Below are 144,179 nucleotides of genomic sequence, written 5' to 3'. Positions count from 1 at the left end.
CTCACAGCGCGGCACCGAGTGCCCCGCTGCAAGCTTGTAGATCTGCTATTTTTGAAAAGTCGTGAAAATGTGTGCAAATCTTTGAACATAATGTACTTTTTAAGTGAACATTTGTGACTCAAATTTTGCTTCTGGGTGGTCCCTGAAACTAAATATTTTGAGATGGGGGTCCGTTGCCAAATACATATAATTTTGGGGGCCCTTTGCATGAAAATATTTGAGCACCACTGACATAGAAACAAAGATTTTTAAAACATATTCAGACTGCAAAATGTAAAAATAGCAGATCTACAAGCTCGCAGCGCGGCACTCGGTGCCGCGCTGTGAGCTTGTATATCTGCTATTTTTCAATAGTTAAAGCACAAAATGTGAGTGAATCCTTGTACCCAGGGCCCAGAATTTGGTGTGACACCCCTGATGCCAGCCGCTTTGCCGTTGCAGAGGCGCCACACTCGTGCCCAAAGGGTCAGACAATGCCAGGCATTGTTCACTGGGAAACGCCCACGTTCCTCTGGGTATCTCTTTACACGAGCAGCATGACCGTTTTATTGTGCGACGCGGAGCCTTGTCGGCGAGGCTAAAGAATACGTCGTTGCCGTCGGCCCATAACCTTGTACCTTCATGGGGTGAACTGATAGCTAACTGTTTAGCCGCTCATATATCCTTTTTTCTTTTCTTTTTTTCTTTCATAAATTAAAGAACAACTTCTCCTATTTTCAGCTTATCTTCATATTATTGCTCTTCGCTAATGCTCACATTTGGTCTACTCGGTCTGTGTCTCATTGGAGGGCTGTGGACAGTTCATAAACCCGCCTACCATGCAGTGACATCATCGACAGGGAATCAAAGCTAATAAAAGTTAGCACGCTATAATGGAAGCCAAAAAAAAGACATTTTAAATCATGTTTGAAAAAAATGATTGTCGTCCTTGATTGATTGATTGATTGATTGATTGATTGATATTTTTATTGATATACTCATTAACAGGAACCTCAAGCCTCCCAACCTACTGCTTGTGGCAGGTGGGACTGTGCTGAAGATATCGGTATGTGACTTTGGAACAGCGTGCGACATTCAGACCCACATGACCAATATGCACATATTTGTAGCCTACATATCTAAGATCAAACCTAACGTCACTGTTGGGCAAATTTGTACTTTCTTTTTCGTAAAGCAAAGCCCTGCTTCATCACACAAGACTGTTGCACAAAACTAGGGAAAATAACAAAGCATGACATCGTTATTGGTCTGATGCAATGTCACGCAAAAATGCAGAGACAATAGCCAATCTACAATGTCACAGCACATTACAGCATGACACATTGTCACCTAAAATGACATGTCCAAAACACAGAGGCCAGCTTGAAACTGGTTTGGCCAGTCTGTGGATTTTATAAATATTTAACCAGTGAAAAATATTGACGGGTGATTGCATTGCATCCATTGGAACACACATTCTTATTTTACATTTCCTGGAAAAGTAACAGTTTGGGGCTTCTTCGTGCAAGTAACTGGCTGTCACGTGAATGTAAACAGCTGTAATGTGATGTGAACTACATTGACTTTATCATCAGCATCACCAGGGTCATGCTGGGCCCCTGATTCAGCCCGGGAAAAAGAGTTGGAGAGGCCCTCATTGCACGCTATGGAGAGAGATCTCTCTCTATAGCACTGCTGCTACTCAAAGATTTGCCATTTCAGATTATGATGAAGTGACAAGCCAGTGGGCCAATTGCATAAGTTATATTTTTTTGTTGTCGGGTGGAAACCTGTATTTATCATTTTAAAAATGATTTAAACTAGTGAAAACAGCCGATCTACAAGCACACAACGCCTCGCACCGCGAGGCGTTGTGTGCTTGTAGATCTGCGGTTTTCACTACTTTTGTGAGACGGCCTTGTATGATGAAGCATGGCTTTACTTTGCGAAAAAAATTGCAAATTTGAAACTTGGAGATATGAGGTTTCTGCCCAACAGTGACGATTTACTTTGTTGGCCGCCCAGCCCCCAAAATGGAACGAAGGACGACATTTTATTTTTTGCATTTTTTTCCTAATGGCCAGCCTGGACCGGCCGGGAATGAACTGCTTTTCCCAATGGCCAGCACGTCCCTGCTCCACTGCATTGTTGATGTGTCAGACATGCCCCGGCACAGACGGCTCTCGCCACGCTCAGAAGCGAAAAAGGCACTGGTGTTTGTTCGCTGCACAGCTGAGTTTGAGGTATGCCGCTCTACGGCTCGATAGAATCGCAATCGCAGCACGTTTGTTTGACTTTCAATTGTGCAGCCGCGGTGGACGGGAACGCGGATTCTCACCTGTCGCCACAAGGCAGGTTTACGGAAAGAAAAAAGAAAGGTGGTGGGGGTGTTTTGGGGGGCTTTGTGTACCTTTCAAACACGCAGACACAATTGAATTCACTGGGTTCATGGAGCTGATACAGAGATGTGAGAGGAAAAATGCGAGGCCAAATCTGAAAGGCCTGATCAGGGACATTATCTTTCTTAACCACATCCTTACCTTACACTGCATAGTGCAGTGGTTCTCGAACTAGTGGAAATAGCAGATCCACAAGCTTGTAGATCTTGAAGATCTGCTTGTAGATCTGCTATTTTCACTACCTCTTAATTTATTTATGGAAATGATTGGATGTTTTTCATTTTATTTATGACATTTTGGAATATGTGGGACTTGTTTGAATGAATAGATATTTTTTGTAAATGTAGGAAAAAGATGGATAAAGACACACTGTTTTGGAATCAGTGCTATTATTAGTTGACCGGGTCTCCCAGGGCTCCGCACTATAGTACACTATACTATATATTTCCCTCAACACCAAATCTCTGATCTAAGATTATGATCTATAAGCTCACAATCCACAAGCTCTGTCTACAAGCTCTATCTACAAGCTCTATCTACATGCTCGATCTACGAGGCATGTCTACAAGCTCGATCTATAAGCTATATCTACAAGTTCGATCTACAGGCTCGATCTACAAGCACTCAACATTGTGAGCTTGTAGACCGGCTATATTTTTAGCCTTTGCATAAGCCTGCAAAGGTCGTCGAGGCTATGGGGCAAGTTACCTGGGCTCTATATAAGGTGGAGTCTGAGGAGGTGAGTTTTCAGGTTACGGCAGAATGTTTGCCCCAGAATGGTGGAGGCTAAAGGGTTCAAGTGGTTAAGCATCCATGGAGATGAACATGCAGATAGCGCTGATGGACGTGACAACTCAGAGGGGAGTGAGTGCTGATGAGGGCAGGAGGTTCAAACAGTGGGACCTTCATCCAGAAGGCCTGTTTTCAGTGGTCTGGAATTCAAAATGGACTTGAGTAAAAGTTCTAAAGTATTGGCCTAAAAAAGTACTCATTATGCAGGATGTCCCATTCCAAGTTTTCAAATGTATAAAAATCTTTTGAAAATAGCAGATCTGCAAGCTCACAATGTGTCGCATCGCGACGCATTGTGAGCTTGTAGATCGGCTATTTTCAAATGGCCGAAACGTCCCATCGTGCATTGCGCAGAAGGTGCGCGGCAGTTCCGTCGTTGCAGCCGAGTGTGATCTACAAGCAACAGTTGCATCTGCGATGCGACGTGAGCTTGTATGTCTGCTGTTCTCCGGATGTGTCCCACACATAATTCAACATTAAATTCTCGCGGAAACAGGTGTTGTGCCAGGTTTTCCACTACAAGGACCTGGGTAGAGTGGTGTGAAAGTGGTACTATACGTGGTACTAAAAAGTATCCAATCTAGAGTAGGTCTGAGCTAGGCCAAACAGGGCCAAACACTTCATAATGACTGATCACTAACTGACTTTTCATTTAGACCTTCTATTGTGTTATAACCATTATTATAGTCTATTATAGTGTATTATAGTTATCATAGTAATACATTAATACTTTATAGTGTATTATAATCACAGTTATAATCCATTATAGTGTATTATAATTTAGGATAGTTGTAATACAAATTTATATTGTATTATAATCACAGTTAAAAGGGTCAATTTGTTTCTTAACGATAGGGGAACTTTGTGTAATGGAAAATGTAGATATTTTTATGTGAATGTGTCGGTGGTGTGGTGTGGTGTGGTGTGGTGTGGTGTGGTGCTAAAGCTGCAGTCGAAAAGGGGCTTAAGTTACTTAGTTAATCTACTAGCCTGGCAAGCCAACCTATACTGTGCATTCACTCACTCATTCCAAAGGAATGATTGAGTGAATGCAGTATCGGGGACGGCCCACCAGGCTATTACTCTACGCCACTGACGTTCTCCAGACGGCCTGTTTGAACCCTCAGGTAGCAGCAGGCAGGTTGACTGATGACACCGGGTGTTAACTGACGGCCCCGACCACACCTCCCCCGCGCCACGGACATTCCTACCCCGAGATACTCTTCACTCGCTTTAATGTCTCGCTGGCGCAGAATGCAGACTCAAACACAACACAACAGAGGCCTCCAGGTGAGCTGTGAGCCAAAGCAGATGCGACAGATAGTTTAGGAGATAGGAGTGTGTTTAAGTGGGGGGCAGAGATGAGATATGTGTAGGTTATGGGGGGAGGTCGCAAGGTTGCTTTCTGGATTTTGACATGTGAGAAGATGAGGTGACGGAGGTCAGAGAGGGAGCGAGATTCAGATATAAATCACACACGCACACACTAACGCACACGCACGCGCACACACACACACACACACACACACACACACACACACACACACACACACACACACACACACACACACCACTTATAGGGCGAATGGCAAAAATAGCCAAGCTTGTATCGTCCGTTGTTCCATGATGTAAAATAGATATTGTGAACATTTATGCATGTTCTTTTATGTATATTTTTTAATACAATATAAAGGCTGCCCAAAAAATAGGGATGCCATCTGAAAATGGACGAGAACCAGTTGTGATTTTTGTGCAACATGTTTACAATTTTGGACTTTCGAAACAGACAAGGCCTCTGTGATCCTAGGCCGGACCCCAGGTTATACTGTATATAGAGCAGTGGTTCTCAACCTGTGGCTTGGGACCTCCAGGGGGGTCCCCAAATTATTTTGGGGGCAGTTGATTAACCTAATGTGCACCATTGTTTTCTCACTCAACAGTAAACAAACCAGCATAATGTTTAAGAGTATAGAGGGTATCTGCACATTTCTAAAGTGACAATTTAAGGACTTTTTAATACATCTAAAATGACAAATTAAACATGGGCCAAATTGTCAAATATTAGAGGCAGAAATAGTGAAAAAAGACGATCTACATGCGCACAACGCCTCGCAATGCGATGTAGATCTGCTATTTTAGAACAAAAGGTGTTTATTTGCCATTCTGTCTCCATACACATTCACAAAGTCTTTGTTATCAGCAAATAATCCACAAATAATAATAATAACACAAAAATAGAACTGTGTTATATCAAATGTAATTCCTCAACTCTTAGTGCCTGTCAGGGTGGGGGGGGGGGGGTCCCCAGTTAAAATATGATTGTTTTGGGGGTCACAGCCTGAAAAGATTGAGGACCACTGATATAGAGAATGAAGCAACAGGACAAGTAGAACGAGAGAGAGAGAGAGAGAGAGAGAGAGAGAGAGAGAGAGAGAGAGAGAGAGAGAGAGACCTCTGTAATTGGAGTCCAGAAGTCAACAGAGGTCCGACTCAGGAGAGCCAAGCAGGGGCGTCAATTGGGTATGGCAGGGGTATGTAGCTGCCATACCCTGGGTCCAGGGGGGAAGATAAAAGTTAGTTCTAAATATGAATCCATGAATGTCTCTTTGTCTATCTGTGCGGGTTATTATGTTGGTAAATTACAGTAAAATTACAGTAAAAATATTATAGGTATATATTAGGGATGCGAAGATATACCGGTACGGATCGTAATCGCGATACAAACGTCCGCGATACGGTTGAATCGGTTCATTCAGTGTGTACCGGTACAATAGACGGCCGAAATCGTGATGGATCGTCCCGTGAGTGTCTGGATCGGTAAATTCCGCGATTGTATCGGTTCTTCCATATAGTATTTCATTCTATCCTGTGTTTCCGAGGCGCCATGAATGCACCATCATCAGCCGTTCAACCCCCTCCCCAAAAGCCAGTCTTTAACGCGAGCTGCGACTCGGACAGACGGACAGCATCTGCACTCTGCATGCAGGCAACCAGGGAGACAGACAGTGCAGCGAAATGCGAGTGAATCAACACGGACGAACTAGCAGCCCCACGGGTTAAAAAGATGCAAGATTAGTAGTACAGTACTTAGCTTTATAACATCCAAGTCAGCTGCGCTGATTGTTGTCACAGAGTAGCACAGGCTGATCGAGTGATATGTAATCAACAGCCGTTTCTTAGCGAATCTCCGACGGACAATTGATTGAGATCATCTTCTGCGCTATATTAACTGCACACACACAACAATGTTGCTGGGTGTTGTAGGACTACTGCTTGCGTTTAAAACAAAGTATTTGTCACTGTTATACAACTTTCCTGTTGATGCAAGCAACTCTCTCACTTTCTCTGCTGTTGGTTCTGCTCTGGGAAAGAAGCCTAATTTATACATCGCAGTACAAGGGTGTCGCACCTAAAATAGCAGACCTACAAGCTCACAATGCGTCGTGGATGCGACGCGCTGTGAGCTTGTAGGTCTGTTTTAAAACATTTTGTCTATAAAAATTGCATAATCCTGGATTAAATATAATATAATATAATATAATATAATATAATAATACAAACCAGGGAGGGACTTTATTGTTTTTCAGGTCAAGGACCCCTTAGCTCAGACAGAGATCAAGCAGGGACCCTCGCTGTAGGCTAGGCATTATAGCCTACTGTATCACACAAATATTTGGCAGGCCCCCTGTAATAACCCTGGATTGGGGTCCCTGACCCCCAGTTGAAGACATATAGGCCTACTAATAATGACATAGGCCTTCTATATGATTAGTTATCAAACAATTCTACAATAGCCAGCAGCTTTGTGTTCTCCCAGAATACTATAGGCCTATGTTGGGTTGTTAGACAGAGCCTAGTACTACAGTGAAACAATAAATTGCCTTGAATTTAAATTTCATACATTTTTAGTCGCTAGGTTTTGTACATTTTGGGATTTGGGCTTGAATCGTGGTGAATCGTGAATCGTATCGCATCGTATCGGGAACAGGGGTGGATCGCGATGTATCGTATCGGCAGGATTTCAATGTATCGCAATTATATCGTATCGCTGGCAGTGTATCGAGGTCCGTATCGTATCGCCTCAGTGGTCGAGATTCACATCCCTAGTATATATAATTATATATTATGCATACTTCTTCTTAAAATAAATATATCATGCCTGTTGCTAGGGTATGGCAACATGACTGGTGTCTTCGCGTGCGTGCAAGACACCAGTCGTGTTGCCATACCTTAGCCTTTTCTGAACTGACGCCACTGGAGCCACGTGAGCCCCGCATCTCACCTTTGACCCCGTCCCAAGAAAGGCCCTCTTGTGTCAAAAGAAAAACACAGGTGAGCTAACAGGGGGGCGGCGAACACGTTATGTCATCACCGCCGAACAGCTGCGACCGAAAGCGAAGCCTGGAACAGTAGCGCTTCATTAAACCACTGTTTCTCAAAGGTCTGGATCCCGGAAACGGACAATTAGTCCCCTGTTGATACCGGATATTGTCCCTCCTAATGTGATTAATAATCAATCTCTATTTTGGGGGATGTCATAGGCGATTATTATAATTGTTTAATAATGAAAAATAGCTAATAATAAGAAGAAAATAGCGCCTTTATCCAAGGCGCTTTACAATAATTGTGCATTGCATTCACACAGTCACACACCGATGGCAGACAAAACCATTCAAGGCACCAAAAACTGGCATGGATTCAGAGTCGAGGTGCAAGGGTACAAGCTCACAATGCGATGTGACACGTTGTGAGCTTGTACTGTACATCTGCTGTTTTCACAATTTCCCCCCATTTAACCATATCAAAACCTCCACTGGCTGTCTGTCAGTCTCTCTGTCCGTCATGTCACACGTCACATGTCACACTATTGCCCTACTCATATCTCCACCACCGTTGCCCCTATCCATGCCAAACTTTGCACACACACTCCTTGGCTGCCAAACCACAACCTCCACCACTCATTAATCACATGGCCCTCTTCTAGCACCACCATGAGGCCAATTCTTGCAAAACACATTTTTGGACACTGCTCCTACAGGTTTTGCCCTAAAATCACGCGAAGCGGTACACAGTATCTCTAAAGTTATGTCATCAACATGGATCTGTTCCATTTCCCATATTGCCTCCTGATTGGCTACCATTGCCTTCTGACGTTTGTGTATGTGACCTGACGGTCGCTTATCTCCCGATTAGGGAGTCTTACTGTTATATGAAACAAGTGTGGATTCTCGTTGATTCAGTTAACCGCAAAAAAAGGTATCGGCGGAATAATCACAGAGGGAAACAAACGATAGACGCTAGCCCTAACAGCGGAGCGCTAATATATTAAACTCGAGGTGAGCAGTTAATGCGCACATTAGCGCGTGGGTCAGGTAAATCACTTCCACCCCCATGGCAATGCAATCTCTATTAGTGTAAGCTCCTGTTTTGTTTTTCCAGTGTGGTTTTCTTAACGGCGCGGGCCACGTGCAGCCAGCTGCCCTGGTCCCCCGCGCGAGCCCCGGGTTAGCGCGGCCCGGCCGCTTAATGTGTTATCCATTTGGCTCTGGTGACTGTATCAACAAGACCTGTTTTTGCTCCGCGCACTTTGAGTTAGTGGGACCAGGGGTGTCGTACCAAATTCTGGGCCCTGGGTGCAAGGATTCATTCACTGCGGGCCCCCCATAACTACTGAAAAATAGCAGATATACAAGCTGCGAGCTTGTAGATCTGCTATCATGTAGCAGATCACAATCTGTAGCAGATTGTGTGGCCTGGTGGTCAAGGCGCATACCACATACTAGGCTATGATGCCTGCTGGCGTCGCCGGTTCGATTCCCGATCCGGACGACCTTTGCCGTATGTCATTCCCCATCTCTCTCCCCATTTCCTGTCAGTCTACTAAGTGCTAACCTATCGAATAAAGGCATAAAAAGCCCAAAAAAAAAAAAAGAAAAAAAAAAAAAGTCATGTAAATTTGTAGAAATTTTGAATATTTCAAAGCCATCAAAGGTTTTTTAAAAAAAAAAACTATGTTTCTTTGTCAGTGGTGCTCAAACCTTTTCATGTGAAGGACCCTCAAAATTATATGCATTTGGCCACGGACCCCCATCTCAAAGTATTTAGTTCCAGGGACCGCCCAGAAGCAAAATTTGAGTTACAAATGTTCGCTTAAAAAATACATAATATTCAAAGATTTGCACACGTTTTCGCGACTTTTAAAAAATTGCTGATCTACAAGCTCGCAGCGTGGCTCTGTGTGCTTGTCTATCTTCTATTTTTCAATAGCTAAAGAATAAAATAATTAAGGCCCCTCCACCATGGGCCCTGGTAACTCAGTCCAACTTTTCCCCCCCTTGTGACGCCCCTGAGTGGGACCCCCGCTTCACCGATGCAGCCCCAGACCCCCACCACCCGACCCTTTCAGTGAAGCAGGGCCCACTGCTGGAGTCGGTATGTTTCATGTACAGGATGCACCTTGGCACACACCTGAGGAAGGTCCTCTCGGCATGATAAAACATGCCCGTCATTTTTTATGTCCGCCCCGCAGAGGACCAGCGATGGCAAGTAACTAAGTGCCGTTGTTTCTTGTTGAGATTGGCACATTTCCTGGGGCAAGCTGCCCAGATCACACATGTCAAACGTGTCTTCTTGTTTTTTTCACTCTCAAAAAGCATCTGCAATGTAGTGCATTTGAAACTACATTGCAGTGCACATCATCATGGGGTGATCACTGCTTGCCTCCTGTGAATTGTTTTATTTTTTATTTTTGTTTATTTTCTGCTTATTTCGTTGCTGAGTGAGGTCAGTAGACAAAGTGACGTGAGTGAGATGAAAAAACCTGGGCGAAATCTGCCAATCTCAACAGGAAACACCTGTCAAACTCAAGTACCGCATGTACTGTACATTGTACATTTTTTCAATATTTAGTCATTCTACTCCGCTACATGATACATCTCAGGCAAATGTACTTTTTACTCACTATCTTTGTCGCTTAGACCAAAAGTGTAATAAACTTCATGTAAGTGAAGACAGTGTGCGAGACTTAAAGGACAACTTTGTTTTTTTTACATCAAGGGTTCATATTTTAGATTGTAATTAGAGAAAAATGTTTTCATTTGCTTCGTTCTATTGTTTCATCGCGTTTACCGTGCTAAAATGTGGGGCATGCGTACAAGTGGCTAAATAATATGTATTTTTAAATGAAATCACTCATCTTTTATATTATTTAATTACAATCTAAAATATGAAACCTTGTTGTAGAAAAATAAAGTTGTCCTTTAAATCTTTTTCACGTTGCACTGGTCGTTTTCAGGCCAAGGACCCCTTATCAGTGAGAGAGAGAGAGATGAAGCAGGGACCCCCTCTACATATTGTATAAATGTGTGATGAAGATTCTCATCGATTCCATAGATAGATTCATAGACTTTGACCACTTAACCACTTAAAATCTTAAATTGTCGATAATTACTTAAAGTTATACCATGTAACTTTTTTTATAAAACAAATCTTAAAATGGTCCTGGCTGTTAAATCGCTAAAGTTTTAGAACCCCCACTCCGTTATTTTCAGCTTCTAAAGCCTTCTCTTTATATGTTTTCTATGATCCCTGCCCGGGACCGGTTTTCGCGGAAAAATTGCGTCATCACACTACCGGCCAATCACAGTGAGGGTTATACACTGCCGGCCAATCACAGCGCAGAACATACACTGCCGGGCTCTCTGGTGGGTTTAGGAAACACGCCTTCAGAAAACACTGCAGTGTTTACACTGGAGGAGTCTAGCATGTAACTCCCCAACCGCTGCTCGTAGAAGGACACGGGAGACCTCATTGAAAGCGTCTCGGCGAGGCGAGGCGGACGCGGTGGTCTGACGGCCCGGTCCGCGAGCGAAAAACGGACGAAAAAAGCAAACGCGACCGCGGTTTGCTATACTGCTACAGACCACCAGTTGAGCAACTTACACAGTATAGCTTTAACTTGACCTTTAACTCTGTATTCTTTTTTCAAACCTATTTGCCAAAAATAGCTGATCTACAAGCTCTCAACTTCTCGCAGCGTAAGGCGTTGAGAGCTTGCAAGATCTGCTATTTTTGGCTAAAGTTCTCCTCAGCGTAAAGAGATGCGAGCCGAGGGTTCAAGTTGTTCATTTAAAATAATTATCCTATCACACAAGGATTTGGCGCCCCCCCTGTAGTAACTCTGAGGATCCCCTAGGGGTCCCGGACCCCCTGGTTGAAGACCCTGCTTTAAATAAAAGGCATAGTTCTTCCACCGGTGCCGTAGACAGCGGTGGAAGTGAGATGGATGGCCAGGCCAGGCTAGTTCAGGGTGAGCAGCCATAAAGTCTGCAGTGATGGTAGTGTTGGCTGCAGCCATAAAGTCTGCAGTGATGGTAGTGTTGGCTGCAGGCCCAGGCAGTGTTTCTGTTTGGACCTTCTGCTGTCCTCTTCAGGACATCTGACAGCTGCAGGTCCATTGCTTTCTCCTCCCACCGCCTCTCTCTCTCTTTCCCCTCGCTTTCTTTTCGTCTCTCGTGGCATCAAAGAACAACATGCGGCGGATCCCTTTTGAGGGGGAAGAGAGAGAGAGAGAGAGAGAGAGAGAGAGAGAGAGAGAGAGAGAGAGAGTGAGGAGGAGAGAAACGACTTCACAGAGAGACAGAGAGAGATGAGTAGTGTTGCCATGCCTGCTTATTATAAGCGACCTTGGGCTTGTTTTTTTTTCTTCTGTAAAGTTTGCTTTTAAATTGTTGGTAGTTTGCGGTTTGCATTGTTTGGGGCTTGTTTCTGAAGTGTAGTTGCTTATTTGGGCTTGCTTCCTAATGTTGTTTAAAGCAGCATTACCGTATGTACTTTTTACTTGCGCTAGCGTAGTGTGCAAGTACTACTTTCGGTACTGTCTGTTTACGGTTGACAGTACAAAGTCAGGGCCATTAGCCAATGAGAGAGCAGCGTTCTTGGTGACGTCACCACCAACAAGTGCAAACTGATATAAATAACAAGACGCAAGTTGGCACCTCAACATAGAGCCAACTTGCCCACCCACATACTTACAGACAACACCGAACAGCACCGAAAGTAGTACTTGCACACTCTGCTGGCGCACAATAGGTCATACTGTATAAGGCCATGAGTGCAGAAGATGCAAATTGGCACCTCGACAGAGTACAGTCTAGTTCTTAATGGTATGTTAATATAATATAGCTTCATACAGTTGGTGCATTTTCTGCTCATCTATTGAGACACTTAGATTGCGTCAATACAATTTGACCTGACGGTCAAGATTCACTTCATCCCCTCCCAGGCTCAATGGTAAAACTTTGCACAGGAAACCGGATGCCAGAGTAGGTAAGTGTGAAAGAAATGTTGTGAAATAAAATGTTGCCAACCAATCATCAAGGACGATGAAAGAAGAAGAAGCTTGTGTGCATGGCATATATTAGTCGCTTCTTTTGGGCTTGTTTTCATTAACCTCGGTGTTCGTTCACAACAGGACGGTTGGTTTCCGCCCAGTGCGGAAACCACTAGAAGAAGCGGCGTCGCTTTGATTTGGTTCCCTCCGTTTGTTTCCCCAATCCCTATTAAAATGCTTGAGTAGCCTAGTGTAGTCTTGCCAGTCGCTACGAGTTGGACTAAAAAATGCATATACCAAACTATTTTTTCAAAAGCAAAACTACTCCGCATCAAGGAGTTTATTAGGTAGGCCCTAAAAGTATGTATTTGGTGCAGGGGAATATATTGGGTTAAAACTGAATCCGGTTTGATAGTTCCGGCCAAAGTGTAGTCCGTCTAGGACTACAAAATGACGTAAAGTGGTTTCTGCTCCCGACCGGATCAAACCCCGAAAAGTGAAGTGATCCCAGACTTAGACCTGGTCGCTTGTATCTCTTGCTAAATCTGGCAACACTGGGAGCTGAGCGTGGAGTGCAGCTCTAGCTCTCTGGCTGCAGTGCGTCCCAACGTCTGGTGCAACTCCAGGTGGGTCCTGAGCTCCCAATTCCACTCTGGCATGCAAGAGCATTCAGGCTGCAGTACAGTACGACACACTGGAATGGAAGACATGGAAACAATGCAGCAGCAGAGAGAGAGAGAGAGAGAGAGAGAGAGAGAGAGAGAGAGAGAGAGAGAGAGAGAGAGAGAGAGTGGCTTGAGTTCAGCAAAAGCTAAGGTATGGCAACATGACTGGTATCTTGCATGCGCGCAAAGCCATAAGTTAGTTATTTTAAGAAGTAGATTTACCCTGTAGCCAAGGTATATATGGCAGCTGCCATACCTTGCCATACCCAATTGACGCCTCTGGAAAGGAATAAGGAAAAAACCCTCAGGCCAAAGCTATGCAACACGCGCGCCGCAAATGAGGTTACATAGGCAGGAGGACGGACATGTTTATGGGGACAACAGGACGAGCTGTCAACGGCTCATACATGGAGGTAGACAGCAGCTGGGAGGAGAAATAGAAGGACGTAGAAGACGAGGGGAAACGTGAGGGGGATGTGACTCATGCCCATAGTGGAGGAAAGAAACTCCACCGCAAACAATGCAGTTTGTCACCCTTGCACCAAAACTCCACTGCAGCCATCGGGCGTCACTTCAGCGTCCGACCACGTCAAAAAATGAACCAAATTTTGAGTTTGGACGATGTCACCGAACTCAGCGCAATGTGTGCAAATGGGGCACCCCTCATTGATTAAAAAGGAAACATTCCCTGCATTGAGGATGACGCGACGTCCGATGAATGCAGTGGAGCTTTGGCCTTGTACCTCCAACCACCAGGGGATCGCTACTGTCCAGGATCCCCCTGGCAGAAAAGCAGGGCCACGTTCATTTCCCAAACCATGTGGATATGGTGATCACAATAGCTCACTGCTTAGTTTCTGTCCTACCTAGCTCTGGTCCAGAGCGTTAGCGAGGTCTCTCGAAACGCTCTGCCAGGAAGCAGGCTCAGATACAGGACCAGGAATTCCACTGCCCTACGAGGGCTCGACTTCAGTAAAAATGAACAAAACTACTTCTCTGCTCACCTAAACAAAGGTAGTTTTGCGTTGTTGAAAGTCTATTCTCCGTGGTGGGAAACCTCTCAGCACCCCAGCCACTCTGTGAATACACTATTTTTGTCATGAAATAAAATGCATCCACCTCGACCTCTGCAGTTGAGTATTCTTATTTCCGGGATGTGTCTGTGGCGGTTGAGTTGGATGCATTTTATATCATTATAAAGCCAATGGGGACTGGGTTACCACACAGCATAACTGTTTGAGGTCCGGAGGGTCTTCAAGTTCAGGACAAGTGTCTTCTGTAAGGCCCTACCAAGCAGGAGGAGTAAGGGGCCCTCCGGACTCCAACCGCTTGCTAAATTAAAGGCCCTGCGGAGTGTGGTATGTGTACGCAGTGTTACCACATCGTAAATATTGACCGTAGCAGCGGTGCTCCGGCGTGTGTGCCACTGTGTGTGTGTGTGTGTGTGTGTGTGTGTGTGTGTGTGTGTGTGTGTGTGTGTGTGTGTGTGTGTGTGTGTGTGTGTGTGTGTGTGTGTGTGTGTCTGAAACTTGATTGCTTGATGAAATACTTTATTAGCCGGAAATGTAAACTACTTTACTCAGATGACGAAAATGAATACACTGACTCTCACTGTCTATTGTCAAAGGATCTTCTGCTGTCGGAATTGTCATGTAGACTTCTTTGCTACAACCTGATTCATAACATCCCTATACTAGCTAGCATCCGGTTGTAGGCAAGGCAAAACATTTTACATAATAATTTATTATATGTAAACACATACACAATTAAGACAGCATAATAAACACATGTCATGAATACTTTAATATACAACAAATTTAACAAGCAAATACAAATAAATAAAGTAATACAGCAAAGAATAAAGAATAATAAAAGGCAGCTGCAAGCAGAAAGGACAACTTCGCCACTTTTCAACCCATCTTCATATAATTGGTCTTCTTCACTAATGTTCATGATAAAATAGCTAAAATATCTACTGGGTCTGTGTTTCTTAGGGGGGCTGTGGGCAGTTCAGGAACCTGTCTACTTTTAAAAAAAAAGAAGAAAGAAAGAAACTTAGCCTAGTGCTCCAGCTGTTTGCACAGCTCAGAATGGACACGGACAGACATACAGACCCAGTCTTACAGACTAGATTCATCTTAGTTCTTACATCTTACAGACTATATTCATTTTAGTTCACACTAGTCAACACAAAACCTCGGATCGAAGTGTAGCGGTGAATTTTTATTCTATGTGTTCTAGAGCTATGAAATCTGTGTTCTAGATATATACATTCTGTGTTCTAGATCTATACTTTCTATGTGTTTTAGTTCTATATTTTTATGAATTCTTAACACATTAACAGCCCACGTGGTGCCCACGCGCCAATCTCTTTGATGTTTACGTGTGCCCATGACGCGTTCGACGTGTTGTACAGTAAACTATACTGTACTGTAGCTACTGCACTTGGCTACCGCGGTGATGAAACAAACTCCATTTCCCAACATGCAGCGCGAAATTACGTCACCCGGACGTGCTGTCTGTCTCGTTGACTTCCTGTTTAGCGGCTGCACAAAAATGCTGTTTTCTCCGGATTCTCTTCCTTTTTTCTTTTTTTTCTCAAAACGGCAGCCTCTTCTACCGGCTGTAACACAAACACTGTGGCTTAGAATTGATAAAAAACGGTCCTGACTGAAAGAAAAGATTTTCGCGAAATAAACAGGACATACTTGGATTACATTTACTCAGATTACTTTTCTCGCCAGTACTTCGAAGGTAGGTAAAATGGCGGGTTGCCATGGGCACCAGCAAATTAAACATTGAATAATTCTGGGTACCCGATGTGTTAATGAATGAATTAATGATTTTGTCTGGAGGGCCAAATTGTCATGTGAAGCTTGACCAATCCTCAATACTGCATGCACGGGACATGACACGGACACAGGACTCCTTGGAAGCCTATGGGACAGACTGTACGGGACAGACAAAGCCACTCCTTGGAAGCGGCTTTCACCGCTTCAAAAAACTAGTTTTGAACTAGTTCTGCCATCTGACGGTAAGCTTGCAGACCCTTTAAGGCTAATCGGGTAAGTGGTGAGCACCCTTCATCATCATAACTGCCACTGACGATTGAATGTCCCTAGGAAACCCGGTCTATCTATCTGTAGGCTTTAGGCATCAATGCCCTCTGTCGTTGACGGATCCTCGATTGCAGTAGTTCTGCTTAAAACTGGTGGAAACACTGGTCGGCTCACTTAGAAAAGACAATGGTTCCCAAAATAATAAACTAACAAGTGCTCGAATCAAGTGTGAAGACGATCACGTTTCCTCAGACCGGGAAGTGTTTGTTTCCGGTGTTGAGAGACACGCGTGTCTCTTCATAACATCCAATCGACGGAAACCCTTGCCACACCGTTGACAATGGAAAGGTCTTTCCCCAGTGTGCACGCGGAGATGTGCGTTCAGATTACCCAAATCGGCAAAGTTCTTTCCACACTGTTTGCAGTGGAAAGGTCTTTCCCCCGTGTGGACGCGCAGATGGTTCGTCAGCGTGCCCAAATGACTGAAACCCTTGCCACACTGTTTGCAATGGAAAGGTTTTTCTCCGGTGTGGCTGCGAATGTGTATCGCCAGATTCCCCAACTGATTGAAGCTCTTTCCGCATTGTTTGCAGTGGAAGTTCTTTTCCCCACTATGGACAAACCGGTGCCTCTTGAGAGTGCTCGGATCCCTGAAGCCCTTGTCGCACTGCGTACAGCGAAAGGGCTTCTCCCCACTGTGGGTGAGCTGGTGGTTCCTCAGCGAGACCAGCCGCTTGAAGCTCTTGTCGCATCGTGTGCAGTCGAAGGGTGTTTTTCCAGAGTGGTCGAGCCGGTGGTAGTTGAGCTGATCTCGCCGGCCGAAGCTCAAGTCGCACTCGGTACAGTGGAAGGTTTTCTCCCCCGAGTGGATACGCAGGTGTGTCTTTAGAGTGTGTAACTGACCGAAATCCTTGCCACATTGTTCACAGTGGAAATTCTTTTCTCCACTGTGAACCGCACGCACGTGTTTCCCCAGACTGCCCACATGACTGAAACCCTTTCCGCATTGTTTACAGTGAAAGGGCTTTCCTCCGCTGTGGACTCTCAGGTGATTCGTCAGATTACCCAGCAGACCGAGAGGTTTTACTCCGGTGTGGCCAGCAGCACCAGCCTCTCCGCTGCATAAGTCGTGGGATGTATTCTTACTTGTCCTTGTGGAGTTAAAGTCTCGGTGAGATCCTGGTTCATCTGTGTCGTCTCTGCGTTTTTGGTTAGAATCTATCATTTGTCTCACCGTTCCTTCGAGGTCAAAGCTGCTGCTATCCATTGAATTTGGGCTGGAGAGGTTCCTTGTGGCTGGAATATTTCCATATATTCTCTGGAGTATCTCACGTTTCCCAATAAATCCCGTCTAAAAAACACCTTTGGACATACTCAAAAACTAAAAGGAGCTTTACATCCTATATACAGGCTGAGCAGGAATCTGGTGTGATGTCACACACAACACTAACTGTTGCCACGCATTCCTAACAATGGAGACTTGCACAGGCATCGTTAAGCCAGTGAGTGGCCATTAGACACTGATCAGGTAATACTCCAATTTATTTGACAGATGATTTGGCAGAGCAACCGTTTTGTGCGTCGACCACGTCTAACCAGGGAACGATAAAATTGAGAAAAAAGCTGCTGCACCTAGAGTCCTTGCTTTAATCCACCACTGCTTGTCGCAACGCATGTGGTGGTTTCTCCCGGCGTGGGTACACTACTGGTGTTTGAACAGAGTGCTTTTTAACTATTGAAAAATAGCAGATACACAAGCTCGCAGCGCGGCACTCCATTTGAATTTTTAAAGTGAACATTTGTTAACTAAAATTTTGCTTCTGAGGTGTCCCTGGAACTAAATGTTTTGTGATGGGCGTCCCTGGCCAAATACATCACTTTGGGGGTCCTTGACATGAAAAGGTTTGAGAAGGTTTATGTAGAAACATATAGGTTTTTCAAAAAACCTTAGAAGGATTTAGATAGACACTTTTCGACAATTTTTCAAAAAATAGCGTATTTTTCTTTTCTTTTTTCTTTCCTTTCTCTTTTGGATCTCTCTGTCTTTGTCTGTGTCAGTGGTAGGCCTAGTAATTTCTTTATTTTTTACTATGGTGCTGGTTGTCTCCGCCAGGCCAGATTATGTTTTTGCCCCTGCTTGTCTGTCCGTCCGTCCTTCCATCCGTCCATGCTTAGGTCTGTCCGTCCGTGTGTCTGTGAGCAGCACCGTGTGTCAGTCTGTCCAGCTCGTTGGACCGATCAGCGTGAATCTTTGCAAATCCTGTACAAAAACGTAAGAAATTGAAGGGGGGACAACCACACTGTTTAACGCCAAGCGTTCTCTGTTTGGCAAGCACGTTCCAGTACAGCCTTTATTTTTCAGTTCGAAAGAACCTCTCCTCTCAGACCACCCTGCAGAAAAGGTTCCTTCTCTCACTCATCGAGTGGTGTTGAAGGCCAGTACTAATGTATTATAACAGAGCCTGCAACATAGCTCACATTCCCTCCATATCTGCTGATCGACGGTCAGTGCTGTTGAGTATGGTTGATGGTTTGCGAAACCCACAGTCAATGATGGAAGAAGTACTCTTTGACTTAAGTACTTCTTTTTAAAGCGGAACTATGTAAATTTAATGAATACATTTTAATGATTTTTTATATAATATAACTTTTGGGGTGGTTGTATTTTGTCGTTTTAGATTGTATCAAAGCAAAGGTCATGTCTTGGCTATAGACAGGATCTGACATGAATTTTGACTTGATGGTTAAGATTCAATTTATACCCTGAGCGAGCTTGGCAGGCAAGCTCTATTAGCTCAATGGTAAAAAATAAAATAAAATAAAAATAAAATTATCTGAGATGTAATGGGGTAGAAGTAGGAGGATAAAGAATGCATATCACCTCTGTTGGGCACAAACCTTGTATCTCCAAGTTTCAAATGTGTATGTTTTTTTTTTTTTTTTTTTCCTAAAGGAAATATGGGGGCGGCTGTGTTAAGAACGTTTCAGTGTTAAGCTCAACGTTAGGAATTTTGGCCCACACATGGAGAATTGGAGAACACTGTCTATATGGAGATAGTCCATCGTGTGATTTAGAACTGTTGTCATAGATAGCATGCGTTGTTAGACTGATGTCATCACTATGACATCAGCCACCTTATATAAACAGGCCTTCAGGTCATATCAGGTCAGAATCCGATTTGGCGATCCAGCGGCTTACTAGGGGACTTGGTGAAGGCATCTGATGAAAGAACTAGTCTTTTAGAGGTTCTGCCGGTTAGTACGAGCCTACGTCAGAGCCTGCTTCATCATACAAAACTGTCGCATAAGACTAGTGAAAACAGCCGATCTACAAGCACACAACGCCTCGCACCGCGATTTCTCCAAAAACGGTTTTGGAGATACAAGGTTTCCACCTGACAACGACGATACGTTCAAGAAGGGCGTTGATTTACGAAACAAACTCATAAATGTTAAAATACGGAGATACAAGGTTTCTGTAAAAGCACCTCATGTTGTGCATGTTGCAGAAAGCCACAGTGGAATGTCAGACACAATGCCAGCAGCAGCACAGAGAGCTTCCCCATCATGTGGGTTCCTTTCACTGTTCTCACCTGCAATTTGCACGTCAACACTTGAGACGCGCTGAGAGGACTTGTCGGAAGAGGACACGGAGGGGTCATTCCACTGTTTACCTACCACTGGAGTCATGAGGGTTCATCTGGCATTGCTGGAATACCAGGGCCACGCGTGCCCTGAAGCACAGTGGAGGAAGAGGTAGCCTACTCAGATTTGTACAGTGGTGTAAAAAGTACTCTGTTTTTCTTTTACTTTAGTAAAAGTTGTAAATGAATACGGATTTGAAGAATTGACAAAGATTTATTCAAAAAGGCAAAAAGTTGAACAGAGTATCAGCATTACAGAGGAGCTGGCCTCCTGACCTCTCACTGTCAGCCCGTCCAGGCACAAACCTCCCCCTGCCTCATTTTCATGCAGTTCTTATACTCTCATTCGAACAGAGACGCTATTCTAAACATGGTCTTATAAGGACATGTACTAAACATTAAGCAACATAGAAACAGTTACAGAAATAAAGATTTGCTGACAGACTAAGGAGTAAGCATGGGGGAGAGAACTCAGCTGTTAAGATTGACAGCCGTAGTTGAGTTGAATTAGCACATGCACTGTGAAAGCTAGGTCACAAATAACTCCAAATTAGTTTGAATGGAGGGCCAAGCATATATTTGGCGATCTATACATTTCTGCCACCACATGTACTTGAGTAAAAGTGTGAAAGTGTTGGCATCAAAATGTATCAAAAGTAAAAGTACACAATGTTTGAAAATAGCAGATCTACAAGCTCGCAGCTTGTAGATCGGCTATTTTCAAATAGCCTAGGTATAAAATAGAGATAAAGTGGAGATTAATGTATGTTTTATAATATACTCATTTATATCTGCAAAGTAGTAACTAAAGTTCTCAAATAACTATAGGTGGAGTAAGAGTACAATATTTGCCTCTGAGATGTAGTGGAGTAGAAGTGGAAATTGGAGCAGTTCTTAAGTAAATCTACTTTGTTACTTTACACCACTGGATTTGTATACTTAATGTAAAAGTAGTGGTGTAAAGTAACCAAGTGCATTTACTCAAGTACTGTACTTAAAGGAGTAGTTTACCCCCAAAATGACTCTTTTTCTAGTGATTACTCACAACATGGGGACTTGAGTTCAGTAATATGTTTTAGTTTTTGTTGCATTCCTAAGACACAAAAAAATAAATAATGAATGTTGATTCCGGATGGGGACCCAAATGCATTTCTCCTCATCTGGGTTGAACTCAAGTCTCCATGGTGTGAGTAATCAATAGAAAGAAAATCCTTTTGGGGGCGAACTACTCCTTTAAGTATCCACTTTTGAGGTAGTGTTTACAGTACTTTAAAGTTATACCATGTAACTTATAAAACAAATCTTAAAATTGTCCTAACTGTTAAATCGCTAAAGTTTTAGAACCCCCACTCTGTTATTTTCAGCTTCTGAAGCCTTCTCTTTATATGTTTTCTATGAGTTGTGAGGGGGGGAGAATTTCCCGGCAAAATGATGTCATCTCCCACATGATACACTACCGGCCAATCACAGCGCCGATCATACACCACCGGCCAATCACAGCGAGTCTTGCTGTCTCTAAAGGAAGTAGCTTCCCTCAGCAACTGTGTTTACATTGGTGAAGGAATCTTGCTTGCTACTCCCTCAATCCTGGTCTAAAAATGATGGGAGACGGCTCTACGGAATCGTATCGGCGAGGCGGAGGTGCTCGCGACGGCCGCGGAAAGCAATACCGCTACTGACCACTAGTTTAGCAGCTTCCACAGTACAGCTTTAATGGAGTATTTCCATTTTCTGTCCTTTTAGCCTACTTCTACTCTAAATATTGGCAATATATAGTCAAATATTGTACTTTTACTCCACTACAATTATTTGAAAACGTTAGTTGATTGTTATTGCAAAATGACCACTTCAGCACTATACATTTCGTCCCAAGGACCCTACTTTGATATGATAACCACTGGCTTAGCTGATTCTGCTTTTTTTCTTTCTTTGTTGAAACTAGAGTTTACTTGGATGAATAGCCTATGTTCTTTGTATTCATTCCGGGCGCTCACAACTGTTTAAAATAAACATGGCGTGATTTCAAAACCAACTGCATGTGAAAGATAACTACATGGGGTTTGATTCATGCAGAAGTACAAAATCATTTTGGAATTTATCGAACACAGACACTTCACGCCTGATACATGCAAACATACGAGGTATATTAACTGAAACAAGCAAATAATCCTTTAAACAAGCAAACAATGCTTTAAACAGTGTTAAATTGCACAGGTGACTCTCCACATCCGCGCCAGGTAAAATCCTGAGATTTGCTTTTCAAAACAACAGCCATAGTCACAGTCATGTTCACACAGTGGTGTGCAGCCGTGTGACTTGAAGCAACTTGGTGCCTGGATCATCAAAGGTTCCTCTCCTCCTCAAGCAAACAATCCATTCATAACTTTAACCACATGAACCCCAGCGTCCCAATTCTGTGGGGCAAACATCTACAAGCTCACAGCACACCATACGATTGTAAGCAGTGGTGTAAAGTAACTGTACTAATTACTCAAGTACTGAACTTGTACTAAGTGTATTTCAAATTTTCAATACTTCTACTCCACTACATCTGGGATCCAAATATTGTACTTTTACTCCACTACATGTATTTGAAAACATTAGTTACTAGTTACTTAGATTGTTATTACAAAACATACATCAACCACTTAAGCCCTATATGCATTTCGGTCATTTGAAAATAGCCAATCTACAAGCTCACAATACGACATTTCAAAAGGCTTCTATTCATTTGAAAACTTGAAATGGGCTACTTTTACTCAAGTAATTGAGTAATTAACCACTGATTAACCACTGATGGTAAGTCTTTTTCCAGCAAAGAGATTTTGGTGTAGAGGGGAAAAAAGACAGACATAGCATGGAACCCTGTGGGACTCCCATTAAACTCTGTATAGCAGGGGTCTTCAACAGGGGGTTTGGGACCCCTAGGGAGTCCTCAGAGTTACTACAGGGGGTCCTTCAAATCTTTGTGTGATGGAAAGTTTTTTTTTTCCTGAGAACTTCGAGGCGTTGTGAGCTTGTAGATCTGCTATTTTAGGCAAAGGGGTTTGGTGCAGAGGGGAAAGACTAAGTACAGAGTGAAAGGTCAAGTTTATTAAAGGTGATACACCATGAAATTTCACTTTTCCTTTTTTAAAACCTTTTTTTGGGGTCTCACTAGCACCTTCTATCCTCACAAAGTCCCATTTCTGACCGTTGTGTCTTTCTCTGGTTTTGAGAAGGCAAAGGTTAAAAGTATCCCACGGGTTCTTAAAACAGGCTGTCCAGATTTGCTGCCGATTGTGACGTCATCATCGGCCGTTTTTGAAGATTTTTTTTATTTATTTTTTCAATTTTTTTTTTTTTTTATTTTTTTTTTTTAATTTTCAAAAGATTTTTTTTTTCAAAAAAACATTTTTTTTTTCAAAAAGATTTTGGGGGGGTGGCGCAGTTCAGGCCAAAGGTGGTACTGCAGCTGAAATGCTCTGAGAGCCATTCAAAAATGAGAGAGGCTCTCTATTCAGGAGTGGTAATTTAGCCTCAAACCTTTTGAAAAACGTTTTTGGGACATAAACAATATGACATAAATACTTTTTAAATGCATGGTGTATCACCTTTAAGTAATGACGGTTCAAGTGGTTACATGTCTGAAAACGCAAAATGAAATGAATCCAAAATACACTGATGATCGTGCTGTCAACCGATGAAACTATATGGAATCTATGCAGGTTGTGGGGGTCCCTGCTTCATCTCTCTCTCAGCTAAGGGGTCCTTGGCCTGAAAACGTTGAAGACCCCTGCTGTATAGTGTTGAAGTGGTTAACTGTCCCTGGGCAGTGTGTGCAGATATATTCTCTCTCTCTGCAATGCTGTAAAACGAGCTACCTTTTTCACTAATGAAGCAATTACACACTGGCACACCGCTTTTTGAGCTGTGTGCTTGCCGAGATCTCGGGTTCTTCTTGGCGCATGCGAGCGCGTTGGCACCCGGCACCGCATGCCAGTGTGTGTGTGTGTGTGTGTGTGTGTGTGTGTGTGTGTGTGTGTGTGTGTGTGTGTGTGTGTGTGTGTCTGCATGCCCGCCTGTTTGGGCATTTTCCCCTCACTTCAATGCAATCATCCCAAAAAAAACTAAAACAGGGGGGAACATTTTTATAAAACAAAGGATTTCTTGGAAATGGAGGTCTGGCAGCCGTGTTGGTGCAAAGCACGTACGTACGCACGCACGCACACACACACGCACGCACGCACGCACGCACGCACGCACGCACCCACACCCACACACGCACGCACCCACACCCACACACACACACACACACACACACACACACACACACACGCACACGTACGCAGGGCCGGGGGGATTTTTGTGGCTGGTGGCACACACTCTCTTTCTTTAATAGTCTTTACAGATCAGCCTGTGGCTCCTCACTTCCTACGCCATGGCGTCACTGTGGCGTGCAGAGAGAGAGAGCGGAGATGAGTTGTGACTCCAGGGTGAGGTCATCTGCCAGCGCTAAGGACGTCAGAGCATGACCGCCATTCTACTGATGGCACTGTTTTTCCAAAGCGGCGGGCGATCGTGACCCATCTTTGGGCCGCGGTCCCATTTTTGTGGCTTGTGAGTTGTGACTAAATGTCTCCTTTTTTTCCTGTTTCCTACATTAACAAGAAACCAGTAAGACTCCCTAATCGGGAGATAAGCGACTGTCAGGTTGCATACACAAACTTCAAAAGGAAATGGTATAGGCAATTAGGAGGGAATATGGGAAATGACAGATCCATGTTGATGACATGACTGTAGAGATACTGTGTACCGCTTTGCATGATTTTAGGGAGAAATCTGTAGGAGCAGTGTCCAAAAATGTGTTTTGGAAAAATCGGCCTGATGGTGGCGCTAGATGGGACAGATGCATGTTGGTGACATGACTGTAGAGATACTGTGTACCGACCGCTTTGCATGATTTTAGGGCAAAAACTGAAAAAAAAACTTTAAAAAAAAAAAAAAGAAAAAAGTATTTCATAAAAGAAATAAAGAAAAAGTTGTGATGAAAGTGGTGAAAATAGCAGATCTACAAGCTCTGGTGAGCTTGTAGATCCTCCATTTTCACTGATTTGGGTCCCGGACAAACATCTAATTTCTCTTCTGGGTCTTGAGTAGGGATGGGTATCGTTCACCTCTGAATCGATACAATACTTTTTTCGATACTTGGGAATCGATACGATACCTTTTTCGATACCATTTTCGATACTTTTTATTTATTATAATTATTATTATAATTAATATTTGCCTTTTTCTATGGGCTATTTTACACACCACAATAGATTATTAAGGCAGTTATTCAGCCATTTTAATATAGAGAGAATCATCATAATAATAAACATTATCTAGGCTATTTTCACAGTAGGATACTGAGTGTAGCCTACTAAAGCAGTCATTAAACTTTCAGTAGCCCAACTGTTACAGATGCGACCGGCCAGGGGTGTATTCAAGTGTATCGAAACAATGTATCGTTTGTTTTTACCTGAACCGATACTCGATAGTATCGACGCCATGCGATCGATACCATTAAAAGTATCGCTGACGATACCCAACCCTAGTCTTGAGCTATAAAGCGCTTGGGAACCAGTGCATTATGGGTGACCATTAATGACATCCGCTTCTTGTTATAAACGTTGTGAAATCTTTTTGATGATTCAAGGATTGGACTCGGCAGGCAGGCAGGCAGGCAGGCAGGCAGGCGTACCAGGCTTTAGTCGTAGCAGTAAAAACAAGGGCAGAATAAACTACGTCTCGGTCAAAGCCAACCGAGCGGTGAGTGTGATTTACGCACTGCATGCTCATTGCGGTCTAGCACCGCGGTTAGACTTGTTGGAGACCTTCCTGTGCGCGCTGTGTGTGTGTGCGTGCGCACGTGTGTATGTGTGTGTGTGTGTGTGTGGGTGCGAGTGAGTGTTCGTTCAGTTATCTGTCAACTGTGTTTACCAAGCTGTGAATTAATTTAGCGGATTTAAAACGCTGCCCAGTGTAGCAGCAGTAGCTAGCTATAGGCGTATGTGAGTGGCCCATCTGTCAATTGTCGTGTGAATTAAGGGCCGTTGAGCATGTGTTCCGCATGCATGTCAAAGCAGTGGTGGTCGAAGAGGTAAAAAAGTAATACCACAATGTCAAATTCTCTGTTTCAAGTAAACAGCATATATACATACATATGTTATTTAAGTACAAGTACAAATATTGGGATCAACATGCTTGCGGTACCAATGTAAAAGCTAGTAGTCATTAGGCATGGACCATTTCACTTTTCTTTCCAAAACAGCCGATCTCCAAGCACATAGGCCTACAGTGTTACAACTCGACACATTGTGAGCTTGTAAATCAGCTATTTTTAATAGCTGGGCACCTTGGCTCTAAAGTCGCCTCACAGCAAGTTGCGTGTTCGAGTCCCGTTCCCAACGATCTTTTACTGCACATATCTCCCCCCTTCTCTCTTTCCTTGTTTCCTGTCCATCTCCACTTTCCACCAGGCAAGTGCACACATAGACATCAAAGGGGGCTTGAGCCCCTGCCCTTTTATCCTCTGTTAGAAAGTGCCCTCTCCGGGGGCACAGTGGCTCAGTGGTTAGCGCTTCGCCTCACAGCTAGAAGGTTCTGGGTTCGATTCCCGCCGGGGGACGCTGTGGGTGCTGGGGGCGTGTTCCTCCCTCCGCGTTATCAGCGCCCACACCCTAGGTGGGGTTGGCGATAGGGCCTTTCTGTGTGGAGTTTGCATGTTCTCCCTGTGTCTCTTAAGGTTGATACCCTCACAAAAACATGCAGTAATCCTGGTCTCAATGATGCCTCCCCCTGGCCAGCCGGGGCGCCTGATGGAGGGGAAAGGAACTGGTTGGAATCACGTGTTCCTTCCACGCGTTACGTCCATCCCAGGGAAATCCCCCGTCAGGTGAAAAGAAACAACTTGGACTACCCATGCATTGAAGGAAGCATGAGGTTTGTCCGTTGTCTCCCCAGGCGCAGCAGAGGGAGAGCAGAGCCCAGGATTAATAGGCAATTGGCACTGGGTGAAAATGGGTTACAAAATCGTGGGCTAAAAAAATAAAAAAAAAATAAAAAAAAAATAAAGAAAGTGCCCTCTTCAGACCATGAATGCAAGTAGTGAAAATAGCCGAGGTATGCTATTTTCAATCTTTTCACCAAAAGGCCCTTTTAGATATGTCAGCCCCTGCCCCTCTAACATTCTCTGCACGTCCCTGCTTTCCTCTATAAATAAAGGCTGAAAAAGTAGGCCTATACACTCTTAGTAAACGTACTCTGTTGCTACATGTTGCTTTCCTCCAGTGTACGTGTCAGAGTGAAAGACCCTGAAAGCTGGCCTGTGAGGGAGTCTTTCACAGACGCTCAGTGTGCAGCGCATGCAGGCCCCTCCTGACACCTCTTGCTCAATTCACTGGCCTGGCCTACTCACACCATGGCTCTTTATGCCGCAGCCCGCTGTGCCAGATTTTGCGAGCGAAACAAGCAACCTGGTTCGTGAAAACGAGCCCGATAGAAGCAACCTAGACCAAGATCAAGTTTAAACCTAGGCTACGGCTATATTTGAACATAGCCGATTTACAAGCTACCAACGTGCCGCAATGTGATAGCCTTCGATAGCCTCGATAGCCTCACTCATTCCTTCCCCAGTACAACGTCTGGCCTTCGGCCTATTGGCAGCTTGAAAAGTGGGCGGGAGTACTTGCCTTGACAGACAGACTCCTCTAACCAATCAGCGTAGCAAAACATCTCTCAGCCAGTCGGAAGAACGGCAAACAAACACGTCTTTTTGGCAGATGAACTCCGCTAGCGCATCCCCCGTGTTCCTTTTTAATTGTTGTAATTGATTCCAACTGCACCTATTGCTTGTTTTATCGTTAGAGTGTTAACTGTTACACTTGTTGCATCGCAAGGGCAGCCATTGTTGTTTTGAAAGCTGCAGCATGGATCTACGTCACCATCTACAAATGGACCAATCAGGGAAAGCTTTTCACTTGTTGTCAGGAAGACTACGTTTGTTGTGCGGACAACAGTCACTGATTGGCCCCGATCAGAAAATAATCTGTATACTCGCTGCCTATACCCGGAAGGCCAGACGTTATACTGGGGAAGGAATGAGTGAGTGAACGCAGTATGCCGTCAGGCTCCGCCAGGCTAGCAATGCGACACATTGGGAGCTTGTAGATTGGCTATTTTCAAAAAATCTTGTTGATTGAAGTGAAACGTGTAATGTTTTTGAAACATTTAAAAATATATAAATTATATAAAATATTTTCATATGGGGGAGCCCATGGACATGAAAATGTTTGAGAACAAATGATTTAAACAATAATTTATTACAAAAAGTTGGAAGCATGCCTGTGGACTATTTTACAAGCAACTTCACAGAAAAAGAATACCAAAGTCGCTTATAATAAGCAGACCTGGCAACATTGACCACAGCCCGCCATCATAGTCATGTGGTCGCTTTTTAGAGGCACAGCCAGCTGCGTGTGACCACTGTAAGCAAACAAACACGTTGCATGAGATAAAGCCGGGTGTATGAAAGCTTTCCCAGACACCTCGGTTCTTGTGATAGAGTGAACATTGTGGAGCGAGAGTAACACCTGGCTATAGGTGATGTCTCAAAGCCCTCACATACACTAGTTAGCTTTTTAACAAATTAACCACCAGCACCCCTGTTCTGTGGTGAGCATTCAGCAGACATACAGTAGTATAGCACTGAGGAATTTTAGTCAATAGGTGTTAACTAACTATTATCTAACTAACTATCTATCTAACTATTAATTTACGGAATGATTTTCTGATATACTGTACTGTGATATGATTATAGGACTGACATGTGTCTACTGTCTACTTGACAGAGATATACAGTCAAGTAGTATAATAAACATTGTATTAAATCACTTCACATCTGGGTAAGCACATACTGATCCACTTGACGCCATGGCCATCAAATACTTCAGGTCATCAGATGTCAGATATCAGATAGGGTACAGTGCAAAAACACGAGATAGACATTCTGTATCAAAGCTTGTGGCTTCATCTATCATAACAGGACACACAGGTCATGATCACAGACTGCACATATGGATAACCGACACGCTGTTGCGCTTTAGAATCCTTCATGTGGTCCTGATGGCTCTAGCTCCTCTGGGGTTCATTCCATTGAATTAAAGACCTCGATTGAATTACCGCTCTGCCAAACAAACACAAGGCAACCCCCGGAGAACACGATTAGGCCTACACCAAGGCAGTGTCACACGGCATGAAGTTGAATATGCAAACAAAGAGGATTGTGTGCATGTGCACAAGTCAGGATTTGCGAAACACAGATACAGATACAGTAGAGACGATAGAATATCGTCACTGTCGGGCAGAAACCTCGTATCTTACAAGGAGGAGGAAGAGGGAGGAAGAGGGGAAGACGAGAAGAGGAGGGGAGAGGAGGAGGAGAGGATGAGGAGAGGAGAGGAGGAAAGGAGGAGGGGCAGATGAGGGTAAGGAAACAGGGTAAGGAAGGACCTAGTTATTGTGGGCTCGCTGAAAGCGTATGTTATCTTCATTATTTATCTATCAGTCAAGTTCTCCTCAAAATTACATAATCTATCAGTCAAGTTCTCCTAAAAATGATAAGCCACTGCCTTTGTACTGACAGTACAAAGGCAGGGCCCTTAGCCAAAGAGGTGCAGCCAAAGGGTAGATCTTTGTGTCCATATATGGTGTTACATGCGAGCCAACACTGTTTCGTAGGAACATATTTCTAATTATAGATGTTAGTTATTAAAAAATCAAACCTTGGTTCGAAGTGAAGCGGTGAACTGTTATTCTATGTGTTCTAGAGTTATGAACTCTGTGATCTGTACATTCTTTATATTCTGAATGAATGAATGAATGATTTTATCTGGATGGCCGAATTGTCATGTGAAGCTTGACCAATCCTCAAAGTATCCAATCATCAAACTGGGACGGACACTACACACATATTCTGGACGTACAGGACAGATAAAACCTGTTCATTCTGGACTGAAATGACCATAATATGGACATGGGACACACATTTTGTTTTTGAAAAAAACTATTCATTCTGGACTGACATTCTGGACGTACGGGACAGATAAAACCTGTTCATTCTGGACTGAAATTACCATATATGGACATGGGACACACAAAGCCACTCATTGGAAGCTTTCACCGCCTCAAAAAGGTCTTAAAAGGCCTCAAATTCATACTTTAGAAATAGAAATGTGCAGATACCCTGTATACACTTCTACTATAATTATGTTGGTTTGTTTACTGTTGATTCCGTGTCCCTTTTATACCCATATATGGAGATCTCTGTATATGCCTGTCCCATTTACACAATGCCCATATATGGAGATCTCTGTATTTGTCTGTCCCTTTTACATGTTGCCCATAATATATGGAGTTCGGTGTCAGCAAATGCAGAGAATCCAGGCTGGTCTATGACATCATAATTGCGACCGTCAGGGAGCAGCTTACTACCAGTAAGACTCCCTAATCGGGAGATAAGCGACCGTTGGTCGCTTATCTCCACAAATAGGCCAAAAGTTTGTTTTACCAATTATTACACTCTATGTGAACATTTACATCAACAAATCCCAAGTACTATGCAGAACGACCCATTTCAAGTTTTTAATGTACAACAATATTTAGAAAATAGGTCTACAAGCTCACAATGCTACGCATTGTCCTCGTCCCTTATATTCCCATAGGTTATATGGAGATCTCAGTGTTTATCAGTCCTTGTTCATTTATGCCCATATATGGACATCTCTATATCTACTGTAACAGTCCTTGTCCCTTTATGCCCGGAGATCTCTTAACTGTAAGTCCTTGTCCCTTTTATGCCCATATATGGATATTCCTGATGTCATCAGTATATGAACATATATGGGCTTTCTGATATGCCCATATATGGAGATCTCTTAACTGTAAGCCCTTGTCCCTTTTATGCCCATAAATGGATATCCCTGATGTCATCCGTATATGCCCATATATGGGCTTTCTAATATGCCCATATATGGAGATCTCTGTATCTCCATATATGGGTATAAAAGGATACTTCAGGTCTGACATCAGGTTTGTTTATATTGGGTTGCTAGGTTTGACATCACAAACTCCATGGGCCATCTGACCTAGAAATCTATATTTGGGCATAGATGACTCATCGTGACCTCATCATGATTTCAATCGCTATAAAAGGACTCTCAGTGACATACACTCTCCACAGATAAAGCAGTCAACCAGCCTACCAGTCAACCCATTCTTTGATTACTTTGTACAACTAGATTAACTTTTCAATGGCATCCCCACTGGAATTGACCGAAATGTACGACAGACAATGCCGGTCTTATACCAGGAAAGAAGCATTTCTTCGACTCAGACCTTATCGCCAGGGTTGGCTTATAGCAGCTGTCGGTAGATAATGCCGGTCTTATATAAGGGTCATTTGTGTACGGTGTGATTTGCCATGGTTACTCATTGAAGTTGAATCTCCATATATGGAGATAACCTACGCATCACACTAAGTCTGACCTCACCAGCCCATATTTGGGCATGAGCAACTTATGTCTCCATATATGGAGATATGATGACATCACACAGTCCTCAGCCGATGATGTGGCGTGATGTCATACAATACACAAACGAGCCCAGATATGAGCAGGGCAAAGGTGTGACGTGTGACGTGTGACCGACCGACCGACCGACCGACCGACCGACCGACCGACCGACCGACGGCCGGTGGAGGTTTTGATACCAGTAAGACTCCCTAATCGGGAGATAAGCGACCGTTGGTCGCTTATCTCCACAAATATCACAACCTCCACCTCTCACGTCATACGGGCAGCCATAGTTACACCTGGAATGTTGAATCTCCATATATGGAGATAACCTACGCATCACACAAAGTCTGACCTCACCAGCCCATACTTGGGCATGGACGACTTATATCTCCATATACGGAGATGGCCATATATGGAGATACGATGACATCACAGAGTCCACAGCTGATGATGTGGCGTGATGTCATACAATACACAAACAAGCCCTATATAAAGGGGCAATTCTCACCAGGGAAGAGAGCATTGCCTGGAATGTTGAATCTCCATATATGGAGATAACCTACGCATCACACAAAGTCTGACCTCACCAGCCCATACTTGGGCATGGACGACTTATATCTCCATATACGGAGATGGCCATATATGGAGATACGATGACATCACAGAGTCCACAGCTGATGATGTGGCGTGATGTCATACAATAAACAAACAAGCCCTATATACTGATGCGATACGATGACATCACAGAGTCCACAGCTGATGATGTGGCGTGATGTCATACAATATCAGTCGCTTATCTCCCGATTAGGGAGTCTTACTGGTGATCATCAGGGTACCATTATGTGGAGATAGGTGGGATTCTAATTGCGGCCGTAGGTCGCAGTTTAGTTGCGAACGTCAGGGAGCAGTTTACTATGAAAACCTCCACCGGCCGTCCGTCGGTCGGTCGGTCGGTCGGTCGGTCACACGTCACACGTCACACCTTTGCCCTGCTCATATCTCCGCATCAGTATGACATCACACCACATGTGTACACAAACCTTTGTGTACGTTGCTGTGGCAACAGTCTGTTGTTGCTGGTTTGTTAGTGTACGTTAGCAACCACCTTAGCAACCATGGTTTTACCCTAGCAACCAACTGTTTACCCTAGCAACCAACTGTTTACCATAGCAACCATGTTTTTTTACCCTAGCAACCAACTGTTTACCATAGCAACCAGATACGCAGAGCAGGGATCTCCATATATGGGCATAAACAGGTGACATCACACTGATGTCAGATACTCAGAGCAGGGATTTCTCCATAATATATGGGCATAAAAGGGATTCTGTTAGGGATCTCCATATATGGGCATAAAAGGGATTCTGTTAGGGATCTCCATATATGGGCATACAAGGGATTCTGTTAGGGATCTCCATATATGGGCATAAAAGGGATTCTGTTAGGGATCTCCATATATGGGCATAAAAGGGATTCTGTTAGGGATCTCCATATATGGGCATAAAAGGGATTCTGTTAGGGATCTCCATATATGGGCATAAAAGGGATTCTGTTAGCTGTTAGTGATCTCCATATATGGGCATAAAAGGGATGCTGTTAGGGATCTCCATATATGGGCATAAAAGGGATTCTGTTAGGGATCTCCATATATGGGCATGAAAGGGATTCTGTTAGGGATCTCCATATATGGGTATAAAAGGGATTGTATCCCAGATGATGCCCTGTTAGGAGATCCACACTAACAGAATCCATATATGGTCCTACCGACAGCTGCTATAAGCCAACCCTGGCGATAAGGTCTGAGTCGAAGAAATGCTTCTTTCCTGGCAAGAATTGCCCCTTTATACTGTAGGGCTCGTTTGTGTATTGTATGACATCACGCCACATCATCGGCTGAGGACTGTGTGATGTCATCATATCTCCATATATGGAGACATAAGTTGCTCATGCCCAAATATGGGCTGGTGAGGTCAGACTTAGTGTGATGCGGAGGTTATCTCCATATATGGAGATTCAACTTCAATGAGTAACCATGGCAAACTGTCAACTGCCCGTATGTCTTGATAATTGGTAAAACAAACTTTTGGCCTATTTGTGGAGATAAGCGACCAACGGTCGCTTATCTCCCGATTAGGGAGTCTTACTGGTTTATAGACCGATGAGTATAAAAACTACGTTGAAGATTTTTAAGAGCAACGTCCTTGGGGTTCTACTGTACGGGGCAGAGTCATGGAAAGTGACACAGGCCATCTGTCACAAGCTGGACGTGTTTCAGACAAGATGTCTTAGGAGAATACTTAAGATATTTTGGCCAATGACAGTCTCCAATGAAGATCTTTACAGGAAAACAGGCCTGACCCCACTGTCAAGTGTCATAAAGTACAGAAGATGGATGTGGATTGACAACGAATGCAGAATGGACCTAAGTGCCATCCCAAGGGTCGCAATGAGATGGACACCACCAGGGAAGAGGAAAAAGAGGAAGACCCAAAGAGACCTGGAGAAGATCTGTTGAGAAGGAAATGAAAGAAGTTGGATGGACTTGGGGCCAGGTGCAGCATCGGGCAGCAGACAGACAGCATTGGCGTTCATTGGTGAAGATCTTATGTGCTACCCAGCACGAAGAGGATTAAGTAAGTAAGTAACATTACAAGTACCCTGCCTAAAAGGAACACCCCAAATAAGACCTTTTACGGTCTTTTTTACGTTGGAAGTCCTTGGTGTGTATTCATAGACATAACAAAGCAAAGAAAACATTCAATAATATCGCAGTTATAAAATCACTATAATATGTACAGGATAGGGGAAACTAGGGGGGGGGGGGGGGGGGGGGCTAAGGTAAGGGGGGGTTGCTCACTTCACGCCTGTCTACGGGAGAAGTGATAACTACCTCCTTCTCTGGCCTCCTGATAGGTGAGTTTTCAGGGCAGTTTTGAAGGATGCCAGCGAGCATCCTTCAAGGTAGTCAAGGTATTCCACACCTGGGTGGCAGTGTTGTAGAAGGAGAATTTACCCATATTGTCTTATGTGTTATCAGATCATTGTGTGCGCTCCCTCAGGTGTTATGGCTGTGGGTGTCGCTAACTTTTTGGAGATGTTTGGTAAGACGTTGGTTGAAGACGATGACTGTCTTTAGTTCAGCGCTTCTTCAACAAGCTCCTTTGATCACTTCGTCAATGATGGCGTCCACATAATCCATATTCCGTGGGGGAGCATTGTGAGAAACGGCAGCTTTCCTGGCCTCGGCTTCAATGAAGGCGTCCACATCGCCCCCTCTCCTCCGGCATTGGCTAAAGAACGTCCCGAGTTGTGCTTCGAGGAAGCATTTCAAGAGTGCTTCAAGGTCCTCCTCCTCTTCCTGACAGAGTCGTCGCCACCGCCACCGCCTTTCTCCTCTCAGGGGGCCGGTGGTGGTGCTGCTGCTGCCTGACTCCATCAGGGTGGGGGTTGTTGTCCTCCTCTGGCTGCTGATGGCGGTGCCTGTCTCCATCGTGGTGGTGGTTGGGTTCTTCTGGGCCTTATCTTCAGCACTGGAGAAGGTGGAGAAGTCACATGGAATCGTCTTTACGTAGGGCTGATCCCGCCTGGAAAATGGCTTGCATCGTCTTTTGGCCATAATAAGTTATAATACGCACAGATGTGAAGAAATGACTTCCATTCATAAAGTGAGCGTACGCCAATTATCCCACAGTTTAAATACAGTCTATTACATCACGTCATCAATGATGTCAGTATGATGTCAGCACTGTCAATTATCTCCATATTTGGGCATATACAAATAGAGCTCCACAGGGCTCTATACTTGGACTACCTCTTTGCCTCCACTAAATTGCCACCATTGAATTGCCACCATTGAATTGCCAGCCATGTCTGAAATTGCATCATTTCATACCCCCAGAGGTCTTGAAGAACTGCGATCTTGATGACCTCATCCTAGAGTTTTGCAACCTTGCTCTACTGCACAACAAGAAGCCTGAAATATGGTCTCTATCTAACATCATCCCGGTGCCAAAATCTGGAGACCTCTCAATGTCAGACAACTACTGAGGCATCAGCCTGACACGTATCACTGCTAAGGTCTTCAACCGAATGATCCTGAACAGGATACGGCATGCCATCGACCCTCACCTGAGGGAGAACCAAAATGGTTTTCGAGAGGAGAGAACTACCGTAGCCCAGATCTTGGCATTAAGGAGATTAATTGAGGAGGTGAAAAAGGATAACCTGACAGCTGTACTGTGCTTTATCGACTTCAAAAGGGCATTTGATTCGATCCACAGAGGCAAGATGGTGAAGATCCTTGAGGCCTACGATGTCCCTCCCGACATACTCCGAGACTATGTACGCAGGAACAAGGGCCAAGGTGGTGACCCCAGACGGCAACAGTGAGGAGTTTGACATCCGAGCTGGTGTAATGCAGGGAGACACCCTAGCCCCCTTCCTCTTCATCATTGTCCTAGATTACGCGCTCAGGAAAGCCATCGGTGGGCGAGAGCAGGATCTTGGCTTCACACTAACACCAAGGAGGTCGAGACGACATCCCACGGTAGTCCTGACGGACCTGGACTATGCGGACGACATCAGCCTGCTCCCCGACAACATGACACAAGCACAGGAACTCCTGAACAGAGTGGAGTTAGAGTGTGCCAAGGTTGGCCTTAGGCTAAATGCCAAGAAAAGTGAGGTTATCACCTATAACTTACCGGAACACCCACCTATGACAACAACAGGAGGCGCTGTGTTGAAGGAAGTTAAGGACTTCAAGTACCTGGGTGCATGGGTCAACTCAACCGAGAAAGATCTTAAAGTGAGGAAGGCACTTGCATGGAAGGCCCTGAACGGCATGAACAGTGTATGGAACTCCAACCTCCCCCGCCAAATCAAACTCAGCTTCTTCTTTGCAACGGTAGAGTCTGTTCTCCTATATGGCAGTGAATGCTGGACCCTGAAGCCAACCCTGCAGAAGTCTCTAGATGGGTGCTACACCAGAATGTTGCGTGCAGTACTTAACATCAGCAAGAGTGCACATGTTACCAACAAGAGCCTGTATGAGGGAATACCAATGTGAGCGAGAACATTGCTGCCAGAAGAATGAGACTAGCAGGACACTGCCAAAGACACCAGGAGCTTCCTGCCAGCAAACTGGTGCTGTGGGAACCAACACATGGGCACGGGTCACGAGGACATCCCACAATAACATACGTGGATGTACTCAAGAAAGACGTAGGAGCACAAAGCACCAACGAGCTGGCCAGATGTATGGAAAACCGGGATGACAGGAAGCGACGATGGAAGGCTTGCCTGAGGACGACCTAGAGAAAGATTTCACGCTTGGCAAATGCCCCCCTTTCTCCAGAGCTTGGTCTTCCCACTGACCTCTCACCTACGTGCCAAAGGCAGGCCCGTTAAAATTGTCAGCTGTCTCATCTGTACATTGACTCAAGTACTTTGTCGCCAGTGCAAATCGGCATTGCTAGGCATGCTTGGCAACAGTTTGTGTTGTGTGTGACATCAGAACAGAGCTCTAGTCAACAGAATATAAGAACTGAAGAAGCCTTACTCGTCCACTTTGTCCCCGTTCAACCCGGAAGAAAGACGTCGACAAAAACATAGGTAAAATATAAATAAAGAAGAGACGGAGAGAAAGAATAAATACTTACTTGAGATCCTCACAGCATCATAGAGGGTAAACGAATAAATCCCTTGGCCTTAGCATCTTTGGGGTTTACTCCTTCAAGGCATGTCCTTCAGCACAGCAAGGAGACTTCTTCCAGTCTCACCGCCACTCCTGGAAGCGGTGGAGACGACTCTGATCTTCTCCTGTCCTGCATGTACGTATGCCTTTACGTCTGAAGACGTCCTCGTCAAACACATTCAGAAATGCCACAAGGACTTCCATTGCCAAATACAGGGGGATGGACGGATCAATTCAACACCCTGTCAGCAAGTCGCAAGCTATGTGTCTGGCCAGAAACTAGGATCCACGGACCTTCCAGGATCTTACAGTCATCGACAGACTAAGACTTTAACTCTACCAGAAGACCTAAAGAAACAGACCAAGACTCTAACTCAACCAGGAGAGTTAAAGGAACCTCAGCCAAAGAAAAATACGCAACCAGATGTAAAGCAATGTCAGCTGGAACATAATAAGACTTTAACACAACCAGATGTAAAGCAATCTCAGCTAAAGAAACAGACTAAGACTCTAACTCAACCAGAAGTAAAGGAGCCTCGGCAGAAGAAACGGACCGAGCCTTTAACTCAACCAGGAGTAGAAGGGAAGAAACCTCGGCTAGAGGAACGGACTAAGACCTCACCTCAACCAGGAGAAAAAGAAAAGAAACCTCGGCAAGAGAGATGGCATAGCTGTGAGCAGTGTGATGAGAGGTTCAATTTGCCAAGTGAGCTGAAGAAACATCGGCATGTCCACCAGCATGTCCATCGGCATGTCCAGCATATCCCCACCTCTATATCCCCAAGACCTTTCAATTGTGAGGAGTGTGACAAGAGGTTCGAAGGCCTGAAGAGACAGCACCAGCGTCACACCGGAGAAAAGGCTTACACTAACAATAATGTAGCCGGTGGCGAGCACCTAGACTCCCGGACTAACGGTTTCGAAGATTTAAAGGGGCAACACCAGTATCTCCACACTAGAGAAATGGCTTCCACTGACAATAATGTGACAGGTGAAGAACCTCCAGACTACCAGACCAAGTTTTTCTGTTATTTCTGTTCCATGGGCTTCTCGTCTCTGAAGCAACATGATAACCATGTAAGGAAGCATCACAAGAATGAAGCGATCCCCTCAGCAGCGTGTCAGCCAATCACCAAAACCGTGACCAGCAACACACATGGAAGCACAGACCGACTAAGAATCCACGACCCTGCGACAAAACAGAAATTAACTCAACCAGGAGACGAAAAGAGACAGAGGCTGTCTTACACAGGAAAGGAACCCGACGCCCATGGCCCATGCGACAAGAACACACCACAGCATATCCCTGCCGGAGGACAAGCTTTCTCGGAAAACAGTGTGTCAGGTCATGTGCCTCTACCCCAGGAGGGAATTGGGTCCCTGTCTTCCAAGAGCCCGGGACCTGTCCCCTGTCCCTATTGTACATACGCCTTCTCAACTATGGAATATTACTATAGACACTTGAAGAAGTCCCACAACAACATCTACTGCGAAATGCTGGGGAACAAACAGATCAAAATCGACCAGAAACATGGAGTCACAGACCAACAGAACATAGTAAAGACAAATCAGCCGTCTTACACTGCACCCAGCACATCACCAGTCCCTAGTTTCGGACATAGCAGCTCTTTCACCAGCCAGAAACATGGAGAAACGGAGCAACAGAGCAATACAGTTCCGGACTTCCGCTGGCCGATCCGGACAAATGCTGATCAAACTGACTTCCCACTTGGCATGTCACTTCCTCGGCGCCTCGGAAATGCCTGGAACACACAAAGCAGCTTTTTAAGGCAGAAACAGGGAGACAAAGACCAGCAGAGCAAGACTGCAACTCATCCAAAACAACATGCTCATCAGCTGTCTTGCGCCGTAAAGAAACCCAGCTGCAGTAAACAGGGTGGCAAGTGTCCCAGTGAGTTACACAATCCGAAAACAAAAAAAGCCGGACAAGTCCAGCATGTGTCCCGTACAGTGGCAAAAGCTTCCACCAAGGAAAAAGCTTCCACTACAAACAAAGCGACGGGCAACAAACCTCGGCCCCAGTCTTCCCCTGAGCGTCCACACTCCTCCTCTCCGTCCTGGATAGATATACTGTTATCAGATCCAGCTATGACGACTTGAGGGAGACTCCATGCTCTGGTAACTAGACTTCACTCTGTCGAGGCGCCCAACTTGCGCCCGGTGCACTCACAGCCAAATATGACCTACTTGCAGAGCGTGCAAGTAGGGTGATGATAGCTGTCATGGGTATGTGCGTATTTGACGAGACTTGATAGCTGGTGGTGACATCACCGAGACCGCCGCTCCCTAATTGGCTGCAGGCATGCATGCCTGCAGATCCAGCCAGGCACGGAGGGCCATGTGTGTAGAAGGCTCCGGGACCTTCTTTCGCATTCCTCCGCGGCCTATTCCCCGACCTATAGCAAGACAGAGACGCCCAGTCTGACCCTCCAACTGCCCCAAGTAAAAAATACGTAGATAAAGTTATAGATAAAATGAGAACTGGACTGCCCTCGCAGATTGTGCAAGTATGTATGTGGGTGGGAAAGTTGGCAATCTGCCGAGGTGCCAACTTGCGCCTAGTTCTATTCTAATAAAAAAAAAAAGAAGTTAGAATATGTAGAAAAGAGGTTTCTGCAAGATATCAATGTTCCCACCTGTTTTTTCGATGTCCCTTTTAACCTCAGTAAAACTATGCCTAAACCTAACCCTAATCGTAGTAAAACTAGACCAGGTCAACCTGGTTGTGCCAGACCCCGGTTCTGCCAACCCTCTGGGCCTATAAATTTAATGGTACATTTATAGGCTGTCTGTCCCTTTATAGGCTGTCTGTCCCTCCCTCATGTCATCATCATTTGTGACATCATTGTGACCAAATATGGAGAAAAGGGGACAGACCGACAGACAAAGCAAAAGGCTTTGTCTGTCGGTCTGTCCCTCCCTCATGTCATTGTGATGACATGAAGGCTTTGTCTGTCGGTCTATCCCTCCCTCATGTCATCATCATGTCATCATCATGACCATCTATGGAGAAAAACCGGACAGACCGACATTTGCTTATGTAGGCCTACCCATTTCATGGGTCTGGCAACTATGCCTAACCCTAAGCCTTAGTCGGACAAATGGATGTGACATAGAAAATAGAGATCCCCCCTTTCTCCTATCCTTTCTTTACAGTAAGGGGTCTTCTGAGTACTCAGAGAGGCTCAGTCAAGCTTGTTGACCTCAAGCCAAATATACTGAAGCAATAAGCCACAAGAGGCATGTGGTTACCTGGTGTTTTATAACGGCTGAGAGGCGTGGTGTCCAACCCTCTCAGCCGTTATAAAATATACGTAACCACATGACTCTTGTGACTTATTGCTTTTCTAAAACGGTTACAATATGGCAACATGAAAAATCATAGACATGTACCAATTAAAACTGTTCTATATCAATAATAATTCACTACAAGGTCTGCAAGAAAGTAGTTCTCAGCTACAAGAAAGTAGTTCCCAGCTTTTTGCCCACAACACAGGTGCAGATACACTGGGTTTGATATAAATTGATTCAAGGTGTGGGTTGTAGTCTCATATACCACAGGAATTAAAAGGAAACCAGCCAATCAGGCCCTGCCTTTGAACTGTCGGTACAAAGGCAGTGTCTTGCGTCGGTTTGAGGATAACTTGACTGATAGATTGCGTAATTTTGAGGAGAACTTGACTGATAGATTACACTATTTTGAGGAGAACTTGACTGATAGATTACGCCATTTTGAGGAGAACTTGACTGATATTATAGATATAATGAAGATAACATACGTGTGCTCGCTTTCAGTGAGCCCACAATTACTTTATAGCACCTTATGTCATATACGGTACATAAATCTTTCCCCCTAAGATACATTAGGCCTATGTCATGAGGAAAACTTGAGAGAATATCAGTTACCATTAGTACAGATTGAAAATAAACAAAATAATTGTTATACTTGGCGTTTAACAGCATGCCTATTCTGGGGGAACATTCACCAAAAATAGCCGATCTATAAGCTCAGAACGTGTCACGTTGTGACGCGTTGGGAGCTTATAGATCTGCTATATTTGGTGAGGATACTTGGTGTACTGGGGACTGAAGAAGAACTCACCAAGTAAAGTGCATGTGAAATTGATAAATTCCAAAAATTATCAAAGTATTCTGGGGCACCCCTGGAGTTGCATCAAGGTGCCTCGGCACCCACTTTGAGAAACCCGGCTCTATTAAGAGTTTAATAGTGGTTAAGGTACGATAGTTGAAGGTAGCCTATATCAGTCGGTGGTGAACCTCATGGCATTATGCTTTCACGTCTTGAAGTTCTGTGATAGATTTCACGTCTTGAAGTTCATGGCATTATGCTTTCACGTCTTGAAGTTCTGTGATAGATTTCACGTCTTGAAGTTCATGGCATTATGCTTTCACGTCTTGAAGTTCTGTGATAGATTTCACGTCTTGAAGTTCTATGACAGATTCAATCGTACTCCACGTATGTTATTGCTGCAAACTCTATTATATTATGCCTAAGTGGCTCGTTTGAGTGACATGGTTGACTCTCCAGACGTCGCAAGTGTTTTCCCACTTATATGGATTCTCTCCTGGGCTGCATTAAGCCATACATCAAATGCCAGCAGCTTACTGGAGTGTAAAAACAGAGAGGAACATGTTTTTTCTACCCCCGAGGAGCCACAGAAGAGAAACTAATCAATTAGAACCTGCATGTCAAGATGACTGCAATGAATTTCAATCTATCCTCCTGTAAACTGGGGACTAAAAACCTTCTGGGGACTGTGGTGGAAAGTAACTAAGTACATTCACTCAAGTACTGCACTTTTTATTTTTATTTATATTCGCATTCCTAAGCCAATAATTTGATGACCAGCAGTGGTTCCCTATGGAGACACAAAGAGTCTCCTCAAATTATTGGCTTGAATGCGACAAAAACAAAAAAGGTTTTGCATGGGTTTAGTAATCGATAGAAACAAATCACACCTAGTGTGAAGTGAAGAGTTAATTTCATCAAGCGTCCCGCTAGCCAATCACAGCGTGTCCTGCGACGCGCTGGCCAATGGGACCCTGGCGTACAACAAACTTCGTTCGGACCCATTTTTGAACATGTTTTTTCCCCCCGTTTTTTTGCCGGACAACAAACTTGGAGCTGTTTGTGCCAGGATGTAGACCGGACATTGTAGAAGCGCTTCAGTTTACTCAAGGGCTCTGCAGTCTGCACACAGTCAGATGCGTCTTTTTTTTAGCACGGAAAAAACGGACGATTACATTTTTAAAAAGAAAACAATGATTCTCTATGACCTCATGCACACCGGCTCCGAATTTGCCATGCGGCAGGTGGCTGCGGCAGTGCGTTTTTTTCCCGATCGAACCCAGTTTGATTTGTGCGTCTTGTCGCATGCGGTAAAAACTCGTCACTCCTTTTATGACTCCTTTTTGGATCCGCAGCGCGGATTCCACACAGCATTGCACACCAAATCCGATGCGTTTTAATCATGCAGAAAAAATAAAATAAAATAACTTGTGCCTGTGTGCAAACTGCAAAGCCCTTTAAGCCTAGCCTGGTTAATAAACCAGACTGCACAACACCACCCCCTGTTGGTAGTGGTGGTGTTGTGTAGTCTGGCCCTTCACATTAAATAAGCGTTTTCCACCAGCCCTCAGAGAGGGCGAGCCAATCAGGGCTGTAGGCTTGGGGCACGTGGTGGGTGGTGGCCTGGTTCAAAACCATTCAGCCAATCAGGCGAGTCTGTGTGTATTCAAACACATTCCCCCCTCCACTCTTGTTACAGACATCAAACAGATTGTAGTCTTTGATGCTTTCAGTGACTAACGAGCTATTGACACTTGTATGGCTCAATCAATTACAGCAGCTCACAAGCCCTTTGAGGTTCAGAGGGAGCAATTAAGAGCAAGTCAACTTAACATTTTTTTAAACCACCCCCTGCCCGCCCCCCCAGAAGTGGAATGTCTGCCCGAAATCTCAGACTCTCTTCCCAAAACGAAGTGTGTGATAGAGTCTGACGCTTGCAGTCAGGCTACTTTAAGCCCACACATTTTTAGCATGTTTTCCCGACTGGACAAAGCCAGATGTTGGAGCTATAGCTCCTGTTCCAGGAGCACCGCTCCAAAAGTCATTTTGGGGGTGAACTATCCTGTGAAGTGCACCTTTGATGAATTTGTACTTTACTGGGGTAGGCTTATTTCCAATTATCATGTTATTATACAAAACCTACGCCCTAAAGGGCGAGGTTGCGCCATGTCTTGGCCATCTGGCCAGTGATGTATATGGGACCAGTTAATCATATACCCCCGGTAGTGGTACCCATAGATATTCACAGATATGGGCTTGATATTGATGACATCAGGGATCTCCGCATGGGCATAAAAGGGATTTGGTTACCCCGGCATCACTGGGATCTCCATATATGGGCATAAAAGGGTTTGTTCCCCTGGCATCACAGGGATCTACATATCTCCATATATGGGCATAAAAGGGATTTGGTTCCCCTGGCATCACAGGGATCTCCATATCTCCATATATGGGCATAAAAGGGATTTGGTTCCCCTGGCATCACAGGGATCTCCATATATGGGCATAAAAGGGATTTGGTCCCCTGACATCACATTGATGTCACAAACAAGTACTTCCATCACTGAGAAAAACAAATCTTTTCAACTTGAAACTTAGTAGTAAGAAGGCATAGGCATACATATTATTATGTAATTAATTAGCCTAATTAATATATTATTAATAATTAATTAGAAATATCAGTCACAGAACCATCTAACATGGTTAAAGTTTAGTTTAATTTGAAGGGTCTGATATGGGAGGGGGCGTGTCTGATAAAAAATAAATAGCCCAACATATCAACCCCAGAGTGTAAACGTAACATCCCTTTCATTCGGGCTCATATTATTATGTCGGGCTGAATGTGCTTCCCATCATCACTGCCACAGAAGGGGCGGAAAACATAAAACTCAGGATATTGGTGGTATACTATATCTTTCTAATGTGAAGCAGAGTGGCTCAGCCTCCGAGCGCATAGACCTGCCTCCTCTGTCAGTGAAACCGTGCACCTCTTGTATGGTGCATGTTGTCAGTCAGTGGACCGGGGACTCGCTGCTTGGAGGCGCTGGGTTACTATAACACTATAACAGCACGGTCCACTTTGAATCAAGCTCAATGAAGACGAAGTCCTTGCCTAGTTGGACATGTGGATTATAACGTTTGCACGCTTTTGTGTCTGTTTTGGGAGACCGATTCTCACACTGGAAGAGGCTGAACCAAGAAGTGACAGCGTTGACATCGTCTAGTTTGCCCTTGTAAAAGCGTAACAACAACATTGGACCATGACAATGACAACAAGCCTGAGAGTGACTGTCGATGTCATCTGAAGAACACAACGTTTTATGAAGCTGCACAGTGCACGGGACTCGTTCACACGTGGAAAACGCCTAGATTGTTGTGCTTGTGCATGCATGGCGTTGCCAGTGTCAAAAGTTTCAGTTTTTCTCCTCCTCCCCACCGCTCCGTCGCAGCTTGGATGTGTTCTGTTAGTTCACGGGACTGATCGCTGCAGGATAGGAGGACTATAGTACAGGCAGCGTGAACTGAAGGAGAATGATGCAGAGAACCCTGTTTCCAAACGTCGCCGTTCCCCCCCGGACACGTGCGACGACATGACGCCGCCTCGCGGACCCCGCGTCCCCGCTGCGAGGCGCAGCAGCAGCAGCAGCGCCACATCATCCAACGGCTTTTACGCGCAAAAAGCGTAAAGAAAGAAAGAAAGAAACAAACAAAAAAAAAACATGTTTTTCGCCTGGATCTTGGCCAGCGTCCTCTCCGTGGCGGCGGTGGAGGGGTCGCGGGGGCAGCATCCGTATCAGCATCAGTGGGAGAACTGGTACAACCACAACAACAACGGCGATCCGCGACGGAACAACCAAGCAGCGAACGAACTCCATATCAACAATAAGCCGGCGGCCGGTGGCGGTCAAGCGCGGCCGCCGCACATCATCTTCATCCTGGTGGATGACCAGGGCTTTCGGGACGTCGGCTACCACGGCTCCGAGATCAAGACCCCCACGCTGGACCGGCTGGCGGCACAGGGCGTCAAGCTGGAGAACTACTACGTGCAGCCCCTCTGCAGCCCCTCCAGGAGTCAGCTGCTGACTGGCAGGTAATTGGAATTTTAATTAATTTTTTAAGGACCCCCCCCAGTTGGTTGGTATGCATGCATTTGGGGCGGCATAGCTCAGGGGTAGAGAAACCGTTATTAGAGCACTAAGGGTTCCCAGTTCGAATCCGGGCTCCCCCTGAGTTAATGTCGAAGGGTCCTTGAGCAAGACTCTGAACCCCTATTGCTCCTGGTGAGTAGGTTGGTGCCTTGCATGGTTTCCTCCGCCACCGGTGTATGAATGTGTGCGTGAATGGGTGAATGTAATGCACAATCTATGTAAAGCGCTTTGGATAAAAGCGCTATATAAATGCACCATTTACCAGTTAACTGTACGGCTGTTAAGCAGGCATGTGCACGCATAGACATCAAAGGGGGCTTGAGCCCCTGCCCTTTATCCGTCTGTAAAAACTAAAGAGTGCCCTCTCCAGACCATGAATGCAGTTTTTACTATGGTGAAAGAAATGGAATTGCCCTCTTTCCATACCATACCTGAAGGCAGCATTCAAGAGAATTGCCTCGTCTAAACTCTCCTGAACTTGAATGCAGCATCTTATGTTCAAAGAATTGCCCTAACTGTGTAGAAGTTCATGCAATACTCTCCGGTATTGCCTTTTTTATGCTTAGTTCAGGATGGTATCAAGTACCGAAAATAGCCGACCTCCAAGCTGCGACGCGTTGTGAGCTTGGAGGTCGGCTATTTCCGATATTTTAGCCAAAAGGCCCTTTTAGAAATTTCAGCCCCTGCCTCTCTAACATTCTCTGCACGTCCCTGCTGTTAATTGTTAACTGGTTCCATTTGTACATTCTCAGAACAGTGTTTCTCAAACTCTTAAGTCTCTGCACCATTTGTATACTGTTAGAGTTACAGACTTTTATATGGGTCAATTTAGACCCCCATAAAGGAACCCACAAAGTCCCTGGAATCCACTTTGAGAACCACTGTAATAGAAGGGTCCATCTGGTCCATATAGCCATCAATCATTTAGCTGGGGACCCCTTCAAGGGCCCCGGGGGGGGGGGGGGGGGGGGTCCCTGGACTTCACTTTGACAACCACTGATTTAGTGCAGTGGTTCTCAAACGTTTTCATGTCATGTCAAGCCAAGGACCCCCAAATTGATCATAATGGATGTGACCACATATCCTCGTGTGAAAGGATTGTGTACTAGGGACCCCCTGGATTTGTCAACATTTTGTCAACATTTTTCCAACATAGATGTGATGTGATTTGAGCTTGTCGATCAAATGTTTTCGAAATAGTCGAAACATAAGGGTGTTTCAAAAAAGCGTTTAAACTGTTCCTCAATTTCCTGGGGTCCCCCTTTGGAACCCTGCCAAGGACACCTGGGGGGCCCCCAACCCCCACTTTGACAAGCAGTGAGCTAAAACAGCCAGCATCCACGCCAAAACGTATTCCTCTTCACATGATTCAGACGGGATGCGATTGAATCTGTCGCTAATGGATGAAAAAGGTCTTGCATATGGACAGGTTTTTATGACATCATTTGATAGCTGCCTGGCAGCCTCTGTAGTCTGTACCCAGGCGTTTTTACATTGCTTGTGACAGCAGCACCGGAGAGAAAGAACATCTAACTAGAAGCAGTGCTCTTCAGAGCACAGGTCTCCGCCAGGTCAGGTAGGTTTTATTGTGGCCTCCTGGTGGCGCTATGTGTAAAGGGTGGTAAATCGGACAGAGCCATGTTGATCACATGACGATTTGCGTGATCTTTGGACAAAATCTGTAGGAGTACTGTAAGGCAAAATTGGTGGCGCTAGAACAGGCCCATGTGAAAAATGTGGTGCAGAGGTTCTGAATTGGCATCCAGTGATCGTGTGTGCACAGTTTGGCAGCGACCGGACCAACCTTAGCTGTAACAGACGGACGGACACACACACACATGGATGGACGGACGGACGGACGGACGGACGGACGGACGGACGGACATACGGACTGACAGACAGACAGGGTGCAAAACCTAGTCTTGTTCTAGTTAGATGTTCTTTCTCTCTGGTGCTGCTGTCACCAGTAATGCAAAAAGAAAACGCCTGGGTACAGAGGCTACCAGGCAGCTATTGATGTCATAAAAAAACTGTCCATATGCAAGACATTTTTCATCCATTAGCGACAGATTCAATCGCATCCCGTCTCAATCACGTGAAGAGGAATATGTTTTGGAGTGGATGTTGGATACTCACTGAATCATGCACGCACACGCACAATGACTGCATCAACTGTAGCCTGTCTTTTATCACCGAGATCAACAATCTCAACAATTTATGTAAAACAACATGAGTTGTACAGACATCTCTCTGTCTATGCACTAATAATGTAAGACAACATGCGTGGTACAATATACTTCCACATCTATCTATCTATCTATCTATCTATCTATCTATCTATCTATCTATCTACACATATCTGTCACGATTATGAGATTTTACATGACGATTAATTGTCATTCAAATAATAGCGATTAACGATTTAATTGTGTTTTTGTCATTGACAATTACATTTCTGTTTGGCTTGTAGGCTTTGAAGTTGCACAGCAGATATGACACATGACCTAAATATATAAAGAAATTACTGACATATTTGACAACTTTATACTTAACACCTTCTAAGCCTGGCCGTACTCCCTCGGACTTCCTACTGGGTCCCATCAGCCACGCCGTCTATTCCCGGACTTTTGATATAAATTATAATTAAAAAAAAAAAAAACATCGGAAATTCTTCTCTGTGTCTTTTTGGAGCGATCTGAAAGGGTTAATATGCTCTGACAGTCATTTTCTGGTGCTGGGTGTGATACTCCTAATATCCAGCAGGCCACGCCGTTGACTCACATTCTGGATGGATGGCTGGCCAGGAGGAGCCTCATCCTCTCCCCAGTGTTGAAACTCAGCAAGAAGCTCAAACAAGATGGCTGGTCTTTGTCTCTGTTCGTGGATCGCGGTTTCAATCACGTTCGGGCGCCGCTTCTCTATCGCTCCTTTCCCTGCTTCGCCGCACGTAAACGAATGGAATTGATCTCCCCTCCGCCTCGCCAAAGTAAGATCGCCGACCTCTGCAGGATGAATATGTACGCTGTGTCGAGCACTCCAGTACGTGTTGTTATCATGTGGGCTTTGTTTTTTTAAAACATGTTTGTAAATAAATGGCTTATTTCTTCGGCGCTACCTCTGTTCAGAGGGTTCTGCCGCGGCTTGCAACGTGTTAAAAAAGAAACATTGATAGTGGAAATAGCCGATCTACAACGTTATGAGCTTGTAGATCTGCTATTTCCACTAATTCTTTTTTAAATGTTTGGACGATTAGACGATTATGTAATAATTGTGACAGGACTGTGTGTGCGCGTGCAGGCGTGCATTCACGCATACTGCAAGTGTCAGCATTTGGACGCAACAGAACTCGTCTACTACATTTTCATGCTGCTTTGTGCGTCTTTCCTGCAACTACAAAGGGCAAAGCACGCAACATGGTAGTGTTTTACTTCCCATGGTGATTTGTTAAGTGTTTGCAAGCGGTGCAACAAACAGCACACACCCCCTCTGGTGTTTTGGCTGCGCTGAAGGAAACCATTAGGGGAGATATTAGAGTGGTTGGGATGATTACATCAATGGGGGGGATGATGGTGATGATGGTGGTGGTTTGGCTTTGTTGTTTTTGGTTGTGTTTCACGTCAGCAGTTTTCCTCAGTGGTGGGAAAAAAAAGTCGTTTTAATTGTTTTACTTGAGTAAAACTAGACCAGGTCAACCTGGTTGTGCCAGACCCCCTGTCTGTCATCATCATTTATGACATCATGCCTTTTGTAGGCATGTCATCATCATGTCATCATCATATATACCCTTTATATAGAAAACCCGGACAGACATTTGCTTATGTAGGCCTACCCATTTCATGGGTCTGGCAACTAGACCAGGTCAACCTGGTTGTGCCAGACCCCCTGTCTGTCATCATCATTTATGACATCATGCCTTTTGTAGGCATGTCATCATCATGTCATCATCATATATACCCTTTATATAGAAAACCCGGACAGACCGACATTTGCTTATGTAGGCCTACCCATTTCATGGGTCTGGCAATTATCAATATCCCGTTACAAGAAAAGTCCAGAATTCAAAATGCACTTGGGTAAAAGTACGAAAGTATTGGCATCAAAATGTACTTAAAGTACCAAAAGTAAAATGTATAAACGTCTTTTGATGACGCGAATCACGCGATGTGACGCATTATGAGCTTGTAGATCTGCTGTTTTCAAATGGCTAAAATGTATGTAGGGTTGAAGCGGTTAATGTATGTTTTGTAATAATAACTAGTAAGACGCCTCAGGGCGACATGCAACCTCGCCCTTTAGGGTCGCACCAATTCTTGGCCATCTGGCCAGTGATGTATATCGGACCAGTTACCCATATATGGAGACCCCTGCATGATATTCAACAATGTGATGTCAGAACATGCCTGTATATGGGCATTACCAAATATGGGCATTCCCAGATATGCTGACATCGGGACTGGGATCTCCATATATGGGCATAAAACAGTCAAGGACATAATTCATTTGCCAGTGTGACTTGTGATGACATCAGCGATCTCCACATATGGGCAATAAAGGGACTTCAAGCCAGAGCGTGATGTCAGAGGGGCAAACCCATTCTGTTAAGAGTGGTTCCCCTGACATCACAGTGACATCAGAGCATGATGTCAGAGCGACAAACCCTTAAAACCATAGACCAACCCTTAGAACCACAGACCAACCCATAGAACCACAGACAAACCTCATAGAACCACAGACAAACCCATAGAACCACAGACAAACACATACTGTAGAACAACAGACAAATTAACCCATAGAACCACAGTGTCAGTCGTGACTTACAGACAGACAGAGATATGCGGACAAGAAACTTGTGACCTACGGTTGCAATTAATATACAAATCAACTAAAGTTCTCAAATAAACATAGTGGAGTAAAAGTACCACATTTAGATTTAGACAAGATGTAGTGGAGTAAAAGAAAAAAGTATTGGAGGTTGGAAATACTCCAGTAACAGATAGCTCGATTTTGACTTAGTTACTTTCCACCAGTGGGTAGGGCTGATTACATCGATGGGGGGGGGGGGGGGGGGGTGATGGTGGTTTGGCTTTGTAGTTTTTGGTTGTGTTTCACATCAGCAGTTTTCCTCTCCTCTGTTCGTATAAAACGGGGTTCCGTGTTTTTTTTTTGTAGCACCATCTGTTCCACTCCTTAAAGGAGACGGCGGAAGGGTTGCCGGGCACCTCTTTTTGGCAAAACGTCCCGAGGTAGTAACGAGAAAAGTGCGCCACGCCCCCTCTTTCCTTCCTCAGGCACTCTCAAGATTTTGTAGCTGTCGTGCAGAAACCTCTTATCTCCGTATTTTAACATTTTTTTGTGTTTTCTTTTTTCATAAATTAATTCCCTGCTTCAGGGGTCTTCAACGGAGGGTCTGGGACCCCTAGTGGGTCCTCTGAGATACTGCAGGGGAGCCCCCAAATCTTTGTGTGATAGGGAACTAAATTATATTAACCACTTATACATCAGTAAGACTCCCTAATCGGGGGATAAGCAACCATCAGGTCGCATACACAAACTTTAGAACGCAATCGTAGCCAATTAGGAGGGAATATGGGAAATGGGACAGATCCATGTTGATAACATGACTTTAGAGATACTGTGTATCGCTTTGCGTGATCTTAGGGCAGAATGTGTAGGAGCAGTGTCCAAAAATTGGTGGCGCCTGATGGTGGTGCTAGAAGAGGGCCATGTGAGAAATGAGGGGTGGAGGTTGTGAAAGTGTGCAAAGTTTGGCATGGATAGGGGCAATGGTGGCGGAGATATTGGGTAGGGCAAAAGTGTGTCAGAGCGCATTGCAGACCTGCTATTTTCGGGGAAGACTAGGTTTCGTGTACAGGGGGAAAAGAGCAGACCAAATATTGAGTCAAAGGTCACGTTTACAAGGTAATGAGGGTTTAAGTTGTTGAAATGTCTGAAAACACACATTTAACATGAATCCAATACGTATAGTGTATACAGCATATCTGGTACCACTTAAACCCTCTATAATTGATAAAAGTATACATACTTAAGTTGATACAGTCTTTTTTTCTCTCTCTATCAAAAGTCTTTTTGTTCCACCCCAGGATAATGGATTTTGATTATCGCGATAATATCGTAAATGGCGATTTCTTTAGTCACAATAATCGTGATATGACATTTTCATACCGTCCCATCCCTATACCGCATCACACAAAAGCACCAAAAGTAGCTGATCTGCAAGCTCGGTTCGAGCTCGTAGATCCGCTACTTGTGGGGTTTTTTTAATCCTGAAAAAAAATAAAAAAATAAAAGTTTTGGACATATGAGGTTTCCACCCGACAGACAGGCAATAGATTTATAATCCATGGCTAGGAAAGCACTCATCCATCTCTCCACTGCAGAAGTGGAGGGGAGGAGGGAAGAAGCCGCTAACATCCATGTGGAAATGTTAGGTGTATATTCAATTATGTTTCCAGCCTATATTCCTGAAGGGATTATTGCAATGGGAAGAGAAAGGGCTCTGGGGAGGGGTGTGTGTGTGTGTGTGTGTGTGCGTGCGTGCGTGCGTGCGTGCGTGCGTGTGTGTGTGTGTGTGAGATGTGAACCAGACGGAGATGCTTATGGTCATAGCAACACATATACACACGTGCATATCGTTGTTGTCGGGTGGAAACATTGTATCTCCAAACCGTTCGTTTTGCATTCATCATTTTAAAAATGATTTAAACTAGTGAAAACAGCCGATCTACAAGCACACAACGCCTCGCGCCGCGAGGCGTTGTGTGCTTGTAGATCGGCTGTTTTCACTAATTCTGTGCAACACTCTTGTATGATGAAGTAGGGCTTTAATTTACAAAAGAACATACTATTTTTGAAACTTGGAGATACAAGGTTTCTGCCCGACAGTGACGATATTATGTGAAAATCCCTATCTAACGGTACACGCGAGGACAGCTCGCTACAGCTACGATTCCGCTACACCCCCCCCCCCACCCCCCCCCACCCCCACCCCACCCTCCGAAACACCAAGAGGGACGGTTTTGATCTGTTCCAGATGACCCCCCCCCCCCCCCACACACACACACACACACACACACACACAGCCCCCCAGCCCCCTTGTACCTTGTGTGCAAGCGGAGTGCAACACATGTCGACCCATTGTCTGCGCCAATGATCCGTTCTATGGTTAACATTAAAACGTCAAGGACTTAATGCTTCTGCTCTCCCCCCCCCCCCTCCCCCCTTTTATCTTCGTGAGCTGGCCCCTGACTAAAGTGCTTGGGAATTAAGTTGTCCCGAGTACTTTTTTCTTTTGTCAAGTTTTTTGCCTCGCTCCTTGGAAGGCAAGAAGGCCAGTGGTTTTCAAACATTTTCACGTAGGATGTACCAGTTGTCGCAGGCGGTTTTGCATTGGTCCGGTCATGCATAGGGATGGAGCACTAAACAAGGGTAGCTCGATAACCTGATAAGAGATTTATTTAGTACCCGGTATCAATAAGCTTTGGGCTTATCAAGCTTGTTATTGAGCATAGCGGCCCATGATGTCATGTTTAAACAATCAGGACAAGAGGCAATCAAGACATGTTTACAGTACTATCCTTACTATAAAGCCATTTAACACTTATTGCACACTAATGAATGATTGTTTTAATGATATTTAATAATATTTGTTACTTTTGTCAGTTGTCATCGTCATAGATGGTGGTCAGCCACAAACTCACAGTCACAACAACTGGCCAATAAAAAAAAGATACCAGTTCTGTTCTGAATTTGTCGCCTGACGCCATAAAATTGCGTCCCCCCCCCCCCTCCCCAAACATTGAATCTCCTGTACAACACTGGTTGCAGGCTAGGGCTTCATGATCATTTGTCCCCACACATATAGAACTTCTGAACAAACAGGCTCCATCTCAGTTAAAATGTTTAATGTTTAATGTGATGCATCTTGAACTTTGACAGGTAGCCTATTCTATTTTCCTCTCTGTAAGAAAGAGCTGTGTATTATTAGTGTATTATTAGTGTATTATCAGACTATAGTACTTGTCCGATTTTATTTCCATCTTTCCAGTTGTGGACCACCAATTTGAGTTGGGTTTGTGCTGGGGATTGACCCCCACAAGAGAAGACCGTTGTTGTTAGATTTAGTTCAGTATTCCAGACGGGAGAGATTACAGTGGAGAGAGTGAATATGATCTGACTAGTCTTTCGTATACATTGGGCTAACGCAGTGGTCCTTAAAGTGGGCTCCAGGGACCCCCCTGGTTTGAGAACCACAACTGGGCTAACTTTTAAGCCAGTAAAAATAATCGTGAAAATAAACTGTTCCTCATCTTGTGGGGTGCTGGTTTGCTTAGTCGAGGCAAAAAGTATAGGACCAATAAAAACGTGGGATCAAAAACTCTGAAAGCGTCTGTTTGGGTGCTTAGAATATGGTCTTTGTCGGGTGGAAACCTCATAATCTATGTCCAAAACTGTTACTTTTTAAGGTGTTCAAAAGCATCGAAAGTAGCATCTACGAGCTCGAAAGATGTCGCTTTGGGGTGCGTTTTGAGCTCGCACTTCTGATGCTTTCGTGTGATTCTGTAGCATGATCAAGTAGAGTGTTAATTTTCGGACAAAGAATGTGGAGTGGGGATGGGACGATAATCGCATCTTGGAGATTTAAATGTATCTTGAAATTGTTTTCCGTCAAGCACTGGGATCAATTCGCCTTCCATTTGCTGAAGTGTGTATCTGGTAACATTTAAACCCTCTATAATTGGTAAAACAGACCTGGAAATAATGTACTTGATACAGTCTTTTTTTTCCACTCTCTAACAAATCTCTTTGCCAAAAAAAATTCGATCTACAAGCTCACAACTTGTCTGTAGATCTGCTATTATTTGGCAAAAGTTCCGCCACAGGGTATAGATGTTGGGGATATTTCGATTATCACGATAATATCATAATTTCTTCGGTCACAATAATTGTGACATGACATTTTCCTATCATCCCTTCCCTATAATGTGAAGATAGGCAGTTTCTGCCCGACAACAGCGATGATGTTTTACATTAGCCTGGCAAGCCAGCCTCATACTGTACATTCACTCACTCAATATGAGTCTGGACTTTGGGCTATAGGCAGCTTGAAAAGTGGGCAGGAGTACTTGCCTTGACTGACAGACTCCTCTAACCAATCAGCATAGCAAAACATCTGTCATCACTGTGCAGCCAGTCAGAAGAACGGCAAACAAACACGTATTTTCGGCCGATGAACTCCGCTAGCGCATACTCCTGTTCCTTTTTAATAGTTGTAATTGATTCCAACTCAGAAATAACTTCACCTATTGCTTGTTTTATCGTTTCAGCGTTAACTGTTACACTTGTTGCATCAAGGGCAGCCATTGTTGTTTTGAAAATGCCGCAGGATGCATCTACGTCACCATCCACACATGGACCAATCAGGGGAAGCTTTTCACTTGTTGTGCGGACAGCAGTTGAAACACAGTCACTGATTGGCCCCGATAATTTTCTGATTTCTCATACTCTGTGCCTATAGGCCCAAGTCCAGACCTGATACTGGGGAAGTAATGAGTGACTGAGCACGTATCGGGGCTGGCTTGCCATGCTAGTTTTACATTGTCCTCCTGACGAGGTGAACGGCTGCATCTAGGCCCGGGTTGTGAATTTTCCCATTTTTTTCCGGACCCCGTCGTAAATCGACCCCCATGGGCCCCCGTTTTCGACCCTACGCTACTGTTTTCCTCAACTGTCACCCAGATGGACGGGGGTGTCTTGGTTCATAAATGTGCCAGTTGCACCCCATGGGGGGGGGAGTGACAGGTCCAAATAAACATGCTGGCAGCCTGGGGCCTCATTAATGTCACACAGCCGTAGCCAAGGGTACGTCCACCAGCGGTGTCATGTTACTAAGTACATTTTACTTAATTTTGAGGTACTTGTACTTCAGTGGTTCTCAACCTGTGGGTCGGGACCCCCAGGGGGGTCCCTCAATTATTTTGGGGGGTTCCCCAGATGATTAGCTTAATGTGCAACATTGTTTTCTCCCTCAACACAGTAAACAAACCAACATAAAGTTTAAGTGTATCCACCTGTTTCCGCGAGAATTGACTGTAGAATTATTTGTGGTACACTTCCGGAGAACAGCAGACATACAAGCTCACGTCGCGTCGCAGATGCAACCGTTGTGAGCTTGTAGATCACTCTCGGCTGTGGCACCGGAACTGCCACACTCCTTCTGTGCAATGCACCATGGGACGTTGGAAAGTTGTGGACAGAGGGTATCTAAAATGACAAATTAAACATCGGCCATAATTGTCAAATATTAGAGGCAGAAATTGTGAGAATAGCTGATCTACATGCTGATCTACATGCTCACAACGCCTCGCAACGCGAGGCGTTGTGAGCATGTAGATCTGCTATTTTCACAATAGAACCGTGTTATACAAAATGTATTGCCTCAACTCTTAGTGCTCGTCAGGGTGGGGAGTTCCTCAGTTAAAATATGATTATTTTGGGGGTCGCGGCCTGAAAAGGTTGAGAACCACTGTTTTACTTGAGCATTTCCATTTTGGGGGGATACTTTAACCCATTCTGGGAGGGGCTTACAGTACATGTACAGTATGTATCAACATATTTGTTTTTGTAGGCTAATTTCTGATTTGTGCCTAACTATAGGTTAGGCCTAAATGGGTTAAACTTCAAGTTCACTACATCTCAGAGGAAGATTCTGTACTTTTTTACTCCAATACGTCTTATTTGACAGAGAGAGACATGCAGCAAAGATCATCGGGAACAGGACTCGAACCCGAGATGCACTCCCAGGCTACATTTAGCCTATGTCCGGGCACTCTGAGAGCTTTTCAGATTTAGATTATTACAAAGCATTAACCACTTAGCCTTATTTTAATCTTTAGCTATTTGAAGATATTACAAGCTCATAACATCTGCAAATTGCAACTCCCTCAACTAGCATGTGAGGGGTCTAACTAGGGTTTTTTCATGATTCCGAATCCATTGCAAGCATTTGTTTTGCATTCAGAATCATGAAAAAACCCTAGTTAGACCCCTTACATGGTACTTAAAGAAGATTTTTTGGGGGGTCTTTTTTTTCCTGTATAGTAAGTGAATGGGTAGGTGCAAGAAAACATTACAAATGAACCCCTTGGGACGATATTTCAGCCTGTACCCTGGCAGAATTTTAAAATATACCCTTTAAGGATTAAGAAAAAAACTGGTGGCTGATAAAAATCCACCCTATGCGCGTGGACCCCCCTTTCCTACTAGACTATTCCACTACACTGTTGAGGACGGAGTGACTGACAGACAAGAGGCAATCAAGACTGACAGATAAACATCCTGATAGCCCTGGGGTCTTATTAAGGTCTCATAGCGGCAGTGAATAGATGTCCACACATGTAATTATAACCCCCCCACATCATACACCCATGTTTTGAAGTGGGTTTGAGGGTTTTCTGGAGGCTTTGAGTATATGGTGTAGATTAGTGCTCCTGGATCCATTTTTTGGTTGAGGACTGTTTTTTTTTATTTTTATTTTTTTTTTATTATGGGACCAGAGGAAACATACCCTTTTTTCCCCCCCCCTTCAAAAATCTCTTTCCCCAAATCTTCCGTGTTTGGTTTTCACAATTATTTTTCATTAACTTTTTACAGTGGACTTTTAACGTCAGATCTACAAGGTCACAACTCATTGCGACGTGCTGTGGGCTTGTAGGTTGGCTATTTCCGCTATTATTTAAATGGCTGAATGAGTTTTGAATAATTTAGACCAGGGGTCTTCAACGTTTTCAGGCCGGGGACCCCCAAACTGATGGGGAGATGGAGCAGGGACCCCCTACAACCTCTTAGGGTGGGCGTGGGGGGGTCGGGGCTACGACATATTTTTTATTTTAAACAAGTACAAGTTACAGCGAGCAGGGTGGGCCGTACCACTACCATTTCTAAACATACTACTTATTAACTGAGAACAAATGTCAATAATATCAACAATCTGTCAATTGCATAGTAATCATGTATTCAAGCTATTCAAAATGGATAGAATCATGATTTATTTTTTTAACATAAATGTGTAAAAAGGCAAAAAAAAGAAGGAAAACCCCCTGCAGTACCTCCGTGGACCCCCTAGGGGTCGCGGACCCCCTGTTGAAGACCCCTGATTTAGACATTTCTAACAAATCTTCTTTTCTAAGCATCCCTCGTCACAAAAAAGAAATCGGATGGGGGGTGTCTGCGGCCAAATATATACAGATCATTCTCGATAAATTTGAATATTGTGTAAAAGTACATTGTCTTGAAACCTTTTTTTGTTACAACGTAGAATTTTTATGGCATACAGCTCATGAATATCAAAAGTCCATATTTCAAAATATTAGAATATTACACGATACCACTCAAAACGAGGATTTATAATGGAGAAATGTCAACCTTCTGAAGTCAGAGTTGCTTGAAGTCCAGTGTGAAGTTTCCGAAGTCAGTTATGATTTGAGGTGCTATGGCATCTGCAATGCTTTTTTACACAATATTCTAATTTTTCGAGAAGGATCTGTAGGCCTATATATATACATTTTTGGGATCCTTGCCACGAAAAAAGTTTAAGAACCACATATTTTGAAGGCATTTTGTAGAAGGTCTCAACGGGTTAAGTTCATTTCAAGGAAGACGTGACTTTGCAGTTAACTTATTTAGGTGAAATGACATGTCATTACGTGGCTTCCTGAAGGGTGACAGAGCTAAATCAACCCTGAGGTATTTGGCTGTGCAGAGGCGGGAGCGGCCAAACCACCCATGGTCACCCTGGTCACCCAGCCTGCAGAATGCCATCATTATCCCCCGGCCACAAAACACCACGCTTTTAACAGAGTCCACTCCCTCTCCACTGAGGTCCTTGACAGGCAGATCGCTGCACTGTTGAAAGCCTGAGTTGGAGGGGTACGAACAGAACCAAATGGACCCTTAAGGTTCATTGGGTCCGCTAAACCCATTTAGACCGGCTACTCATATCTGTGTCACCACTTTAACCATTATTTCATGCTTTAACTATTAAAAAAAAATATCAGATATACAAGCTCACAGCGCTTGTAGATATATTTGAAAAATCTTGAAAATGTGTGCAAATCTTTGAATGCATATATTTTTTTTTAAAGCAGACATTTGTAACACAAATATTTTCAGATGGGGGGGGGTCTGTGGTCAAATACATATAATTCTAGGGGGTCCATGACATGAAAAAACTGTTAGTTAGGATATTTTTAAGGTCTAAATGATTAAAGGGGTGATTTTGTAGTTTGTTTTCCAGTTCATTGTCCGGGTAGCTTGGTCGGTTGAGCATTTGTTTTGGACCACAAGGTCATGGCTTTTAACCCGGGCACCGCCAACTCTGCGTATGCGTAGCACGGCTTGGGTGCGGCAAGTCGTGCGGTAAGTACTGGGAGCTGATGTGGCGGCGTGGCGTGGAGGTGTGGCGCTCCACCTCAGCATTCCATCTCCATCTCTAGCGCATTGTAACAGGGATAGACTCCCTCATTCTCGGGCCGATACCGACAATTAGCCTCTTCGACCCGCTACTTTCCAGTTAAACACTATACATACAGCAAGTTATAAACAAGACATTAGATCCAAGACAAACTAGAAGCAGTGCTCTTCAGAGCACAGGTCTCCGCCAGGTCAGGTAGGTTATTGTGGCCTCCTGGTGGTGCTGTAATAGGCCGATGTGAAAAGGGTGCCATGTCTTCTGCGGCCTTGCATGGCAATTGGACGCTGCATTCATGATTTGAGGCATTTTGTTCTAAAATTGTGTTTAGCAAAAGTCGACCTGCTGGTGGCGCTATAACACGCAAATGTGAAAAGGGTGGCATTTGTTCCTTGACCTATGTGGGAATGTGCATGCACAATTTCGCCAAAATTGCACGCTGTGTTCATGATTTGAGGCTTTTTGTTCGAAACTGACCAATCCTGCAAACTTAAGAAAGCCATTCTTAGGCAATCAGGATGGAATATGGGAAATCAGACAGATCCATGTTGAGCTCATGACTGTAGCAGATAGCTGCTTGTATGGGCTATTTGAATATATATATATATATATATATATATATTCTTTTGCAAGGTGGAAGCCCCACCTATCTAAACATGGCCCTTTAAACACTGGAGGATTGCACTATATCCTGTGGAAGGAAGCCCCTTTGGGAGCCCCCTCTCCTCTCCTCCCTTCCACACTCCAGCTGTAATGCAACACCTGTACACCAGAGCCAGGGTCTGACTGACACACACACACACACACACACACACACACACACACACACACACACACACACACACACACACACACACACACACACACACACACAAACAGAAAGCCACTTGTCTCTGAGGTCCTCTGGGCTATCCGTTTCTCACCGCTCACTGACCCCATCATGGCAACATGCAACAGTGACCCCAGCTACTGGAGCGCAGAGAGGGGTCGGGAGCAGGGGCGTCACAAGGGGGCTGGGGGGAGTGGGACTGAGTTACTAGGGCCCAAGGTGGAGGGACCTTAATTATTTTATACTTTAGGTATTGAAAAATAGCTGATATACAAGCTCACAGCGCGGCACCGAGTGCCACGCTGCGAGCTTGTAGATCTGCTATTTTTGAAAAGTCGTGAAAATGTGTGCAAATCTTTGAATATATGTATTTTTTAAGCAAACATTTGTTACTCAAATTTTGCTTCTGGGTGGGTCCCTGGAACTAAATATTTTGAGATGGGGGTCCGTGGCCAAATACATATCATTTTGGGGGTCCTTCACATGAAAAGGTTTGAGCACCACTGACATAGAAACGTAGTTTCTTTTAAAAAAAAACCTTAGAAGAATTTGAAACATTCAAAATATTTCAAAAATAGCAGATCTACAAGCTCGCGGCGCGGCACTCGGTGCCGCGCTGTGAGCTTGTAGATCTGCTATTTTTCAATAGTTAAAGCACAAAATGTGAGTGAATCCTTGTACCCAGGGCCCAGAATGTGGTGCGACACCCCAGCTACTGGAGCGCAGAGAGGGGTCGGAACGGGAGGCCCCCGTTAGGCTATGTGTCTCCACCTGTGAGAACCGATTAGGTTACTGAGGTTAGGGAGAGAAGACATGACAATGTTGCTCTCAAACCTCGCGGACCCCCAAAATGATATGTATTTGGTCGCGGACCCCCTAATCTGAAAAGGTTTTGTGCCAGGGACCCCCTGACACAAAAAGATTTGTTTAAAAAAATATATATATATTTTATAAATGTTTTAAAATAGCTGATGTACATGCGTCAGATCTGCAATTTTTGAATAGACAATGTATAAACATACCAGTAAGACTCCCTAATCGGGAGATAAGCGACCGTTGGTCGCTTATCTCCACAAATAGGCCAAAAGTTTGTTTTACCAATTATCAAGACATACGGGCAGTTGACAGTTTGCCATGGTTACTCATTGAAGTTGAATCTCCATATATGGAGATAACCTACGCATCACACTAAGTCTGACCTCACCAGCCCATATTTGGACATGAGCAACTTATGTCTCCATATATGGAGATATGATGACATCACACAGTCCTCAGCCGATGATGTGGCGTGATGTCATACAATACACAAACAAGCCCTACAGTAAGGGGCAATTCTTGCCAGGAAAGAAGCATTTCTTCGACTCAGACCTTATCGCCAGGGTTGGCTTATAGCAGCTGTCGGTAGGACCATATATGGATTCTGTTAGTGTGGATCTCCTAACAGGGCATCATCTGGGATACAATCCCTTTTATGCCCATATATGGAGATCCCTAACAGAATCCCTTTCATGCCCATATATGGAGATCCCTAACAGAATCCCTTTTATGCCCATATATGGAGATCCCTAACAGCATCCCTTTTATGCCCATATATGGAGATCACTAACAGCTAACAGAATCCCTTTTATGCCCATATATGGAGATCCCTAACAGAATCCCTTTTATGCCCATATATGGAGATCCCTAACAGAATCCCTTTTATGCCCATATATGGAGATCCCTAACAGAATCCCTTTTATGCCCATATATGGAGATCCCTAACAGAATCCCTTTTATGCCCATATATGGATAGGGCTGGGTTCGGTAACCGCCGTACCGCCGTATCGCGGTATACCGCGGCCTACCGCGGTGTCAGGGTCCTTACCGCGGTCAAAAAAGACAAAAAATAGGCTATTTTTATTGAGAACGAGCGAGTTATAAAACGGGGGAGAAGCGAGGACCGCATGCGCTCCATGCCGCTCTGCTCTGGGCCGCGTACCACAGGTTTGGAACAATTGGAAGCTTGGCCCGTCACATTGAGAGTCGGAGACACAGTGGACACTGGAGCAGTGCAGTAGCCTCATAGCCTCAGCAGCGTTAAACTTTCTCCATAATCCACACGACACAACTCACACAAGTATGTTTATACATACCTTGTGGCCGTTTCTGTTTTATTCATACGGGCGGAGCGTGAGGACTAAAACCGAAAATGAAACCAGCGCTAGACGTGAGTACTTTTACAGTAGCGCGTGTGCCCGTCGTTGTCCGACTACAACCTTTTCTGTCAAGTCTGTTAACTAAAACCTGCTTACTATGTTTATATCACCACTCAATCAATGCGATTTGAGACGTCAGTTTACATAATCACAGACCGTACACAATCACTATACCCGTCTCATCTGGTTTGTTCACCAGCGTGCAGTACATGTCTGAAGCCCCAGTAGCGTCAGTTCAGCAAAAGCTAAGGTATGGCAACATGACTGGTGTCTTGCACGTGCGCCCTCGCGCGTGTGCAAGACACCAGTCATGTTGCCATACCTTAGCAACAGGCACGATGAAAAGTACATTTTATTATTTCCCCCTGTAGCCTAGGTATGGCAGGTGCCATAGCTTGCCATACCCAATTGACGCCTCTGTAGCCTACGTTACTATAGTAACCCGACACTGCAAAGATCTACAAGCTCAGAACGTGTTGCAAACGCGACGCGTTGTGAGCTTGTAGATCTGCTACTTTCAAAAGCCAGACCCACTGTGCTGTACGGGGAACTCGAGCAGTCGGGCTTATAGGACTGTGGAGCGACGAATTTTGGGCAGATGATTTTCTCTTATCGCCGAGCCTTAATTAATAGATACGGGGGTGCGGTAATTACCGCAATACCGGCGGTAAATGGGAGGACGGTAACCGCGATAACAAAATGTTGATACCGAGCCACCCCTATATATGGAGATCCCTAACAGAATCCCTTGTATGCCCATATATGGAGATCCCTAACAGAATCCCTTTTATGCCCATATATGGAGATCCCTAACAGAATCCCTTTTATGCCCATATATTATGGAGAAATCCCTGCTCTGAGTATCTGACATCAGTGTGATGTCACCTGTTTATACCCATATATGGAGATCCCTGCTCTGCGTATCTGGTTGCTATGGTAAACAGTTGGTTGCTAGGGTAAAAAAACATGGTTGCTATGGTAAACAGTTGGTTTGCTAGGGTAAACAGTTGGTTGCTAGGGTAAAACCATGGTTGCTAAGGTGGTTGCTAACGTACACTAACAAACCAGCAACAACAGACTGTTGCCACAGCAACGTACACAAAGGTTTGTGTACACATGTGGTGTGATGTCATACTGATGCGGAGATATGAGCAGGGCAAAGGTGTGACGTGTGACGTGTGACGGACGGACGGACGGACTGACGGCCGGTGGAGGTTTTCATAGTAAACTGCTCCCTGACGGTCGCAATAAAGTGGCCAACCTTTGCTGGGTTGCAAGAACGCGCTGTGAGCACGACTGTAGATCATTTAAGTATAGTATAGATTATAAGGGGTTTAAGGCCCAATTGCGGAACATATTGAACATATTTTGATCAAATGTACTATTTATTGTGACTGTAGGTCGCAGTTAACTATGCAAACCGGCACATGTTTCTGTCTGTCTGTCTATAACGCCTGACACTGTGGTTCCCGACACAGGTGATATCACAGCGGACATCACCTATGTAAAAGTCCATATATGGGTATTCCTCAGAATCCCTTTTTTGCCCATATATGAAGATCCCTGATGTTATCGATAATGGGGATCTTCATTAGGGATGTTCCTAGCGACTAATTTCACTGACGTGTACACGACAATTTTGTAAACGAATACTCGACTAGTCGAAAATTAATTGTTATTTTTTTTTTTATTGTAATTTCACACAGAAAATAGTCAAAACTGAGCACTTCGATCTATTAGGGCAAACCTCGTTTGAAAAAAGTATCAAGAGTATATAAAAGCCTTTTAAAATGTTATATAATATTGAAATCTTGCTCAAATTTATCAATTACGTCATTGCGTGAATCTGGGTCAGTAATAATTAGCGCATCAGTCTCAGCTGGGTCGCTACAACAGCTGATGTCTGTCTGACTGGAGCTATAGTAACTGAGCAATACTCAGCCAATGTATGATTATTGATTAAGCATTCTCCTTGGCTTGTTCTCACCTCAAAATATGGATTAATTCATGGACCGGATCACAGATGCAGCGTGCAGGCGAGTGATTCACATCCAGTATGTTTAAGATACACGTCGCTTAATTGCCATTAATTTACTTGCGCAGCGGACAGCCTGCCTGGTGTGTGGCTGCCACGCACACTCACTGCATGTCAGCGCGACCACTGCAGCGCGCAACAGTCAGTCAGACTGACACAGACAGTCATGCTCCGCAAATCAACCAAGGGATTGCTTAATTTGCTTGTTAAAAAGTAACATTTTATTAAGACAAGACAGTAATATGGGCGCAGAGTTTAAATGTTTAATAAAGTTAATATCTCAATAATTAAAAATATATTTAATAGAATAATCGAATTGTATTTTCAAAACGAATAGTGGTTTACAAACCGTGTACACGGATAACCGTGTACACGCGCACATCCCTAATCTTCATATGTGATGTATATTATACATCACTGGCCAGATGGCCAAGACATGGCCCATATCTGTGTGGCTGGATCAGATAGGGATCTCCATGTATGTGGATAAAAGGGATTGTATGTTGTGATGTCATGGGAACACTCCATTTTATGCCCATATATAGAGAATCCCCGATGTCATCATATTAAGCCCATATCTAACAGGAGGACTTCATATGGGAATGCCCATATGTGGCGGAAGACAGCCCATATCTGTGTGGCTGGTTCAGGGATGCCCCTTGTTTAGGGGACTGGAAGTGGGTCGTGACTCGTGAGCGAACATGAACAGAGCTTCTTTTGCCCCATGGTCACTGAGCTGAGATATTGGACCTCATTCTTCACATTCTGGACCTTTTTGAAGAGGCGATGGGGAGACAGACATGCTATATTCTTTGTGTCCAGCTGTTGGAGGCTCCAGTGAAAACAACAACACATCCTTCTACCTCCTGTTTACAGAAGCTTTTAGGCAGAGGCGTCAATTGGGTATGGCAAGGGGGGAGAAGGTAAAATAAAATACTATTAGGCCAGTCAATCTGTGGTTTGAACCAAAATAAATTGCAATGGTAATCATTCAGGTTTTTTTTTATCCTTTGGGTCATCCAAATAACATATTAAAAGTTGTGAATTATATATTTAGTGGATCAAGGTAAATTCAGGAGGTTCGAGTTTGGGTCCATTCACTTACTATACAGGGAAAAAAAGATATCCCAATGAATGTTTTTCATACAAAACAAATGGATTCAGAATCATGACAAACACCTAGTTAGACCTGTGACATGCTACTTGTGATTTTTTGGGGCGTCTTTTTTTCCTGTATAGTAAGTGAATGGACCCAAACTCGAACCCCCTGAATTTACCTTGATCCACCAAATATATAATTCACAACTTTTAATATGTTATTTGGATGACCCAAAGGATCTAAAAAATCCCTGAATGATTACTATTGCAATTTCTTTTGGGTTGGGCCTTTTTTTTTGGCTTAGATTGACTGGCCTATATCCACTGATAGTAATTATCATAATCATGCCTGTTGCTAAGGTATGGCAACATGACTGGTGTCATGCACGCGCGCCTTCATGCGCGTGCATGACACCAGTCATGTTGCCATACCTTAGCTTTTGCTGAACTGACGCCACTGCTTTTAGGAGAGGATTGCATGGCCGCCTCACCAGCTGCGCCGGCGCGCTGCATCACAAGATTCCAAGCCCTCCTGCTTCTCCTTTAAAGGCCGCGCTGATGAGATTAGAGGCTTAAAGCAAAGAGCTCTGAACTTTTCAAGTTCATGGCTTTTTTGAATTATTACGCTTTATCAAGCGCCGGTGCGCTCTTCCCTCCTGCGTCGGCTGATCCGCTGAAATGCCAGAGGAGTGCAGAGGTTGTTTTCATTCTGACAGCCTGCCCTTCTGACGAGTGCTCAGATTGTAAGAGGATTTGTTCCCGAGATTCCGACAAGTTCAGCATTTTTGCTCAGTTACAAAATAGCCTTTTAACCTCTTAACCCGTCACTGTCGGGCAGAAACCTTGTATCTCCAAGTTTCAAATTTGTACGTTTTTTTTTCGCAAAGTAAAGCCCTGCTTCATCACACAAGGCCGTTGCACAAAAGTAGTGAATACAGCAGATCTACAAGCACACAACGCCTCGCAACGCGAGGCGTTGTGTGCTTGTAGATCGGCTGTTTTGACTAGTTTGAATCATTTTTAAAATGATAAATACAAAACAAATGGTTTTGGACACACAAGGTTTCCACCCGACAACGATTCTACACGCTTCATGCTGCAATGTGTTGTGATCGTTTAGATCACTTTACTTCACTTTAAAACACGTCTATTCAGGCTTTTGTGTGCCAGTCAGTTTTTGAGTTGCTTCATTCCATATTTTGATATTTGATATTAATTTGATTAGACACGCCTCCCTCCTATTTACTGTAAGCCCATTCATCTTCAAACTCCATATTAGATTAATCGAAAACACAAGTCCCTACTTCTGGTGACTAATATTGTCCTTCTAATGAATGGGGAGACCATTTTTCATGTCGTTTTTTCAAAACTGTCTGGGGTGCACACAAATGGCAAGTAGATGATGACTCTCAAAGTTGAATCTTTATTACGAGCTTGTGGATCTACTTTTGAAGCTTTTGTGTGACGCTGTAGCGTGATCACAGAGGCATTAATTTACTGCAGGGGTCTTCAACAGGGGGTCCGGGACCCCTAGGGGTCCTCAGAGTTACTACAGGGGGTCCTCCAAATCTTTGTGTGATAGAAACTTTTTTCTCCTTTTTTATATTAACCACTTGAACCCTAGCGTCCATTCTGAGAACTTTAGCCAAAAATAGCAGATCTACAAGCGCTGCGAGGCGTTGTGAGCATGTAGATCGGCTATTTTTGGCAAAGAGCTTTGGTGTGGAGGGGAAAAAGAGCAGACTATAAATACAGAGTCAAAGGTCAAGTTTATTAAGTATTGATAGTTCAAGTGGTTAAATATCTAAAAACACAAATTGACATGAATCCAAAATACACTGACGATCGTGCTGTCAAACGATGAAACCATATGGAATCTATGAAAAGGTTGTGGGGGTCCCTGCTTCATCTCTCTCTCTCAACTAAGGGGTCCTTGGCCTGAAAACATTGAAGACCCCTGATTTACGGAGAAAAACACCCCCAGAAAAAGTTAGAATACACTGTGAATCCAAGCTTCAGTCTCTTCCTAGATAAAGGCTCGATGGTAACACTTCCAAATGTCTGCTATATTGTTATCAGGGTCATTCTGTGCATTTTTCTTTTCCACCCCATGGACTACATTCCTTTTTGTGTGTGTCATCATAAGTCTGCTTGAACATATTAATGCTTTCTGACAGAATGTGGATTCTTGCTATTTTCCTGCTAGACTCCAACAAGGGGGGAAAATGCAAGTCTTCGCTTTTGGGGCAAAAACCTCGTATATGAAAAGTGTTACTTTTCGGGAAATGGAAAAAGAAAATAACCTGTGTTCCAATAGATCGAGCATAATTATTATTTAGTCACAACCTCTTCTTAATACTCTCTTAATACTCTTTTAATATATTACAAAACCCACAGATTCAACTACTTTCACTTGAACCCCCCCCCCCCCCCCCCCCTCCCAAAATAGCAAAACATAGCAGATCTACAAGCTCACAACGTGTTGCAAGGCGAAACGTTGTGAGCTTGTGGATCGGCCATTTTCACTACTTTTGTGTGTCACTCTTGATGAAGTAGGAGTGTGGATCTCATCCAGTGGTCCGGGGACCACCAGTGGTCCTTGAGGGGGTTCCAGGTGGTCTCCGGCTAAATAATGGAGAGTTGGTAACCAAATGGACCCTTATAGATCTTTACCTCTTGAGAGTGTAAAATGAATCCAAATGGACCCTTACAGGTCCATTTGGTTTCATATTACGCTCTCAAGAGTTGCATTATTGTTAAACATCTGCATTACTTAATTTACCAGAAGTCTACACAATTAGAGAAGGTAGAAGAATTGTTATTATGATCGACGTCGGCCTGTTATCTCTCTCTATGGTACCACACCAATAGATACAGCATGGAATTGTTCACACAATCTTACCCAACGGTAAAGAAAAATTCAAAGTCTTGGGTCTGAGAGGCTAAATATCATCAAATGGTGGTCATTGGCTCAAATGGCGATTAGGCAATGGACCTTGATATGAAAAAGGTTGAAAACCCACTGAAGTCGGGCGTACTTATGGAGATACAAGGTTTCTTGCCTGACGGCGACAAAGCCCTATGTCAGTGGAATCCCAGTGTGACACGGCGAGACTGTATCACGTCTAGCTCCCAGGAGCACGTCTTCCTTTTCCACTTCAGACGCGGTGCCGTGTGGATGATGGAATGTTGCTGTAATTTGGGTAAACACACTCCGCGGGAGTGTCAGGGAATTGAGGCCCCCGCAGCCAGCTCAAGAGAGCCGTGACAACGGACTTGTCCGGACGAGTCCCGTGTGTGGCCGCGCTATACGCGCATAACTAGGCTCGGGTTTAGGCCATTGACAGCCCAGTAGCTGCTCCTCTGAAACCTTTTTTTCCCCCCATGGCTTAACCTGAATTCTTGTACACTAGGGCATTAACGAAAAGGTCGACAAGTCGACTCAGTCGACTTCATTACACAAGTCGACTCCCACCAGAGAAAGTCGAAAGTCGAAGTTGAAGAAAAAAAAATCCTTATTTTTGCCCCATGTGTGCGTCTGTACAGCATTCAAACAGTAGGATTGCTTATTGTCAAGGACGGAATGATCCAATATTACAGTGCTACATTACATTTGGTATAACATGGTTCTATTGTGAAAATAGCCGAATAGCGATGCGAGGCGTTGTGAGCATGTAGATCAGCTATTTTCACAATTTCTGCCTCTATATATTTGACAATTTGGACAATGTTTAATTTGTCATTTTAGAGGTATTAAAAAAGTCCTTAAATTGGCACTTTAGAAATGTGAAGATACCCTCTATATACTTAAACGTATGTTGGTTTGTTTACATTTGAGTGAGAAAACAATGTTGCACATTAAGTTAATCATCTGGGGACCCCCCAACATAATTGGGGGGTTGTGTGTGATGTGATGACATCATCAAACCATAAAGTCGACTTCAACTCAACATTTTGAAGGATGCAAGTCAGGGGCGCGTATCGCTATTTTGAGGTTGTAGTAGTCCGAGGCTAACCTGCAGACGCTGGTGAATGCTAACCTGCCAACGCTGGTGAATGCTAACCTGCCAACGCTGGTGAATGCTAACCTGGTGAATGCTAAACTCAAGCCTAAACCCTAACACTAATCCTAACAAGACTACTGCTGAGACCTCGGAATATCGAGATTTTTGCCCCAAGTCAGGGGGGGGGAACACGCCAGTCCGATTTCTCATGACTCCGACTACGTGGCTATGCGGGCGGTTAGGGATAGCGTTAGTAATGGGGAGAGTCGAACCAACGCAACGTCGGAGTAATTTGTGTCGGGAACAATAAAACGCACCCACAAGTCAGGAATATACGTACGCTCCACCTGTTTGTTCAATAAAATGTATTAGCTGTCCCCGTGTTTCTTGAAAGATAGCAGTCAGTTTCTCTAGCAAAAGACAATTTGATAATTCTCTCTACCATTGCCTGATGTCTGGTTTATCTGTGTTTTTTTTCCAAAATAGTGCAATAGTACTGTATGTTTAGCCTGGAGAAGAGAGTATATACATTTGAGATTATCAGGAAATATGCCCAGAATGCACAGCTGTGGGCAGATAGGAATATCCTCTGAGACTATCTGGGATAATATACCAAGTAACTCCTTCCAAATTGTCATGATCTCAGGGCATTGCCATTAACAATGGAATAATGTACCCTTGCACTTTACCCATTGTATTGGTCTTCTTCAATTACGTTTGATACTGCTGCGGCCCATGAACACAGGTCTAGCGCCAATTGTGATTTAAAGCTCAACCAATCCACAAAAGGGGTTGGGTTGGTCAAACTGGGATATCGATGCCTATAAAAACACCTGCAGACCTGGACCTGCAGAAACTCACACAGATTTTGTGAATGTATCAAGATTCTTTTCTTTGAGGGACCCTTGTGAAATGCGACGCTGGAAGCTCCCTGTGAGCTTGTAGATCTGTTATTTTCACTGAATGTTTGCCTGTCATGCTCAGAATAGGGGCGCTAGGGTTCATAGGGTTAATAATAGCCTTTAAAGACTGTTCTCTCTGTTCTTGTAATATAACTGCTTCCTACTCGTCGGTTTCTGAGGAGCGCTTGCAAATGTAAATCCTGCCAAGCCAATGAGGAATCGACATTAAAAATCCCTAAATTACATTGTGTTGTCAGAGTCTTACATCGCCAACATACTGCCGTCCATCAACAAACATCAATAAACAGTCGAGTGCGCATCTCCGCCAGGCCAGGAGGAACTCCATAATTGGACAAGACTGATGTCATCAATATGACATCAGTAATTGAAGGCCACTGTACCAATATACGTGGCAGAACACATAATATAACAGTATTCAACAACACTTGAAGAGGCTGGTTTTATTCCCTGGTGGCTGTTTGTGAAATGTTGAGGTGGACCGTATGTCTGAAGGAAGGACCAACATCATGGCATAATGCTGCTGTTCCTGTGGAACTCAAGATTTACGTCTTTGGAAGCTACAGTAATGTGAATTACAATGATCAGATTGATGTTCACATCTTCAACACAGTGTCCTTACGCTGGAGGAAGTTGTCCCTGCTGACAAATGGAGGAGCAGAGGGTCCCTGCAGGTGCCGGGGCCACACAGCTGTGCTGTTACAAGATAGTGTTTACATCTGGGGTGGCTATAGAAGATTCGTTAAACCACACTGCAACATTCTTTATGCATTTGACGTTGACACCCACAGGTGGTTGAAGCCCAAGGTGTCAGGGACTGTTCCACAGGGGAGGTGGGGTCACTCAGCCTGTCTCTCTGGGAAGCTCATGTATGTCCATGGAGGATACATCTGCCAGAGATGGATGTCTAATGACATCTATAAGCTGGACACCACCATAATGGTCTGGTCTTTAATCAACACCAGAGGCACACCACCACCTGTTTCAGCACGTCACTCTGCCACCACCATCGGGACAAAGATGTTTGTATTTGGGGGCTGGGAGGTTGTATTTGGGGGCTGGACGGGAAAAAAGGAATACTACAACAACATCAGAGTGTTTGACACAGAGACCAACTGCTGCCTTAGCGTGCCTTCTGCACAGCCCCTTCCAGAAGGACGCATGTCTCATTCAGCCTTTACCTACAATGGAGAGCTGTACATATGTGGTGGCGAGGACCAGACGACCTTCAATGATCTGTGGAAAGTCAGTCCAGAAACTCTCACCTGGAAGAAGATTGAGCCCAAGGGAAAAGGCCCGGATAGGATGTCAGGGATGTGCTGTTGCATGGTGGGAGATCGTATCATCCTCTTTGGAGGATACCACAAACCCCATGACCTGTACATCTTAGACTTGAATCCTAGTCTGAAGTCATTATGCAAACTGGCAGTTATTCAGTACAGTGTGGAGCAGTCGGGACTCCCACACAACATCAGGTGGGAACTGGCTGCCATGACTAAGAACTAAGAACAGTAGTGGACTGTTTTTTTTTTTGCTGTTATCTTTGAGATTATCATGAAATACAGAATGCCCAGAATGCACAGCTGTGTGCAGATAGGAATATCCTCTGAGACTATCTGGGATAAGATACCAAGTAGCTCCTTCCAAAACTTCATGATCTCTGGGCATTGCCATAAACATAAACAATGGAATAATGTACCCTTCAAGGAGTAGTTCACCCCCAAAATGACTTTTTTTCCTCTATTGATTACTCATGCCATGGAGACTTGAGTTCAATAATATCTTTTTGTATTTCTCCCATTCCTAAGACAAAAAGAAAAAAAAAAAGAATATAATACATTTGTCCCCATTGATTCCGGATGGGGACCCAAATGCATTTGGGTCCCCATCCGGAATCAATGGGCGCTTGTAGATCTGCTATTTTCACTGAATGTTCGCCTGTCAAGCTCAGAATATGGGCGCTAGGGTTCATAGGGTTAATAACGGCCTTTAAAGACAGTTCACAAATGTTATTCTCTCTGCTCTGGTCATACTAACTGCTTCCTACGCGTCGGTTTCTGAGGAGCGCTCGCAAACGTAAATCCTGCCAAGCCAATGAGGAATCGACATTAAAAATCCCTAAATTACATTTTGTTATCAGAGTCTTACATCGCCAACATACTGTACCGCCGTCCGTCAACAAACAGCTGATTAGGAATGTTCCCCCGAGGGGAGGGAGGGAGGGAGGGGGTCCCAGCTGTCTGGCAGGCGGTCAGCGAGGAGATGGTCAGTGAGGATAGCGGCCAGCCGGTACTTAGAGAGAGGTGCTCTTATCACCCCCCCCCCCCCCTGACTCTGCGCTCCGTATTACAAACCTCTGCACTCTGAAACTCAACCAAACCGCAGGGAGTGTGGGGGCGTTTATTTGTTCAAGGAAGCACGCACGCACGCGCACGCACGCACACACACACACACAGGCACACGCACACGCACACACACACACACACACACACACACACACACACACACACACACACACACACACGTGCGTGCGTTTTAATATACTTGTGAGGACAGAGAGAGGATTTTATGAATGGCATTCACTTCTACCCTGGTTTTTGACCCTTTTTTTACCCCGAACCCTAAAGACTGAGTTTTACTTAATTGCGCGGCACGGCCGGCACTACTGCATTCACCGAATATTCGAATATCAAAGTCACTATTCGACGTTGTTCACCAAAGTCGAATATATATATTTCTTTTCTCTTTTTTGAAAATAAATATTATTTCTTCATGGTTTATACAGCTTGGCTAGATAGAAAGTCATAAGAATGAGTTGTCAATGCCCCTGTTGGATGAATTTGTTAATTGCTCTATACTGATGTCATGCGTCACGTTTCGTCTCCTGCCAGCCGGCAAACGCGATGTCATGATGGAGGAAGAGCCAGCTAATGCAACTGTCACTACTAGAGCGAAAATTGATAGTTTTTACAGGATGAAAAAAAACAAATATTATATATTTCCTAATACTAGGTATTCGAATTCGAATACTAAAAATCACTACACATCAAAGTATAAATCACGCATGAACTCCAACCCCCATCCCCTAAACCTGACCTCTGCTGTTTTATGCTTCATTCTAAGGGCCGATGCATTACTCCACTTTTAGAGGCGAATTTATTTTGGGTCCGTTTGGGGTGTCAACATCTCGGTGGCACCGAACAACGGTACCCGCCCCGCCGAACCTCTGAATGACGTCATTTTATTGTAGTTTAGACAGAGCCGAACCGAAATAAATTCGTCTCTAAAAGTGGAGTATGAATCGGCCCTATAAAAACCTAACCCCAACCTGAATCTCTTCCTAAATTGTAAGCTTTTATACTCCCCAAATCAGTTTGAACCACAAAAAGAAAATCTTTTGTTATGTGGACCAGGACATTTTTCCTCAGCATTGCTATTTCTCAACGTCTACTATACATGCACAATACACGCACACGCACTCTCCCTCCCCTCCCCTCCCCACCCCTCCACAAGTATGTGTCCACCACCACTCATTCAGCCCCAGGCCATCATCTGTCCACACCCACCGGAGCCTCATCCTATCGCCTCTCCTTCACCCATCATCTCCTGTTGTTTTTACACATCTGTCACGGCTTTCTCCCTTTTTTCCCCCTCCGTCCGTCGTAAGAAGTACCTGCATGTTTTACTTAAGCAAAAGTATCTATGCTGCAAAAACACTGTATAACAAGTAGAAGTCTGGTATTACAAATGTACTTAAAAGTACAAAAGTATCGGCATCAAAATATACTTAAGGTATATAAAAGTACCAATTGTGAGGAATGTACAATTTTTTAAATTTAAGTTTAAAATTATGAAAAAATACGACCGAAAAGTGCCGATCTAGATCTGCTGTTTTCAACTGAAGTTGACATACAATTGTTGTGGAGTAAAAGTGTTTGCTTCTGAGACGTAGTGTAGTAGAGGTAAAAGTACTGAAAACTGGAAAAACTCCAATAAAGTAAAAAAGAAAAAAAAAATGTACTTAAGCTCAGTACTTAATGAGTAAAATGTACTTGGTCTATAATCCTGACAGTGTACACATTGAACCCGTTAGGGTTCATTTGGTTCCATTTGTACACTTGTCAGAGTTAAGGGAGGACCGTGACATTTGAAAGTTTGAGAAACACTGCTTTTTTACACCACTGCACACTAAGCTTGGCTCGCACATCAGCTGAGCCCGAAACAAGTGGGATGTGGCCGAGAGAAAGCTCTGAATCAAATCAAGGAATGAGGGTGGTTCAAGGCAGCGGGGCGGCATTTCACACGAACACGAGAGACAGAGACAGAATGCTTGTTCGATGCCTGTGAGAGAAGGGGGGGGGGGGGTTTCGAGGACGAGAGCCAAGTAAGGCGCAGAGCAAATGCGATCGAATGGCGTTTGGTGGGAGTGCAGAAGAGCCGGCTGCGAACGAGCTTAGTGAAAGGACACATAGCGGGGAGAGGAGGGGGGAGGTACCGGAGCGGGGCGCTCCGCTCCGCTCCACTCCACAGTGTTGCCATGTGTGCTTATTATAAGGGACTTTGGGTCTTGTTTTTTTCCTGTAAAGTTGCTTATAAATTGTTGGTAGTTGCGGGTTGTGGTATCTTTGGGGCTCATTCTGGGGCTTGCCTCCTAAATGTTGTTTAAAAACCGGTGGTTCTCAAATATTTCCATGTCATGGACCGCCCCAAATTAATTATGTATTTGTACAAATATTTCCATGTCATGGACCGCCCCAAATTAATTATGTATTTGAACCCTAACCTCCATCTGAAAATATTTTGTGCCGGGGAGCACCCCGTACCAGATTTGTGTTGTTAGAATGTTTCAACAAGCTCCCAATAATACTACACATTTTATTTATTTTATCTATCTACAAGCTGGTATACAAGATCCACAAGCTCACAAGATCCACAAGCTCACAAGATCTACAAGCTCACAAGATCTGCAAGTTCACAACGCGTCTTATTGCGTGTATACGGTATATAGTTTACAGTAAGGCTGGGCAATATATCAAAAATGTACCTTCATCGAGGTATCAACATACAATATACATACCGACGAAGACAGCTTGAAATGAGGTATTGGTTTATGTATCATATTAATTAACAGACACACTATTGCATGTACGTAGCGCATGCAAAAAAGCAGTCCATCTGTAACCAGGTGTGGTTATTTCAATAAAACCATCATTGGAAAACGGTAGCATGTAATTTCTTTATTCTATGTATACTGTGCAATGTGCATGCATGATCGCTGAAAACCATTAAAAACTTTGCTGATATTGTAATATCGATATCGAGCTATTCAACTATGTTATCGAATATGGAAGGTTTTCCTAATATCGCCCAGCCTTAGTTTACAGTGCTCATGTGGCCTACTTGGTCGCTTCTTGCAGGCTTGCTTTAATTGCCTGTTTATCTCCCTGAACCTGGCAACGCTGCCACTCCGCTCCGAGGCTGATTTTGATTAGCTGCAGAGGAGCCGCAGAGAGGCTGCTTTATTTGAACCATATGTGCGGAGGAGGACGTGGAACGGCGTTTACACACGGAGTGGAGGCCGGTCCCGTAACCGTCCCAGCCCCTGAGAGGCATGGGGAAGGGAACCTCCGCGACCTCTTCCTCCTACCGTGACTGGAGAGCACTAGCTGGCCAAGCGCACTTGTCTTGCGGGACGTTTTTTTAGCCATCGCAAACCCCCGTTCACTGACTTTGGCGCTTAATAGCGTGTGTGATTTGCTGGCCCTGGTTTGCCGAGTTGTGTAAATAAACCCCGGGCCGAGATAGCGTGATTACAGTGGCACGCTCAGCAAGCAATGCAGCGTTTAAATGGCTGATTAATGCTCGATTGTGCGCCGCTGCGCGCTCTGAAAATAGCCTCCAATCTGCAGCTTGCAGGGCTACCTTTTAGTATGAATCACAGTTTGGAGGTGGAGGCGAGTCACTGACCGCTGGAACTCCTTTCAGCCCCCGTAAACGTGATGAATGCAACAATTGTCGCAGAGATGCAGGCAGAAAAAGGATGGTGCTTTTAATCCCTCCTGCTTTTAATGAAATGAAGACATCATTTGGTGTAACAGCTAACGGGTCAAAAAGGAGTGGATCAAGTATGGAGTGGACCAACTGAGAGACACCAGTCAATGAAGGCTTTTAAGTGGTTAAAAGTTATTTAAAGCGTTGGTTCAAAGTGGGGTCTGGAGACCCCCAGGGGTCCCTTGGGTTCCAGGGGGTCCCCAGCAGAATGTGTTTAAACCACTTCCTCCGTTTATACATCGACTTTTTGCGCTTTTTATCACCTGACAGGGGGGAGTTTCCCCGATGGGACGTAGTGCGTGGAAGGAACACGTTATTCCAACCAGTTCCTTTCCAAGTTACTTAACAGTGCAACCATCTACAAGGTAACAAAAACTAAAAGAAAAAGATCCTTTTGGGAGGTCTAAATTGACCCTTACAAGTATGTAACTCTGACAGTATAGCATTTGGTTTGATTTGTATACTGTCAGAGTTAAGGGGAGACCATGACATTGTAAAGTTTGAGAACTACTGATTTAGAACAAAATGCAGATTTAAATGCATTTTGCAATGAATCTCTGTATTAAACAATTCCAACAGGATTTTGTATAAGGCTCCCTCATTGTATCACGATATATTCAATATCTCTGAAAAGGCATATCGTGGAGACATTGTATCGTCTCAGCGATATTTATCACAATATCGCCCAACCCTACTCTAAAACATGTTGTTTCACACACCCATGCTTCTTCCATCACTTGAACCAAATGTTGGTTCTTCTGTGGCATCACTCTGAATGAATTACCATGCAGTTTCAGTTACAGTTGGCACCTTCTATTTGTCTGTGCATAGTGTATACCTTAGCGCCCTAACTGCGGCCTCTGCAGCTGTAGCATCCCTGTCCCCCCCGTCCACCCCGTCCCGACTCACCCCCTCTCAATGCCTCGCATGGTTTAAAATTAACAGCATCCTGAGGCCGGGCCGGGACGGGAGGGCCTAGGTACGTAGGTATGGGCAGTTACTGGACTTTTTTATAAGGGCTCATAAATGACTAAAGAACTACAACCTGTCCTTCAAACGCCCTCCCTCTGACCTGCAGAGCTGAGGCCAGTGAGGAGGAGAAGGAGGAGGGCCCTTTTGGCGCGTACCCCTCCCTCCCTGGGATACCTCACCGAAACATCAGGTTTTTCAGAGCCAGCATGACTTGTTACTACACAGTACACACCCACCTCTTACGTCTGACAAAAGCGGAGATCCCCCCCAAAACATACACACGCGCACGCACGCACGCACGCAGGCACACACTTGTACACAATTGTTAAAATGTTAACCAACACCCAAAGAGATAGTTCACCCCCAAAAATAACTATTTCTTCTATGGATTACTGATCCCATGGAGACATGGAGCTAATCAATAGGAGAACAAAAAAAGTCATCCCTAAGCCCAATATATAGAAAGTAGAAACAGAATGTGAGTCCCACCTCCCAAATCTATTGAACTCAATAGGCGGTCGCTCGTTCTAAATACCTCCTGTACGACAAGTGACGGAAATAGCCCATCTACAAGCTGACAATATGTCCTACCATGACACTTTGTGAGCTTGTAGATCTTAATTGGTATTTTTAAAACTTATATTTTGAACCAAATAAATTCAAGTTATGATTGTACGCGGCATGTTTAAAACTCTGGACTACCTACCAAACAGACAAGGCCCCACAAGGCCCTGTGACCTTTGGCGCCCCCCAAGTGGGTCCAGACCCCAGGTTGGGGGGAAAACACTGCCCTATACGTCAACCCGAGAACATGAACAGGGAGATCCGTGGGAATTCCTCCCGTGTTCCACCTTGTACCACGGTGTACCAGGGCTCTGTTGGAGGCCTCCGGTAGGGCTGGACTGATCCGTGGAGACAGATCACACACAAGGCCGGCGCTTTGCGGGACGTTTCCCATTTTACACGGTGCTATAAGCTCCTAGGTATGTCGAAATGCCACGACCTGCGAGAGACCCTCTCGCCTTCTCAGGGGAGAGAGAGAGAGAGAGAGGGAGAGAGAGAGAGAGAGAGAGAGAGAGAGACCCTCTTTCTGAGGGAGAGAGAGAAATGCATCTGTGTGTGAGCACGCACACACGTCTCACGCACGCGTGCACAGATGCACGTGTGGTAACAAAACATCCCATGTGTCGTCAATGTCGAGCAGAAACCTCGTATCTCCAAGTTTCAAATTAGTTTTTTCGTAAAACTAAAGCCCTGCTTCATCATACAGGGCCGTCGCACAAAAGTAGTGAAGGTGCGAGGCGTTGTGTGCTTGTAGATCGGCTGTTTTCACTAGTGTAGTTCATTTTCTAAATGATAAATACAAATTGAACGGTTTTGGACATACAAGGTTTCCACCCGACAACGACCATGTGCGTTATGGGTATTGTGTTGTTTTTTTTTTGTCTTTCTTTATTTCTCTGTGGGTCCTTTATAATATTGGGGAAGAAAAGGAAAAAAGAAATGCCTAGGGGGACACAGCGACTCTCTCTCTCTCTCTCTCTCTCTCTCTCTCTCTCTCTCTCTCTCTCTCTCTCTCTCTCTCTCTCTCTCTCTCTCTCTCTCTCCAGCTTTGACAGGAGACAAATAAAAAACAAATGGAGCGAGGGCCAGAAGGAGTGCATGGAAAATGGCCCCTTATCGCAAATGAATAAATACAAAAGAAACATTAAAAAAAATTACATGCAGACCAACGAAACACATTTTCTTAAAATAATTAAATAATAATGTTTATGAGGAGGGCGGAACGTAAATAAATAGAACAACTAATTGCTCGTGAACATGGCAGGAGAGATGATGATGATGGAAAACAAAAACCTTTTGCAAATGTTGGAAAGAACGGTAAATGTGCACCGTGATAAACGAGGTGGTGAAGTAAACAATGCTGGCTCTGCGTCAAACAGGCTCACCGATCCACTTACACCTGATGTACAGCAGTGGTTCTCAAACTTTAAAATTTCAAGGCCTCCCCTTAACTCTGACAGTGTACAAATGGAACCAAATGGACCCTGACGGGTCCATTTGGTTCCATTTGTACACAACAGCCCATTTGTACACAACAGCCCCAAAAAACGATGGTTTAGTGATGAGTCATCACTTTTCACAGTTGTATGGGTTTCATTTTTAGCCCAAGGAATGTTTGTTTGTGCAAAACAAATGCTTTCAATGGATTCAGAATGGTTAAAAACACCTAGTTAGACCCCTCACATCCCACTTAAAGCAGATTTTTTGGGAGTCATTTTTTCCCTTATCCAGAATTACCCTAAGCTGTCAAAGATTCTCCGAGGGATGTTGAATTTCAATCTTTGTTAGACATACTAGACACCTTTACGAACACATTGGTGAAGAAATCGTTTGGTAACAAATGTATTCCCAGCTTTGACAGGACGGTATTCTGATAATATTCCCTGACTATGAACCCTGCTAGAAAAACCAGCACAGACCAGCACAATTGTCATGCTGGTCTGTGCTGGTCTATGCTGGTTTAAGCTGGTTCATGCTGGTCTGTGCTGGTGCTGGTCTATGCTGGTCTGTGCTGGTTCATGCTGGTCTGTGCTGGTGCTGGTCTATGCTGGTCTGTGCTGGTTCATGCTGGTGGACCAGCATGAACCAGCACAGACCAGCAGTAAAACACAACATGCGCTGGTTTGTGCTGGTGCTGGTGCTGGTCTTACTGCTGGTCTTGTGCTGGTTTTTCTAGCAGGGAAGTGCCCTTGAGCCAGGCTCTGAAACCCCAACCTCTCCAGCAGAGCTGCTTGGTGGCCTAACAGTGTAAAGACTGTGGTTGCACTGGTCAGTTCCCTGGTTTTAGTGTGTGTGCGACTGTGAGTCTGAATGTGAAGCAGGGCTTTACTGGAAAAGAGCATGTGTTGCTCAACGAACCTCCCCCGGACAAATAAAGGGTAGAATAAACAAATAAATACAAAACCAGACCCTATTTGAGCTGTAAACACGGTGGAGGACATTTCCAAGCCACCGGTGTTTTTGCTTACCCAGAGAACGGATGTTGTGTTCGTTTTTTTTTACTTTTTATTACCGTCAACATATTGGTTGGATTCATATTGCAGCACACAATGGCACCAGAGTCAGAGGAACAATACCGCCTCTATCTCCTCTGTGTGTGTGTGTGTGTGTGTGTGTGTGTGTGCGTGTGCGTGTGCGCGTGCGTGCGTGCGTGTTTTGTTGTGGGCTTCTCAATAGAAGCCCCTCCTGTCTTCCGAGAAGCCCACCGAGTGATGTCAAATCTTCACCGTGGCCCACATGAAACCAAGACGCTCTGCGGCGGCCGCCATCAGCGCTGCCGCGCCGCAGCGGGCCTCTCCGCTTAACCGCTGCACTCATTGACCTGACCACGAGCCGCCCTGCGTCGAGCAGAGATGTATCCAATTCTGCACACAGGGGCGTCACAAGGGGGGGGGGGGGGAGTGGGACTGAGTTACTAGGGCCCAAAGTGGAGGGGCCTTCATTGTTTTATACTTTAGCTATTGAAAAAGCTTGCAGCGCGGCACTCAGAGCTTGTAGATCCGCTATGAAAACTTGTGAAAATGTGTGCAAATCTTTGAAAATATGAATTTTCAAGCGAACATTTGTAACTCAAATGTTGCTTCTGGGGGGTCCCTGGAACTAAATATTTTGAGATGGGGTCTGTGGCCAAATACATATCATTTTGGGGGTCCTTCACATGAAAAAGTTTGAGCACCACATAGGTTTAAAAAAAAAAAAAAAACGTAGAAAGATTTGAAATATTCAAAGACTTGCAAAAATGTTCATGATTTTTCAAAAATAGCAGATCTACAAGCTCGCAGTGCTGCACTCGGTGCCGCGCTGTGAGCTTGTATATCTGCTATTTTTCAATAGTTAAAGGAGCTATAGTCAACTTTTTCATTGTAGGGCCGACACTTTGTTTACATCCTAGTCTATAGACTAGAATGTAAACAAAGTATCGGTCTGACAATGGCTAAAATTATTATTTTATCATTATTTTACACGTTTTGTGGTCATTTTTGAATAGAAACACATATATGAAGCTTATTTTTTTATAAAATATTTTCGAAACATTATTTTTATTTTAGCATCCGTTTTTCAAGAAAAAGTTGACTATAGCTCCTTTAAAGCACAAAATAGTTGAAGCTCATGGGGGGCCCGCAGTAAATCCTTGTACCCAGGGCCCAGAATTTGGTGCGACACGCATGTCTGCAGTCTCGCTACTTTCTCTCTCTCTCTCTCTCTCTCTCTCTCTCTCTTTATCCCCCAATGGACCGAAAAACCCTGGGAAGAGGTTCAGAATCTTCTTCAAGCGGAGCGGTGTCTTCTGTCTGTCTCCTCCGCAACTTCTTTTCCAAAACAGGCACGTGCACACATAGACATCAAAGGGGGCTTGAGCCCCTGCCCTTTTAAACATCTGTCAAAAGCTGCCCTCTCCAGACCATTTACTATGGTGAAAGAAATGCAAATGACCTCTTTCCATGCCATACCTGAAGGCAGCATTTAAGAGAACGAATTGCCTTGTTCAAACTCTCCTCAACTTGAATGCAGCGTCTTATGTCGAAAGAATTGCACTCTTTGAGTAGAAATCCATGCCGCTACGCCACATCTCCAGTAAAATATCAAAAATAGCAGACCTCCAAGCTCACAACGCGTCGCAGCTTGGAGGTCTGGTATTTTCGATATTTCCAGCAAAAGGCCCTTTTCGAAATGTCAGCCCCTGCCTCTCTAACATCCTGTGCACGTCCCTGTTCCAAAAGGCTCCTATATGGGAAGCGGCGGTGGAAAGTCGCTAAAGCACATTTACTCAAGTACACCTAAAGTACAATTTTGAGTAGAGAATGTGTCATTCCAAAGTTTCAAAGAGCCCGTCATGGGCGCTTCAGTGGAACATCAGTGGATATACCGTAGTCCAAGCCTTGTCACAGAGAAAGGGCGACATTTGCCAGGTGAGAAATGGTGCCCGGGTGTGGATTGGCCTCATCTCACAACTGGCAAGTCAGGGAAAGATCAGAGAAGTGTTGTCTATGTACGTTTTTCACTACTTCACACAGCGCTGTCCGCAACTCGCCCACACGTTGCCACAAAACGTAAATAAGGAAGTTTACAGTTTACAGTTTACAGTTTAGGCATTTAGCAGACACTTTTAATCCAAAGCGATTTACAATAAGCACATTAAGCAGATAAAACATCACAATAATGAACAAGATAATATGTCAGTACATCAACAGCAATATAACACATGCAAGAAGAAAAAACACAATATAATCAGTAAAGAAAAAAGTTCTAAAAACCTAAAAAACAAATGCTAACTAGCTTCATGTATGTTCATTGATTTTTCAGTAGTGCTAAGGGTTTAGGTGGAGTCTGAAAAGGTGAGTCTTCAGTCCACGGCGAAAGCTAGCGAGTGAGTCCGTTGTTCTAAGTGCGACAGGGAGTTTATTCCACAGCTTGGGGGCCAGGAGGGCAAACTGTCTCGGACGAGTGGATTTTTTCCCTGGGGTTTTTGGATGTGGTCTTGTGCATCTTCCCAACCAATCACAGGGTGCAACATTTTATGAAGCTTGTCTGCAACATTTTCCCAGATGGGTGCAACGTGCAATGGGGGTACAGTTCCCAGATGGGTGCAACGTACGTGCAATGGGGGTACAGTTCCCAGATGGGTGCAACGTGCAGTGGGGGTACAGTTCCCAGAGGGGTGCAACGTGCAATGGGGGTACAGTTCCCAGATGGGTGCAACGTGCAATGGGGGTACAGTTCCCAGATGGGTGCAACGTGCAGTGGGGGTACAGTTCCCAGATGGGTGCAACGTGCAATGGGGGTACAGTTCCGGCAAGAATTTCAAAGCACTTTCAGCCCTGTCCAGGGTCTCGGAGGCTGCGGTGCATCTGCACACACAACGGGCAGAACTGCGCCACCCTCCCCCTCAGGCCAATTTGATACTACAGCTGAAAATCCTCTGAGAGCCATTCAAAAATGAGAGAGGCTCTCTATTCAAGAGTGGTAATTTAGCCTCAAACCTTTTGAAAAACGTTTTTTTTGTAACATAAACAATATGATATAAATGCTTTTTAAATGCATGGTGTATCACCTTTAAACTCACTTTGCCACTCGATTTGCCATTCACTTTATTCATGCACATACCCTCTATTCAAGAATTCCTGTTTTACATTAAAAAAAAAGATTATCTAAGCTCACAATGTGCCACATCACAACGCATTGTTATCTTGCACACCATTATTTTCCTACAGGGACGTGCTGGCCATTGGGAAAAGCGGGACAACTCCCGAACGGCCGGTTCATTCCCGGCCGGTCCAGGCCGGCCATTAGGAAAGAAATATAAATAAAATGTCGGCCTTCATTCCATTTTGGGGGCTGGGCGGCCAACAAAGTAAATCGTCACTGTCGGGCAGAAATCTCGTATCTCCAAGTTTCAAATGTGTAATTTTTTTCGCAAAGCAAAGCCCTGCTTCATCATACAAGGCTGTTGCGCAAAAGTAGTGAAAACAGCAGATCTACAAGCGGTGCGAGGCGTTGTGTGCTTGTAGATCGGCTGTTTTCACTAGTTTAAATCATTTTTAAAATGATAAATACAAAACAAACGGTTTTGTACATACAAGGTTTCCACCCGACAACGACAAAATATAACTCATGTAATTGGCCCACTGGCTTGTCACTTGTCATGATCTGAAAAGGCAAATCTTTGAGTAGCAGCAGCGCTATAGAGAGAGATCTCTCTCTATAGCGCGCAATGAGGGCCTCTACAACTCTTTTTCCCGGGCTGAATCAGGGGCCCAGCACGTCCCTGCTTTCCTACCTCCCAAGTTATTGGTTTAGGAATGCGACAAAACACTTTCAAGGCTTGTAAATGATAGAAAACACGTCGGTTTGCGGGCGAACTACTCCTTTAATTGCTCTCAAGTAAAATATATGTAGTTACTTTCCGTCCCTGGAAGGAAGCCATGACGCTGTGGTGTTAGAATCACTGCTGCTCAGTACATTAGTAGCACATATACTGTATTATTTTTTTCCGCCTATAAAATATAAAAAAAAAAAAAGGTTTGCCACCAGGTGTGTTGTGACTGTGAGTAGCGTTGCCATGGAGAGCAGTGTCAGGGGGGTGGAAGAGTGGGAAGTGGAACACGCTGCATGCTCATAGCTCACTATGAGAGAGAGAGGGGTGGGGGGGTAGTAAGAGAGAGTTAAGAGGGAGAAATGGTACTTACAGTATGCTTATAGTTCAGCATGAGTTCACTTGCGTGCCTGTTTGCTTCTCCCCCTCTCCGTCACACCAACACACTTATAGTAAGTTCAGAAGTACAGTAGTATGTTAGTGTCAGGGCCTCTGGGTTGACAGTATTAATGATAGTAGTACAGTAGTAATGTTAGTGTCAGGGCCTCAGTAATGATAGAAGTACAGTAGTAATGTTAGTGTCAGGGCCTCAGTAATGATAGAAGTACAGTAGTAATGTTAGTGTCAGGGCCTCAGTAATGATAGAAGTACAGTAGTAATGTTAGTGTCAGGGCCTCAGTAATGATAGAAGTACAGTAGTAATGTTAGTGTCAAGAAACGTGGGGTAATTTGACAAATGTTTCCTATAAGTCACCTAACCCATTAACATGGGGTCCGGGACCCCTATGGGGTCCTCAGAGTTACTATAGGTTGGTGGCCAAAAATAGCAGATCTAGGTGGGAGGCATTCATTGTGAGCTTGTATTGGCTATTTTCGGCAAAGAGGATTGGTGTAGAGGGGCTAAAAAGCAGCCTAAGTACAGAATGAAAGGTCAAGTGTACTAAGTAATCGACCAATGTTGGGCCCTGATTGGTCCCCTAAATCTTTGGGGAGAGGAAATGGATTCACAATTGAGCGGGGCCAGACCCATATTTGCCAAGGGAAAGTTAGGTGGCAGAATGTCCCCAAAATACACATTAACATGAATAAGTAGTGGGGGTCCGTGCTTCATCTCTCTCTCAGCTAAGGGGGTCCTTGGCCTGAAAAATGTGAAAGAACCCTGGTCAAGAGGATGGCTGAACAACAACAAACTTAAACATTGCACGGTGCACCGTTAGCTTCGCTCCGCATCAAACGCGGCACAGGGGCCTGCCATGAGAATAGTCACACCAGGGGGGGGCCTGGTACACGTTGTACTCCCCAGTTGACTGTGTCAGGGACCCTCCAGGGGCCACACATTGCTCGGAGCACCCAATTCTCTGCTTCGCACCAAACTCTGGACAAACACTGTCTGGCAAGAGAATGGTATAAGGGTGAGAAGCGACCGCCAGGTCGACAGAGCTTTGTGTGGCGCGTCGCTGACAATATCCATAACTCAGTGACCATTGCTCTCATCAATATAGGACTGAAAATCAAGTAATCTAAATCTAAGTAACTAATAACTAAAGCTAAATAACTGTAGTGTAGTGAAAAGCACATTACCAAAGTATAGTATAGCAAGTATAGAAATAGGAAATACTCAACATTTCTAAAATGCACTTGGTTACTCTCCACCACTAGCCAGGGCCGAGCGGTAGTGAAAATAAGTAGCTGGGGTTTATACGCTGGTCTCTGAAAGACGAGGCTCCAGGGTTTTGGACAAGCCCCCAAAAGAGAGTTATCCAAGCTCCACTGGCTCTGGGCCCCGAGGGAGCGTGCCAGAGCAAAGCAGTAGCAACTAGCCACAAAGAAAAGTGTTTAATTTAACTGCACAGAGTGAGAGATAGACCCATAAGGGTCACTTTTTTAAAGTAGAATTAACGCTGGTGATTTTTACAGTGCGCCCCTTGCAAGAAGCCCTGAGGTTTTTACACTGAAGAGTTGAATTAACGATGTGGACTTTACGGCACTTCGCGGGCCGTGCAGTGTGTACAAGGCGTCAACATGCCGATAAACCCGCTGATTTACCGCCAGGATCACCTGTCCGCAAATATCCTGCAAGAAACATAATCGTCTCTGTCGGGGGAAACCTCATATGTCGCTTTGTGCCGCGTTTCAGGCTTGTAGATCTGCTACTTTTGATGCTTTTGTGTGACGCTGTTGTATGATCATTTTGATGTATACAGTATACAGTACGTAGGTGTAAAAGAACAAAAAATATTGTATTTCTTACTATTTTTTATTTTTTTACCTATTTCTTACTATTTATTACCTTTTGTTATGAGAATGAGCCAGGGGTAGGGCTCGATAAGCATGCAGTATGCTTCTCCCTACTCCTTTTTTTGGCACCTTGGACACTTAATCATGTCAAACGAACTCTTAAACTTGAACTCTTTCTATATTTATTCATTATCTCTTGAGACTATGCTATGTTCAGATGCACAGATATCACACTTGTATTTGTATTGAACTGTCCGAAAGTGCTGAAAAATAAAATGAACTGAACTGAACTGAACTAACTTACCAAAAAGAAAAAAAAAAACGTAGATAATAGGTTTCTGCCCTGACGGCAGCGATATAATAAACTGTCTCTCCATGTCTGGGTCTTGGGGACCACCGGTGGTCTAAATAGACCCTTACGGCTCTGTAACTCCAATAATGTTTAACTGGAACAGAATGGACCCCTCCGGGTGAAGGGGTTAAGAGAACTATGTGCATAGATTACTGAGGCACGACACTGTCTCTTTGCATTTGATGTATGTGTTACTGGCTGTTTACCTTGCTTGTATGTAATTGTTATCAATGAGAATCAGTGAGGTTGAAAACGTGTGCTCTTTTTAAGTCTGTGAAGACTTCTTCTTTTGACTTCTGAAGTGTAGTAGGCGTGCTGGCTGCATGTCAACACAGATACAATTACAGGTGGAACGATTGAAAATCTTTGTAATCGTCTTGACATCAGTTTCTAATTGATTTGTTTCACTTGTGTGACTCCTCAAGGCTCTAGGGGTAAGAAAAACCTGTTCTTCTCTGTTTTTACACTCCAGTAAGCTGCTGGCATGTGATGTATGACTTTAGGCAGCCCAGGAGAGAAGTCACATAAGTCACATGTGATGTATGACTTTAGGCAGCCCAGGAGAGAAGTCACATAAGTCACATGTGATGTATGACTTTAGGCAGCCCAGGAGAGAAGTCACATAAGTCACATGTGATGTATGACTTTAGGCAGCCCAGGAGAGAAGTCACATAAGTCACATGTGATGTATGACTTTAGGCAGCCCAGGAGAGAAGTCACATAAGTCACATGTGATGTATGACTTTAGGCAGCCCAGGAGAGAAGTCACATAAGTCACATGTGATGTATGACTTTAGGCAGCCCAGGAGAGAAGTCACATAAGTCACATGTGATGTATGACTTTAGGCAGCCCAGGAGTGAAGTCACATAAGTCACATGTGATGTATGACTTTAGGCAGCCCAGGAGAGAAGTCACATAAGTCACATGTGATGTGTGACTTTAGGCAGCCCAGGAGAGAAGTCACATAAGTCACATGTGATGTATGACTTTAGGCAGCCCAGGAGAGAAGTCACAGAAGTCACATGTGATGTATGACTTTAGGCAGCCCAGGAGAGAAGTCACATAAGTCACATGTGATGTGTGACTTTAGGCAGCCCAGGAGAGAAGTCACATAAGTCACATGTGATGTATGACTTTAGGCAGCCCAGGAGAGAAGTCACATAAGTCACATGTGATGTATGACTTTAGGCAGCCCAGGAGAGAAGTCACAGAAGTCACATGTGATGTATGACTTTAGGCAGCCCAGGAGAGAAGTCACATAAGTCACATGTGATGTATGACTTTAGGCAGCCCAGGAGAGAAGTCACAGAAGTCACATGTGATGTATGACTTTAGGCAGCCCAGGAGAGAAGTCACATAAGTCACATGTGATGTGTGACTTTAGGCAGCCCAGGAGAGAAGTCACATAAGTCACATGTGATGTGTGACTTTAGGCAGCCCAGGAGAGAAGTCACATAAGTCACATGTGATGTGTGACTTTAGGCAGCCCAGGAGAGAAGTCACATAAGTCACATGTGATGTATGACTTTAGGCAGCCCAGGAGAGAAGTCACATAAGTCACATGTGATGTATGACTTTAGGCAGCCCAGGAGAGAAGTCACATAAGTGGGAAAACACGAGTGATGTCTGGAGAGAGTCACCCCTGTCACTCAAAACGAGCCACTGTAGCATAATGTCGATTTTGCAGCAATAACATACGATTCAACCTATTATAGATCTTCTTATATGATCGCTGCTGTCAGGCAAAAAAAAAGAAAAAAAAAACTTGTCTGTTACTTTTCAGGAAATGCATTCATGAAAAGATATTAATAATCATAATATATAATAATCATAATATATAATAATCAAGTTAAAATAATGCAAGTTTTCTGCCCGACAGTGACCATCTGATTGAATCTACTATATTATATCGTCACTGTCAGGCAGAAACCTCGTATCTCCAAGTTTCAAATGTGTAATTTTTTTCGCAAAGCAAAGCCCTGCTTCATCATACAAGACTGAAGACTGTTGCACAAAAGTAGTGAAAACAGCAGATCTACAAGCACACAACGCCTTGCGGCGCTTGTAGATCGGCTGTTTTCACTAGTTTAAATCATTTTTAAAATGATAAATACCAAACAAACGGTTTTGGACATACAAGGTTTCCACCCGACAACGACAATATAATAGATTCATTCATACCGTAAAAAAATGTATTATTGTCTGTTACATTTCTGGATTCAAATTCAGAAAAAGCTAAAATAGCAGATCTACAAGCTCGGTTTGTGTTTCGAGCTTGTGGATCTGCTACTTTTGATACAAATATAGAAGTAGGAGGTTTCTGACGATATATTATATAACACAGTTTGATTTTTTATATTCAAGTAAAAGTTTTTATACAGGATTTTACTGCAAATGGGACTGCTTCTTCCAGCAGATTGAGACAGACATGAGGTCAGGGGGTAATGGTACCTGGTGTGTAAGTACAGCCAGAGTCTTCCAAAAAGTTCCCCATTCCCCCAGAGCGCGTGCCAGAAGCCAGGGTGGGACGTCACCGGCATGGGTTTGGACGACGGTGTGTGTGCGTTTTAAAAAAGAGCCTTTTGTTGCTCTGTCATCCTGTCTGGGGGAGAGACTGGCCAGGAATCTGTCACGGTGTCAGCCGACTTTGTTAAAAAAAAAAGAAGAAGAAAAGCGCTTGACGGATCTGTGTGATTGGTGGTGCTTCAAAGAGTTGTAGCTGCAGGATATTATGTGTTCGATGCAATTGAGGTGTTACAGTAGATTTTGTTAGATTAAAGAAAACCTTCCTCTGATTGAAACACGGGGCGCCCCTATTCTGGGAAAAGTCATAATCCTATATTAAAATTGCCTAGAGCAGGCACATGCACACATAGACATTAAAGGGGGCTTGAGCCCCCGGCCTTTTACTCGTCTGTAAAAAGTGCCCTCTCCAGACCATGAATGCAGTTTTACCTATGGTGAAAGAAATGCAAATGCCCTCTTTCCATGGCATACCTGAAGGCAGCATTCAAGAGAATTGCTTGTTCAAACTCTCCTGAAATTCAATGCATCATCTTATGTTGAAAGAATTGCCCTCTGTGTAGAAATCCACGCCGTTACACCACATATCCAGTATTCACTTGATTATGCTTAGTTTAGTGTGGATATTTTCACCAAAAGGCCCTTTTAGAAATTTCAGCCCCTGCCTCTCTAATGTTCTCTGCACGTCCCTGGTCTAGAGGGTGGGTGGACCGTGAACCGGCGCAAACCTTGGACCCACATACGTAACATCCAGACCTGTCAGGCACACCGGTTGCTCCGATCCGTGCCAAACTTGGCACAAATGCTGTTCAGCGGTTCTAACCCTAACCCATCTGAATAGTCATACTAGGGGACCCTGTGGGGGCCACAGGCAAACGGTTGTTCCGATCGTCTCCCATGAAAATTGTCACACTGACACAACACAATTGCACACATACCGTTGTTCCCTATTGAGCTTGGCACATTTCCTGGGGCAAGCTGCCCAGATCACACATGTCACAAGTGTCTTCAAATGTTTTCACTCTCAAAAAACGCCTGCAAGCAATGTAGTGCATTTGAAACTACATTGCAGTGCACATCATGGGGTGATCACTGCTTGCCTCCTGTGAATTGTTTTATTTTAGTTTTTGTTTATTTTCTGTTTATTTCGTTGCTGAGTGAGGTCGGCAGACAAAGTGACGTGAGTGAGATGAAACCTGGCTGAAATGTGCCAATCTCAACAGGAAACAACGGTATTGGGCATTACAACAGCGTTACAGCAGTGTTAAACATTTCAAATTGCCATCACTCTGTGACCATTGCACAGATCAGTGCAATATAGAGCTGGATTTCTAGGCTTGAAATCTAGTAGAAGACAATTTGGCGAAAATAGGCAAGAAACACTGGGCAAAAATAGCAGATCTACAAGCTGAGCTTCTAGATATGCTATTTTCACTATTTGATGTACTGTGCAATGGAGTATACAGGGGTTAAGTAGGCTACTCAACACACACAACACAACAGATCCCAGATGCCAATTCTCTCTTGGGCATGTCATGCCAGGCACACCCCTGCTGGTCGGTTAGTCAGGGGACTAATCCTAAGGCTGGCAACGGGGTGAATTGGAAAGTTACACCACAAACATTACGTCATTGGTATTATTCATCAAAACCTTTACAACAAGACATGCAGGATCCAGACATCCTGTGTGAGGTTCAAACATGGGGAACAGGTTTCAGAGAGAAGCAGCTACTGGTTGTCAATGGTCTTAATTCTGAGTTCATTGTTGTGTTGAAGCGTGACCACACGTTGGACGTGTCCAGGGATGGGACGATAAGCGGTATTATCGTTTATCGTGATAAAAAACACCCAATAATCGTATCGTGGAGTAGGGCGGTCACGATTATGCTATTTTACATGACGATTATTTGTCACTCAAATAATTGCGATTAACGATTTAATTGTGTTTCTGTTGTTGATAATTACATTTCTGTTTGGCTTTTAGGCTTAAGTTGCACATGGCAGATATGACACATAACTTAAATATACAAAGAAATTACTGACATATTTGACAACTTTATACTTAAAAAAGAACATTGGTTGTGGAAATAGCAGATCTACAAGCTCACAACGCGTCGTGATGCGACGTGTTGTGAGCTTGTAGATCTGCTATTTCCACTATTTTTGCCTTTTTTTTAAATATATGAACAATTTTCAACATGGAAACAATTATGACGATTATGAAAAATAATCACGATTATTTAAAAAAAAATCACGATTAGACGATTATGTAATAATTGTGACAGCCCTATCGTGGAGATTTAATTCATTGTGATATCGTCCTCCGTCATGCACTGGGATCAATTCACCTTTTATTTGCTGAGCTGCATATCCGATACCCCTTAAACCCTCTATAATTAGTAAAAGGTACTTAATAATACATACTTAATAGTCTTCTTTTTCACTCCATCAAATGTCTTTGCCCAAAAAATTGCCGATCTACTGCGACGCGTTGTAAGCTTGTAGATCGGCTATTTTTGGCAAATGTTCCGCCCCGGGATTATGGATTTTGATTATCACGATAATATCGTAAATCGCGATTTCTTTGGTCACAATAATCGTGATATGAAATCTTCATATCGTCCCATCCGTAGACGTGTCCCGACACATCACTTGTCACGGCTCTTCTTGCCAGCTCACCACGCATCACATCGCAATGCCGGGTGTTGTGAGCTTGTATAGATCAGCTATTCTTTCCAACGAGATTTGCTGTGCAGAGAAAAAGGAGAAGACATCATTCTTTACATAAACTGTATTTTTTGTTTCTTTGTTTTGCTTGTCCAGTGTAATTACATAATATGTAAACTTCAAATTTAATCAAATCTACGTTTGACAAATGTATTTCAAGATTTTTGACCAAAAAGGGTAAAATATATTTGTACTCTCCAAAATGGGGATCGGCATCAGACACAAATGTGGCCTTGACCGTGGCCTTGACCCCCCCCCCCCCCCCCCCCCAAATAATCATATTTTGAGAACTGGAGACCCCCTGCCCTGATAATCACTTAATGTAGGAGGTGATGCATTCAATTTCATTGGACTCTGCAAAGTTTCACAAAGTTTGTTTCAACCAGTTAGTTGATTACTTTTGACGCAGTATAATGGTCTTAATTTTAATACATTTTGAGGTATTAAAAAAAATGTCTTTTAAAAGTTAAATTGTCACTTCACCCTTCTCTGGGGACCCCCCTTCCCTCTTCCCTGGGGGTCCCAACCCACAGGTTGAGAACCACTGGAATCCAATAGGAAGTCCCTGTATTTATCCAACAGATTGATCTGTGTCTTTCTCCCATCACTATAATAGCACTAGTTTGAGTCAACATGGCCCTCTGTGCCAGCCAGCATGGCTCTCTCCTCTCCTTTCCTCTCCTCTCCATATCTTCGTTGTAGGGTGGAAACCCTGTATGTCCAAAACCGTTCTTTTTTTTGTAATCATTATTTAAAAAACTGCTTTTGTGCAGCACTCTTGAATGATGAATTAGGGCTTTAATAAAGAAAGAACACACTATTTTGAAAACTTGGAGAGGTTTTCTGCCCGACGGTGACGGTATGGCACTTCATTAGCTTCAGGTCACAGGTCCTGCTTCCTGGCCCTGCTGTGAGTGACGGCTCTTCATTTTCTCATCAGCCCACATCCTATGATCAGCGTTACCAGCAAAACACACGCTGTCATGTTGATGTTGGAACGTCCGCGGGACACTGTGCTGAAAGCCCAGTCTACCAGGCCAGTGTTGCCAGATTTTTGCCTAGGGAAATAAGCAGCCAGGTCTATGAAAAGACGTGGACGTAACTTTGCGTCATCAGGCGGGCGGCCCAATTTAGGGATAGAGGTTAGGGTAAGGCCACAGGACTTGCTTAAAAATGAATGGAATGCATGCATGTACATTTCAAGGCTGCTCAACAGCACCTAGTCACTCAACGGTATTGCAGGCTACACGGACGGATACACACACGGCCACGCTATGGAGACGCACAAAAACAACACATCTTGTATGGGGGTGCTTGGCATTCATGTGGGGGTGTTCTTGACATGAAAATGTTTGAGAACCACCCGTTTAAACACGCAACTACACTCTAAAAACAAGACCAAAACAACGCAACCCGAAACCAATAATATACTACAAAGCAACTTTACAGGAAAAAACCCTAAAAAACAAGCCCAGAGTCGCTTATAATAAGCAGACATGGCAACAACACTGCACTAGACGGGCACTGGACTCACTCCTGTCATCTCTGTCTCTCTCTTTTCGTGTGTGTGTGTGTGTGTGTGTGTGTGTGTGTGTGTGTGTGTGTGTGTGTGTGTGTGTGTGTGTGTGTGTGTGTGTGTGTGTGTGTGTGTGTGTGTGTGAGTGTGTGTGTGTGTGTGTGTTAGGGATGGGACGATATGAAAATGTCATATCACGATTATTGTGACAAAAGATATCGCGATTTACGACATTATCGCAATAATCAAAATCCATTGTCCTGGGGTGGAACATTTGCCAAAAAATAGCAGATCTACAAGCTCACAACGCGTCGCAATGTGAGCTTGTATATCGGCTATTTCTTTAGCAAAGACATTTGATAGAGAGTGAAAAAAAGACTATCAAATATGTATATTATAAGTACCTTTTACCAATTATAGAGGGTTTAAGTGGTACCGGATATGCAGCTCGGAAAATAAAAGGTGAATTGATCCCAGTGCATGACGGAGGACGATATCACGATAAATTTAATCTCCATGATACGATTATCGTGAGTGTTTTTTTTCCCCGCGATGAACGATAATATCATGTATCGTCCCATCTCTAGTGTGTATGTGTGTCTCTCTCTCTTTCTCTCTCTGTCATCTTATATCAGTTAGCGTTGGACAGCTTCCATTGTAATTAGAATGGGATTGAATAATGCATGGTGGGTAATCTCCCTTTACAAAGCCCCTCTCTGTCTCCCCTCCACAGGTTTCACCCTCCAACGACTGACTGTGAAAGCATTCTTTTATGAGCCAAAACTGAAATATTGGATGCATATTTTTTTTAAAGGATTACTGTAACTGGAGTTTTGGTTTATTTTATTGAAATGTCATACGGTAGCATGTTAAAAAACTGTATAAACATTATTCATACAGACTCCTGACCCACATTCCTTATCTGAGCGTGTTTATGTGCCGGGTTGGAAGCCCTGACAGTTACAGCGTAGAATAGAAAAGTGGGGGCAAGACACTGTTTCTGGTTTGGACACTGTACGGTCTAGTGCAGTTTATAGGAGAGTAAATATGTGCCCCACTTTTCCCCCCTATATTTAAAAACGTATCTTATTTCAAAACAAAACGATCGCGATTTCTCATCAGTTAAGAACTGTATTTTGGGTCTCGGGCAAACGTCTAATTTCTCTTTTGGGTCTCGAGCTTCTAAACTAGTGCAGTGGTAACTCGAACTGCACTCTGTCGAGGTGCCAACTTGCGTCTTGTGCACAAGTAGTGTTTCAGCAGAGCGTGCCATGAGGTGCGCTCACCACTGGCATCACCAGGAATGCTGGTCCCTCATTGGCTGTTAATGATGACGTTGCCAGAAATGCTGGTCCCTGATTGGGCTACAGGCTTAAACACACACAGCTACCCACCTACCTACATACAAGGTAGTACTTGCACGAAAATACAAATAAATACGAAAAAACACAGAGGTTCTCTGTTTGAGAACTGCTAATGGTGGAAGGTGGAAGGAAGGGAAGCTCATAACGCCATCAGCATTCAGCTGTGTCAAAGTCATGGCACATTGAGTTGCTCCACGCAATTACACCACGTTCATTTATATTAGAGTCAGTGGAAAAGTGCTTAAGGAGACATCCTATAGCAGGTTTGAGTAGAGGAGAAGAGGCACTTTAAACCAGTGTTAATTTTGACAGCAAATGATGTTGTTTTTAGTCAGTCTTTTGAATAAAATGTCACTTAGTTTTAATCATTATTTTAGTCAGTTCGATTTAAAAAAGTATTAGTTTTAGCCGACTAAACCTACTGTTGATTTTGTCGACCCAAATGTATTTTGGCGGGGCTTGATGGCATCGTAATGCTTGATTTTTTACACTTGGTAGCATGCTGAGAATAGCCGATCTACAAACTGACAATGTGTGAGCTTGTAGTAGGGATGGGACGATACACGATATTATCGTTTATCATGATATCGTGTTCCGTCTGGGATCAATTCACCTTTTATTTGCCGAGCTGCATATCCGGTACCACTTAAACCCTCTATAATTGGTAAAAGGTACTTATAATATAGCTACTTGATACAGTCTTTTTTCACTCTCTATCAAATGTCTTTGCCAAAAAATATCCGCTCTACAAGCTCGAGCTTGTAGATCAGCTATTTTTTGGCAAATGTTCCACCCCAGGATAATGGATTTTGATTATCGCGATAATATCGCAAATCGTGATTTCTTTTGTCACAATAACCGTGATATGACATTTTCATATCGTCCCATCCCTAGCTTGTAGATCTGCTATTTTCAGAGCGCAACACCCCAGCGCAACCAAACATGAAATGACTTGTCTTTTGGTTCCTCTAGATCTGGTCTAGTTTTTATTTGTTGCACTGTGCTGCGCTGTGATCTTGTAGATCTGCTATTTTTTCAATAGTTAAAGCTATACTGTGTAAGTTGCTAAACTAGTGGTCAGTAGCGGTATTGCTGGAGTCGTCGCGGACCACCGCCGCGGACCACCGGAGTGGCGCCGCAAACCACCGCGACGATACGAATCCGTGGAGGGGTAGAACCATGGTAGAACGTAATTTTCTGGCCAGGATTTGGGGATTAAGAGGTTAAGAATCCTTCACCATGGTAAACACAGTAGCTGAGGGAAGCTACTTCCTGAAGATACGGCAGATACGCCTGTGATTGGCCGGTAGTGTACCATGTGTTTATGATCCGCGATATGATTGGCCAACGTATACACAACGTATACAGATGATGCAGATGACGTCATTTTGCCGCGAAATTCTCCCCCCCTCACGGCTCATAGAAAACATATAAAGAGAAGGCTTTAGAAGCTGAAATTAACGGAGAGGGGGTTCTAAAACTTTAGCGATTTAACAGTTTGGACAATTTGAAGATTTGTTTCATAAAAAAAGTTACATGGTATAACTTTAAAGCATAAAATAATGGTTAAAGTGATAATGCGTTCCAGGTCTAAATGGGTCAAAGTGATTAACCTGCCCATGTTCTGTGTGTGTGTTCCCCAGGTACCAGATCCACACGGGCCTCCAGCACTCCATCATCCGCGCCACGCAGCCCAACTGCCTGCCGCTGGAGAACGTCACGCTGCCGCAGAAGCTCCGCGAGGCGGGCTACGCCACGCACATGGTGGGCAAGTGGCACCTGGGCTTCTACAAGCGCGGCTGCATGCCCACGCAGCGCGGCTTCGACACCTTCTTCGGCTCGCTGCTCGGCAGCGGCGACTACTACAGCCACTACAAGGTAGACGCCGTCACATGTCGGACAGACACCTCGTATATCCAAGTTTCAAATTTGTATGTTTTTTTTTTCTCGCAAAGTACAGCCCTGCTTCAACATACAAGGCTGTTGCACAGAAGTAGTGAAAACAGCAGATCTACAAGCACACAACGCCTCGCGGTGCGAGGCGTTGTGTGCTTGTAGATCTGCTGTTTTCACTAGTTTGAATCGTTTTCAAAATGATGAATACAAAACGAACGGTTTTGGACATAAAAGGTTTACCCCCGATGACGGCGATATGTTATCCTGCTATTCCTGAGGAGCAGCGGCTGTGTGTTCGACACATTGTGAGCTTGTAGATCTGCTATTTTCAGGGGATGAGTCTTGTTTTTTTGTTTTTCACGCTGTACAATGACGTAAGAAATTGTTTATTGGAAAACAAAACAAAACTAAAAATGAAGGATAAGAATCCTAGATTTTTTTTGGTTGTCTGAATGCTATACGTTAAGTTGTCTAAAGTTCATCGAGAAGGCATTGTATCCATAACTCAGCCTTTGGACGTTTATGTATTCTGTTTGTGGTTGGTGTATGTACATGTACATTTTATGTACGTTTTGTGAGTGTCTTGTAGGCATGTGCAACTTCAAAGCCTAGAAGCCAAACAGAAATGTAATTGTCAACGACAAAAACACAATTAAATCGTTAATCGTAATTATTTACGATTTATGGAAATTAATCGTCATGTAAAATGTCATAATCGTGACAGCCCTACAGGACACTATAATAAAATCACACCCGTGTGAACTGAGCGGTGGTCGTGGAGGCTGCGCAACAGCAAAACAAATATATATATATACCTGTATATATATATAATAAAAAATATTAAAACAATATTAAACAAAATATTAATAATAAAATGCATGTCACTCAGGCCGCCACTGGTATCCATCCATCATCCATCCATCCGTGTGTGTGTGTGTGTGTGTGTGTGTGTGTGTGTGTGTGTGTGTGTGTGTGTGTGTGTGTGTGTGTGTGTGTGTGTGTGTGTGTGTGTGTGTGTCTGGTCTGGCCTGAACAACAGCGCCCCTCCCTTAACATGTGTGGTCAAAAAAGGTACTGTAGGCTACATACAGACAGACAGACAGACAGACAGACAGACAGACAGACACGGACGCAGACAGACAGACATACCCACACACACGGCCACGTATAGGAGCGTTGTGACCACCGCTCAAAAGTCTGTCTGTCTGTCTGTAATCAATCACCAGTGCGAGGGCGCCGGCATGTGCGGCTACGACCTGTACGAGGGCGAGGAGGCGGCGTGGGAGCAGGACCGCGGCCAGTACTCCACACTCATGTTCACGCAGAAGGCCGTGGGCATCCTGGCGCGCCACGACCCGCGCACGCCGCTCTTCCTCTACCTGGCCTATCAGGCCGTCCACTCGCCACTGCAGGTACAGCACTCAAAGGACAACTTTTTTACAACAAGGATTCATATTTTAGATTGTAATTAGAGAAAAGTAAAGATGAGTGTTAAAATGTTTTCATTTACTGCTTTCTGTTGTTTTAGCGATTTTAGTATTTTGATTTCAGTGGGTGGGGGCATGCGTACACGTGGCTATGTATGTCTTTTTAGACACAATAAGCCGGCAATTACATAATTGCCGGCTTATTGTTACATAACGACTCGCCTTGTCTTTGACTTGGACGCAGGTCCCCGCCCGCTACCTGGAGCGCTACAAGAGCATCCCCAACCTCAACCGCCGCAAGTACGCTGCCATGGTGTCCTGCCTGGACGAGGCGGTGCGCAACCTGACGCTGGCGCTCAAGCGCTACGGCTACTACCACAACACGGTGCTGGTGTACTCCTCGGACAACGGCGGGCAGCCGCTGGCGGGGGGCTCCAACTGGCCCCTGAGGGGCTCCAAGGCCACCTACTGGGAGGGGGGCATCCGGGCGGTGGGCTTCGTGCACAGCCCCCTGCTGGTCAACAAGGGCACCAAGTGCCGCTCCCTGGTGCACATCACCGACTGGTTCCCCACGCTGGTGACGCTGGGGGAGGGGACGCTGGACGAGGACCTCAACCTGGACGGGTGCGTATGCACCACGGCGTCGGCTTAGGGATGTGTGCATTCTCAAATTCTGAGAATGCACCTGACTCGACATTTAGGGCAGTGGTTCTCAACCTTTCCAGGCCGCGACCCCCAAAATAATCATATTTTAACTGGGGACCCCCCCAGGCCCCCACCCTGACGAGCATTAAGAGTTGAGGCATTACTTGTTGTATAACACAGTTAGTTCTATTGTGAAAATAGCATGCTCACAACACTCACGTTGCGTTGTGAGCATGTAGATCTGCTATTTTCACAATTTCTGCCTCTAATATTTGACAATTTGACCCGAACCTTTGAATATTTTGTTGTTGTTCATAAGGTTTTGGCCACAATTCCATGCCTGTATTGATGTTGGTACCGTAGGAGAGAGAAAAGAGGCAAAACTTTGATAAACACAACAACTCTTCTGCATTCTCAAATTGTGTGGACTTGTTAGTTAATGCAGATGTTTAACAATAATTGAACTATTGAAAAATAGCAGATAGGCTATACAAGCTGCTGCTTGTAGATCTGCTATTTTGCTCCTGGGGGAGTCCCTGGAACAACATATTTTGAGATGGGGGTCCGCGGCCAAATACATGTAATTGTGGGGGTCCTTGACATGAAAAAAGTCTGAGAACCACTGATTTAGAAGGATTTAGAAGACATTTATAGAATCGTGTAAAAAATATTCATAGAAATGCACAAATGTTGATGATTTTTCAAAAGCAGATATACAAGCTCACAGCGTGGCACTCGGTGCCACGCTGTGAGCTTGTATATCTGCTATATTTTAATAGTTAAAGCATAAAATAATGGTTAAATCATTAATTTGTTAATTGTTCTCACCCATCCCCCCAGGTACGACGTGTGGGAGGCCATCAGCGAGGGCCGTCCGTCCCCGCGCCACGACATCCTCCACAACATCGACCCCATCTACACCAAGGCCAAGAACGGCTCGTGGAAGGCGGGCTACGGCCTGTGGAACACGGCGGTGCGCGCCGCGCTGCGCGTGGGCCACTGGAAGCTGCTGACGGGTGTGCCGGGCTACAGCGACTGGGTGTGTGATCGTCAAAGTAGAAGGTTTCATCAGCGTTGATTTCGTCGACTAAAACTGTGGCGAAAAATGTTTGTCGACTGCGTTTTTTTCACTGACGAAAAGTAAATAAAAAGTAAGCTGTGATGACTAAAACTAAGACTAAATATATTGACAATTTCGTCAACAAAATAAAAACTAGACTAAAACGTTAGGGAGGGACTAGTGGAGAAGAGAGTCATTCTATGTTTGGTTACTCTCAGGTGTTGCGTGCTGAAAATAGCCGATCTACTCAACGCGTTGTGAGCTTGTAGATCGGCTATTTTCAGCACGCAACCAAGTGTAAAATCAGCCTTTACAATGTCATCAAGGCCTGCCAAAATACATTTTAGTTGACTAAATCAACTGTAGATTCAGTCGCTTAAAATCTTATGATATTTAGTCGACTAAAATTTGACTAAAACTAAAACTTTTCAGTTGGCTAAATCATGACTAAAACTAAAAGACATTTTATTCAAAAGACTATGACTAAAACTGAATCAAAATTTGCTGTCAAAAACAACACTGGGTTTTATCAGAGCATAAAAGCGAGCAGCGTCTTCAACAAGGCCACCTGGCTGACGTCTGGCCTGTCTCCACTCTACCTGTGTCCCTCAGTTCTTCCCCTAACATTAAAGGAGTAGTTCACACCCAAAACTAGAAGCAGTGCTCTTCCGAGCACAGGTCTCCACCAGGCCATGCGTCCTGGTGGTGCTACTGTATAATAGGCCAATGTAAATAGGCTGGCATATGTTCTTCACCTTAGACCTTTCATGGCAATCGGACACTGCATGCATGATTTGAGCATTGTGTTCCAAAAATGTGTTTTGCTAAAGTCTACCTGCTGGTGGCGCTATAACAGGCCAACGTGAAAAGGGTAGCATTTGTTCCTTGACATAGTGGGAACATGTGTGACAAATTTCACGGTAATCGAAAGCTGCGTTGATGATTTGAAGCATTTTGTTCAAAAACTGAGCAATCCTGCAAACTTTGGAAGCCAATATTAGCCAATTAGGATGGAAGATGAAATATCAGACGGATCGGACTTGATCACATGACTATAGAGATACTGTGTACCGATTTGCATGATTTTTGGATAAAATCTCAAGGAATAATAGGAAAAAATGTGTTTTACATAAGTCGGCCTCCTGGTGGCGCTATAAAAGGCTGATGTGAAAAATGCAGGGAAAGGGTTTTTCCTTGGCCTCTAGGGAGTGCGCTTAGAAAGTTTGAAACTGATCGGTGGAGTTATAGGTAAAACCACAAATCGGCCTGTTATAGCGCCACCATGAGGCTGATTTCAAAAGTGGTTTTCTTTTTGAAGTGGCATTTCTTCCTCGACATAGTGGGAACGTGTGTGCGCGATCTCATGATAATTGCACTTTGCGTTTGGGATTTGAGGCATTTTGTTCAAAACGGCTCAATCCTACAAACTTTGGAAGCCAATCTTAGCCAATCAGGATAGAATATGCAAAATCAGACAGATCCGTGTCGATCACATGACTGTCGAGATACTGCCTACCGATTTGTAGGATTTTTGGACAAAATCTGTAAGAGTAGTGCACAAAAATGTGTTTTGCGAACATCGGCCACTAGGTGGCGCTAGAAAAGGCCCATTTAAAAAATTTAGGGCAGAGGTCCTAGATTGGCATCCAGGGAATGTGTGTGCTCACTTTGGCAGCGACCGGGCCAACGGCGACTGAGATTAGGTGCACACAAACTGCGAGGACACACGGACGGACGGACGCACGCACGCACGCACGGACGGACACACGGACGGACGAAGGGGAAAACATACTCTCCCCCATGCCTTCGGCTGGTGGAGACAATGACTGTCTTTCTGTCGATTACTCACGCCATGGAGACTTGAGTTCATTAATATTTGTTTGTATTTGTCGCATTCCTAAGACAAAAAAATTATTATGGTAAATGTACCCCCATTGATTCTGGATGGGGACCCAAATGCATTCATTGTAATCATATTTTTGTCTAAAAATAGTATTGAACTCAAGTCTCCATGGCGTGGAGTAATCAATAGAAAGAAAGTCATTTTGGCTGTGAACTACTCATTTAATTTTGACATACATTTTTGTTATAGTCTTTTCAATACAATTACATATAGTTTTAGTCATGTTTTGGTGATCTGAAATGTTTTAGTTTTAGCCTTGTTTTAGTCGGCTAAATGTACGGTTTATTTTGTTGACACGGGACTGATGGCGTTGTAATGCCTGATTTTACACTTGGTCACGTGCTGAAAATAGATGATCTACAAGCTGACTAGATTGTCTATTTTCAGACCGCAACAAACGAGAGCAACCAAACATAACATGACTGGTCTTTTAGTTCTACTGGATTTCTTCTCCACTAGTCCCTCCCTAAGATTTTAGTCCACAATAGTTTGTATTTGTCGACAAAATTGTCAATATTATTTGTCTTGTCATAGCTTCGTTTTGATTTAGTTTTCCCCGGTGAAAAAAGGTATCAGACGAACATTTCCGGTCAGTTCTAGCCCACGAAATCAACACTAATTTCATATTTTCTAACCCCCCACACATACAACAGGTGCCGCCGCAGACCTTCTCCAACCTGCAGTTGACCAACCGCTGGCACAACGAGCGCGTGCGCTGCGACCGCGGCAAGTCCCTGTGGCTGTTCAACATCACGGCGGACCCGTACGAGCGCGTGGACCTGTCGGCGCGCCACCCGCACGTGGTCAAGAAGATGCTGATGCGGCTGGCGCAGTACAACCGCACGGCGGTGCCGGTGCGCTACCCGGCCAAGGACCTGCGCTCCAACCCGCAGTACAACGGCGGCGTGTGGGGGCCCTGGTACAAGGAGGAGCGGGAGGACGAGGAGGAGGTGGAGGAGGAGGAGGAGGAGGACAGGGACGGTAACCTGCTCTCCAACCACCTGGCCAAGAGGAGGCGCAAGAAGAAAGCCAAGAAGACCAAGTTGAAGCGGAGGACCGAAACGGAGTAGGCTTCGCTAGCTTCGGAATGGGCTGAAGTGCTCCTTTTTAGCCGCGCGGACCCTAACCTCGTTCCTAAGACCAAGTTGAAGCGGAGAACTGAAACAGAGTAGCCTTTCGCTTGCTTCGGAATGGGCGGAGTGCTACTTTCGCCGTGCGGACCCTAACCTCGTTCCCAAGATGAAGTTGAAGCGGAGGACCAAAACGGAGTAGCCTTCGCTCGCTTTGAAATGGGTTGAAGTGCTCCTTTTAGCCACGCGGACCCTAGTCTCGCGTAGCCAGACAACTATTCCACAATCTCCGAATGCTATATAGAGTCTGGAACTACAGCTCCTGAAAGCTGAGTAACTGGAAGTAGTCACTGCTGCACAGAACTGTAGTCCCATTGGAAACAACAGAAGCACACTAGCACAGACAGAGTCATTCGAGCAGGGTATTCTTGTTATGCGTGAGCCGAGTAACGGAAGTAGTCACTGCTGCACAGAACTGTAGTCCCATTGGAAACAACAGAAGCACACTAGCACAGACAGTCATTCGAGCGGGATATTCTTGTTATGTGTGTATAGTTTAAGAAAACATTTGAAAACATCATGGAAGTAACACCAACTACAATGAAAGACGAAATAGCGCCCCGTAAAATATTGAAAGAAGACATACCGCTTCCAGTAGGACGTTGCTATCGCTACTGCACCAAGGGAGCGGGAGCGTCACATCCGCTTCATCGTATACTCGTGATTAGAACTTTCGTCTCCCAGACTGTATGCTAAATTGTGGGAGACAACAGCCTGGCCATGCGAGACTACGCAGACCCTAACCTCGTTAACCCAGGTTTCTCTCCTCACGAGGAGAGAAAAAGCCTGGTGAAGAACTACAGCAGAAAGTGTGTGTGTGGGGGAGGCCTAGTACAGGGCCCTGTTGGACCCCAGACAGCTAAAGTATCTGTATAGGGTTTAAAGGAGTAGTTCATCCAATAAATGACTTATTTCCTATCATCTGTTTTGTTTTTGACGCATTCCTAAGCCAATCATTCGATGTCTCCTGCCAGAGACTCTGCCGGTCATCAAATTATTAATCGCGCCAGCAGAGTGCGCAAGTACTGCTTTCGGTTGCGTATCTGTTTGTGTTTACGCCCGTAGCCAATCAGGGACCAGCGTTCCTGGTGACGTCACCATCAACAGCCAATGAGGGACCACCAGCATTCTTGGTGGCATCACCATCAACAAGTGCATCCTGATATAAAAACAAAAATCACACCCAATGTGAAGTGAGCGGTGGTCGTGCTTGCATGACGTCTTCAGACTAGGATTTAAGTCTAGGATGTACAGGCTATGCTACACACACACGTTTTGCTATGGCAAAACGCTGAGGGAAAAGGCTACAGACACACGCACAGCCACTCTATGGAGCGGTTTACCACCGCTCAAAAAACAAGGCACACAAGTAGGCCTTACATGGCCACGAGTGCACAAGGAGCAAGTTGGCACCTCGACAGAGTGTACCCAGCAAGCACGTCAGGACCTGGACCAATCAGTGATGTCTGGATTGGGGCCAGATCACAGCCCATATGGGGATGATCTTGACGTCATTACCAGGACGTCGAATGGACTTTTTAGTTTGACACGATTATTGTTATTGTTTGTAATGTTAGTTGAAATATGAGCATATAAGGTTATATTCTGGGACATATCTACAGTAACTAGTTATGATATTTGATCTGGCCTAGAATATCACCTGATTTCAACCAACATAAATCCTGTAAAATAAACGTCCATATGACGTCCTGGTAATGATGTCAAGATCATCCCCATATGGGCTGTGATCTGGCCCCAATCGAGACTGATTGGTCCAGGTCCTGACCGTGCTTGCTGGGTTGTCTAGTTGGCTTAGGAATGTGACGACAACTTAAAAAACTCCATCAATTCAAGGCTTCAGGGAGTGTGTAATTTTCATTCATTTTTGGGGTGAACTACGCCTTTCAAGCGGTTACATTCTACGTGTGAAAGACTTTCAGAAGACTCGTCTCAGGGATATTTGACGGACGTCCTGCGTCTCACAGGATTGTCTTCTTTCAGACTTTTCTTTCTTTTTTTTTTACCTCCCCGGTTGGTTTCAGCTGGAGGTTTTGTTTCTTCATGGACTGGAGGCATTCCAGAAGAGGTGCCCCCTAAAGAAAACTATACGAGGACGAGACCCACTTCAGTACCGACACTGCTGCCCCGACGCAAGGAATGGCACTATTTCCACTGCATGGTACCACCTCGAATCCACTCTGGTTGCTTCACTTCGTATGTGGTTCTCAAAGTGAATTCCAGGGACTATGTGGGTTCCTTTATGGGGGTCTAAATTGACCCATACAAATGTGTAACTCTAACAGCATACAAATGGAACCAAATAGATTTGGTTCCATTGTTAACTGTTAGAGTTAATGGGAGACCTTGAAATATAAAAGTTTGAGAAACACTGGTATAGGGCATATCAGTGGTTCATTTTCAAGCCCATAAATGCTTCCCATAGAGATATCCAAAATTATTGATATGAATTATTTTAGGCCTAGAATCAAGCCATCCAGGATCCTGGTGAATCTTGACCATAAAACATTTGATTCTGCGAAGAAAGATAAAATAATAATAAATACACTTTGTTTTGTCTTTTTCTTTCTTTCTTTCTTACAGAATCAAATATTTTGTGTTCATGATTCACCAGGAGCCTGTGTTGCTTGATTCTAGGCTTAGAATAACTGATTGATTCAATATTTTTGGAAATCTCCATGGGAAAAATGTATGGGCTTTTTTGAGTGGAACCACAAAATTTCCGCCACTGCTATGCCTTATTCCGCTTAAGGTTGTGATCCTTTAGGATTTTAACGATTATATCAGAGTATTTCAATCAGGCCTTTTGACTCAGAGGCTTTCAGCTTTCAGGAAGTAACCAACAATACACAGGGAAGACATGTTTGCATATTATAACCATACCTGGGGGTCTATTAGAGTAATGTTAACTCCATAGACACATACAAAACAGAAAAAGTACAAAATTCTTGACGGTCCCATTCCTTAATGGTTCCCTTTAATCATTCCAATAGGGGGTACGTTCCAAATGAACTTTTATAGGTATGTAACTCTTAGGAGTGTACACACATCAAAGTCGTGTAGTTTTCACATCACTTTTCATATCACCTCAGCTCGCTTGGAACCACAAACACAGGTGAAAAAGTACTATACTTTTGCTCAAAAGGAAACCCCCTTAAAAGGCAAGTACCGCAGAGTGCAGTCGAGCCCGGTGTCCATCCAGTGGAAAGAAAAGTGCCATTTATTAAGACCTCACAACTAAATGTCCGGGGTATTTAAAGAATGTTTTATTTTTCTAGAATGTTTTATTGCATGCTTGACCTCTCTGGTGTGTCTTTTTGGCTTGTTACATAGATTTATTTTGAAGTGCACACAGAGAGACGGAGAGAGAAATACTTAATCTCACCAGACGGCCGCTGTGTAAGTTCGGCGTGAGAAAATAAATAAATCAAAGAAAACCTAGTTCTATATGATATCGTAGCTGTGGACTGAAGTGCTGCATGCATCTTGGAAACAGATGTAGGATTTTATGTGATGTGACGGCTGATGTTTGTGATTTACTTTAACCCATTTAGGCCTGAACACATTATGACGCAATATTTTATGCTTTAAATATAAAAAAAATAGCAGATATACAAGCTCACAGCGCGGCACCGAGTGCCGCGCTGTGAGCTTGTAGATCTGCTATTTTTGAAAAAATGTGAACATTCGAATGTTGACCCGATTCTATAAGTGTCTTTTGAATCCTAAGATTTTTGGAAAAAACCTATGTTTCTATGTCGGCAATCTGGCCAGCCATCGTCAAAGAAAAGGTCCTTTTCACTTGACTGGAGCTCAGTTAGTCTGTTCTTGAGAGACTACTATGTCAGTGGTTCTCAAACCTTTTCATGCGAAGGACCCCCAAAATGATATGTATTTGTCCACGGACCCCCATCTCAAAATATCTAGTTCCAGGGACCACCCAGAAGCAAAATTTGAGTTACAAACGTTCGCTTTGAAAATACATATATTCAAAGATTTGCACACATTTTCACGACTTTTTCAAAAATAGCAGATCTACAAGCTCGCAGCGCGGCACTCGGTGCCGCGCTGCGAGCTTGTATATCTGCTATTTTTCACTGGTTAAAGCATTCAATAATTCTAGGCCCTAAATGGGTTTAGGTTTCATGAGCCCAGCCTGTGTGTGTGTTTCATAATAATAGGACTGTTGTTCCCCCCTTTTAGAGCTGTCTTGGTCTGGCACCAGGCCAACCGCCGTGTAACCGTTCCCAGGCCAGCTTTTTAGCCCAGACCCGGAAACAAGCTTATCGTCGTTGTCGGGTGGAAACCTTGTATGTCCAAGACCGTCCCTTTTGTATTTATCATTTTAAAAATGAACTAAACTAGTGAAAACAGCAGATCTACAAGCACACAACGCCTCGCACCGCGAGGCGTTGTGTGTTTGTAGATCGGCAGTTTTCACTACTTTTGTGTGACGGCCTTGTATGATGAAGCAGTAGGGCTTTACTTTGCGAAAGAACGTACACATTCGAAACTTGGAGATACGAGGTTTCCACCCGACAACGACATTATATAGCCAAGACATGCCCTATAGCAGGGATACTCAAACTTCTGAACTTGTGGGCCACATTACAAAAATGTCAAGGTGCCACGGGACAGTTGATAACATGACATTACTTGATAACTGCTCTCTTTTATTTGCTTTATTTCCACAAAACTTAAGACAAGTGCAATGTGCATTCTTTTTTTTTTTTATTAAAGGGGTACTGTCACCTAAAGGGGTTGAGGGGCAGATTACACTGTTTCTCTGAAAACAGTCTGAAGCTCATGTCACAGTGTAATCTGCCCCTCGCCCCCCAACAACAGCTGACCAGTACAGTAAGTAGTAATTCAGTCAGGCTATGCAGACACTTAATTTGATTGGCTTATAATTGCGCATCATGACAATGACATCATAAAAATATTAACTTGTTTTTCAAGATGATTCTTAAAGTTACAGTAACCCTTTAGGTGACAGGCCCCCCCTTTAAGTAATTTGCTAGCTTTTTTCTCTTTTTAATAATTCTGTGCAATTAGTATATTCCAGACAAACACTAAAACAAACGATTTTTTTACTTGCTTTTTGTCTGGGTTGTTGTCTTATCTGTCTGCCTGCTATGAAATGGGATAACGTTAAAGATAGCTGAGCTAGCACCATCTCTCTTTCAATTGCTTCACAATGTTATTTATGACTTGGCCCACATTCAACACAAATGGCTTTTTACAGAAAATAAACTTGTGAAAATAGATAGTTTTGGCTAAGGAAAATAAAATTAAATCAAACAATCTACTTAAAAATACTTTCAAGACGTTTTTGCCATTATCTCTGGAACAGAAGGTCCAATCTGCTCAGTTCAAAGCTTGTTGGATGTGTGACTTCGGGGACATTAAGCTGGTGGGCCCGTAGTTTGAGTATCACTGCCCTATAGAGTACCTGCCTGCCTCTGATTGGCTTTCTGCCAGGAAGGGGGCAGAGCCAGGTTCAAATCGCATCCAAAACCGCGCTGGAACAGCGCCGGTGACTTCGATAGCTCAATAAAGTGTAGATCTTGGGAACGTAGACCCACTATTTTCCCAAAATTACAGGGTTCAAATGACACCACGGGTGTGCTTTATTTGTATTTTTATCATTATATTTTCTTGCTCCAGAGCATGTCCCGACAAATGTTACATTAGTTCTAGGTTAATGTTAGGCATAGTTTTAACTGAGGTTATAGGTTTAGGCATACAGTAGTTTAACTGAAGTTAGGTTTAGGTTTTGGGAAGGTTAGGTTCAGGCATTGTTTTACTGAGGTTAGGTTTAGGTTTTGGGAGGTTAATGTTAGTTTTAGGCATTGTTTAGGTTTTGGGAGGTTAATGTTAGTTTTAGGCATTGTTTAACTGAGGTAAAGGTTAGGTTTAGGCAGTTTTACTGAGGTTAAAGGGGGGAACCACTCATTTTCAATATTGAACTATGTCATTAATATACCTTTGAGTTGTTATGTGGAAACAAGAAAAAAATCTGCGTTGCCCAAAATCAATCCTCCAGGTATATTAATGACATAGTTCAATATTGAAAATGGGTGGTTCTTCCCTTTAAGGTTAGGTTTAGGTGTAGTTGCTGTGAAGCTTAGAGTTAAAGTTATGTCCAGGCATATTGCAAAAGCATATAGGGAAGAAGACGCGAGGAACAACAAGGAAGGAACTGCCAATCACACAGGACGACTACTGGCCAATCACAGGCTCACAGCGGGTCTTGGCTAAAGCTGGCTTTGGGAACCGTTACACAGTAGGTCACGGGCCAACCTGAATGTATCGACCAACTAACAAAATAAAATAAAATCTCCAGACACAAAACCTCCTCCGTCTTTCTTTCCGTCGTCCTGGGCTCTTTCTGGCCCTCGGTGGCGCTTTTATCAGACCCGGCTTTCTCGTAAGGCTGTCAACGTTCTGCGCTTTTGTGACAGGAAAAGTATTTTCACGTCCTGCCCCTGTGCCCCCGCCGACACGTGGCTCCATCACAGCGTTTATTCATGGAAAGTACTATGAAGCTGGCCCTGTGCCATCATAAAGAGCTCAATCCTTTGTTAAAAAATAAACCTTCGTCATTCTAGCTGGGGTGGAAGAAGTAGGCAGCTCAGATTTGTTTTTACTTAAAGTGTTAGTTCACCTATTTTTTACATAAAGCTGTGTGAAATACTTGCCATTAAAACAGTGGTTAAAAATGTTTTAATTGGTTACCAGAGTCCCGTGATCAGAGTTCTGGTCAGTTTCTAATGAATATTAAGTATAGTTCCAATGCGGTGGGGGCCATTTGGCGTGGCCCAATCATTGAAAATAGATGAATCCACAAAACTAGCGTCATTTGTATTGTTGACCTATTTCTACCATATAGAGCGAGGTTTTGTTCTGATCAGCTGACAGCAAAGCACCTTGTTTGGGGGAAATACGTTGCAGCGGCGTAGTGATACTGGACACAAAAAATAGTACCACGTGACAGAGGGGTCAAAGTTGAGCGAAAGTTGGTCTATTTGGTAGAAATAGGTCAGCAATACAAATGACGCTAGTTTTGTGGATTCATCTATTTTTAATGATTGGGCCATGAGCCCCTACCAAATCACCAGAACTACTTTATATTCATCTAAAACTGACCAGAACTCTGAACATGGGACTCTGGTAATGAATTAATACACTTGTAACCACTATTTTAATGGCAAGTATTTCACACAGCTTTATGTCAAAAATAGGTGAACTAACACTTTAAGTAGAAGTAGAAAAGAAATACAGTTACATACACAGGCACGTGCACACACAGACATGAAAGGGGGCTTGAGCCCCTGCCCTTTTATCCGTCTGTAAAAAAAAGTGCCCTCTCCAGACCATGAATGCAGTTTTTACTATGGTGAAAGAAATGCAAATGCCCTCTTTCCATGCCATACCTGAAGGCGGCATTCAAGAGAATTGACTTGTCCAAACTCTCCTGAACTTGAATGTAACATCTTATGTTGAAAGAATTGCCCTCACTGTGTAGAAATCCATGCCGTAAACCACGGCATGGATCTCTAGTATTGCCTTTGTTATGCTTAGTTTAGTCTGGTATCAAGTACTGAAAATAGCCAACCTCCAAGCTCATGAGCTTGGAGGTCTGCTATTTTCAAAGTTTCCACCAAAGGCCCTTTTAGACATTTCAGCCCCTGCCTCTCTAACATTGTCTGCACGTCCCTGTACATACAAGTAAAAGGCCTCGATACAAAATAATTGTCATCGAAATATACTTACAGTACCAAAGTAAAAGTACTCCTTATTTCAGTTTTTTTCTAAAGTCTTCAAGATTTGTCAAAATCTTTAGAAAATGGCAGACTTCAAAGCTCACAAGGAGTTGTGACGTGATGCGTTGTGCGCTTGTAGATCTGCTATTTGTGAACAGCTGAATAGGGCTTAACTGGTTAATGCTTGTTGTGAAATAATACTCGAAATCGCAGGTTCGAGTCCTGACCCTGACGACCCTTGCAATGTGTCACCCCCCCCCCCCCCCCCCTCTCCCCATTTCCTGTCAGCCTATCAATAAAGGCAGAAAAAAGCCCCAAAATATTAACAAAAAAAATTGAATCTCCAAGGTACTGTAACTTTTAATTACAGACTTCAAATAATTGTAGCGGAGTAAAAAGTAATCTATTTGTCTGTGAGATGTAGTGGAGTACAAGCATAAAGTTACCACATTTTTCATGGAAAACACCATAAAGCTGGCGCCGAGCCACGATGGGAGCTAAATCCTTTGTTGCTGTACTTATAAACATAATAATAAACATACCACTCCGTCATGCTAGTAAAAACAGGAAGGTGTAACTAAATCAACTGGGCTGGGCTCTGCTGAACGCGAGGGTAAATCACAACAGTGTTTTTTTCATATGGTACAGTATGCCTCCGTTGCCTGGCAACGCACGTAAACAAGCCCCAAACTCTTAATGTCGAGGAGGTGTGCCATTGTTCTTGAGGTTTTGCCCCGTTGTTTTTATTCATTGCAGCTCCGATCTGTCACTTTAATGACAAGTGCAATTACTGCTAAGTGTGCTTTACAGTCGCCAGAAATAGATTGCGAGCTATAACTACTACGGTGTTGTTTCTGTTGTTGATGATGATCGCTGCTTCTACCACTTTTTCTAGTCACATGTTCAAATACTGGATTCTGATTGGCTAAATTCCGGAGGTTATGGCAGAACAACCGCCGCAGTTGTGTGAGGACGAGATCAATGCGCCTCAGTGTACATCCGGGGACTTCAGGAGGTAGTCGGAACACCTTTCCCCCAACCAACATATGACGGTCGTAGCGGTCCTATGTTTACTAACGTGCGTACGACGTCGCCGATTTATTTGGATCCAATGCAATCCGCCAACTTTAAAGCCCATTTTCTCTGAACCTATGCCTTTCTGGAAGCGAACAGCCTCTATTTACGGTCTTTCTCTGCATGGAGTTGGCGTCATCTGGTGGTGAGTAGAAGATGTTGTTTGTGGAACTATTTGCTGTCGTCGCGGAAGTTTTATAGGCAATAATGATTGTAACTTAATATCCTTGCAAGTTACAACTATGTGTTTTCTTTCATGTATACGGAAAAAAGTGGTAGAAAAGCTATTTACCACTCGGGGTCGGACATTATGCTCTGATAATGTCCTGTGTGAGGGTGTTATCGGACTCGGCTTCGCCTCGTCCGATCACCCCCTCACACAGGACATTATCAGAGCATAATGTCCTCTCACTCGGGGTAAATTGCTTACTTTTATTTTCCGGGTTTCGTCAGAGTTACTACAGGGGGTCCTCCAAATCTGTGTGTGATAAAGAAAAAAACAAGTTTATAAGTACAGCAACAAAGGATTTAGCTCCTCAGCTTTATGGTGTTGCGAGGCGTTGTGAGCATGTAGATCGGCTATTTTTGGCAAAGAGGTTTGGTGTAGAGGGGAAAAAAGAGCAGACTAAGTACAGAGTGAAAGGTCTAGTTTATTAAGTATTGACAGTGCAAGTGGTTAAATATCTGAAAACACACATTGACACAAATCCAAAATACACTGATGATTGTGCCGTCAAACAATGAAACTTCGGTATATGGTATCTATGGGTTGTGGGGGTCCCTGCTTCATCTCTCTCTCGACTAAGGGGTCCTTGGCCTGAAAACGTTGAAGACCCCTGGTGTAAAGTAACTGAGTACATAGCAGAGAGTGACTCACTGCCTCAGCCTGATGACCTCAAAAGGTCTAGTATCGCCCCCAGAGAGTCCATAGGGATGTTCCTTTGTTCTAGTGGTTAAAGGAATTATATGTAACTTTAAGACTATTAGAAAAATGATATGTATTTTAGCAGTCATTTCCCTTCATCAGTAACTATATTATTGTGTTGGGGTGTTTCCTTACAGAAAGATAATGGAAGGAGAAAAACGCCCGCACACTGTTCATATGCTCCAAAAACTTACTTTTATTATAGGCAACTGGCTGCAACGTTTCGACTTTACGTCTTCATCAGGCAAAACTTTTGCCTGATGAAGACGTAAAGTCGAAACGTTGCAGCCAGTTGCCTATAATAAAAGTAAGTTTTTGGAGCATATGAACAGTGTGCGGGCGTTTTTCTCCTTCCATTATCTGATACCTTGATGTCTAGCACCTGGCCTGAATATAGGCTTGAGATGTGCACACAATCTTGTCTATGAACTGTTCCTTACAGAAAGACACATCACCGACATCAAAAGACGTTTTTGTCAGGGGGAGCGCAGTCAGAGCTCTTAATTGCTCCCTTTGAACTTCAAAGGGGTTGTGCACTAAGGTAATTGATTGGGCCATAAAAGTGTCAAGTCCTCGTTAGTGATCTCTTTAATCAATGAAAGCATCAAAGACAACTACCTGGTTTGATGCCTGTCATAGAGGGGAGGAGGAGGGGGGAATGTTTTTGTGTACACACAAGCTTGCACATTTTTACTTTAACATACTGGACTTTCATGCGGGAGACCCGAGTTTGACTCCTGGGTGTTACAATGGTGCCGTGATCCTGGATCGGGTTTCCCTGTGGGAGGAGGTCAAAAGGGGGTGAGTGTAGCGGAGTGACTCACTGCCTCAGCCTGATGGCTTCAACAGTCTAGTATCTCCCCCGTTCCACAGCCATGTCCCTTTGGTCTGGTGGTTAAGATGTTGGGCATTGTGAGCTTGTAGATCAGCTATTTTCAAAAGATTTGTATACATTTGAAAACTTGAAATGGGACGTTACAGGATAATGATTCTACTTTTGGTACTTTTAAGTACATTTTGGTGCCAATACTTTTACTTATATTGCAGTATTGATACTTCACAGCTCATCAGCACTGCCCGCGATGCGACGCGACACGAGTGATGAAATCTCATTAAAATACATTTTGTTTCAACGAGGATGTCCTGACCTACCGCGAGCAACAACGCGCCGTACCGCGACGTCGTCCACCCCTCCTTTTTTCGCTCGCGGAGCCTCTATTTGAGCGAGGTTTCGCGGCGACGTCCATAGAGGTATATGGCCATGTCCCACCCCCAAACACTTTATATTACTATTTATTTATTTGATTTGTTCAGGCTATGTCGCAATGAAGTGGCTGACGCTCCATATGCGGACAGTATTTCGCTGGATGTCGCTCGCTCGCGTGCAGTGCGGATGAGGTGTTAGGGCACGGTCACACCAAAGTATGGCTGGCGGCCGATAAACTCTTTTTGTGCTAGGCCGACTGTTTTTCGCAGCCAGTGGATTCTCCCACTAACCAATGACAACCTTGGGACGGTCCGCCTTAAAAAAACAGTGCTTCAAGCGTAAACGTGAGTTCTGCGCGACACTTGCACAAGGCCATAAATCCACGCCATTCCCATTAAAATGCATTGGCAGAATCCACTCTCATAGGTAGAATATTTTTCCCAGTTTGGCCGTGCACTTAAAGTAAAACATCTGAGTACTTTTCCCACCACTGATACAGAGAAAGCGTGCTTTGCGTGTATACGCCAGTAACGCCACACCAGTGCAGCTCCAGCTGGCCAGAGACAGGGGGGTTTGCCCGTGGAAACAATTGCCCAGGCGGTGAGCTCCTCTCCTCGCAATCCTCCAGACCCAGGGGCGACACAAGGGGGGGAAAAGTGGGACTGAGTTACTAGGGCCCAAGGTGGAGGGGCCTGGAACTATTTTTTATAACTTTAGTTATTGAAAAATAGCAGCTATACAAGCTCACGCTGCGAACTTGTAGATCTGCTATTTTTGAAAGGTCGCGAAAATTTGTGCAAATCTTTGAATATATATATTTTTTTTTATGCGAACATTTGTAACTCAAATTTTGCCTCTGGAGGGTCCCTGAAACTAAATATTTTGAGATGGGAAATATAGGTTTTTTCAAAAAACCTTAGAAGGATTTGAAATATTCAAAGACTGTGAGCTTGTATCTGTGAGCTTGTATCTGCTATCTTTCAATAGTTAAAGCACAAAATAACGCATACTAATGCGTTCCCAGTCTAAATGGGTTAAACACCCCCTCCCCCTCTGAAGAACATTCATGGGGGGGCCCGCAGTGAATCCTTGTACCCAGGACCCAGAATTTGGTGCGACACCCCTGTCCTGACCAACTCAGATCTCCCCCCTTTTGCTCTCAATCATTACGACCCATGCCAAGTCATGATCTCAGGCCTTTACACTACAGCATTAACCTCATCCCAACAGTGGCTGGATGGAAGCCGGCCTCGGAATGAATCCCTGCTTTACAAACTGAAACAGGCTTCCCTTACATCCCTGACTTGTGCAAATGCGGAGCAGGTGTGAGGTTTAATCCTATCATATACGCTGGCTCTGCTACAGTAAACTGTTCGCTCACACTGTCTGGCACCGGGGCCCAGTTCCTTACTCATGGACGGCGGTAGGAGAAGCATTCGATATATCGTCATTGTCGGGTGAAAACCAAAACCGTTTGTTTTGTACTCAATAATAGTGAAAATAGCCGATCTACAAGTACACAACGCCTAGCGATAGATCTACTAGTTTCATTCGTTTTGTGCGACAGCCTTGTACGGTGAAGCAGGGCTTTACTTTACGAAAACACGTACTGTACACATTTGAAACTTGTAGATACGAGATTTCTGCCCGACTGTGACGATATGTAAAAGTGACCATACAACGATGCAGTGGTGTGAAGTACATTTAACGCCAACCGGAACCAAACACAGTTGTTTTTCCTTTTTTGTTTTAATCACACAGCTCGGATTAAGGCGGTGGTCTTCAACAGAGGGTCCGGGACTCCTAGCTAGGGGGTCCTCCTCAGAGTTATACTACAGGGGGCCCTCCAAATCTTTATGTGATGGTAACTTTTTTTCAACTTTTTTTATATTAACCACTTGAACCCCTATTTGGAAAACTTTTGCCAAAAATAGCAGATCTTCAAGCTCACAACGTCTCCTGCTGCAAGGCGTTGTGAGCTTGTAGATTGGCTATTTTCGGCAAAGAGTTTTGGTGTAGAGGGGAGAAAGAGCAGACTAAGTACAGAGTGAAAGGTCAAGTTTATTAATTATTGACGGTTCAAGTGGTTTAATATCTGAAAACACAAATTGATGTGATTCCAAAATACGCTGATGATCGTGACGTAAAACAATGAAACTATATGGAATCTATGAACAGGTTGTGGGGGGTCCCTGCTTCATCTCTCTCTCAACTAAGGGGTCCTTGGCCTGAAAACTTTGAAGACCCCTGGTTTAAGGAATACCAGGCTTTTCCTCCGCGGTGGAAAGTCTGGCGATGCGAGGCTGTCCATGACTGCATTGGATCAGCAGGGGCGAGCATCTTACTCATGGGAACCAGATTTTACAAGGAGCTCTCTTAACCTTCCATGAGCCATTGTGGATCCCTTGGGGCTTTAAACACTGCAGCCTCGGCGGCTGAGCAGCCATCCTCTGGTTAATCTGCACCCCACTGTCATGTAACAGATGGAGCCAGCCTCAACCAGGGGCCATGGTGGACAGTAACACATTACATTTACTTGAGTATTGTTCTTAAAGGAATAGTTCACCCCCAAAATGACTATTCTTTCGATCACTCACCCCATGAATTTTGTTTTTGTCGCATTCCTAAGTCAATCATTTGAGGAGACTTTTGTGTCTCCATAGGGAACAAAGCAGGCTCTTTGTGGCTCCATAGGGAACAAAGCAGGCTCTTTGTGTCTCCATAGGGAACAAAGCAGGCTCTTTGTGTCTCCATAGGGAATCACTGCTGGTCATCAAATTATTGGCTTAGGAATGTGTAAAACACAACAACAAAAATATCCATGAATTCAAGTCTCCATGGGGTGAGTAATCGATAGAAAGGGGGAAAAAAACATTTTCTATTTATTACTCATGCCATGGAGACTAGAGTTTTTAGGTTTTTGTTGCATTCCTAAGAAAACGTTTTGATTATAGTAAATTTACCACCATTGAATCCGGATTGGGACCCAAATGCACTCAGGTCCCAATCAATGGGGGCACATTTATTGTAATAAATAATGTGTAGGAATGCGCCAAAACCCAAAAGGTTTTATTGAACTCAAGTCTCCATGGTGTGAGTAATCAAAAGAAAAAAAAGTCATGTTTTGGGTGAATTACTTCTTTAAGTACACTTTCACTCCACTAACTGGAAATGTTGTACTTTTGACTCAACTGCATTTCTAGGAAGGGACTCTTGGGAGAGCTTATAGATATGCTATTTTCAATAAATATTACCTTTTAACTGATTTATATATTTTGTGTTTTCACATTTTTGTTGAGAAATGTCCTAAATTTCAATACAGCAGTCTTAAAGGAGTACTTCACCCCAAAGTGACTTTTTCCCCCCTATTGATTACTCACACCATGGAGACTGTTTAATCATATTTTTGTGTATTTGTCGCATTCTTAAGACAACATTTTGATTACAGTTAGTGTACCCCCATTGATTCCGTATGGGGACCCAAATGCATTTGGGTCTCCATCCGGAATCAATGGGGATACATTTATTGTAATAAGATTTTGGGCTTAGGAATGCGACACAAACCAAGCTCAAGCCTCCATGGCATGAGTAATCAATAGAAAAAAGGTCATTTTGGGGGTGAACTACTTCTTTAAAAAAAGAAAATAAAAAATGTACTTTGTAATGTTGTACTTTTGGATACTCGAGTATGGTACTCAGGGTATACACTTTACTGTCATCGTAAAACACTGCGTTCACATGGAGCGGAGAGGGGCCACCTCAGCTTCATTAGGCTCCGTGGCAGAGAATTATGGCGGATCAAATTCTTATTGCAGGAACTAAGAAACGAAAATCCAACCGTCCCTACGAGCTCTCCTTTGTTTTGCCACGGACACGTTTATGAAACCCAGGGAATTTTCTTCAAGGGGGGAAGTCCACATTTGCTTTGAATTACGCACAGGCACTAGAAATCCCTGTTATGGGAACGCAAAGTGATGGCATCAGCCTGCTGGAGACCCCAGAGCAGCAGGGGTGTCACAAGGGGGGGAAAAGTGGGACTGAGTCACTAGGGCCCAAGGTGGAGGGGCCTTCATTATTTTATACTTTAGCTATTGAAAAATAGCAGATATACAAGCTGCGAGCTTGTAGATCTGCCATTTTTGAAAAGTCGTGAAGATTTGTGCAAATCTTTGAATATATGTATTTTTAAGCGAACATTTGTAACTCAAATTTTGCTTCTGGGTTGTCCCTGGAGCTAAATATTTTGAGATGGGGGTCCGTGGCCAAATACATATCATTTTGGGGGTCCTTCACACGAAAAGGTTTGAGCACCACTGACATAGAAACTTAGGTTTTTCAAAAAACCTTAGAAGGATTTGAAAGACAGATCTATAAGCTCGCAGTGAGCTTGTATATCTGCTATTTTTCAATAGTTAAAGCACAAAATGTGAGTGAATCCTTGTACCCAGGGCCCAGAATTTGGTGCGACACCCCTGATGGCATCAGCCTGCTTGAGACCCAAGAGCATCAAGCGTATCGTTCTTTAACGACGGGTGGAAACCTTGTATGTCCAAAACTATGGCTTTTTTTTTGGAAAGTGGAAAAAAGGAACTTGTTTTCCAATGGATCAAATGCAGTTGTTGTATAGTCACACAAGCTATTGCTAATACTTTTGATTGGGTAAATATTTATTAAAATCCATTTACAGACTTGACTACTTTCAGTTCAAAGGGGTAATTCATTAAAACTTTAATACTTTAATACTTTTAATCGGGTAAATATAAAATCCATCCATCCATCCATCCATCCATCTTCAACCGCTTATTCGGAATCGGGTCGCGGGGGTAACAGTTCCAACTGAGACCTCCAGATTTCCTTATCCCGAGCAACTTCCTCCACTCCCTCAGGGAGTATACCGAGGCGTTCCCAAGCCAGTTTGGAGATATAATTCCTCCATCTGGTCTTTGGTCTGCCACGGGGTCTCCTCCCAGTGGGACGTGCATCGAGGACCTTCCTAGGAAGGCGCTCGGGAGGCATCCGTACTAGATGCCCGAACCACCTAAGCTGACTCCTTTCCAAGTGTAGGAGCGGTTCTACTCCAAGTCTCTCTCGGGTGACTGAACTTCTCACCCTATCTCTAAGAGAGATACCAGCCACCCGTCTGAGGAAACCCATTTCGTCCGCTTGCACCCGCGACCTTATACTTTCGGTCATGACCCACACTTCATGACCATAGGTGAGAGTAGGAACGAAGATTTGTGTGACAAAATAAATAGGTCATTAATCGACTAAAGAAACGCAAAAGGTTCGAATATTCACCTGGTTTCTGCCTGACAGCTACAATATATCAAACGCACATATTAAACCACATGGACCTTAGCATCCAGATTCTGGGCATAGTTGTGAACTTGTGATAGGAAAAACATTCTGCAAAAATGGAACGGAAATAGCCGATCTACAAGCTCCCAAAGTTGTTTTCGCTATCGGACGTAGGGTACAACAAAGTATAGGCTATAGGGTTTAAGTGGTTAATAGCGGCTATTAGCGCTACGCTCTGAAGAGTGACAATATAAACGTGATAGATTACATCCCGGTAAACGTCTGGCAGCAAGACTTTTAAGGATTGTGGGGGCGACTCCGTTTCTTTCAACAGTGGTAAACCCCCGTGCGGAATGGCCGCATATACGTGCGGTTTTAGATTTCCGCGCGATCAGGGAGCGCAAATTAGCCGAATAATGCACGGCCGATGGGAAAGAAACAGGCCCGCCGCGCGCTGCCAAGACCCACATACGAACACGATGACTCAGCTTGTACTCATGTTGTAAGCCCTCCATCTCTCCCTCTCTCCCAAACGTCAAGTTGTTGAAAAATGAGACGGATCTCCAGCCAGCTGTTGTCCGGCCCCAGCCAGATTCCTCGACATGTTTTGTGAACACCACCCAGAATCCGTGGTGGGAAGTAAAAGTAAAGTATGTTTACTCAAGTAACAGTTTTGAGGGACTCTTTACATTACTGGAGTATATTGTACACTATACTTTTACTTCTACTCCACTACATCTCAGAGGAAAGTACTGTACTTTTTTTACTCCACTACAATTATTTGAAGATTTTTGTTACTAGTTACTTTGCAGATATAAATGATTATATCGTCACTGTCTGGCCAAAACACATTTTTTGAGGTTTTTGGCATAAATCAGGGCTATTGAACACATTTACATCTGAGTGTTGGTTAAAATAATATTGAACCAATGGAAAGTAGTAAAACGTGCTTGGGACAAAACCTCCTAACTCCACACTTTCTGCCAAACCAGATAACTCCACCTGATTGGCCCTCTCTTTTCTTTCATAAATATGTGCTATTGAACACCCTTTACGTCTGTGTGTTGGTTAAAATAATATTGAACCAATGAAAAGTAGTAAAAAAGCCCTTCGGTCAAAACCTCTTAACTCCACTTGAGCTCATTTTCCCGAAAATTAAGATTTTGGAGTTAGGAGGTTTCGGCCCGACAGCAGAGATATTATAAAATATACATTAACCACTTTAACCCTATTTCATACATACTGTAGGCTATTTGAAAATAGCCGAACTACAGGCTCACAACATGTCACATCGTGAAACATCGTGAGCTTGTATATCTGCTATTTTCAAACATTTGAGTACTTTTACTTTTGGTACTTATTTTGAGGAACACTTTTGTATTTTTACTCAAGTAACATTTTGAACTTAGGCTTTTTGCTTGTAAGGGCACTGTCACACCGCACTTTTATTCTACTGTCACACCGCACTTTTATTCTACTTATGAGGAGCAGATTCTGCCAATGCATTTCAATGGGAATGGAGTGGTTGATTGATTGAAGACTTTATTAGAAGTTTGCATAGGAAAAGGTACAGTTTCATGACGGTACAGTTCACTGGTACAAAGGTCTACTAAAAGGAGATCCTAGAAAAGACTAAGCTTATTTCCACAGGAAACCATTTAAGTATCTCATATAACGTTGAATGACAGATGAATAGAACACAGTACTATGCAGTAGATATGTAAAGAAAAGAAAATTAAAGAACAAAAAAAAGAAACAGTAAGTCTAAACAAACAGTAAGTATATACAAAGAAGGGGCAGGGGAGGGTAGGGTTGGGCTAGGTTAGTTTATTTACCAGTTGCGAACGGCTGCTGCCTGTAAGTGGTTTTTCAGGGCAATTTTAAAGGATGCTAGTGATCCACACTCCTTTATGGCCTTCGGTAAGGCTTTCCACATTTTGGTGGTATAGCAGAAGAAGAAGTTCGACCCTTTGTTGGTTTTGACTCTGGGTTGACTCTGGGTTGGTTTGCTGCAATCCGCAGATTTCCTGAAATGCATTGGCAGAATTAATGCATCCTCATAAAGTAGATGCAGAAACGCAATATTTCTGCATTGCGTTTTACCTACTTTTACTCAAGTACAACCAGTGGTGTAAAGTTACTAAGTGCATTTACTTAAGTACTTTTTTGAGGTTTTTGTACTTTACTTGAGTATTTCCAGTTTTCAGTACTTTTACTCCACTACAATTATTTGAAAACTAGTAGTTACTATAGTTACTTTGCATGTATAAATTACAATATTGTAAAATACAATCAAACCACTTTAGCCATATACCGTGGCTATTTGAAAATAGCCGATCTACAAGCTCACAACGCATCGCATCGCGATGCGTTGTGAGCTTGTAGATCTGCTGTTTTCAAACATTTTGTATTTTTATATATTTAAGTACATTTTAATGCTGCTACTTTTTTACTTTTACTCAAGTACATTTTTCATTCTGGACATTTACTTGTAACAGAGTATTTCCACATTGCAGTATTGATACTTTTACTTAAAATATTTTAGTACTTTTTCCACCACCGAGTACAACATCTGAGTAGCCTACATCTTCCACCAATGCCCAGCGAGAATGCCAAAAGACACATTTTGACGTGCGCACGCACGTGCACGCCCGCATACCCGCACACAACACACGCGGACACGGAGCATTACACGTACAGTAAATTCCGAGCTTTCAAATCTCTTGGCAATGCGTGTGACATTCCATTCGTAGGAGGTAGTGGAGGTTTTCTCGTTTCCTTTTTTTCTCTCCAGGCTTTGTACGAGCATGAGGAACGGCTGATTGATGCGCTCGTCAATGGCGTAATGGGAAGAAGCCCCGCCCAGGAAGTGACCTCGAGGTCAGCGAGCGTCGTGCCAAAAAGATGACAGAGATGTTGCATCCTGTTTCCTCTCCGGGAGAAGCCGCATTGTCATCTCACATATACACACGTGTGTGTATATACACTGTACTTGTGAGCAAGGGTGTCGCACCAAATTCTGGGCCCTGGGTACAAGGATCCACTCACATTTTGTGCTTTAACTATTGAAAAAAATAGCAGTTCTACAAGCTCACAGCGCGGCACTAGCTTGTAGATCTGCTATTTTTGAAATATCGTGAAAAAGACGTGAAAAGTCTTTGAATATTTCAAATCCTTGTAGGGTTTTTTGAAAAACTTATGTTTCTATGTCATGTCATTGGTGCTCAAACTTGTGAAGGGCCTCCACAATGACATGTATTTGGCCACGGACCCCCATCTCAAAATATTTAGTTCCAGGGACCCCCAGAAGCAAAATTTGAGTTACAAATGTTCGCTTAAAAAATACATATATTCAAAGATTTGCACACATTTTCACTACTTTTCAAAAATAGCTGATCTAGAAGCTCGCAACGCGGCACTCTGTGTCGTGCTGTACAGTACAGTGTGTGTACAGGATACACTGTACTTGTGAAGACATCAATATTTTAGGACGACCATTTTTAAGCCTGATGCCGAAAATAAGCAGTCTACAAGCTCCCAACACTGTGACACTTTTCAGCGTGCAACACCGGCAAACAACTAAGTATAGACGAAATTCTCCGTGCGGCAACCGTAACTGCAGTGGCGTCAGCTCAGCAAAAGCTTGTGTCCTGTTGTCATACCTTAGCAACAGGCATGATGATGATGATTACTACTATCAGTGAAAGTAAGCCATTTACCATTAGAGGGAGTGGGTTGTTGGCTGATTTACCACTGTTTCAGGGTTGTGGCTCGAGGCGAAGCCTCGTGGGGGACAGAGTTAGGCGCTAGTGGGACTGGGGACAGAGTTAGGCGCCGGTGGATGATGATGATGATGATGATGATTGTTATAACAATGTCCTGCCAATCAAAATATGGCACACTGACTATCTAGAAAATAAAAACATGGCACTTCATTTCAAAAAGGTTGCTGACCTCTGGTCTAAACAGTATAATATAAAATAATGTGTACTTTGAAACTATACAAACTATAGGATGCATGCAGGATTGCAGGTCTACAAATGACCTGGTGTCTGTCTGCAGTTCTAAGTTACAGTTTACCGTTGCATAAGCCTGCAAGGTGGTCAAGGCTGGAGAGAGAGAGAGAGAGAGAGAGAGAGAGAGAGAGAGAGAAAGAAGAGAGAGAGAGAGAGAGAGAGAGAGAGAGAGAGAGAGAGAGAGCGTGCCACACCTGCTGGAAAGACATACTGTACAGTTTTAATTACGACTCCCTGTACACAGCTATGAGTTAGGCCACCTATTAGCTGTGACATTTATGAGGCCCCCAAGTGGAGATCTGAAGTGTGCGTGACGTGTGTGTGTGTGTGTGTGTGTGTGTGTGTGTGTGTGTGTGTGTGTGTGTGTGTGTGTGTGTGTGTGTGTGTGTGTGTGATTATGAGAGAGAGATTTTGACGGACAGACTGCCAGGATCGGGGATTTCCTGCAATGAGCAATTTTAGCCGTGCACGTCGTCTCCTCTTGGCTGCAGAGGGAGGTAGTGCAGGCACGTGCACACAAGACATCAAAGGGGGCTTGAGCCCCTGCCCTTTTGTCCGTCTGTAAAAAAAGTGCCCTCTCCAGACCATGAATGCAGTTTTTACTGTGGTGAAAGAAAGGCAAATGCCCTCTTTCAATGCCATACTGTACATCAGGGTAAGGGTTCCTATTAGTTTTCCTCAAGGGCCGAATTATGTCTAGGGTACCAAGCCGAGGGCCACAGCATTGTAGGGGGCGGTGGTGGCGTTCCCGCTACTCCAGTGACAGTTCAGATATCGTCGTTGTAGGGGAAAATCTTGTATGTCCAAAACCGTTCGTTTTACATTTATCATTTTAAAAATGATTTAAACTAGTGAAAACAGAAAACAGAACCGCGAGACGTTGTGTGCTTGTAGATCTGCTGTTTTCACTACTTTTGTGCGACGGCCTTGTATGATGAAGCAGGGTTTGCTTTGTGAAAGAACGTACAAATTGCCTTGTCAAAACTCTCCTGAACTTGAATGCAGCTTCTAATGTTGAAAGATTTCACCCTTTGTCAAGTCCCGCCCGTTGTCCCTCCCCTCTTCTCACCCATTGGTTGCTGTGTCTTGTTGGGACAAAAGTCCTTTCTCTCCATCCACAACCATTGAAATTCAGTTGCTTCTTATTGCTATTCTGTGTATTCCATTCTCATTTTAAACTTGGTTTCAGTAAAAAAGGACAAAAATGCTGTTTTAGCAAATTCAACATAAAAAAAGGCAGAACCAGGGAGGGACAAGGCAGAAAGAGCATACTTGTTGGTCCATGCTGTACGCCACATCTCCAGTATTGACTTGATTATGCTTAGTTCAGTGTGGTATCAAGCACCGAAAATAGCCGATCTCCAAGCTCACAACGACGCTGCGACACGTTGTGAGCTTGGAGTTCTGCTATTTTCAATATTTTCACCAAAAGGTCCTTTTAGAAATGTCAGGCCCTGCCTCTCCAACATTCTCTGCACGTCCCTGGTGTAGTGTGCTCCTGACATCTCTCTGCTCCTGCATGACGTTCACCCCCTCCAACCACACTCTCTTCTACTCTAATATAATCACTTTAGCCCCATTGCAAAACTAGCAAAAAATAATAGGCCATTTAAAAGCTCACAATGCACTGCACTGCGGAACACATGTGACTCATTGTGATTTTGTAGGTTTTTTTGTAGTTCGGCTATGTGGAGTTTCAGATCATGTTACCTAATAGGGCCTTGTTTTGAAAGTTGAAAGTGGTGAGAAGTGCTTTTAAACTGAGCTGAACTAAACTGATTTGATTTGAACAGAATTGAGCGAGCTACTAGTCCACTTTTACTTGAGGGCAGCAGCAATCAGCTGATGGCTTCGCACGTCATGCGAGTAGACGTTTTTCAAGAAAAAGTTGACTATAGCTCCTTTAAGTAAAAGTATCAATACTGCAATGTAGATATACTCTGTTACAAGTAAAAGTCCCGAATTCAAAATGTACTTGAGTAAAAGTATGAAAGTGTAGGCATCAAAATATACTTAAAGTACCAAAAGTAAAAGTACAAAATGTTTGAAATAGCAGATCTACAAGCTCACAACGCGATGCGACGCTCTGCTATTTTCAAATAAAAGTGGCTAAATATGTCATTTTACACAGAATAAGCCCATTCCCAAGACACAACGCAACCTTTCATGGTTGGATGTGACTTATGGGGGCTAGAAGTGTTACCCGCGGATTGAGCAACCGCTGCGCGTGTTGTTGGTGAAAACGTCTTCATTGACTGGAGTCCAGCTCTGCCGGCTCTCCAGCTGTGTTGCTAAGAGACCAGGGGCTCTTTCTGCCCACAGGCCACACACACAGACGCGCACGCACGCACGCACGCACGCACGCACGCACGCACGCACACACACACACATAAAAGTAGTGAATAAAAGTACGAAAGTAATGCCATCAAAAAGTACTTGAAGTACCAAAAGTAAAAGTACAAAATGTTTGAGAACAGCCGATCTACAAGCTTGTAGATGGGCTATTTTCACACACACACACACACACACACACACACACACACACACATACACACACACACACACAAGCACGCACGCACGCACGCAAGCACGCACACAAGCACGCACGCACGCACGCACGCAAGCACGCACACAAGCACGCACGCACGCACGCAAGCAAGCACGCACACACAGAGATCGCTCTCTTGGCTGACCAGCTGTCAGTGAGTCCTCCGCCACCCTCCTAGTTCACAGACCACTTCCTCCTCATCTTCATCCCCCTTCTCCTCCTCCCTTAGTCCAGTGGTTCTCAACCTTTTCAGGCCGCAACCCCCAAAATGATCATATTTTAACTGGGGACTCCCCACTCCAACAAGCACCAAGAGTTGGGGCATTACGTTTTATTGTAACAGTGGTTAGCGCTTCGCCTCACAGCTAGAAGGTCCTGGGTTTGATTCCCGCCGGGGGACGCTGTGGGTGCTGGGGGCGTGTTTCTCCCTCCACGTCATCAGCACCCACACCCTAGGTGGGGTCGGCGATAGGGCCTTTCTGTGTGGAGTTTGCATGTTCTCCCCGTGTCTCCTAGGGTTGATACCCTCACAAAAACATGCAGTAATCCTCGTCTCAATAATGCCTCCCCCTGGCCAGCCAGGGTGCTTGATGGAGGGGAAAGGAACTGGTTGGAATAACATGTTCCTTCCACGCGCTACGTCCATCCCGGGGAAATCAGGTGAAAAGAAACAACTTGGACTACTCATGCATTGAAGGAAGCATGAGGTCAGTCCGTTGTCTCCCCAGGCGCGGCAGAGGGAGAGCAGAGCCCAGGATTACATAGGCAATTGGCACTGGGTGAAAAATGGGTTGCAAAATCGTGGGATAAAAATTATAGAAGAAAGAGTCCATAAGAACATAACATTACATTACAAAACATTACATCAGTGATAAAACAACACAGAATATAACAGCATAAATTATTAAAATACAACCCTACTCACTCATTCACACTCACATACGTACACACACACACATGCACAGTACATGCCTGCCCATATAAGAATACACATACCCATCTACATAAGGACTATGCATGGCAGGGGCGTCCTCCTCCCTGAGCCAGCCATACATCTGGCCGCATACCAATTTACTAAAAAAGCTAAAAACTAAACAAAATAGAAAAGAAAACTAAATAGTAAATGACACAATAAAAGTAATTGTAGCTATGATAGTGCATTCCATAATTTAACTTCCCTAAAGATAAAAGATCTACTTCCCATAACAGTTTTTATTTTTTGGTAAAACATAGTGATCTTTATGTCTTAATCTTGTGTTGACCTTGTGTTAATCATGTAAAGATATCAATTTATTTTTTATGCTAACTGGCTTGTTAAATATTTAGATTTTAGAGATTAAACAAACAGACTGTTGTCTCACACATTCATTTACAGTGGGCCATCCCATTATACTATGAAGTTGGCTGTTTCGTACCCACAACATTCAGATTTCACAAACAAAGTGCTTAATAAAGTCTCACTCCTGTCTAAATACAGTGCGGCATTCTATAATTACCCGCATCCTCCGTGTCCTTGAATAAGAAGCCTTTTTATCTGATCGCGTTCTGTTTTCCCATGTATTTCCTTGTGTTCCACATGCGCACCACCAACCCCACTGAGATAAACAGACGGAGGTCGGATAAAAAGGCTTCTTATTAAAGAACACAGAGGATACAGGTAATTATAGAATGTCATACCGTATTTAGACAGGTGTAAGACTTTATTAAGCAATTTGTTTGTGAAATCTGAATGTTGGTGTAGTTGTAGAAGGGCTAATTAAGGCCATGGCTACACGGAGCTGGATATTTCTGAAGCTAGACATTTTTTTGTGCGGTTGGGGCTTGCAGCCACATGAAGCTGGATATTTCGGCCACGAAACTGGATACTTTTTAAACCGGATAAATAAGTGGAGACATTGAAAAATATCCGATTCACTGTATCCGTGTAGACAGGGAACCCGGATATCTCTGAAGACTTTACTGTGTGTGTGCTTGTTAGACCTAGATATCTTTGTCGTGTGGACCTAGATATTTTTCTATGTGGATATCTGAAAAACCGGGATATATGAAATATCCAGCTCCGTGAGGACCTAGATATTTTTCTATGTGGATATCTGAAAAACCAGGATATATGAAATATTCAGCTCCGTGTAGCCATGGCCTAAGTCGCTCTGCCCGAACCCATGTAAACACGGGAACATGACGGTCGGGCTTGGTCTCTACGACCATGCCTGAGCTACGATGGGCTAAAATGGCTTCGGGAAACCCGGCCAATAATCATAATCCAACCTACTTTTTCTTTTTCAAATTAATTTGAAAATGTTTGACACTTTTTGACATAATATAGGTCAAAAAGACAAATCCGGGTGGTCTAGGCCTCAGCATCAGTAGTAGACCCAAATATCTGTCATGGTTCTGGGGGGTGGGGGTAGGGGTGGGGGAGTGCTTTCCTCTCTTTCCCATGCAGATGCGACAGGACAGCCAGCCAGCCTGCATGTCCCCACGCGCACCCTGACTCATATTTAATCGCCGGAATTAAAAAATGATCTGCGTGTTATTTATCTTATCATTACGCGCTGGGCGTTTACACCCTCTGCCTCGTCCCTCTTCCAGGACCGGGCAGGGGCGTCGGACTAAATTATGGGTCCCCCCCCCCCTGGCCTGGGTACAAGGATTCACTGCGCCCTCCCCCCCATTATTTTGTGCTTTAACTATTGAAAAATAGCAGATCTACAAGCTCACAGCGCTGCGAGCTTGCAGATCTGCTATTTTTTTTAAATCGTGAAAAGTCTTTGAATGTTTCAAATCCTTCTAGGGTTTTTTTGAAAAACTTTCTTTATCAGTGGTGCTCAAATTATTTCATGTGAAGGACCCGCAAAATGATATGTATTTGGCCACGGACCCGCACCTCAAAATATTTAGTTCCAGGGACCCCCACTCCAGAAGCAAAATTTGAGTTACAAATGTTCGCTTACATTTTCACGACTTTTCAAAAATAGCAGATCTACAAGCTCACAGCGCGGCACTCGGTGCAGCACTGTGAGCTTGGGTTATAACTTGGGTAAGCTTGGGTTATAACCCTAGCCCTAACCCTTGTAAGTATAAAATGTATACTTAAGGCCCCTCCTGGGCCCTAGTAACTCAGTCCCACTTTCCCACCCCTTGTGTCGCCCCTGAGGACCGGGAAACAACCAGGGCTTTTTGAAAGCCGCTCAGGAGCAGCTGAAATTCCTCCATGGTGACCCGGACTTTCTCTCCGCTGGAGCCAACGAGCATAGCCGACGAAAGCTGTCAGATGACAAAAGAAAGACAGATCTAATATCAGAGGTTGAATACACTTTTTATAAATGAACGCCCTACTTCGTGATCATACTACAGCGTCACACTAAGTATACAAATTCTACAAGCTCTGTCACTGGCAGACAGGTTTTGGATCTGCCCACAGCTACAATTGCCTATGTAATCCAGGGCTCTGCTCTCCCTCTGCCGCGCCTGGGGAGACAACGGACTGACCTCATGCTTCCTTCTATGCATGAGTAGTCCAAGTTGTTTCTTTTCACCTGACAGGGGGGATTTCCCCGGGATGGACGTTGCGCGTGGAAGGAACACGTTATTCCAACCAGTTCCATTCCCCTCCATCAGGCGCCCGGCTTGCCAGGGGACTGGGGGAGGCATTATTGAGACGAGGATTACTGCATGTTTTTGTGAGGGTATCAACCCTAGGAGACACGGGGAGAACATGCAAACTCCACACGGAAAGGCCCTATCGCCGACCCCACCTCTCACTGCCCACAGCACTCCTAAGAGACACAGATCGAGTAGAATTATTTTTGTTATTTTATCTTGAACATTACTGAGGACCAATTATGTATATCAACATATTGGAGAAGTCGTCCTTCAGTGGTTCTCAAACTTTTTTGGCTGCAGTTCCGCTTATTATACTGATTTCTGAAGCCAAGTATCCCCTTCCCCTGACTATAGCATTTTGCTTATCAAAAGCTCATCAAAAGTCCAGTTCCAATGACAATATGTCAACAATTAAACGGCATATATGGCAAATAAACATTGGTTTCTATTCAATAACAGTTTTAAGCTACTAGTCAAGTTATTGATGTACTGATATTGATTTGGTTTTATAATTTACAGATTAGCAGGTTCACACAAAGACGGTGAATGTTTTGTCATTACCCATAATAACAGTAAAATATTTATTCCCATCTTCTCCTGTACCCCATGCCGTACCCCATGCCGTACCCCCGCATACCCCTAGGGGTGCACATACCCCCATTTGAGAAACACTGCTTTAATGGGTTAAGTAAAAAGGGGTCCGCTCACTATCCCGACGGGCCGCTGTTCCGACTAGCATCGGCAGGTTAGTTACTCGTCACGGTTACTGAGGTTAAGTTTAGGGTTAGGGATAGAGTTAGGGTTAGTTTTAGTCGGAATACCGGCCCCTCGGCACACTGATGCGGACCCAAGTAAAAAATATATATACGAGTAGCCTACTTCTCCCACCAGTGGACTTTTGAAACTCCCACTCAGAGCAGCTGAGATTCTTCCAGAGCCAAAGATCATAACAGGCCACAGAAAGCCCTGGGATGACAATGAGAGGCAGGTCTAATGAAAACAGTACATCTGGAACAATAAAACACTGTAGGAAAGAGGTTCCCATGGAGCAGTGAGAAGAGGACACTGTTTTGCTTTGCCAGTTTACCGGCAGTGACGCAACCTGTGGCTCAAACCCTTATTCAAATACACACTCCATTGTTTTTTGATTGATTGCAGACTTTTGCTTAGGAAAAGGTCAACTAAAAGGATCTACACACCTCAAAAAAAGCTTTTGGGCTTGTTTAAATTGTGGTAGCCTACTTTTTTTAAGTATCGTCATTGTCGGGCAGAAACCTTGAATCTCCAAGTTTCAAATTTGTATGTTTATTTTTTCGCAAAGTAAAGCCCTGCTTCATCCTACAAGGCCGTCGCACAAAAGTAGTGAAAACAGCAGATCTACTGTAGATCGGCTATTTTCACTAGTTTAGTTCATTTTTAAATGATAAATACAAAACGAACGGTTTTTGACATACAAGGTTTCCCGAAAACAACGTCATATAACGTTGTAACGATGCAAAAATAAATGGTATTTACATTAGAAAGGTCAGAGGGAGGTAAGGTTAGGCTAAGTTTTCTGTTACCAGGTTTCGAGTAGCTGCCGTCTGTAAGTGGCTTTTCAGAGCAGTTTTAAAGGAAGGTAGGGATTTACACTCCTTTAAGACCTTCGGTAGGGCATTCCACATTTTAGTGGTATAGCAGGAGAACAAATTCCCAAACCCTTTGTTTGAGCCAAATCTGGGTCGGACATGATCTGTGGAGCTGCCTCTGGTGTTGTAATTGTGGACATCCTTGACGTTTTTCAGGTACAAGGGTATCTTAAGCCCCTTGTAGGCACCGCGGTGAAGAGCTATCCACCGCGAACCCCGACACATCTCTCTGTTTTAACTTTCAGACAGATCGACCCATCACCTCGTTCACTGATTGGTCGATCTAGACCAGTCAGTCACAGTGATAGGACTTCACCGTGACTGACTATGATGGCCTCCACTTATTTTCTCACTTTAGGTGGAAAGCTTTACACCTAAAATGTGCGGTGATAGGCTCTTCACCGCAGACTCTGATAAGGGCTTTAGTGGTGTAGTGTATCTCGTACACCAGGCCCATTGCAAGATGCTGTACTCATGTGTCATCAGTGTCATCTACTGGTGAGCCTACCCAAGCTTGAAAAGTGATTTGCGGTAAGGTAAGCCTGAAAAGGATGGTTAAGCAGGACACTAATTAGTTTTTTTGGGGGGCTTTTTGGAGCCTTGTTTTTGTTTGATTCATGTTTACTAGCCGTAGACATACAGAGTAACTGGAACTCTCACCCTAAAACAATGCTCGCCACAATTTTCGTGAACCGCTCGCCCCCAGCGTTGTTTTATCGAGGATATAGGTTATAGGCATAGTTTACTGAGGTTAAGTTTATAGGAATAAGGTTAGGTTTTGGCACCGTTTTACTGAGGTTATGTTTGGGAATACTTGGTGGCAATTTAATGTAGAGCTGGAGCGTTACCCTCATTCTGTCCCCTAGGTCCAGGCCCCCACCGTCGGATGCAGTTTAATGTCATGCCCAAGACAAAGACAGGAACTCGCCGTGCTGAGGAGAAACACATCTCCTTGCTGCAGGTGAAGAGACAGAAGAGGAAACTGCGTGAAGCAGCCCCCAATCCTGTACGCGAGTATTCCTACCGTAGGAGACGGGGTTACATAAATTAGAAGGCGCGGCTTTTGATTGGCTGGAGCGGAGGTCTGGAGCGCTCGGCTGTGGTCACTTGGACTGTGCGGGTGTGAATGTTAACCTCTATGCCTAAACCTAACCCAAAAAGCTATGCCTAACTCTAACCCTAACCCTAACCTTAACCTCAGTAAAACTATGCCTAACTTTAACCCTAACCCTAACCTTAACCTCAGTAAAACTATGCCTAACTCTAACCCTAACCTTAACCTCAGTAAAACTATGCCTAAACCTAACCCTAACCGCGGCGCGTTTGAACGGAAAATAATCGCTCCTTCAACCACCGTCTCCTACGTTTGGAATAATAGCATCCTGTACCAGACACATCTCCATTCGTCTGCGCAAACTGCTCGCGAGACTGTCACTCCAGAGTGGGGCTGTACAGTCACAGACTGTCACTCCAGAGTGGGGCTGTACAGTCACAGACTGTCACTCCAGAGTGGGGCTGTACAGTCACAGACTGTCACTCCAGAGTGGGGCTGTACAGTCACAGGCTGTCACTCCAGAGTGGGGCTGTACAGTCACAGGCTGTCACTCCAGAGTGGGGCTGTACAGTCACAGACTGTCACTCCAGAGTGGGGCTGTACAGTCACAGGCTGTCACTCCAGAGTGGGGCTGTACAGTCACAGACTGTCACTCCAGAGTGGGGCTGTACAGTCACAGACTGTCACTCCAGAGTGGGGCTGTACAGTCACAGACTGTCACTCCAGAGTGGGGCTGTACAGTCACAGACTGTCACTCCAGAGTGGGGCTGTACAGTCACAGACTGTCACTCCAGAGTGGGGCTGTACAGTCACAGACTGTCACTCCAGAGTGGGGCTGTATAGTCACAGACTGTCACTCCAGAGTGGGGCTGTATAGTCACAGTCGCCGCTGCCAGAAGAACTGACCCGTCAGGCGCAATCCATCGTCATCATTGACGGACGGATGCCTATGATGACATTTTTTTTAAAACTCTAGTTACTAGTTACTTTGCAGATATTAAATTATACTATTATAAAACATACATTGACCACTTTAGTCCTATTTTATACCTAGGCTATTTGAAAATAGCCGATCTACAAGCTCACAACACGTCGCGATGCGACGCGTTGTGAGCTTGTAGATCGGCTATTATCAAACATTTTGTACTTTTACTTTTGGTACTTTAACTACATTTTGATGCCAATACTTTCATACGTTTCGAGTACATTATGACATCCAGAGTATTTCTACATTGCAGTATTTGTACTTTTACTCAAGTAAAACATTTGAGTACTTTTTCCACCACTGGTACTGTGTTACTGTCCACTGCGGTTCAGTGCCGGTGACGGAGGCCGTGTGGATCACCCTCTCATCCTTATTCAAATACACACTCCATTGTGAGCCAGTGTGATTAATGTTTGGATGCTCTGAAGCCATTTGGGGAGCGGCAGACCTGAGCTAATCTATGCAAATACACAAGTGTATTGTATTTCTAATGGCAGGCCTGTGGCCAAACACCCCATTCTGCACAATTCAGTTTGACACATTTCCCTTATTAACTTCTTAGCCAAATCCCAGCATCCATATTCTAGTGGAAATTTTACCCAGGAAATAGTAAAATACAAAGCTAACAACAATTGTAGATCCAGCTATTGTAAGTGAAGATATTTAACTACTTAGTGCCACTAGATGGAGCCGGACCATAGGGTTGCCACGATGCCACCATAGGGTTAATATTGTAAACGCTGAAGCCCTTTTCGCGCACGTCACACGTTTCAACGGATACCCGGATGTTTTGACGCAACAGACAGGAGTATAGACATTTCTAGCATTAAGCTAACGAAGTTGTGCATTTTGGGCCATGAAAAGATGCGGTTTAAGCTTGATTCAGACGTTATTTGGAGAAAAAGGGACCTTTTTGAAGCACAATGAATGGGAGCCTATGGATGGAGGATTTTCACTTTGCGTGTACGTGATCGCTGAATGAAAGTGATCTGCGGGTTGGGGCTTCACCCACGGACTCCACCGACGGTACAGTAACGATTAATAATATTTAGTGATATACTGTGTATATATCCCAAACTAATTTGGCTTTGGCACAAAAAGAGTTAATAGTTTAGCGGAGTCCCTCAGTTCTCTGTGCTAGTGTATTTTCTGTTTTCTGTCATTGTGGGGAAAGCTTTCGCTGAAAATTGCAAAGCGACAAGCTCATGACACGATGCATCGTGAGCGATTCCAGTGATACCAGGTCTACAGTACCCAGAATGCAACGTGAAACGCCGGAAATCCCACAGGTCCGTCCGCCGCTCCAGGTAAATAGAAATATTCTATCTATGTCGGAATCTTTCCCCAGATGTGTTTTTTTGGTCAAAAACTGCTTTTTTTCTACGCACCCTAACTAAAGACCAGATATTCGCGGATATAATGATATTTTTACGTTGGACAGTAGAGAGACAGGTCTTTCAAGGTCGCCTCCCCTGTTTACATGCATGTGGGAGAAGAAAAGAAAATGTGGATCTCCAAAGGTTCATTCGTTAAAGCAGGGGTCTTCAATGTCAAGGACCCCTTAGTTGAGAGAGAGATGAAGCAGGGACCCCCACAACCTGTTCATATATTCTGTATAGTTTAATTTTTTGACAGCACGATCATCCGTGTATTTTGGATTCATGTCAACTTGTGTTTTCAGATATATAACCACTTGAACCATCAATAATAAACTTGACCTTTCACGCTGTACTTAGTCTGCTCTTTTTCCCCTCTACACCAAAGCTCTTTGCCGAAAATAGCCAATAAAATAGCCAAGCTCACAATGCCTCGCACTGCGAGGTGTTGTGAGCTTGTAGATCTGCTATTTTTGGCTCAGAATTTCTCAGAATAGGGACACTAGGGTTCAAGTGGTTAATATGAAAAAGGAGAAAGACTTTCTATCACTCAAATATTTGGAGGACCCCCTGTAGTAACTCTGAGGACCCCCTAGGGGTCCCGGACCCCCTGTTGAAGACCCATGCGTAGAGTTAAAAGGGAAAGCTTAGGCAGAAAAAAAAAACACAGCAAGGTAAAACGTCTCTGGACACACCCATATCTAAACTCACCCATTATTAATCTGATTAGACGCAGCTGCGTTGCCAGTGTTGTTCTGTACTCCGCTGTCGTGTTTTTAAACCCAAACTGTACCGTAAAAACAAACCACAAAATCAGCCTGTTGACGTCAAGCTCATCGGTTTTGGAAACGTCTTTTTCCCCAACATGCCCAAATTAGGGACTAATATTACGTGGTGGTTAATGGTGCGGTCCAAAATGATGAGTTGGACGTGGGCCTTTATTGCTACTTCAGAGCTGACGTCATGCGTTGAAGCATAAACAGGAGAGGAGGAGGAAATGAGTGGCTTTGTTTTGGGAGTATCAGGTTTTCATTGACTTGTACCGTGCAGGGACGTGCAGAGAATTTTAGAGACGCAGGGGCTGACATTTCTAAAAGGGCCTTTTGGTGAAAATATTGAAAATAGCCGACCTCCAAGAGGTCGGCTATTTTCGGCACTTGATACCACACTGAACTAATAAAGTGAATCCTGGGATTTCTACCCAGAGAAGGCAATTCTTTCAACATAAGATGCTGCATTCAAGTTAAGGAGAGTTTGGACAAGGCAAATTCTCTTGAATGCTGCCTTGAGGTAGGTTATATGGCATAGGAAGGGGGCATTCACGTTTCTTTCACCATAGTAAAAACTGCATTCATGGTCTGGAGAGGGCACTTTTTATAGATGGATAAAAGGGCGGGGGCTCAAACCCCCTTTGATGTCTATGTGTGCACGTGCCTGCATTAAGGCAACGACGGCCATGGCCTTCGTGGCCCCCCAGAAAATCACATGTATAGTAATAAAAATCAAACCTAGGTTCGAAGTGAAGCAGTGAATTTTTATTCTATGTGTTCTACAGCTATGAAATCTGTGTTCTAGATCTATACATTCTGTGTTCTAGATCTATATGTTCTATGTGCTTTAGTTCTATATTTTTATGAATTCTGATTGAATGAATGATTTTGTCTGGAGGGTCAAATTGTCATGTGAAGCTTGACCAATCCTCAATTCTGCATGCACGGGACATGTACGGGACACACAAAGCCACTCCTTGGAAGCGGCGTTCACCGCTTCAAAAACCTGTGTGTATTAGGAGTCATCCCAGCGCATACTGTGGCTCTGCTGCGACACCGATACTCCGACTCTCCCACTCCATCCACCTCCACCTCCACGGCTGGACACAAAGAATGGATAACAGCCCAGGTTTGAGTCATGATGCAGGATCCCACCCCCACCTGCCACGTTTTGGTCAGTGTCCGTGAAGGAAGCACATGGAGACAGTGAGTGGGGTCAAGACTAAGAGACTCAAAGATAGATCGCTTTAGTGGGCTGAAATTCCACCACGTCAACCTCGTGGTTTTCCACTCACAGGATGTATGAATAAGAGACGAAAAAGAAAAGAAAGAAATAAAGAAAAACATGAATCTATCTATCTATCTATCTATCTATCTATCTATCTACATTATCTATCTATAAATTAGGGAAAATAAGCCTCCGCATGCGTGTGTGTCAACGCTGACGTCATCCAATGGGAAAACCCTTGAGAAAATTACGTCATCATCACCATAAAAGCCAATGAGGGACCAGCATTCCTAGTGACATCACCATCAATAAGTGCGAACCTGATATGAAAGTAGAGGGTGATGTCGTAATATTGAGGCACGCAGTATATAAGGGCCGTCTATGCTCGTAGCAGCATATGCCAGATGTGCATAGATGGGCATAAACGGGCATATGTCTCATAAGCTTTGGTGGATTGGTGGATTGATGAGCCTCACATAACCCTTTGACCAGACTATAAGTGGGCACATTTCCATGATTGGTCAGGCTTCACTTACTATAAAACGGGCGAAGCGGGCACAAACCTCTAGTTCTGTGAAAATACAAGCTCACAGCAACGTTGTCATGTGAGCTTGTAGATCGGTGGTTCTCGAACCTTTTTGTTGCTTGACTCAATAACACGTTAGGCCCGGCTTAACGGAGGGATTGGACAGGTTACAAAGCGTCTTTCAACCGGGTTCGGTCCGTTAGTAACGCAGACATGCCTCCCATCGAGAAGGACTCGGGGAGGAAAGAACTCAAACTCCGCATCCAGGAGCTCATAGACACCAACCGGGTGATGGTGTTCAGCAAGAGCTACTGTCCGTTCTGCACGAAGGTGAAAGATCTGTTCAAAGAGCTCAACGTGGAGTGCCACGTGGTGGAGTTGGATCACATCGAGGACGGACCCGACTACCAGGAGCTGCTGTCGGAGATGACGGGTCAGAAAACGGTCCCCAGCGTCTTTGTCAACAGGACGCACGTCGGCGGATGCGACAGAACAATGGAGGCTCACAAAGACGGCGTTCTGCGACGGCTGCTGAACGGAGACGCATTAGACGAGACGTTTGACTATGACCTCATCGTGATCGGCGGCGGCTCCGGAGGCCTGGCCTGCTCGAAGGAAGCGGCCGCTCTGGGGAAGAAGGTAATGGTGCTGGACTACGTGGTTCCCACACCCAGGGGAACCACCTGGGGTCTGGGAGGAACCTGCGTGAACGTGGGCTGCATCCCCAAGAAGCTGATGCACCAGGCCGCCGCGCTCGGCACGTCCGTGCGAGACGCGCGCACGTTCGGCTGGGAGTTTGACGAGACGGCGGCGAAGAGGCACAACTGGGAGACCATGACGTCGGCGATCAACAACCACATCCGTTCGCTCAACTGGGGTTACAAGGTGGCGCTGAGAGACAAGAGCGTCGACTACGTCGATTCGTACGCGGAGTTCGTCGGGCCGCACAAGATCAGGGCTGTAAACAAGAAAGGTAAGGCGACGTTTCACACAGCAGCTACGTTTGTCCTGGCCACCGGGGAGAGGCCCCGCTACCTGGGCGTCCCCGGCGACAAGGAGCTGTGCATCACCAGCGACGACCTGTTCTCGCTGCCCTACTGTCCCGGGCGGACGCTGGTCGTCGGAGCGTCCTACGTGGCGCTGGAGTGCGCCGGCTTCCTGGCCGGTGTCGGACTGGACGTGACGGTCATGGTGCGCTCCATCCTGCTCCGGGGCTTCGACCGGGACATGGCTGAGCGTGCCGGGCGGCACATGGAGGAGCATGCAGGCGTCAGGTTCCTCCGCGGATACGTTCCCGTGAAGATCGAGCAGCTGGAGGCGGGAACTCCGGGCAGGCTGAAAGTGACGGCCCGTTCCACGGATTCCGATGACGTCGTCGAGGGAGAGTACAACACCGTGTTGATAGCTGCGGGGCGAGACGCCTGCACGGACAAGATGGGCTTGGACAAGGCGGGCGTCAAAGTCAACGCCCGGAACGGGAAGGTCCCCGTCGACGACGAGGAGCGGACCAACGTGCCTCACATCTATGCGGTCGGCGACATCCTGGAGGGCAGGCCGGAGCTGACGCCCGTGGCCATCCGGGCCGGGAAGCTGCTGGCGCGACGCCTGTACGCCGGCTCGGGCGTCAAGTGCGACTACGTCAACGTCCCCACCACGGTGTTCACGCCCATGGAGTACGGCTGCTGCGGCCTGTCGGAGGAGAAGGCCGTGGAGCTGCACGGTCGGCAGAACGTGGAGGTCTACCACAGCCTGTTCTGGCCGCTGGAGTTCACCGTGCCCAACAGGGACAACAACACCTGCTACTGCAAGGTGGTCTGCAACAAGCTGGACGACGAGCGGGTGCTGGGGTTCCACTACCTGGGTCCTAACGCCGGGGAGGTGACGCAGGGCTTCGCCACGGCCATGAAGTGCGGCGCGACCAAAGCTCACCTGGACAACACCGTGGGCATCCACCCCACCTGCGCCGAGGTCTTCACCACCATGGAGGTCACCAAGGGCTCCGGTGGAGACATCAAGCAGGCTGGCTGCTGAGGGTAGACCCTGCTCGTTTAGCCAGGGGCTGTCCTCGCCTCTGAAAACTCACATATATATACACATCTCTCCTTGGAATGCTCTTAAGCTTTTTCTCCCTGCTGCTCCCTGGCTCACATTAGGGACTTTAAGCAACGACAGCTACGGCAGTCTGCTACGGCAGTGTTTCTCAAACTTTCAAATTTTAAGTTTTCCCCTTAACTCTGACAGCATACAAATGGAACCAAATGGAACCGTTATGGTCCATTTGGTTAGAGTCTGTTAGAGTTACAGACTTGTATGGGTCAATATGGAACCCCATAAAGGAACCCACAGAGTCCCTGGAATCCACTTTGAGAACCATTGTGCTATGATAATCGGACATGGATCAGTGCTCGATAGATAAACCTGCATGCCGTCGCAGCCGTCCCTACAACGGCAGAAGCTACCTTTCCAAGTAGTGGCTACAACGACTGCTGCATAGACGTGTCACCATGGGAACCAAAGAGTTCAATAAAAGGGGTGGGAACCCGTCGGCGACGGCTGTTTGCTTATCGCGATCGCGTCATAGCAGCTTCCGCCTGATGGAGCCGTCCTGAAAACCGTGCTGGCTTAAAGTCCCTATACTGACACATGGCATGACACCATCATGTCATTCCTTGATGTCCAGTGAGCCATAACGCCCTGCGAGAGGGCGATGTTGAGGTGAGAGCTGGGGGAGGGTGTGTGTGAGGACAGCCTGCTAAACAAGCGGGGTCACTCTGCTAAGCCTTCTAGGTAGTTAGTGTCTTTCTCTCCTGGGGAGCGCCGTGTTCTTGTCACGTGCTGCTTTTTATGACGTCCCCGACCCGAAACCCTGACAGCGGGGTGGGCGAGGATCGATGTCCCCTTTGCGGAAGGCCCGGAATTTGTCTTTTTTTTTTCAAGAGGTGGTGCCATAGTTTTGTACTCTTTCTGTTTTGCATTTGTCTATGGAGTTAGCATTACTCCAATAGACCTCTGGGTGTGGTTATAATATTTAACTAGCAAGATGCAATTGGAAATTGCAAGTGTGGTTGCCTATTAATTGTCTGAGTAGCCAAATTGTCATGTGAAGCTTGACCATGTCTCAAGCTATAGCACCACTCCTCCATTGAACTCAATGGACTTAACTCTATAATGTAAAAACCCATTCACAAAAAAGGTTTATTTTAGAAAAATAAAGTTTCCTTAGGACTACAGTGTTGGGCAACCAAACTAAATATGTCTTCCCTGTGTATTTTTGGTTACTTCCTGAAAGCTGAAAGCCTCTGAGTTAAAAGGGCCAACTGAAATACACAGATATAATGACATCATAAATCATCCCCTCCCCCTTTTTATTACCATATAATAACAACTCTGTGGGTCTGGGTTTTGTGTCGAGACACGAGACATTGTCAAAGAAAGGTGATGTCATTATTAATGTCATAATGTCAACATCTTGTCATATCTTAGTGTCATGATCTTGTCAGTTATTGTGCAAAGTTAGGTTTGGATTTTTAGGCCTTAAAGACACTCATTCACGCTCAAGCACAACAATATCCAACCAAAAAAAAAGTAAGTCTGCACTACTTCACCACTAGCGTCCAAATTCAAAACCTCTGGCTGGTGTTTGTTTGCTGCTTGAGAATAGAATTATCAAAGCAGAACTGAACTGAAAATATTTGGCGTAACGTAACGTTAAACACCCCATACCCTGCCAAAAAAGACGTTTTCTATAATAAAAACGTCTTTTTAACTATGGACCTCCTTGCCAGACGTCTTCTGGACGTCTTTTTAAAAAAAACTAATAAAAGATTTTTTATTTTATTTTGAAAAAAATATTTTTGAAAAAAAAAAAGAAATTGGACCTCCAACAGTGTACTAGCCATGATCGCGATCGCGAAATTGCAAGAAAACATAAGGGCTGCCTTCTCCTGAATGCCTGAACGGATTTCCAAGCGTATTTTTTTGTTTGAAAGCTGTGAAAAGCATGCACATGCATAGTGCATGATCTGTGCACGAATGTGTGCACCAGCGTGCACACTATTTTTTTAACCCTTTGTTGGCGAACCGGCAATATAAGAGGTCCCACTTTAAATATGGCACTGAAGAAGTTAATCACTGTGGTTTTGTTTATTAGCATTAGAGTTCAACCTAGCGGTATTTAGGCCACACATTTAAAGACCTCCGTGTAAGTTATGTGAAGTCCTCGAGAGGTCACCAGTTTCACTGTAACACCACCATGCTGGAGGGACCGAGTGTGAGTGAACCACAGACTTCAGGTAGTGGAGTTTGGCCATGATCGCCAAGGCCACTGCATTCATTTAAATACAACAAACCAAAATAAATACAAAGGCATTTTGGTAACAAAAATCACTTAAAGGGATAGTTGTCTTTGTGTCTCCATTGGAACAAAGCAGGTTGTTTGTGTCTCCATAAGTAAAAAAAAGCAGGCTCTTTGTGTCTCCATAGGGAATCACTGCTGGGCTTAGGAATGCGACAAAAACAGAAAAATGCCCACGAAAGTAAAAACACGGGGTGAGGAAAACGTGACATTTTGTTTGAACTAACCCCTTTATACTATATACTTGTGAGTGTCAGTAGGATACAACAGCAGTGACAAGACAGAAATGTGTGTGGGGAGGAATCCATTGGCATAACGACTACACTGGGGATAAAGATGATAGTCCAGTCATTATATGAAAAAACCTAAAACAAATTGCAATAGTAGCAAACTCAACTGATTCTGTATCCTCATTATGTCCTTAGTGAGGGAAAAAAAAGTCCCAAGGAATCCCACCGGGGCAAAGTTTTGAAAGCGACCTACCTACCTTCACTTACTATACACACTATACTATAGGAATGTTTTTCATGCAAAACAAATGCTTGCAATGGATTCAGAATAATTAAAAACCCCTAGTTTGACCCCTCACATCCCACTTAAAGCAGATTTTTTTGGGAGTCATTTTTCCGTTACAGTGTAGTGTATAGTAAGTGAAGGTAGGTAGGTCGCTTTCAAAACTTTGCCCCGGTGGGATTCCTTGGGACTTTTTTTCCCTCACTAAGGACATAATGAGGATACAGAATCAGTTGAGTTTGCTACTATTGCAATTTGTTTTAGGTTTAGCCTAATATTACTGGACTATGAGTGATCGGTAGGTTTTCCCCCAAAGAAATATTGTTCTTTGCTTTTACAAAAAGGTCAGCCATCAGTGTTACAATGTTACGGTCATTACATAATCTGCAAGCGTTTATCCATCAGCTCCATGTTTTGTTTTATTTCCCTCCCCAAATGGTTTCATTTACAACATGATACTGTGTTGGGTCTTTTATACAAGGCGTTTCCAGTTCCACAAAGAGCTCTTGCACACCATCTGCAACTTATATTCTTCAAAACACGAATCATTCAAACCATAAACATATTTCCATACACTGTACGGTACGTATATATGTTTAGTTTTTCTTCACATTTTGACGGCGACAATAAACCTGACGTACTTTACGTTTATAGACATTCTTCATGCCTGAACGGACCACACTATGGGTTGGTTGACTGACACCTTTGGTCAGTGGTGGAAAGTAGATGTACTCAAGTACTGTACTTAAAGGGGGAACCACCGATTTTCAACATTGAACCATGTCATAATATTGATTGATCGTTGGGGTCATGTGATCAGTGACATGCAGTCGGTGTACTCTTTGGCTCCGCCCTCTAGTCTGCCTCATGAAACGCCGGCAGACTGTCGACAGACAGACAGACAGACAGACAGACAGACAGTAAGGGTCGTTTCATACCGTTATAAGGAGCCTAACAAAGTTCGGTTCGGCAGTAGGCGAACCCAAATATGGTTCGCATCTCCCGGTTCGGGGGGGGCGTCAACCGACTAAATTCGGCTCTACGGTGCTGACGAAATGTTGTGACCTCCCGACTTAATTTCGGTACTCAGCGGTATCTTCTAATTCATTCAGCCCGGCTTCAAGTGCATATTCTCGGCTGTAAATCCAAGGAAACAGCGGTCGTTTGGGAGGGAGACACGCCGACTTCCACATGCTTGTGTGGCCGTGTGTTGGGCATCGCAGAGCGGATACATACAGCTGCCTTTCGCTCTGGAGACGAGTGGTGGACTGGGAGGCGCGCGCGACACACACGCACACGCACACTCACACGCACATGCACACACACACACACACACACACACACACACACACACACACACACACACACACAGCTTTGGTGCATGTCTTGCTAGTGCTACTCGCCGACCGTTTAAAAGAGAAAAGAAAAACATAGACACAACTTTGCTAATGTTCCGTGTTGTCCACGACGAGTTGTGACTGCGTGATGATATGCATGCAGCAAGAGAGGCGGCCGCGGCACGTCTATAATGTGAGCTTGTAGATTAAATGTTTTCGACGTTTGTGAGAGTGAGTGAGAGAGAGCCCCCGCCACTGGTGCTGCTGCCTGCTGGAGCTGCCTGCTACTCACTGGACTTCAAGTCATTCAACGTGCAGCGCCAGGGCCAGGGCAAGTCAAATATACCCGCCCTGCAATGCTCATTCATCGGCCACAAACGTTGTCATGCCACGGACCTCCAATATTTAAGCGACTTCGGCACTATAGCCGTTAAGAAAGTATGGATGAACTCCCCCCGAACCTAAATAATTTCGGGTCGGGGCGTCCTCCCGAACCGAAATTAGTTAGGCTCCTTATAACGGTATGAAACGACCCTTAGACAGACCGATCGATGGATAGTCTCATCGTAAAGCTGGCTTCCTGGTCGCTATGACTGTAGTAGACATGTGTGAGCCTTCATTGCGACCGTCAAGTCGCAGTTACTATCAAAACCTCCAAAGGCTGTCAGTCAGTCTGTCAGTCAGTCACACGTCACACTTTTCCCCTTCTCATATCTCCGCCACACCCCTCATTTCTCACATGGCCTTCTTCTAGCGCCACCATGAGGCCGATTCTTGCAAAACAAATTTTTGGACACTGCTCCTAGAGATTTTGCCCTAAAATCACGCAAATATATAAAATACACAGTATGTCTACACTCATTTCATCAACATGGATCTGTCCCATTTAGCACCACCATCAGGCCGATTTTTACATGCGACCTGACGGTCGCTTATCTCCCAATTTAGGGAGTCTTACTGGTTAAACACTTTTGATATCTGAATGTTTGTGTAGACTGTACATGTAAGTGGCAATTTGGCTCATCCGCACCAAACCAGGCCAATCCTCATCCATGACTGTTGTGAGATACGACCGTCATGTTTCAGGGCTTGGATGTGGCCAACCCCACCACCTTGCTGCTCAGTGCCGTCATGATGCTGAGACACGCCGACGGCAGGACTGAGGCGGCGTGTTCCGGGAAGGTGCTGACCAAGGACCTGGGAGGCAACTCTAAGTGCTCTGAATTTACGGCCGAGATCTGTCAGCAGCTGTTTTTTGGGCGTTGGTGGTTATCAAACTAT

General features: G+C 44.3%; 3 protein-coding genes across 3 annotated transcripts; all 3 read left to right on the top strand.

The window, feature by feature from the left end:
* Nucleotides 1-44,991: 44,991 nt before the first annotated feature.
* On the top strand, nt 44,992-102,609 carry arsj (arylsulfatase family, member J; the record flags this gene model as incomplete). Its single annotated transcript, XM_080742224.1, has 6 exons — nt 44,992-45,362; nt 96,252-96,486; nt 97,731-97,916; nt 98,176-98,555; nt 99,417-99,615; nt 102,193-102,609. The coding sequence occupies 6 exons, from the start codon at nt 44,992-44,994 to the stop codon at nt 102,607-102,609; spliced, it is 1,788 nt and encodes a 595-aa protein (XP_080598350.1).
* LOC308298581 (kelch domain-containing protein 3-like) lies at nt 70,456-71,493 on the top strand (the record flags this gene model as incomplete). The annotated part of the gene is made up of 1 exon (XM_080742226.1): nt 70,456-71,493. The coding sequence occupies one exon, from the start codon at nt 70,456-70,458 to the stop codon at nt 71,491-71,493; it is 1,038 nt and encodes a 345-aa protein (XP_080598352.1).
* A 34,298-nt stretch (nt 102,610-136,907) lies between the features above and the next one.
* On the top strand, nt 136,908-138,725 carry LOC308297730 (thioredoxin reductase 1, cytoplasmic-like; the record flags this gene model as incomplete). Its single annotated transcript, XM_080741286.1, has 1 exon — nt 136,908-138,725. One exon carries the CDS (start codon nt 136,908-136,910, stop codon nt 138,723-138,725), a length of 1,818 nt encoding a protein of 605 aa, XP_080597412.1.
* Nucleotides 138,726-144,179: the final 5,454 nt, after the last annotated feature.

Source organism: Nannobrachium achirus (assembly GCF_963921795.1).
Source record: "Nannobrachium achirus genome assembly, chromosome: 14".
NCBI classification, from domain to species: domain Eukaryota; kingdom Metazoa; phylum Chordata; class Actinopteri; order Myctophiformes; family Myctophidae; genus Nannobrachium; species Nannobrachium achirus.
This window is presented reverse-complemented; position numbering and strand designations above follow the sequence as displayed.